At 32.3% G+C, this 122,660-nt stretch overlaps 11 protein-coding genes, 1 long non-coding RNA gene and 1 other non-coding gene across 21 annotated transcripts; 6 read left to right on the top strand and 7 right to left on the bottom strand.

The window, feature by feature from the left end:
- Nucleotides 1-5,071: 5,071 nt before the first annotated feature.
- On the top strand, nucleotides 5,072-9,717 carry LOC112791816 (mitochondrial uncoupling protein 2). 2 transcript variants are annotated; one of them, XM_025834805.3, is made up of 10 exons: nucleotides 5,074-5,152; nucleotides 5,285-5,358; nucleotides 6,405-6,623; nucleotides 6,709-6,787; nucleotides 7,361-7,494; nucleotides 7,610-7,708; nucleotides 7,817-7,921; nucleotides 8,353-8,427; nucleotides 8,880-8,966; nucleotides 9,304-9,717. In XM_025834805.3, the coding sequence occupies exons 3-10, from the start codon at nucleotides 6,513-6,515 to the stop codon at nucleotides 9,325-9,327; spliced, it is 714 nt and encodes a 237-aa protein (XP_025690590.1). In that variant the 5' UTR covers nucleotides 5,074-5,152; nucleotides 5,285-5,358; nucleotides 6,405-6,512; the 3' UTR covers nucleotides 9,328-9,717. The 2 variants fall into 2 exon arrangements, with proteins under 2 accessions (XP_025690582.1, XP_025690590.1); XM_025834797.2 differs by having other exon boundaries at nucleotides 5,072-5,358.
- Nucleotides 9,718-9,878: 161 nt separating this feature from the next.
- Nucleotides 9,879-13,020, bottom strand: LOC112791806 (protein GRAVITROPIC IN THE LIGHT 1). The gene is made up of 2 exons (XM_025834784.3): nucleotides 11,839-13,020; nucleotides 9,879-10,958 (listed from the first exon to the last, which is right to left on the bottom strand). The coding sequence occupies exons 1-2, from the start codon at nucleotides 12,530-12,532 to the stop codon at nucleotides 10,183-10,185; spliced, it is 1,470 nt and encodes a 489-aa protein (XP_025690569.1). The 5' UTR covers nucleotides 12,533-13,020; the 3' UTR covers nucleotides 9,879-10,182.
- A 5,130-nt stretch (nucleotides 13,021-18,150) lies between these two features.
- Nucleotides 18,151-20,475, bottom strand: LOC112799877 (uncharacterized). Of its 2 annotated transcripts, XR_003201333.2 has the most exons (3): nucleotides 20,297-20,475; nucleotides 19,934-20,062; nucleotides 18,151-18,436 (listed from the first exon to the last, which is right to left on the bottom strand). It is a non-coding gene; the product is annotated as an uncharacterized lncRNA (long non-coding RNA). The 2 variants fall into 2 exon arrangements; XR_011867141.1 differs by lacking the exon at nucleotides 19,934-20,062.
- Nucleotides 20,476-21,259: 784 nt separating this feature from the next.
- LOC112791825 (uncharacterized) lies at nucleotides 21,260-23,911 on the top strand. Its single transcript, XM_025834819.3, has 4 exons — nucleotides 21,260-21,830; nucleotides 22,607-22,699; nucleotides 22,806-22,940; nucleotides 23,278-23,911. Exons 1-4 carry the CDS (start codon nucleotides 21,597-21,599, stop codon nucleotides 23,317-23,319), a joined length of 504 nt encoding a protein of 167 aa, XP_025690604.1. The 5' UTR covers nucleotides 21,260-21,596; the 3' UTR covers nucleotides 23,320-23,911.
- On the bottom strand, nucleotides 21,955-22,026 carry TRNAG-UCC (transfer RNA glycine (anticodon UCC)). Its single transcript has one exon. It is a non-coding gene; the product is annotated as a tRNA-Gly (tRNA).
- A 9,728-nt stretch (nucleotides 23,912-33,639) lies between the features above and the next one.
- LOC112791835 (serpin-ZX) lies at nucleotides 33,640-35,546 on the top strand. The gene is made up of 2 exons (XM_025834831.2): nucleotides 33,640-34,110; nucleotides 34,517-35,546. Exons 1-2 carry the CDS (start codon nucleotides 33,661-33,663, stop codon nucleotides 35,294-35,296), a joined length of 1,230 nt encoding a protein of 409 aa, XP_025690616.1. The 5' UTR covers nucleotides 33,640-33,660; the 3' UTR covers nucleotides 35,297-35,546.
- A 9,800-nt stretch (nucleotides 35,547-45,346) lies between these two features.
- Nucleotides 45,347-48,536, bottom strand: LOC112791842 (uncharacterized). The gene is made up of 5 exons (XM_072207309.1): nucleotides 48,404-48,536; nucleotides 48,217-48,320; nucleotides 47,447-47,919; nucleotides 46,191-46,794; nucleotides 45,347-45,893 (listed from the first exon to the last, which is right to left on the bottom strand). Exons 2-5 carry the CDS (start codon nucleotides 48,304-48,306, stop codon nucleotides 45,444-45,446), a joined length of 1,617 nt encoding a protein of 538 aa, XP_072063410.1. The 5' UTR covers nucleotides 48,307-48,320; nucleotides 48,404-48,536; the 3' UTR covers nucleotides 45,347-45,443.
- Nucleotides 48,537-50,369: 1,833 nt separating this feature from the next.
- LOC112791851 (DExH-box ATP-dependent RNA helicase DExH11) lies at nucleotides 50,370-65,273 on the bottom strand. Of its 2 annotated transcripts, none has more exons than XM_025834856.3 (23): nucleotides 64,850-65,273; nucleotides 62,772-63,029; nucleotides 62,327-62,581; nucleotides 62,138-62,206; nucleotides 61,755-61,854; nucleotides 61,416-61,585; nucleotides 61,181-61,288; nucleotides 59,856-59,957; nucleotides 59,398-59,598; nucleotides 59,201-59,311; nucleotides 58,616-58,683; nucleotides 57,510-57,873; nucleotides 56,694-56,849; nucleotides 56,515-56,625; nucleotides 56,304-56,357; nucleotides 55,507-55,764; nucleotides 53,696-53,805; nucleotides 53,157-53,310; nucleotides 52,314-52,773; nucleotides 51,766-51,980; nucleotides 51,326-51,564; nucleotides 50,854-50,980; nucleotides 50,370-50,767 (listed from the first exon to the last, which is right to left on the bottom strand). In XM_025834856.3, the coding sequence occupies exons 1-23, from the start codon at nucleotides 64,985-64,987 to the stop codon at nucleotides 50,555-50,557; spliced, it is 4,041 nt and encodes a 1,346-aa protein (XP_025690641.1). In that variant the 5' UTR covers nucleotides 64,988-65,273; the 3' UTR covers nucleotides 50,370-50,554. The 2 variants fall into 2 exon arrangements, with proteins under 2 accessions (XP_025690641.1, XP_025690649.1); XM_025834864.3 differs by having other exon boundaries at nucleotides 62,338-62,581; nucleotides 64,850-65,031.
- A 6,761-nt stretch (nucleotides 65,274-72,034) lies between these two features.
- LOC112792179 (uncharacterized) lies at nucleotides 72,035-74,075 on the top strand. Its single transcript, XM_072236227.1, has 2 exons — nucleotides 72,035-72,379; nucleotides 72,624-74,075. Exon 2 carries the CDS (start codon nucleotides 72,796-72,798, stop codon nucleotides 73,873-73,875), a length of 1,080 nt encoding a protein of 359 aa, XP_072092328.1. The 5' UTR covers nucleotides 72,035-72,379; nucleotides 72,624-72,795; the 3' UTR covers nucleotides 73,876-74,075.
- Nucleotides 74,076-75,848: 1,773 nt separating this feature from the next.
- On the top strand, nucleotides 75,849-79,902 carry LOC112791863 (serine/arginine-rich splicing factor SR45a). Of its 4 annotated transcripts, none has more exons than XR_011868161.1 (8): nucleotides 75,849-76,711; nucleotides 77,664-77,686; nucleotides 77,775-77,882; nucleotides 78,005-78,113; nucleotides 78,211-78,360; nucleotides 78,511-78,611; nucleotides 78,815-78,878; nucleotides 78,995-79,902. XR_011868161.1 is itself a non-coding variant. In XM_025834876.3 (7 exons), exons 2-7 carry the CDS (start codon nucleotides 77,664-77,666, stop codon nucleotides 79,693-79,695), a joined length of 1,155 nt encoding a protein of 384 aa, XP_025690661.1. In that variant the 5' UTR covers nucleotides 76,435-76,711; the 3' UTR covers nucleotides 79,696-79,902. The 4 variants fall into 4 exon arrangements, 2 of the variants coding, with proteins under 2 accessions (XP_025690661.1, XP_072064385.1); XR_003197294.3 differs by having other exon boundaries at nucleotides 76,435-76,711; nucleotides 78,511-78,608; XM_025834876.3 differs by lacking the exon at nucleotides 78,511-78,611 and having other exon boundaries at nucleotides 76,435-76,711.
- A 15,636-nt stretch (nucleotides 79,903-95,538) lies between these two features.
- Nucleotides 95,539-102,557, bottom strand: LOC112791879 (alpha-glucan phosphorylase, H isozyme). 3 transcript variants are annotated; one of them, XM_025834899.3, is made up of 16 exons: nucleotides 102,037-102,557; nucleotides 101,662-101,923; nucleotides 100,833-101,012; nucleotides 99,861-100,037; nucleotides 99,681-99,766; nucleotides 99,349-99,538; nucleotides 98,948-99,040; nucleotides 98,379-98,563; nucleotides 98,142-98,259; nucleotides 97,925-98,053; nucleotides 97,508-97,726; nucleotides 97,216-97,419; nucleotides 96,798-96,956; nucleotides 96,319-96,582; nucleotides 96,029-96,219; nucleotides 95,539-95,916 (listed from the first exon to the last, which is right to left on the bottom strand). In XM_025834899.3, the coding sequence occupies exons 2-16, from the start codon at nucleotides 101,890-101,892 to the stop codon at nucleotides 95,790-95,792; spliced, it is 2,553 nt and encodes an 850-aa protein (XP_025690684.1). In that variant the 5' UTR covers nucleotides 101,893-101,923; nucleotides 102,037-102,557; the 3' UTR covers nucleotides 95,539-95,789. The 3 variants fall into 3 exon arrangements, with proteins under 3 accessions (XP_025690684.1, XP_072064982.1, XP_025690692.1); XM_072208881.1 differs by having other exon boundaries at nucleotides 102,007-102,533; XM_025834907.3 differs by having other exon boundaries at nucleotides 102,051-102,449.
- Nucleotides 102,558-103,759: 1,202 nt separating this feature from the next.
- LOC112791893 (calmodulin-binding receptor-like cytoplasmic kinase 2) lies at nucleotides 103,760-107,595 on the bottom strand. Its single transcript, XM_025834920.2, has 6 exons — nucleotides 107,055-107,595; nucleotides 106,600-106,847; nucleotides 106,302-106,467; nucleotides 106,125-106,214; nucleotides 105,629-105,927; nucleotides 103,760-104,407 (listed from the first exon to the last, which is right to left on the bottom strand). Exons 1-6 carry the CDS (start codon nucleotides 107,278-107,280, stop codon nucleotides 104,084-104,086), a joined length of 1,353 nt encoding a protein of 450 aa, XP_025690705.1. The 5' UTR covers nucleotides 107,281-107,595; the 3' UTR covers nucleotides 103,760-104,083.
- Nucleotides 107,596-118,810: 11,215 nt separating this feature from the next.
- Nucleotides 118,811-121,249, top strand: LOC112791903 (protein OCTOPUS). Its single transcript, XM_025834930.3, has 2 exons — nucleotides 118,811-118,949; nucleotides 119,049-121,249. The coding sequence occupies exon 2, from the start codon at nucleotides 119,083-119,085 to the stop codon at nucleotides 120,784-120,786; it is 1,704 nt and encodes a 567-aa protein (XP_025690715.1). The 5' UTR covers nucleotides 118,811-118,949; nucleotides 119,049-119,082; the 3' UTR covers nucleotides 120,787-121,249.
- The last annotated feature ends 1,411 nt before the right edge of the window (nucleotides 121,250-122,660 follow it).

Raw genomic sequence — 122,660 nt, forward strand, 5'->3', positions numbered from 1 at the left:
AAAACAATTTTCACATGAAATGTTCTACTAATAGTAACAACCTCGTTTACAAATTTTTTCACACTTCCTTTTGACTCTTTAAGTACCTTTATGGCCACTTGACGACCATCATTTAAACTTGTTTTATGTACAATTCCATATCCTCCTTATGCTTATTTTTCATGAAATGAGTTTATCATTTGCTTTATTCTTCATAATTATTTTTTGCTACCATAACTTTTAATTAGCTCATCAACTTGTTGATCAAAACAATTCTGTGAGTAACAATAATTAGCAATAACAGAAAACAATTAGTTAAGCAAATTAATGAATAACACAAGAAACAATAAACCCAGCAAGCAATAACAAGAAACAATAGTTAGCTCGGTAATATAGCTAAAATTAACATTCATCAATAATAAAAAACACTAAAAAAAGCAATAACCATTAAAATAACATTCAGATTAAACGAGAAAAATTTTTCTTTAAAGAGATATATTGAATCCAAAGAAAAGGCTTTTAGAGTTGTTAAATTATAAACATACACTTTTTGCTTAGGTAAACCTAGCCATTCAGTTTTTAAATTGCTGAATTTATTTCATATACACAACTATTAGATGCATTTGAATACTACTAGAGAGGTCTTGTAGGGAAAGACACGACAGACTTCGGAGGACAAGGTACTGATTGAAGTGGTTCTTCTAACATTTCTACCACTTTACACATTAATGGTCAATTTGATGGATTTATTTGGATGCGCCATAAGCTCAAGAATGTAATTTTTATTATTTTATCATTTTCTTCTTCTCCTGATATCAAACTCCTTGTATAAATATTAGTTTCCTCAAAATCTCTATAAATCTAATCAGAAATGTACAATTCACTGATATGAGATTTTTAAGTATCATAATTCTTTTCTCCTCCAATCATTTCAAGAATTAGCATTCCATAACTGTACATGTCTGATTTGTAAGAAACTCCACTATATATTCGACTAAACATTTCTTATGCAATATAACTTGGAGTCGCTCTTGTACCCAACATAGACACAATACTTTTATTTTTTTATATATTTTAACTAATTCAAAATATGTAATTTTTGGACAAAAATTCTCATAAAGAACAATATTTTGAGATTTTATATCAAGATGCAAAATTCTCATTTTTCATCCTCGATGTAAGTAGTCTAGTACTCCAGCAACACTAATTGTGATCTGATATAGTGTGTCCCAATCTAAGTTAGAAATGAGATGGAAAAATCTCTACTTTTTTTATGAATTTATCCAAAAAACTATTAGACATGAATTTATAAATAAGTGCTTGTTTATTCATTTTATAACAAAATTCCGAAAGTTTAATAATGTTCACATGAGATGTTCTACAAATAATAACAACCTTGTTTACAAATTCTTTCACACTTTCTTTTGACTCCTTAAGTACTTTTACTGTCACTTGATGATTATTATTTAAACTTGCTTTGTATATAATACCATATTCTTCTTGTGCTTATTTTTCATGAAATGAATTTGTTATTTGTTTTACTTTTGCATACTTATATCTCGCTGGAGTTGCAGTACCATAACTTTTTATTAGTTTCTCAACTTGCCGATTGAAACAATACCGTGAGCAACCATAATTGGCAATAACAAGAAACAATTGGTTAAGCAAACTAGAGAATAGCACATAAAATAATTAACTCAGCAAACAATAACAAGAAATAATAATTAGTTTAGTAATATAGCTCAAATTAACATTCATTAATATAAAAAAACTAAAAAAATAATAACCACTAAAATAATATTCAAACTAAATAAGAAAAATTTTTCTTTAAAGAGATATATTTGAATTTAAAGAAAAGATTTTTAGCGTTCTTAAATTATAAACACATACTTTTTGCTTAGATGAGCCTAACCATTCATTTCTTTAGTTGTTAAATTTGTCTCATATACACAATTATGATATGCATCTGAATACTGTTAGAGAAGTTTTGTAGGGAAAGACATAGCCAGCTATAGAGGATAAAATACTGATTGAAGTGGTCTTTTTAACATTTCTACAACTATACACATTGATGATCAATTTGATTAATTTATTTGGATGCATCATAAGTTCACCAATGTAATTTTCATTATTGTATCATTTTCTTGTTCTCCTAATACAAAATCCTTGTATGAATATTACTTTCCTCAAAATTTCGATAAATCCAATTAGAAAAATACAATTTACTGCTATGAGATTTTTCAGTATCACAATTCTTTTCTCCTCCAATCATTTTAAGAATAAGCATTCCATAACTATACACATCCGATTTGTAAAAAAATTCACCGTATATTTGACTAAATATTTTTCGTGCAATACAACTTGGAGTCCCTATTATACTCAACATAGACACAATACTTTTATTCTTTTTGTATATTTTAACTTATCCAAATTTTGTAATTTTTGGACAAAAGTTTTCATCAAGAAAAAATTTTGGGGTTAGATATCAAGATGTAGAATTCTCGTATTACATCTTTGATGTAAGTAGTCTAATTTCCGAACAACACTAATTGTGATCTTATATAGTGTGCCCCAATTTAAATTAAAAATGAGATGAAAAAATCCCTGCTTATATGTGAATTTATCCAAAGAACCATTAGACATGAATTCATAAATGAGTGTCTGTTTATTCATTTCATAACAAAATTACGAAAGTGAAACAATGTTTACATGAGATGTTCTATTAACAATAACAATCTTATTTACAAATTCTTTCACATGTCCTTTTGACTACTTAAGTACTTTTATTGCCATTTGATGACCATCATTTAAACTTGTTTTGTATACAATACCATATCCTCCTTGTCCTAATTTTTTAAGAAAGGAGTTTGCCATTTGTTTTATTTTTGCGTAATTTTATCACACTGGAATTGCAGTACCATAACTTTTTATTAGCCCTCAACTTGTTGATCGAAATAATTTTGTGAGCAACAATGATTAACAATAACAAAAAAAAATTAGTGAAACAAACTAATGAATAGTACAAGAAAAAATTAAGTCACCAAACAATAACAAGAAATAAAAATTTGCTTAGTAATGTAGCAAAAATGAACACCCATCAATATAAAAAAATATTAAAAAGATAATAACCACTAAAATAATATTCAGATTAAACAAAAAAAATCTTTAAAAAGATATATTTATATCCTAAGAAAAGACTTCTAGACCTGTTAAATTATAAACGCAAACTTTTTAATTAGGAGAACCTAACCATCCAGATCTTCAACGGTTAAATTTTTCTCATATACACAATTATGAAATGTAGCTGAATACTGTAAGAGAGGTCATGTAGGAAAAAACGTGACAGGTTTTAGAGGACATGGTACTAATTGAAGTGGTCCTTCTAACATTTTTACCACTTTATACATTGAGAGTCAATTTGATGGATTTATTTGGATGCACCATAAACTTACTAATGTAATCTTTATTATTGTATAATTTTCTTCTCCTGATACTAAACTCCTTTTATGAATATTACTTTTCTCAAAATCTCTATAAATCCAATAAAAAAAGTACAATTCTTTGCGACGAGATTTTTTAATATTTAACTATAAACTGATGTGGTTTATTTAATTGTAGGATTGTTCATTTATTTAAAAATTAGAATAGCTAATAAATAAGTGCTTACTAATATCACAAGTGGGTTGTGTTCTCTCTTGGATAACTAGAGATGTATTAGCCATTTTTGTTTTTACTGTGGCATTTAAGTCAATTTTAAGTACATGAAGTCGTATTCTTGATTCTTATTGCAGTTGTTTGAATCCTACCACTATAAAGCTTTAATTTGCAGTTTTGCACTCCAAATTGGTTGAAACATACTAAAATTTTGGTTGAGTTTAATAAAAAAAATATCGCTATTAATTCAGGTATATAATGAATTAATTTATTTATATTTTATTATTCATTTTTTATCTTTTATTTTAAACCATTGACATACTATGACATATTTTGTTGTTATTGAATTGAATATAGTTTTTTGAAGTTACTAGTGTTAAAAATTCTAAAATTCAAAATGAAATACAACCTCATCAACCATCTTAAGTATTCACTAGTGCTTGTATTGGTATATAATAATTTACATTGCTTCTTTTAAATTATTCTAACATATTTTACTAATTTTTCTCGCTTACTATTTCTTAATTATTCTCACTTGTTACTATTTCTTAATTATTCTCACTTGTTTTAATATGCTGAATTGCTGATTTAATGTGTTATTTCACCAAGTAATATTTTATGAATTTTAGTGTGTTGTTTTATAACTTTTATGATATGTTTTTAATTTTTTTATGTTATACTTCAATTTAAAATAATTAAAATTAGATCTTGTGTTATTAGTAATTTTTTTATTTAAGAGAATTTTTATTAATAATATTTTAAGAGTAAATAAGCTTAAACAAGTGAAAAATAGATTTTTTGGATATTTTTTTATAAAAATAGCCAAATAGAACTTTAAAATAGTTTTTTTTTTAAATTATGCGAATACACCGGATACCTGACCCGACTTTAAAAAATGTAGATATCATATTCGATCCGATTCGATAGGTGTAGTGCGATCGAATAAAATTTTAGGCTATATCCAATTTGATTCGTGTACAGCCCTAATAATTAATAGTATTTTTTTAATATGTATCATCGTGATTTTTGTCACAAAAAGTGTTATTCTTCCGAAAATGAAATTAGAATTTGATTAGTGCTAAACATTTTTGTCCTAATTTGTAGGTTACTTATCATACTTATTAGCTCAGCCCTAAAGTAAATTTAATTAGTAATTTCTAATTTGCTGTTTTAAAAGAAGTTAACAAATACTATTAACCCTTCATTAACAAACAACCCTATTTAAATGAAGCCATTAATTTTTAGATAAGGATATAGCCATATAGGTATTTATTTGGATTAATGGGTAGAATTGATTATAAACATTTTAATTTTGATGATATAAAATTTTCATTTTCTTTAATAATTAAAATAAAATAAAATGTATTTGCATAATTTAATTTATGACAAAAATAAAATACACATTACAATTTAAAGCTGAATGGTAAAGAAGGCGAGTGTAGTTGAAGTGCGAGGAGAAATGGTTAAAGCTGATTAAACTGATGAGAGAGGAAGTGACCGGGAATTGAATTGAAAACAGGTTGCTTTCATGATACCTCCCTTCTTAATCACTCACCGAAAAGTTCCCATCTTTATTGTTTTCGTTAACATTAATTAAAATAAAAACCGCATTCTTTCACTTCACATTTTTCAACAACAACAACAATGTCAGATCCCAATTCCGCTTCCCAGATTTCATTCGCCCAAGCCTTCTTCTGCAGCGCCTTCGCCGCTTGCTTCGCCGAGGTACCGCTCCTTCTTCTACTTCTAGTTCTTCAATTTTATTATTTCATTTTTTTTTCTGTTAATTGGTTTCGGTTTCATTTTGTTGAGAGTTTGATTTGGACGGTGTTTAAGTTAATTTAGCTAACATTATCAAACTTTTGAGCTGATTCGTGAATTCTTACGAGCTTAGGTTCTCAAATTGCGTTTATGAGTACGATCTTATAGAGTTGAATGTTATGATTGAAGTTTACTACATAAGCGCCATGAGTGTAGCTGAACTCTCGAGTTTGATAATCTTGGTTTTAGCATGCGCATTTGGGAAATTGGAGTGCTAAGAAAGTGGAAGATAAGCGAGGATTAATATGTGGTGGAAGTGGAACTGAGTGGGATCATGTTATTTGCGTGTGTCTGTGTGGAAGTTATGTAAAGTGAAGATTTCCTGCTTAAAACTTAACTTTGTTTTTCTTCTCTTGAATGGTAACTTAGCAAAGTGCATTGTATCTTAGATTTTTTCCTTTCTTTTGGCTACTTGTTTAGCGTGGTTCTCTCTCAATTGCTTAAATGGAGTTGCTGAATGGCATCTTGCTTTTCTTCAAGTAAATACTTGGATCTGTTTGGTGAACATTTCCCACTTTTAATTTAAGTGCAAAACTTGTACTTTGTTTCCATTTGTTTGTGTTTTTGTTTTTACTGTTTCCTTTATGCAGTTATTACATTACGATGGGTGTTATATAACCAGATCTATAATTCACAGAACAGTATAAAGTTAATCACTTAAATGTGTGAATACGAATAAAAATAAACGTGTATTTAGGAAAGAGCATAGGAAACCTAGCAAGTTAATTAATAGGTATTAAAACTAGTTACATTCATCAAGTGAATTAAGTTGCAAATCATATGAATATCTGTTCACTTAGACCATTCATTTTAGAATATGGTAATCATACTTCAAACTTATTTGCTTATGAATGCTGTGCTAATTATGCTATATAAATTGCAGCTAGGCCCTAGGTCCATGCCCTTTTTGTGTAATTCTAACCATTCTTTTGTAATTGGGTTTCATGCAGTTTTGTACTCTTCCTCTGGACACAGCTAAGGTCAGGCTTCAACTCCAAAAGAAGGTTGGGATTGATGAAGAAGTAGGTTTACCTAAGTACAAGGGCCTGCTGGGGACAATGAAGACCATTGCTCGAGAAGAGGGTATATCAGCTTTGTGGAAAGGCATTGTTCCTGGTATTCATCGCCAATGTGTGTATGGAGGCTTAAGAATTGGGTTATATGATCCTGTGAGTATAAATATCTTCCTTTCATTGAATAAGACTATGTCATTGGAGGAACATGGGTTGTACATATGAACTACAAAATGGACAGGTCAAAACGTTTCTTGTTGGTAGTGCATTCGTTGGAGAGGTTCCTTTGTACCATATGATACTTGCTGCTCTGTTGACTGGTGAGTATATCCGAACAGTTTTGTTGCTTCAGATTGCATAGCATTTGTTAATGAATCTTGATTTATTTATTGAAGGCATGATGAAGGTTTTGAATTAAGAACTAAATAATCGAGGGTAAAAAATTAGTTCATCGAGATTTGGAAATCCACAGAAAATCCCTCACAATTTAGAATACCACTTAAAAGATCCTTAAAATAACATGTCCCCTTTGTTGAATGGTGATGGATTATCCGGGAATTTCCAAATTTTGAGTGACGAATTTTAGTCACTGACCATCATGGAGATTTCCACAATTATTAAAGTAGACAGTATGGAAATGTGAGAGGCAATAATTTTTTTCCTTAAAAATTTGTTTTCAACAGAATTGAAAAAGAAAAACAATCAGATTGTTTTCTTTACAAAAGGCTTGAACGCCAAAATGGTCTATTTTAATTTTAAATTAAATTTTAAGTAAAAGGTTTGGTTGCTTGTTCAATCAAAAGTGTGTAGAATGTGTACCTCTACACTATTTGTTTGTGCTGTATTGCATTTTATGTTGTGGACTAATGGTCACTGTTATGAACTTTTGCTAGGTGCTCTGGCAATCACGGTTGCTAATCCAACTGATCTGGTCAAAGTTAGACTTCAAGCTGAAGGCCAGTTGCCACCAGGGGTACCTAAGCGTTATTCTGGTGCCATGGATGCTTATTCTACTATAGTGAGACAAGTCAGTTTGTCTTTTGATGTGCCTTTTTCACTTTGTTCCATGTTTTATGTTGAAAATTTGTTATTTGAGTCTGATTCTGTATATTCAATTTTCTTTTTTTTTTTTGTTAAATTAGGAAGGATTAGGGGCCTTGTGGACTGGGCTTGGGCCAAACATAGCAAGGAATGCAATTATAAATGCTGCTGAACTAGCTAGCTATGATCAAGTGAAAATGGTAATCACATTATAGGGCATTTTAAATTGGAATTCTTCTATAATTTAAAGTTGTCACCATATATAAAATTTAATCGCAATGCTGCCCTGATCTTTTATACTTATGCAGACGATTTTGAAAATTCCAGGGTTCACAGACAGTGCATTTACTCACCTTTTAGCTGGCTTAGGTGCAGGTCTTTTTGCTGTCTTTATTGGTTCTCCAGTTGATGTGGTATTTGACTTGCCCCTCTCTTCCTCTCCCTTCTTTTTAATGACTGTTTCATTTAAGATGAACTTAACAATGAAAAATCTGATCATAACAAAAAGTTTAAAATGGTACCACTTAGATCCATTGGTATAACATGTTGGTGCTGGATCTTACGAAGCCAAAAGCTAATGTTTTTGTGCTGGATGTAGGCAAAAAGATGCATCCAAACAATTCTTTTTTTGAAAACAAAGAAAAACTATTCCATTCTTATGTTCCCTGTGAAGTTATTAGGATTTTGGTAGTTCAAAATTTTAATACTGTTTCAAGTAAATGGCAAAGGGAAATGTTCATTTGAACAGTTTGGAAGCTATTTGTTTTGCCAAGCAACGCTATCTTGTCATTCTTGTGTTTTTTTAAAGCAACCGATGATTTATAGATGTTGCACATTTTCCTAGGTGAAATCTAGAATGATGGGCGATTCAACCTACAAAAGTACGTTTGACTGCTTTCTCAAGACTTCATTTAACGAGGTTCGTAAAATTCTTCCATTGTTGATTTTATCATTGTTCGAATGTTACTTTAAGATATTGATACCTTGGGTATGGAAGTTGAAAATTTTATTGCCACTTTGTGATAATCAGCTCCTTTTAATTTGTATGGGTTTTTCTCCTTCTCATTTTGTCTGTTCTGAAATCTGAATATTTTATGATTGTGCCTGTTAAAGAGTGAAGATTCAATCATATGAGATGACATGGGGGCAGGATACAAACTTTCTAATGCAAATTAAAAGCCGCTATTAGGTAGTAACAAATTGTTGATCAATGAAAATAATTCTTCGTGTGCTTGCTGCGAAGTTTGTTGCTCTGAACTCAGACAAACTAAAAACATTTCAGAGGCATGCTTTAATCAAAATGTTGCATGAGGCTTGCACAGACTTTATCATTTTCTCTCAACTTGAACTCACGTCAAAAATTTATTGCAGGGATTTTTGGCCTTCTACAAAGGTTTCCTTCCTAATTTTGGTCGAGTAGGAGCCTGGAATGTGATTATGTTTCTTACCCTTGAACAAGTAAGATATACATATTAATATGGCAATGCTGAGAGTATATCTTGAATTGTTAATATATAAAATCGGCCCACTTAGTAATGTAAATGTCCAGCTTAACAGGATACAAAATGTTCATCTTGAAAAGTTTAATACAAATATTTTTCTGCAAATTTGTTACTTCTGCTTCAGCTTCTAGTGTTACATACATGGCCTGAAATTATAAAATAGTGCTTTTGGTATCACTACGTGTTTTGTCACTTTGTGTGTCCGCATCACATATCATGAAATAGTATTCAATATATGATGACTCTGCATATCAATATGGAATGTGCTTTTAATTTGATGATACACCTGACAGGCCAAGAGATTTTTCAGCGGATAAGTGAAGTTACTGTTGATCATATGAGATTCATGAAGCAGTTTGTGTTCTTTCTTGGATGACTGCTGCCAAATTGTCAACAAATTTGTTCCAACTGAAAGATGGCTTTAACAAATCATCTGCGACGTGGATTGATTCATGCATCAGATATTCTTTGTCAGTGAAGAAACCGTGAAATTCTACATTTCTCTATTTTTGTTTCCTACTTGTGCCTTGTAGATGCAATGGATCGATCATTCTTAAATCTTAACCAATGAATTGGCCCTCTTTGGGCATCTACACTGTACTGTACCCATATATGAATTTGATATAGTGAACGACACTTACTTTTCTATTCATTTTTTTTGGACAAGACTTTTCTATTCAATAACAGGACAATTTTTTTGAGCCCAAGCTAAGATTGGATGGACGAGTGGATTAAAGGTTGTATTAACACTTTAACTTATTTTGCTATTTTAATATTTTTATAGGGACACTTGCCGACTACAATGACATTCATTGTTGTACCGAAGTTTCTACTTAGGCCATTGCTGATAAAGATGGTTATTGGGGACTTTTCTAAAGTCTGGAATCTTTGTAGTGCTCATATATTACTGATGAAAGTTACAAATGAACAACCATTGCTAAAAGGTTTCAAGCGAAATATCAAACTTGTTAATATTGGTTCTAACTTTTTTGTACTTGGATCTATACCACTTTCAAGCTCATTCAAAATAAGCTATTATGAAGGTGCATATGGAAGCCGAAGTTACCTTGAAATCAATAACCTAAAATGGAGTTTCATGTTATATCAATAGCTTGGTAACCTTGCTAGGCAAAATATTTGAATCACTCTCATCAACCCCACTTCAAAAACATTTACGTTCTGGATATCAAATAAACTCTAGCCTTTATAACAGACCCATTACCAAGCTTGAATCCAGGGTTAACAGGGAACCCTACGATTTGGCCAGCAGGCACCTTCCCACCTGAAAACCTCACTACACTGTCCATGTACTTCTGATGGAACTCTGCTCCACGACTTGCCTCGAATTGACTAGGTGCAGGGTTGAGTGAGAATGCTAGCAAGTGAAGCAACCACACAGCCTTTGCAACTCCTAAAAACACATTATAGAACTCACTCCTAGGATGGTTTCCTGCTTGGACTTGATTGTGCTGCTCCAAGTTACCAAACAAGGACTCCTCCATCTTGGGATGGACAATGGCGAGATACTTCTTGCAGCAGAACTTTCCGAAATGACATGTCGGTAAGATGCCAAGGAGCTCAGCAGGATCCATTGACTTCATGTCCCGATATTGAGTGAAGCAATCACGGCGAAACTGGTCAGGGTTGAGCAGGGAAGAGAGGCTGCCGTCCATGTAGAAGGTCTCATGGTCGAATCCTTGGAAGATTTTCCTAGAGATGTAGGATTCAAGGGCATACTTGGCATGGTGAGCCGAGACGATGGAGGTGGTTGAGGTATGGTAGTTGTTAGTGGAGGCAGTGGCTGCTTCAATGGAGCGAACTGCAGCTGTGATGTCCCAATGTGCATTGTGCATGAGAGAAAGCAGCATGGACGTGAAGGACTTCGATGCATCTCTTACTTGAGCCATTGTTGCTTCAAAGAGTTCCGGTGTAGGAGCTGCTGCAATTGCTGCAATATAGAATTGCACCAAAAAGACTTGTATTTCAGTTTTGATTTATCAAGCGGCAAATTCAACTGGAGGTAGAACAAGAGACCATCATGATTTAGGTGCATTGGTAGTCTGATAATGTGGATGTGAGACACATGGGTGTGTTTGCGACATTTGATTTTGGAGGGAAAATGAGGGAAGGAAATTGCTGGAAGTGTCAAGTCCCTTTTATTACTCACTTCCTTCCTCTCCAACTGGCAAACACACTCATGGTTGCACAGCCTTCGCAATAGCAAGATCCGTTATCTATTCACGTTTGCCCCAAAAGCTAAAGCCAAACCAAAATGCACGTGCAAGAATCAATTTGAACAAAAGATACTTATTTCCCTGCATGTTTTGTTTACACTTTACACATTACGATCATGATTTCACCCAACAGGAATATGTCTTTCTCTAATTCGAGATTCAAAATCATGCATAATGTAGCTAAATTAAATATATTAATTTTTAATATAGATAAATCTTAAACTTATAGTTTAGAAACCATGGACCGGTGCAATGCAAAAGCAACGAGAAATTATTTGTCCTCATTTTGTCTCATACAACGAGTAGATTCCATCGTGACCCCATACCATGATCGATGATCCACAATCAATGGTGCAAATGTTTGTTGACTTCATGCAGGAGATAAAAATGAGCACAAACAGTAAATCAAAAACAATTTGCCATATTCTAAAACCTTAGCTTAAACTATAAAATTCATTTATCAACTTAATTCATTAAACATATTGAATTAAATTGAAACTCAAGCCAATATAAGATTCAAAATTTTTCTCCGAATATTCTAGCAATCCAAACACAAGATCAATGAATATTCATGAATCATGATTATTAGTTTACCTTGAATTCCTAATTTTCTCTTAGATTGAGATCTCCCAGGCTTCTTTTCACCACTGCCATTACTAGAGATAGCAACAGCACTCTCAAGCTTCTCTCTGAGGTTCTTAACTTCCACCTCCTTCGCCTTCACCTCCTTCTTCAGCTCCTCTACCACCGCCTCGTACGGCGCCACCACCTCCCTCACCGACACGCCACCACCGCCTCTGTTTCCTCTCCTCTTCCTCCTCTGTTTTCCGCCGCCATCGGAGCTCCGGCGGAACCGCTCCCTCAACACTGTGAGCTTCCTGAGCTCCGCCACCACTGCCACGTCAGCAACCCTCATCCTCTCCGGGTCCCACGGGGAATGTGCCTCCTGGAGGCTAACGTAAGCTCTCTTCATTGACGACACCGTTTCGAAAACCTCTTCCATTATCGATTCCATTTGCTTCACCTTCAGAACCCTCGCTCCTACCATTTTCTCTTCTTCAAAGAACTCCTCGTCATTCTCCTCATCCTCGAACACTTCCTCGTCTTCGTCGCTGCTTTCCTCTTCTCCTTCTTCTTCATACCTGTTTTCCTCGGTCTCGCTCGGTGACGAGTTGTCTTCCTTGTCCCCGCCGGCGGCGTCGTACCTCCCGGCGGCGAGGGGGTGGAGGAGGCAGTTCGCAGTGACTCGCTGGATCAGATCGGAGAAGTTGGAGACCTTTCTCGTCATTGGAGAGTTGAGAAAGAATGTTGGTGCGTGTGACTCGGAATACTGACTCAGTGAGTGAGCGAGTGGAGAAGAATGTAGGAGTTCAGTTCATTGATAGTGTGAGTTGTGAGCATGTGTCATGTGTGTGAGTATTTGAGTGAAGGCGGTGTCAGAGAAAGCACGAGGAGGGTGCGCAGGATAAGGAAGATGAGTAAGATAGAGAGCCTCGTAATTTAAGGAGAGAGAGAAATTGCGAATTGCTAGTCGCTACTACTTGGTTTGGTAATTGATGATTGGGGATGGTAGCAATAAAATAATGTAAGAAACAGCTAAACGAATTGCGGTTAGTTGACGTTAGTGAATAGTTAAATGAGAGAGAGACGTGGTGGCGCCGTGGCGGAGCTGTGGGTGGGTGGCGAGTGACACTGGTGACTGGTGAGTGTGTGGATGGAATGATTGGTTAGTTCAGAGAATCTGTGGTGACACGTAGGAAGCTGCTGTCAGCTCTGTCAGCTCTATGGAGACCAGAGTTCTCTCATAATCTCATCAGAGAGTTCTCCGAATTAAAAATAGCTAATTAAACAACAAAAAATAGTAACTTACAATTGATAATTGCCATGAAAATATGGGAATTGAGAATTCAAAAATGCCAGGAGTATAAGTATTTATTTTTAACCCAAGTTTTTAATCAAGTTTTTGCACTTCTTTTTTTGTACAATAGACACTACTTTATTTTTATTGTTGTCTTTACCATCACTTTTTTTTTTATTATTAATCCACTGCTGATTTCTTCTTTATTTTTTTTCTTCTTTTTTTAGTGTTATTGTAGTCGTTATTGCTGCCATGGCTGTCATCATGGTTATTATTTATTTTTTTCTCTTTTTATTCACCCTTATCCTTCTTTATTATCATCATTAATCTTGTCCTCTTCGTTTTCTTTTTCTCTTCTAAATATTTAAAAAATTAAAATATAAAATTTTCAATGCACAGCATATAAATATATTTGTTTATTTTTTGTGTTATGTGTGTTACTTAAATTATTTTTTATTAATAATAGATATATATTTACTTGTTATAATTTTTTAATAAAAATACATAAAAAATATATAGTATATAAGATATAATAACTTAACAAATATTTTTGAATGAAATTTTTTTATTTTTTTAAATAAGAAAAAATTATTTTTTTTCTTCTCTTAATCTTTTAGTTTATCAAATTATCAACATTATACATTCACATGATATTTTTTTAATATGCAAAAATTCGTGTGCTATATGCAAATATTTATGTGCTAAATTACTATAAACAAAAATTTATAGACTATACCAATAAAATACGCACAGTATATAAATTTTAGTACATCACTGAAATCTTAGTGCATAATAAAAAAATTAATGGCAGCGTATACAATTTTGGAGGATTAGATACCAAAATATTTACTCACCCAAAATATATTCGCAGAAAAATTGTGTACTATGTACAAATATACAAATATTATGTGTTATATACAAAAAAATTTGTATATTATACTAATGAAATACATGTAACACATAATTTTTTAAAAGTTTATATACTTAAAATATTGACTCATTCAATTAACAAAATATATTTACAGTATAATTGTGTATTATGTAAAAAATTTGTATGTTATTTTTTTGTGCTTATCGATAAATGTGTTATATATAAAATTTTATGTGCTATATTTTAAAAATTTGTATGATATATCAATAAATTTTTGTGTTCTTCGATAAAAATTTGTGAAATGTAAAAAGTATCAAAAAAATGAATATACACGTTTTTTTTTTCTGATGGACTTACACCAACTGAGTTTGACTTAATTATAAAAACTTTTGTAGAGTGTAGACGTAGCATTATTATTGATAATTATCATAAAAATGTGGGAAAAGTACAATAGAATTATTCTGTATTAAAAATTTAATTTTTTATTTATAATATTTTTAAAAAGTACCTTTAAAACATCTATTACTAAATATTTTTTTTAAATATCATTTAAGTAAATCATTGTTAATAATTCTAATATAAAGTTCATTTTTAATAATTTATAATTATCGTTCGTTTTTGAGACTGATCCCCCCTATTTTATAGGTATACATAGCTTTAATTAGTTACTTCATTATTGTTTAATTTATAAATTTAATGATGATTAGATACATAATTAGTATTGATGTAAATTATGATTGGCACATAAATATAATTAAATTAGCTAACTTAAATATTAAAACATTGTATAGTTAGGAATTGTTGATATCGAAAAAGTAAAGAAAATTAAATAATACGATGAAAGAAAGAGGAAAAAGTGCTAGATACGGCGAAAGTAAAGAAAATTAAATAATATGATGAAAGAAAGGGGAAAAAGTGTTAGAATTATGCCTCTCTTTTTGATAGCATCATTTATAAAAATGAAAACAGTTTGTCTTTTCTTTATCATCCTTTTCTTAAAATGTTTTTATTAAAAGAGAAAAGAGTGAATACTATTTCTACAAGTCTTTATTTATTTTTTATTTTTCCCAATAGGTAAAATTGCATTTCATTACAAGTTTATAACAAGAAAAACCAAAATGAAATACTTAAATCACTTTATTTACAATTATTTTTTAACAAATATTTCTAAAAAAAAGCATAGGAGGCCTAATTTTGGGTGTAAGATCTACTTGACCCTGCCATAATTTGATGTTCATTGTACCATATAAAGAAGCATTTAATGAATAAGATTATGTGCTAAAACTTAAAAGCCTAACCAAAACTATTAGAAACTCAATAATGTGCTGCTCTTATATTGGAAATAAAGACGTATCTTGTGTAAGTTGTAACGCCATCATGACTAAATATTCCAATGTGTGGGAAAAATCTTTCTACTCAGCACAACCATGTGATGAATTAATTGACCCAACTTCTTCCAATCTGATTTTTCTTTTCTTTTTTTCTTAAAGATCATTTCTGCTACTGATCATGCTATCAGAGATAGCTGTAACCAATTCAGTAATGCTACTCAAAACGAGAACTCTCAACAATAACGGTGAATAATAAATATTGAGGAGTGCTAGGGAGACAGTAATTTTTGTGATTTGTAATTATCAAATAGTCATTAATGATGATTTTAATAGTATGAGATTGATATAAAATTTCATTCAATGACTTTTTTTTTGTTAGTTATATGCTAATCAGAATTTAATAAAATTGTTAGTTCCATAGATTTTTCTATAAATAATTATATCTCTAATATTATATTTATAAATATTTTGAGACATAAATTCCATTTAGGCATTAAAATCACTTGCACAAATTTCATTAGCATATCTCTGTGGTGAAACTCATCTAACCAAACTTTTGATATTTTATTAGTTTCTGCACATATATACACATTTGAACAAATATAATTTGTATCTACAGCACACTAAATTTATATACAAAATGGATAGAGAGCACACACATGAATTATTATATTATATTTTACAAGTTTTTATAACATTATTCAAAATAAACAATGTATAACTAATCAAGATTTCTACCACATTTTCATTTTTGTTGTTTTTGCCATTAGTTTCTCTATCTGGTTTTGGTGTTTGAAGGTGTTCTGTCAATGTTAGTTACATCTTAAAAACATTTGTAATTATATTAGTGCAAAAAATTATTTTTTTTATCTATATGTGGTACACTAAATCAATCACAGTAAATTGATATTATGGTTGAACTAATTCAATTTTTTATAATTAGTTGATTTAAAATAATAAAATAAAAACTAATTTAAAAAATATTTCTTAGCTTACACAAATATATTAATTTTACGTGAATATATATTTGCGTATAATGTGAAATTAATAGTTAAAAATTATTAGATATTTTAATATGTTTGATTAAATAATTATTTAAATATTGTCAATTATTAATTTCACATCAAAATAAATTTACATGAGTTTTTATTATTTAATTATATTTAATTTAATTTTGATTGGATCGCAAATTAAGTTTTAAATTTCTAATTTCACCGGTTAACTAACAGATTTAAGGATAATATTATATGAATAAAATAAATGAGGCTTAAAATTACACAAAATCCTAAACACAATTAACGATACATTAATAAAAAGTTCGACCTGGGAGCAATCCAAGCATTTTGGAATCGTGATCCAAAGAGAGTCACGACCGTCAAAGTGATCACAAGAATCCATTTATGATGGCAGTGTAATTAAATATCTTTTAAATATTTTTTAATTTTTAGAGAAAAAATAAATAATAAAGATTTTTTTAATTTTTTAAATAATTTATAAATAAAAGTAAATATTTAAATTAATTAAATAATAATAAATTCTTAAAAAAAAATGACCAAAAAATAAATTTTAAAACATAAATGGCATTTTTATAAAATAATATAATAGATTTAGATAACAGCTCTTCTCTTTCTTCGTCTTTAAAGTTTTAAGATGAATTATATAGCGGCTGAAAAAAAAATCACTTCACTTTTTCGTAGATGGTGTTATCCGAATCGAATTAACTTAATTTGATTTATACTAAATACATGTGATTTGATTTATTACTGGTACAACATATGTATGTAAATCGAATTAATCAAAAAATTTATATTTTTACAATTTTAGAAATTTAAAACAGAATAATAAATAACTTTTAAAAATTATAAAAAATTATCTTTTTACTCATTCGTATATAAATTATTATTACCAGAATTTTTAATATTAAAAAAATTATATAAAGTATAATCCTTCAGAATAACAAGAAAGTTAAAAATTGAATTTCTTAAAATAAAAAATGATATATAATAATACAATATAAAAAAACAAACTATATTTATATAATATATAATTTAAAAATAATTAAAATATTATATCAATTAAATTATCATTTAATTTTTAAAATTAAGTGTAAAACAAACACTTTGATGATATTATGTGTTAGTTCTAACGCTAAAAAAAAAAATCAAATTTTAACTTCTATACCACCTTGAACTATATTTTTATATTAACTAATGATTTTTTCAGATACTAATGAGTCATACAATAATTTTTAATAATTTTTAAAAATTATTTATTATTTTATTTTAAATTTATAAATTTGTAAAGATATAATTTTTTTAAATTTAAACTAAAATATAAAATTTAAATTTTATTTTTATTTATTTTATTTAAATGATATTTTTGTTTTAGAATTAATGAATAATTAACTTAAAAATAAGACATATTGTATATAAATAATAAATCGAATCAGCTATATAATAGTAAATTAAATTTAATTTGATTCAGCAAATTAAAATTAAATTATATTTAGAAGATCCATATAATTTTAAGACTCATTTATTTTATTAATGTAAATTATCCGGATTCAATTTTCATAAACTTTAACAGTTTAACTCATATTTTGGTTCGTCTTGTAACACCCTACCACCTAGAGCTTTACGTTTAAGTCGTAAAGCGGAGGTGGTGTGGTATTACGAACTCTAAAATAAAATGTAAATATATAATAGCAGAAGAATTATAATATGCTAGGAGCCTTGAAGAATAGAGGAAACAAAAATCGCGAAAAAATAAAAGCGCAGCGCTCGAGAAACGAGTTAACTTGCGTGCTAAGAAAGCTACAGCTGTCAAGTGTAAAATAACCCAAAACAGGAACAGAAAGTCAAAGATACAAAATAACGAACTCCTGACTCAGCCTGTGAAGTCAAGACTGGCCGGAGAATATATACACATATATACATATATATACATATCCAAAACCCAAATGTACATATACACAATCCTGCCTCTCCATAAACCTCTAAGAGGATAAAAAAGAACAAGTTATGTGGAGAGAAAATTAAGTACACATATATACATCACTGTACAGCAAAACTACCCAGCAACCACTCCGCTTCAAGAGTCCAGACGCCTAACGAGATGCCTCTCAATCTGCATCTGAAAAACAACAACATAGTATGAAATAAGAACCGAAGGTTCTCAGTATGGTAAAGGTGTCACACACATAATATATAACGTCCTGGGAATGCCAGAGGCAATCCTAGAACGCCGACACTCAGATTATAGAGCTTAATGTATTAAACAGAAACCATAAAAGGTGGTTTTCTAAGAGTATCTAAAATTGACTTAACCTTAAGTCTAAACCGCATATTGCCGTTCCTCCATACCTCCACTTCCTTCAGTATTTCACAGACAGTTAAATAGATATAAGCAAGCACAAGAAAGTTACAAATATAGCAGGTAACAATTACACATTTAACATGGTAAATACAGTTAGGTACACCCAACTAATGCACAAGCAAGTAATTCGAGTAATATGCAGATGATACATGTCTGTCCTACGGTTGATGAGGCTCATCTGTCAGTTATCCAGCCAACCCGACAAGTCTGAATTGTACTTAGACTGTCCCCCGACATGCATCCCCATGAGTATATGCATAGCTTTATCTCAAATAATCAATATTGCTTAATGGGGGTAACATTTCCGAGAATTTATATAGTGCACTGTCCGGTCACACTTACATCGTAGGGTCAATAGAGTATCCAGTTTTCTACCTGGTACACGTAGTGACAAGCCACGGCACTTTATCCAGGAAATCTCGTATCTCAGATCATTCAAATTCATAAGCTATATAAATAAATCAATTATAATTCATCAACATCCACGTCATTCTCAATCGCATCTCATTCATCATCATACATTAAACATATTCAGTCATTATCCTTCATTATCACACCTCGCAATCCTTCCATCAATAGTTCCAAATCAAAACATAATTCATCCTTTTCTAAGAATCAAACTTCAAACTTAAAACATACTCATTTCTTAATAACTCAAATTCAAACCATATAACCTTTAAATCTAAATCTCTTTCATCTAAACAAAATCTCTAATTTTTATAAAATTTCGACAGCATCTCCTCTAAAACTCGGACTTTGCCACCCTTTTCGGGTCCAAACCTGCATTCTTTTCAATTCAACTTACCCTTCCTCATCATCATAACAATCACAACAATAAATCTACCTTAAGTCAAAATTATAGTCAAACAATATTCAAATCCAACAACTAAAATTTAACTAAGGATCATAGTTCACTAATCCTAGGCTTCTAACACAAAATACCCCATTATCACAACAACCTCCACAATAATTATACCTCAAATCAATAATTTACCAAATCATTAGTTAATCAACAAGTACCAAACCAACCATGTTCATCAACAATAACATTCAACCATAATTCTCTCCAAATTAACATAACAACATTCACCATCCAAAATTAATAACTAATTATCCAATAAACTTCAACCAAATATATTCATCGACAAATTACTAAACATTAAACATACACCTGCATTCCAACTTATCCTATAGTCATCTAGTTTAAGTTTTCACATGACATTATATATTAAATGCAAGAAACCTAAATCATACCTTAGCTGATTCCCAAGTATTATTCCAAGACAATTTTCTTAAAAGAACACGGCCCTCAAAACCTCAACTAATCCGCTTCCTCCAAGTTCCAGTATTCACAATTTCAAACTCCAATTATTTATTCACAACCTAATACACATTTATAACACATATATACCCAATTTAATATTCAAAGCCCAAATTTAATGAAATTAAAATAGAATTATCATATCTTCACCTTACCCAAACTTCACGTAAGCAAGAGTAAACGTTTTCTTCAAGCTAATTGGATAATAAAATATAAGAAATCAAAGAAATTCAACATTCCTTTTCAAAACTCGAAAATTGGGGGAAATAAAGGCTGAGTGTGAAATAACAAGTTACCTATGAAATTATTTCGGTAGAAATGAAGAGCTCGACGCGGTAAACGCGTGGACGTAAACGATGCGGCAATTGAAGTTCGGACGGAGAAGTTACGGCGTACGGAAGTTAACGTGAGGGTTTACGGGAATGTCTCGTTCTTCTTTTCCCTGGGAAGCTTTCAGCTTCGTTTACGTTAAAATGAGGGGGCAAAGGCTTGGGTTCACTTAAAAGGGTTGGTCCGGTTGGACCGACAGTCCGGTTCGGGTCTGGTTTAATCGGTTCGGTCCGTTCGATCTAATTTTGGACTTTTTTTTTAAATTGGTGTCAAAATTCTCGTTTCGATGAACTCTATCCTAATTTGATATAATATTCACATTTATAATCCTCCTTATTAAAAACTAATTTATTGACTAATTATCTACTAATTTAACCGGAGTTTACACGTCTTACTATAAATTTTTAGTTTGTAGAGTAACATTTAAGTTTTAACCAATTCTACATAGTTATTATTACCAAGCTTTAATAACAGTATTAACGTTGCACAGAGCCACAGATACTTATGGATAGGAATTTTTATGGATCGGATCGTATCTGTAAATCCGCGATAAATATCTGCATCCGATTCGAAAATTGAGGATACGATCTGATTCGTAGTCTGATCAGATCGAATAGGCCGCATTTTTTACGGATCGGATCACGAATATCTTTTATTGAATTTAAAAGTGTGAAAAAAAAATGTTTTTATTGAATTTCTTTTACATAAAAATATAATTAAAAAGAGAATGTTCAATTATGTAGATATATCCAATATTCGATCCGACATTAAAAACACAAATATCATATCCATTCTGATTTGATAGAAATTGTGCGAATCAAATCGAATTTTTGACCATATTCAATCCGATCCTATCCGAATCGAATCCACCCGTACGCATGTAGAAAATAATTTTACCTCTTGTTTTCTTCTCCTCCGTCCCTTCTCTTATTATAATTTATTTTCCTTTCCCTTCCAATTTCACTAGTCTCAATCTCGCTCAAAACCTTCGGCCCCACAAAAGCCACCAACTAAGAACACTAGAACAGCCACCTAATAGATAAGATTTCTTAGATATTTTTGCAAGTTTTCTCAAACCTGATATTATTTTCCGTACGTGTTACATAAAATTGTAATCTTTGTCATCGCCAAAAATATCTACCTCGCCTAATAAGCAACACCTCATAGACGCTTTTTATTTCCACCGAAACCCCCAAGTTATCATCATCATATTGCATTCCACAAACAGAGAGAGAGAGAGAAGAGAAGAAGAAAAAGAAAAGGAAAATGGACAAGTGTTCGGGAAGGCCAAATCGGAGTGATGTTCATCTATCCGCTGAGGAAGAAGCTGCAATAGAGGCAGAGGCCAGAGAGTACTTCGATGGCGTCGTTCCAAAGAGGCACACAAAGCCTCAAAGAAGTGAATACGCTTCTGAATATGTCGATGATTTATCAAACTCCAAGAACGATTCAATTCCGGAATTCGAACAATTTCAGCGCCTCGAGAATGATCCACAACAGGTTAGTCAGAATTTAAATGATTATTAATTTCAATTTTCAGATTTGTTCATCGAAACAAAGATCGGAATTTTAGGTTTTTTTTTTCCTCTTTCAATTTACCCTTATTCTTTATAAAAAACTATAATGCGTTTGCCGGGAGTCGAACCCGGGTCTATTGCTTGGAAGGCAATTATCCTAACCGTTGGACTACAAACGCTATGTGGTCAGTGTTTTTGCATATATAGAATGTAACTAATTAGTCGCATGAAGATATTTATTAAAAATTGAGATGGCAATAGTGAAATTTATGGAATCAGCCAAGGGCTGAAAATAACTTCACGTGAATGTTCATACTATATTAATCTTCATATGGTACCGAAATCAATAAATATTTATATTATTTTAGAAATATCTTTACAGTAGAAAAATAAAAAAATTGATTAATATTAATTCAAATATAAAATAAATGTAAGAAAAAAAATGTTATCCGGTGAAAAATAAAATAATAAAAAATGAAAGGTAACTTGGAAAAATTAGAGTAGTGTTATTGATTTCAAAGTACAATATCACTCTCCCTATGGGTATAACCACTGATAACTTTCGATAATATTTTGTAATGAAAAAAATTGCATAAATTTAAGAGAGAATAAATTTAATTCACAATGCTTTGTAATTCTTGTAGCTGTCTAGTACAACAATAGTAGATATATTGCTTTTGAAAAAAAAAAAAAACAGAAACTTTCATTATAACTAACATGTTTGCAATACATTTTTTCTTCTTTAAAAATTGTATGCAGAAATTGGTTTGCAATGGGGGTCAAGTGCCAGAAGAATTTGTGGAAACAGAATATTACAAAGATCTCAGCAGCGTGGACAAGAACCACCATACGGTATTCACTCCAATCCTTGCATTCTTCTCACAACATTCAAATTGGTTCACAGATTCATGTACAAATTACATTTATATTTCTATTTTATGAACTTGATTAATTACAGACAGGAACTGGGTTCATCAAAGTAGAGAAAAGTGGGAAATGCTTCCACATAGAGGAGTGTAATGACATTGCTTGCCATGAATCTTGCAAGTGCAATCCAGCAACCAATGACTGGGTTCCAGCTCCTTCAACTGAGGTAATATACCTTACCAGTTTAATTTGATCTTTAATTGAATCTAAGTATGTCATATTGTCACATACATCTTAGAACAAAATTTGTTTAATTCTCAATTCATTCAAAAATTGAGAATCGGGGGAATAGAGATACAAACACAACTTTTCTTCATGTTTCTATACTTTTTGTCAAGAGATACTTATCAAATATAGTCTAAGCATTGTTGAGCTTAAGAACATGTCCAAAAACTTGTGTCAGACCCACTTAAATTAAAAAAAAAAAGAATTAAAATATAAAAGAAGTTAATAACTGTGTTTGTGTTGTCTGAAAATTTTGCTCTCACTTGAATATATTTCAGGTGAGTTTCAATTCTGACAAACCTAAGAGGAGTGACAATTGAAGAACTGAGGAATTGCTGCGGTTGAAGAGATTAATATGAACTAGCATCATTTGCTTGTTTTTCTTGGGGAGGGTTTCAAGTAGTCCTTGAAGTTGTAAACCAAATAAGTACAAATAAAGAAGACTTGTGATTTGGATTCATTATTCAATGCTATTAATTTGTGTTTGAGTATGGTGTAATGGATGGTATACATTTCATCATAGCTTGTACCCTTCTTCATGTTTTGTGTCTAGAACTTCATGTAACCTTATTATGCTAGTTTTCTTAATAGCAAAAGAGATTATGTTCATCCAAAAAAAAATTGTTTCTCTTAGTGTTAAGTTATTAATAACAAACTATTTGGATTTTTATCTATGTTAAAATGTTCTAACATTTTTCTTTCTTATTAGGTAAGCATTTAACTGCCATAACTGAGCTAATTCTTAGGAAGAGGACCAACACTCATATTTAGAAAGATTGTGTTCAAATACTTTATATAGTAGTATTACACATGGATAATTAGAGGATGTATAGTATCAGCTTCTCTCACATGGGAGAACTTTTTATTACATGCATAGATCAATCACACACCATGACTCTGCTTGAAGATATCATATACTGATTGTTTCTCTCTCTATTCCAATGATGAACAACTACAAGCAAAATTTTGAAGAATTAGAATGCAATATATAACAAGATTCAATTAGAATATAGATATATAAACACGTACGTACAGTTTATCATAACTATAAATTATTAAAGGGTAAAGTACTATTTTGATCCTAAACGTTTGGGTTAAATTCTAATTTGGTTTCTAACGTTTTTAAACATCATATTTTAGTTGTCCCGGAAAATTTTAAATGGTTCAATGTCGTTCACTATTAAATTTGACACGAACAATTAATATATTGAAAAGACAATAACATTCAATTTCAGTAAGAGAAATCTATCTTCCAACAATCATCAATATAAATAATTTTTCTTTGATTTTGGAGCATTAATGATTGAATGCTAAAATTTGAGGTTTTATATGAAAAGAGAAAATATTACATGAAAATTTTGGTTATGTTTCTCTAACATGCGAAAATAAAAAGATACGACATAATTAAAAATATTGTTAACATTTACTTCACTCACTCACTGGAACATTGAATCCATTTGAAACATTTTAGAATTAAAATAAGATGTTTGAAACGTTAAGGGCTAAATTAAAATTTGGCCCAAATGTTAAGAACTACATTAACTATTATTCAAATATCACATGATCACTTGAAATGGTCATATAACTTCATTTATTTATGTGAGATATAAGTACATAATTATTTAAATTTTATATGTGTAGAGTACATTAATAAATATAGACTAAATTAAGACTCGCACGATGCGCGAAGAGCTAAATTAATTATATTATATAGTATAAATTTAAAATACTATATATATATTACTTAGGATATATTAGATCATATGTAAATTAATATTAAACTTAGAAGTTAATTTGTAAAAAATATTGTACAATACATTTATTTAGTTTGGCAATTTATATATGATTTAATAATATTATTATTCAACAAAAAAAATACAAAAAAATACCGTTTTAGATAATAATTAGGTTTAACTGTTACTTTGTAATTCAATTGAATAATAATATGAATTAAATTTAATTGATTAAAAAATTTAAAATTTTATTTAGCAACATATTAAAATTAATTTAATTTTTATAACGGTTGATGATAAATGATAATTTAAAATAAAAAATAATTCAAAATTTAATAATTATAAAAGATAAAATTATATATAAATTAGACTATAAGTAATAAAAATATTAAATTGAAGTTTATTCACTTGATTTCATATAATTATTTTATTTTTATTTTTTTAAATAGTTACTTTTATTTTATTTTTTATTATCTTTTTTTAGATTATATTTAAATATACTATGGTATAATGATGAAACTATTAGATAAAATACAAGCTAAGTATGAATATTATTAATATTTTGATAATTGAAAATAACATTCAATTTTCTAATTTTATTTTTCATGAATCATGACAACATGTGTTTTCAACAATATTATTACAACTAAATGATATTAAAAGAATATAAATTGTTAAAAAAAAGAAGTGATATATAGGCAACAAAGACACTATATAACTTATGAATACAATTACACAAATAAATAAAAAAATTAATGAATACAATCATGTAATCACTTAATACATACGTTTAGTAAATTTAAAAAAAAAAATTATGGTCATCAACAAAATTCTAGTTGTACAAAAAATTAGCAAGAATAGAGAAGGAGAAAAAAAAGAGGTATGCAATTATATTAGAGGAAATAAAGAAAATGTGTAAAATAAATGTTGATTTATATAGTAAATATTATTAATGTTTTGATAATTAAAAATAATATTCAATTTTCTAATTTTATTTTTCATGAATATGATAACATGTATTTTCAACAATATTATTACAACTAAATGATATTAAAAAAAATAAAAATTGTTGAAAGAAAAAAAGAAGTGATATATAGGCAATAAAGACACTATATAATTCATGAATACAATTATACAAAAAAATAGAAAAATTAATGAATACAATCACACAATCACTTAATACATATATTTAGAAAATTAAAAAAATAAAAATAAAACTATGATCATTAATCAAATTTTAGTTATGCAAAAAATTTGTAAGAATGGATAGGAAAAAAAGAAAGAGAAAAAGGTATGAGATTATGTGAGAGAAGATAAAGAAAATATGTGAGGTAAATATTGATTTATATAGTAAATATAAGAATAAGTGATGAGTATATATGAAAGGAGAAGGGAAGGAATTAGATTTTAATTAAATTATACATATTAAAAAGAATTAACATTAACCAAGGGTGGAGCTAGCCTCAATGTGAGGGGGGCCAAAAAAATAATTTTATATTTAAAATAAAATAAAATAAAATATTTAAGGGAGCCAAATTAAATTTTATATATAATTTGTAGAGAAAAATTGATGGTTAGGGGGAGGCCATTGTCTCATTTACCTTCTACGAGTCTCCGTCCCTAACATTTACATTGAAAGCAATAGTGTAACCTATATAAAATAAAGGGTAAGATAATATAAAAAGTTAAGGTTAAAAAAGAATTCTACAATATTATATAAAGATATGTTATTATGAGGAGATAAAAATATAATGAGAATCTTATGACATAATGTAAATATAGAAAATTGTAATCAAATTATGTAAATTAGCCACTTAAGCTGACATGGCATAATAGTAGAAAGTCAAAAACTAAAAATGCATCTAAAAACTATCTTCATCAACTCTGTTTTAATATATTACTAACTACTAAACCAAAAGAACTGGTCCGATTTTTAAAGGGTGTAACTAGTTCACAGTAATGCTCTAAAACAGCGTCGTTTTTACTTTTCTTTAAAAAAAAAAAACAAATTTAAAAGAGGAACACTACGTACCCACATTCACCTTCGTCACATTTTCTATTACCAAAAACTCATGTCCACCGCTATCTCACCGTCACCGTCACATTTACTCCATTTGTCGTCCTATTGCTCAAGCTCGCCCCCTTCGTCTCAGCATATCTCGCGTTGCCACTCGTCTCTTTTGTCTCATTCTTTCGTCGCAAAACCCCTATTCTGTCATCCCTACTACTCATGCTTGTATCTTCTGTCTCGTTTCTCCGTCGCACAGTCACTATTATATTGCGTTTCAGCCCTTCTCTGCTCTCATTCTACCGCGCTCCGTCTCGCGTGTCCGTTGTGCTCTCTCAACCTCACCTATGTGCTATATATTCTGGAAGGTATTTTTAGTTATTTTTGTTTTTCAAGTTAATTGTTATTTTTATGAATTAATTTTTTTATTGTTGATTGTTGTTAACAAGGGAGGATTGTTGATGTTGTTTTTGTTGAGTTAATTATTATTAATTGTTGTTAAATTTTTTGGAGTTAAATTTTACAGTGTTATTTTGAACATCTGATTTTGAGTTAATTTCTGTAGATTTTTTATGTTTATTAGGATAGTAATTTTTTTTATTGTGTTCAAGTCATGAGAGATGTAAAGTGGTTGTTAATTTTCGTAGTTAATTATTGTTTAGTGTTGTTAATTTTTCTAAATTTAGTGTGTTCTTGAGTTTGTTAATTTTGTTTTATTATGTCCTTTATTCCTTAGCTTTTTCATTCTTGTTCTACTTGTCTCTAAAGGAAGCATATGGATTGAGACAGTAGGTAAAAAATAAAGAAGTAGAGTATATGACATGGGCGTGAAATCTCTAGTTAATGGGCCAACCATGATCACTAGCACCGATATTTTGGAACTTAGGTTGCACGTTTGGTTCTAAGAATAAGATAAGATAAGACGCTGAGAACAAGACATAAAGGACAGAGACACAAAAATTAGTGTTATTATATTTTGTTTGGTGATATACTAGAATAAATTATGAAAGTCTAATTTATTCTCATTTTTTTCATTCAAAAAATTTGAGAAGAAAAATATAATAATAAAAAATATAATTATAAAAAATTAACAAGAATAATGAAAGAAAAAATAAAAAATAAGTCGTGTCACTTGTTAGTGTCTCTATATTTTTTCTGTCAGAATAGACACAAAATACACTAATTCAATATCTTTGGACACAATGTTTCTGTCCATATCTCATCTGCCAAATACGATTTTGTGTTTTTATATTTCTGTCTCAGTGTTCAGTGCATGTAAACAAATGCAGCCTTAGAGAGCGAATTACAATACTCAATAGAAATTGACCAACACGTCACTAACTATAGAGAGCTTGAAAATCGCTATCAAAGGGAAGAAAGAAAGTGGCAACAGATTATTGAATCCTTGCATGAGGATCTCAACACTAATGACTCACAGATGGACTAGTTTAGTCGTCAACTCAGCAGCTTGACTGAGTATGTGAGAGTCATGGATCCTAGTAATTCTAGACCACGTGTTCCCCTACCTCCTCCTTTTACTTTTCTAAGCTCTCAAAAAAGCACAACCCAAGGCAAATGATCCCCTCCTATCTTGCATCTACAGTATAAACACAGTTTTCTTCTCAAATGCAGGATGATTATAATGATCTCAACGATTCATACGAGGATTATTTAGACGAGTACGAGTAGGGTTACTTATTATATTAGTGGATTTAGACGAATATTTTGTATTTAGTTATTTATTTTGTCTTGAATATTTATGTTAGAGAATTGTTTATTATCTTGATAAGTTTGCAAATTCATTATCTAATATTTAGCATACATTTTATTACTATATTTAAAAATTTATCTGCCTCACTATCTAATATTTAGTATAAATTTTATTTTTATATTTAAAAATTTATTTGCATTAATTATCTACTGTTTTAAATGAAAAAAATTAATTAAAAAAATATGACTATTAAAATCGATGACAATGTTATTTTTTAATCTAAAATAGTCAAAAGAAAATAAAAAATAGACGTCAACATTGTCAATACTTTAATAATTAAATCGATGGTTAATTTGTCAATGTTAATAAATTAAATATCGACAGACTTATTGTCGATATTACATAAGATTATCGATAGTCAAGATGTCACTTTTATTAAATATGTAAAAAATCTTAAATTCATATTATAGACAAAAAGGTTGTCGATTTTATTTAAAACTTATCGATAATTTGGCAAGTCGTCAATTTTATTAGATTTTTAAAAAATCGACACATTTAAAAGTGACATGTCACGCCGTCGATTTTTAATATTATGATAATTCTACTGTCAATTTTAGCCGTATTTTTTGTAATGTATATTTTAAAAAACTCTATTCGTTGTTGTTAGCTTGAACTATTTATATTTGTGAATCTAGTAAATTTATAATCTTTAAGTGAGTAGGGTAACATATTTCATTTTTGTTATAAGCTTCCAAATCCATGCTGATTTTCAGATATAAACATTTATTACTCTATTAGGAATTTTGTGAGCCATTTAATAGTTATAATAAACTTTTTTATACTCTTGAGCGATATGTACCGTTTGGGATTGTTGCTTCTTAATTTTGTTGAACTTGTGATTTATTGAGATGAAATTTTATTTGTATTTCTTTTTTTTTTAAGCACAAACAAATCTTTTATTTTAAGACTCCAACATTTTGACTTTGTAAACAACTAACTATCCATATTATGTATTAGAAGTTAGCTTTTGCTCTTTCATATTAGTTAAGGCTAATATTAATATATTATTCTTCTAAATACTTATTCTATTTTTGAATTGTCACAATGCATACATGATATATCTTTCGTTTATTAAATCTACAAAGTGTAATAGAAGATATATTTTATTTAATTGAATGTGAATGTGTCTTGATGAAGGTATTTATGCTAGTGATAAAATGTTTCGGATGGCTGATGATTCACAAAAGGCTCCTAATAACAACGGAGAGAAGAGTAAGGTTGTTCAGTAGTAATCCAGATTGTCACATCTGTCAAGACCAACAAGAAACAATTCTGCATTTACTAAGGGACTGTCCCCCAACTGCTAAGGTTTGGCATCAATTAATTTATCTGCAACACTTTAACATGTTCTTTAGATCTCCTTTTAATCTCTGGATGAAGTGAAACTTGACAATAGAAATTGGTAGAATTAATCAGGAAAAATGAAAGACATACTTCTTGGTAATTTGTTGGTGATTGTGGCATTGGCGTAATAAAGAAATATTTAGCCAATCTACAACAAGACCAGTGGAAGCTAAAACTTCAATCCTGGCTTACGTCAAAAATATAAAAGAAGCTTTTAAAAAAGAGCCTCTTATCAATTACCCTAAGCGAAAAAGAGAGATGCAAGTCTCGTGGAAGTAGCCCCCTGTTGGATGGATCAAAATTAATTCAGACGGAACCTTTTTGGACAACCCTGGGATGCGGTGGCATAATTAGGAATGAACACGGTAAATAGTTGGCTAGATATATGGTGAATATAGAAAACTGTACAACTTTTTAAGCGGAATTATGGGGACTGCTACATGGATTGAGGACAGCTTGGGAGTTTGGACTAAGAAGAATTGTGTTTGAAATTGATGCTACAGCGGTGTACAATCTGATGATCAAACCCAAGCGATGCATGAACCATCATGAGCCATTGGCTAGACAAATCTACCAAATGACGATAAGAGAATGGAAAATTGAATTCAGATATACATATAGGAAAGGAAACAGAGGAGCGGACTTCTTATCCTGTAAAAGCTAAACAAAAGCAAAAAATAGAAAGTCGAATCACTCTCGTACGTATAAGCGTAAAACAAAATGGACAAGATCAAAGAAAGCTAAAAATATAATATACATATCAGAGTTCCAAAACACAGATATCAAGCTCCAAACTCGACCTGTGAAGTTAAGGCCCGCCAAAGTATATACATAGCCTAAAACAAAATGTGACAGTCCAAGAGATAGTTCTTCACTTGTAAGAAAGGTCTCCAGACGCTCAATGTGGTGCCTCTCGACCTGCATCTGTTAAACAACAGAAATATGTATGTAATGAGAATCGGAGATTTTCAGTATGGTAAAGGTTCCCACATAGTTAATATAAAAGGCCCCGAAAAAATCAGAGGCATTCCTAGAACTCCGACACTCAGATTTCAGCTTAAGGATTAAACTAAACCAGAAATTAGGTAGGTTATCTAAGATATTCAAGTTTTGAATCTAACTTTAACCTAACACTTCACTTTCTATCTCCTTCAATCCTCCGAATCACCAGTGGAACAACCCCTCTCCCTTCACACCTCCGTCAAGAAGGGTTTCTCGGAAAACATACACACACACTTCAAGCAAGAAAAACACAGGTAGAAGAGCAATTATAGGAAGTAATAGAACAAATAGCAAATAAGTATAGGTAAATAGTTAAGCAAACCAAAACAATACACACTCAAGCAAAACAGACAAATGCACATGATGTATGCATGTCCTATGGCTGATAAGTCTCATCTATCGGTTATACAGCCAACTCGATATGTCCTGGTAGTTAACCATTGGATAGTCCCTCTGTGGGCGCATTCCCAAGCTCAACAATAATATCACATGGAGTCAAACTCCAAGCTTAAATATAATATTCCATGGAGTTAAACTCTAAGCTCAAATATAATATAATATTCAAAGACCATATATATATGCATGTCCATGGAGGAACCCGGGGAATTAAAGTATCCGATCACATCTTATGACAGAGGATTAACAATTAGTCTCAATATCATCATCATTTATAAAAAATTCATACTCAAAACTTAATTCATTATTTTCTAAATAAATCAAACTCAAAACGTAATCGTTTTCTTAATAACTCAAAATCGAATCTTAAAATCCTTAAACACAAATCTTCTTAATAACCACTTCAAACAAAACTTTCAATTTTCATAAAAACTTTGGCAGCACCTCCTCTCAAATTTAGACTTTTGTCACCCCTCAAGGGTCCCAACCACCAAACCAAACACCCCCAGTCATTCAAATAATTTCCAGTATCAAATTATTTCAAAACCAAACTAATTCCAATATTAAATATTTTCTACAAATCAACCAACTCTAATAACAAACCGTTCACAAAATCAAATCACACATCATATACTATTTTCACAATCCATCAATAATTTATTCAATTCATTCATATCTTAAAGTCTTCTAGCCTAAGTTTTCACTTGACATTAAACATTAACTACGAGAAACTAAAATCATACCTTGGCCGATTCCTCTCTAAGCTCGGAGCACCTCAAAAACCTCTCATTTTACAAGCTTCAAACTTCCAAACGTCAATTCCTCAAGCCTAATTACCCAGATTTCGTTTCAAACCGCCCAATTGAACTCCAAATCAACCAGAACACAATCTATTTCATAAAATATCATTATAATCATAATAGAGTTAACTAATTCAATGATTCACAAGGGTTTAATAGTTTTTTACCTTACCCACGGATCAATTGGACAAAACCCAGTAATTTTTCACTACTAGAGTTCACATAAACCATCAAAATCATTCAATTTCTCAATACCCAAACCCTAAAATCACAAAATTGAGGAGAGAGAGAACTGGAGAGGAAATGCTAATTTCTTATCACTTCGTTTGAATAGAATCGAAGAAAATTTTGAGACAAACACGTGATCACTGACTGTTCTTCAATCGAAGTTCCAAATTGAAAATTATGGACGATTGAATTTTCGGTGACGAGGGTTATGGTTTTAGCGTTAATTCCCTTTCCTCAATGTGTTTGCACGAGTGTCTACAAGGAAAAAAGCTCATTGTCTGTTTATAGGGTGGGCCTTGGGCTGGTTTGAGTCTGGTCTAATTTGTTCGGTCTGTTAGTCCAGTTTTGGGTTAAAATTTTTAAAATTAGTGTCAAAATTCGTATTTTTAATATTTCTACTCCTCTAAATTATAAAAGTTCATTTTCCTAATTTCTTTGAATAATAATTAATTTATTAACTAATTATTTATTAATTTCGCCGGAGTTTACAGTTCGCCTCGTCGCTGTTGGAACTCTGAATCAGACTACTAACATCTTTATGAGAACTCATCATCCTACTTGTTTTCGGACTCTAGTATCCAAACTCAAGATGGTATTCTTAGCTTCCACTTGAGTTTTCGGACTTTACTGACCCGTCGAACTCGCTAAAAAAGACAGGTCGGGTAAGAATTTGGAACCCGCCAAATAAAGAAAATCCGCAAACACGCACCACCAAATTTGGAGGTTTTGGCGGGGCGGGGTGGGCCGGCCTGCTGGCCTAAGGCTTTTATTTTTTTTAAAATAAAAGAGTGATTACTGTTGCAAAATTAATAATTATATAATTTTTAAAAATTTTTTATTTTTATTTTTATTCTTCTTTTAGTTATTAACTTTATTTATTTTATTTTACAATTTTGTATATATGTTCAAATTATGTGACTTATTTTCTAAAATAAAGATGTTTCTATTGACAAATATTAATTTGAACAATTTTATTAAAATTAAAAATTTAAAAAATAGTATTATAATTTGACTATTTTAATTATTATTTTTTTATTAATTTTAATGAATTTTATTTAAAAAAAATAAAGTGGATTAATCCGCCAACTCGTCAATCCGTCATAAAACGAGATGGAGTAGTATTTTGAATCCATTTTAGTTGGTGGTGCGACCGACTCATCCGTTTATAGCGCAAGCCTAGACGAGATAGATTGGAGCAGGCCGACCTGCTTTGTCACTCCTAAAAATATTAAAAAATAATTAAAATCAATTAGTATCACTTATATTATATAAAATATCTATATATTAATTATAAGATTATATATTTTTATTATTTTAATTCTTTTAATACCTATATATATATATATCCCAATGTATTATTACTTTTGACAACAGCGTCAATGAGACGCTCTTTTGTCGAACTATACTCTCACAGTCTCACAGTCTCCGCCAACACAACAATGGACCTTCGCGAATCCATCACCAACCAAAATGACGTCGCGTTCAGCATCGCCAACCACATACTATCCAACCACTCTGGCAACAACAACATAGTGTTTTCGCCCTTATCGCTCCACGTCGTGCTCAGCATCATCGCTGCTGCTTCCAAGGGTCCCACACGCGATCAGATTCTCTCCTTTCTCCGATCGAAATCCACCGACAATCTCAACTCCTCCGTCTCTCATCTTGTCACCATCGTCCTCGCCGACGCCACTCCCGCCGGCGGCCCTCGCCTCTCATTCGCCAATGGTGCTTGGGTTGATCACTCCCTTTCTCTCAACCCTTCCTTCAAACAACTCGTCAACAACGATTATAAGGCTGTTTTGGCTTCTGTTGATTTCCAGACAAAGGTTCAAATCTCCATCTTTCATACTTCACTGTGATAATTACTGCTTTAATTTAGCATTTTAGCTTCACAGACTTGCGCATTTTTCCCCCGAACGAGTTCATGACCTAATTTAGCACAAATGTTTATTCACCCGAATAATATAATATACATAACTGACTAAGTTAATCGGTAATCTCTAACTCACTATTTTGTACTGTTATTCTGAAATTTATAGCTTTTGGACATAGGACATTAGGAATTGACTCAAGGTTTAAATCTTGCTTTTTGAGCAGCAAGAGGATCAATTATTGTCTAGTATAAACATATTTGATCATTCTCTATATAAACATATTAAGATTAGCGAAAAGCTTTAACTTGCTCTGTTGGCATTTGATGAATTGATCTCAAATTTGATTGTGGGTTTAAAGGCTGTTGAAGTGAGCAAGGAAGTTAATTCTTGGGCTGAAAAGGAGACAAATGGCCTCATTAAGGAGGTCCTTCCAGCCGAGTCAGTTGACGGCTCAACTAGGCTCATCTTTGCCAATGCAATATACTTCAAAGGTGCATGGGCTGAGAAGTTTGATGCACAAATGTCAAAGGACCACGACTTTCACCTTCTTGATGGAAACTCGGTTAAAGCCCCCTTCATGGTCAGCAAGAAGAAACAGGTAATTAGTGCTTTTGATGGTTTCAAAGTGCTTCGCCTTCCTTACAAGAAGGGAGAAGATAAGCGCCTTTTCTCCATGTACGTGGTCCTTCCTGATGCAATAGATGGGGTGTCGGCTTTGCTTGAGAAGGTGAGTTCTGAACGCGGTTTCTTGGAACGCAAGCTTCCTTATCAAGCAGTTTCAGTAGGTGACTTCAGGATCCCAAAATTCAAGATTTCTTTTGGGTTAGAAGCTTCGAATGTATTGAAGGAGCTAGGAGTGGTGTTGCCTTTCAAAGATGGAGATTTGACAGAAATGGTGGATTCTTTTGTGAGTCAGAATCTGTATGTTTCCAGCATATATCACAAGTCATTTGTTGAAGTAAATGAGGAAGGAACTGAAGCTGCAGCAGCCAGTGCCGTGACCATGGCGTGTGGTTGTGCCCGATTTCCAACCAAGATAGACTTTGTAGCTGATCACCCATTCTTGTTCCTCATCAGAGAAGATCTGAGTGGAAGTGTCCTCTTTATTGGGCAGGTGCTCAATCCTCTTGCGAACTGATGTTAGTAGTCTCACGTGAGACAAAGATATTACTACCTACTTGTGATTAGAGGGTGTTTCTCCCTTGTTCTGCTCTCCTGTTTCTATTATGATCCAAGATTTGTGACTCTTTGACATGTGAATTATGTATCTAATTAGTAATTAGATATACAAACGGGTGGTGTAGTTGTTTCAGATTTTATGTTTGACCTCTAATACTTGAGTGTCGTTAAAGTATGTTTAAAAGAATAATATACACTACATTTAGACATGTTTGTTGCGCGAAAATAAAATAGATATATACCGTATAAAATATATAAAGTAATTTAAAATTTAATAATTTTATAATTAAAATTTTATACAAATTTAAATTTAAGTAAAATTATGAAAATACTCATTCAAATTTATGTTTGATTTCGTATTATTATTTTTATTTTTATTCTTCTAAGTTGTTATTTTTATTTATTTATTTTTCTAAAATATATTTAAATATTATTATAGTACAAATATAAAATTATTAGATGAAATACAATTTTAAAAATAATGTTTTAATAGTCGAAATTAACATTTATTTTTTTAATTTTATTTTTTATGACACACGATAATATTATGTATTTTTAATAATATTACAATAAATAATATTAAAAAATATAAATAGTTGAAAGAAAAAAGAAGTTGAATAATATAATTAATAAATATAATTACACTAAAAATTAAAAAATTAAAAAATATTATAAAGAACATGATATTAATTGAAATTAATATTTAATTTTTTAATTTTATTTTCTATAAGTTACGATAATAGTTAGTACCATACATTTTTAACATATTACAACTAAATGATATTAAAAAATATTAAAAATTATAAATTGTTGAAAAAAAGATATGATATATAAATGATATAATAAACAAATACAATTAGATAAAAAAATAAAAAAAAGCTAAAATATTATAAAGGTCAAATATTAAGAATTTATTATATAATACATATATTTAACAAATTTAAAAAAAAAAGAGTTGTGGGCATCAACTAAATTCTTCAAATACGTTAGCTTAAGAATAGAAGAAAAATAAAAAACGGCATGATATTATGTGAAAAGAGGAGATAAAAAAAAGTGTGAAATGAATGTTGGTTTATATAAAAAACATAAGAAGGAGTAAGTATAAAAAAAAAGATGAATTATGTATTATTATTCAATTTATACTTGTTAAAGAGAAATAATATTAACATTAAAATTATATAGTATTCTATATAAAAATAAAGAGTAAGAGAATATAAAAGGTATAGAGTAACCTAAAGAAAAATAAATGACATAAGAGTGAGAAAGAAAATGAAAAAGAATTCTAAGTTGCAATTCTATGTAATAATCATAAGAAAGAGTGAGTAATAAAAAATCCTAAGTTGCAATTCTATGTAATCATAAGAAAGAGTGAGTATAAAAGAGAATGAATTATGTTTATAACTAATAAGAGATATAATATTTTTTTTAAAAGTTAGGAGAGACTTGAATTCGAGACCTCTAAGTGAGGAGGGAAGATTATACTATTTGAGGTATAACTTGTTGGTAAAGAAAAATAATATTAACATTAAAAACATATAGTATCTTATATAAAGTAAAGAATAAAAAAATATTAAAATTATAGAATAACCTAAAAAAATAAGTGTCATGAGAGTGAAAAAAAAATCTTAAATTATAATAATGATTAAGGAAGCACATGAGAAGTAGAAATAAAAAATTTAAAAATAATTCAATTAGATACAAAAAAATATTTAAAAAATAATTTAATTAAATAAATTGTGTCAATTAGCTATTTGTGCTGATATGATATAATATTAAAAAATTAGAAGACTAAAAATGTATTGGAACACTTTCTTCAACTCTATTTTAATATATTATAAACATAAACATATAGATAGATACATTCGAGTGACATATAACAGAAGGTCAAGAAGTTCAGCTATGTTCCTTTTAATTATTAGCATTTAACAAATGATCAAATGTAGCATACTTGAACATAAAATTTCAATGACTAGTTCCTTTTAACATACAGCAAACATTCATAAAGATGATTACTCAGATAAAAAACAAGAAAAAGAACCAGAACCAGAAAATAGAATAGGAACAAGAAGAACTGAATTTTACATATAGAAAATTAAAAATAGGAATTGAATTAAAGAGGGCAATATATCAGTCAATATATTTAACAAAAGAACCAATGTCAGAAGGGAAAAGAAAAGTTCAAAATACAAGGAAAAAACAAATGAGTCAGAATTTATAATACTTATCTCTCTTAATTGTTGTATAGTTTGTACGTATATAGTTATTCAAAATTAATTATTTATGTAATATTTTTTATTTCACAAATAATTTTAGTGAAAACATGGTTTTAATATAAAGGTTCTAACCCTGCCAAGTTAAGGATTCAGAAGTTCAATTGATATGAATAATATCCAACTTCTTGGATTAAGTGACATTGGCCAAATAAAACCAATACCATTAAAATTGATAGAACAAATTTCAAAAGATAATATTATTCAATATAGCTTCACATTCTATGGTATAATTTATTTTTCTTGATAAATTTATTAATAAAGCTTTACATTACTCTCAGTGAATGAAGTACATAATACTAATAGAGGAAAATCTAAGGATTAACAGAATTTATTACTTTTACCCAACAGTTTTAATTATCATCTTATTCTGGTTGATTTTTTTTAGATAAAAAAAATATTAGTGTTTTTTTTTAAATGAAATTATTTGGTATAATTACAGATAGGTAGATTTTGTAGGTAAGAAGTCAACATATGGGAGACGTGTTGGACACGTGGCAGCATCCATGTGTTGAATACTTGAATGATTTTTACAATACTGTAATACACTTTAAATATCAATATTCAACTAAAATACCATCTCCATTTTCATATTAAAAATAATTTCTATCTTATTTTTTTATTCTAATAATTCAACAATATATTTCTAGTCTATATTTTTAAATATTAATTATTAATTTTTGAACAAAAATAATAAATTCTGATAACTATTTAATATTTCTCTAAGACGCACCCCATGATCCTCCTCCTGATAGTCCCCCTGGTCCAGCCTCCAACAAAAGGGGCAAAGCTCAAAAGTGTGAATGTTTTATTCATTGATTAGTTACTGCTCTATATGTAAGCTTCAACCATACCAAGTGTAAACAAAAGAATCAGTCATCACATCAGTATGTATAAAATATATGTTGAAATATAAAAGGAAAAGTATAGGTAGATAATGAAAAAATTAAACAATGTGAATAATAAATATATCGGATGTTCATTTCATTAGGTGTACGGATGATTATTTTAATATTAAGATTTAGGTGGGTAATTTAGAGGTGCAGTGTGTTTTTATTTGATTAGTGGTTGTTCATGTTGTTTAAGATAGTCATTGTTTACCTAGTACTCCCCTTATTAGGTAGACAATGATTTTTGTGAACAATATGAATAATGGACTTTAAAATTGGCCCAATAAAGTAAAATCACACCACATCTCCAAAATATCCACCTAAATCTTAATATTAGAATAACCATTCGTACAGCTAGTGAATTGAACATCCGATATATCTATTGTTCACATTATGTAGTATTTTTATTGTCTACCTATATTTTTCCAAATATTAAATAATGTGAACAATAGATATATCGGATGTTTAATTTACTAAGTGTGCAGATGATTATTCTAATATTAAAATTTAGGTGAGTAATTTGAAGTGTAGTATGTTTTACTTGAAATTTGGCCAATTTTAGGTCTGGTTGTTCATGTTGTTTAAGAAAGTTATTGGGTATCTAGCATAACCCATACAAAATATAATGATTGATTTAGTGACGGATTATTTTTGTGTATACAACATTTTTTATCTACTGTTAGAATTATGAAAAGCATGAACATTTTAGATAATGAGTTACTATTATAATTGATTTCATTTATGATTCTAATTGCTTTATCTATGTCATAAACGTTTTCAGGTCTTACCGTAAACCAAGTAATGTTGCCATTGTTGCGATCCAAAGCCCATGCATAGCCACTTTTCTGAACAGCAGCAACAAGATCTTTCTTAGTTCCATTGACACATACACTCAACATCATTGGTGCCTCACCAAAATCAGCATCAGGAGTAGGACCAGAAGGAGGACAACCAGGAATTGAAGCATTGTTGCATTGATAAAACCACACATCATACCCTCCTAGTTGCCGGTACCATTCGATCTTTCCAGTGTCCAAATCAAGGGCCAAGATTGAATCGGAGTGGTTTTCAGGCTCAACACACTCATCATGTTCAGTAGGCACTGTTCTGTTGCTCTGCCTTTCTTGACACTCAAGTATTCGTCGCGGCGCAGAGTAGAGGTTCCCGGTGGCAATGTAGACATGGTTTCTTTGACCATCAATGGAGGGGCTGCTACCCCATATGGCTGCTCCTGCATACCTCCTACCGTGCCGTTGTTATCCGGTAACATGTAGGTTTGCCATATGATGGCGCCGGATAAGGCATCAAGTTTCGCCATGCTGCCTCGAAATATGCAGCATCTGAAGTTCTTCTTCTGATGCTGTTCCAACATAGTAACCTCTAATGGATATGAACGCACCATAAGTAATTCAGAATTCATTTGAAAGTGTAAGATAAAAATAGTTGTCACATTTGTTCAATTCTGATTTGCAACTTAGATTAAGAACTTGCATAATATTGAGTCTTAAACTTAGACCAAACTTGTAGCTCATCTAATTCTTTGAACAATCATAGAGTATAACTCTTGATGCAATATATATTATCAACAACTGAACAAGTTGGCTTTGGGGAAAAAAGTTTAGGCTAAATTATTATAGATGTCTCTGTAGTTTTGTTCAATTTTTAATGTCTCTTTACTTTAGGGTTCGATTTGAGGGTTCGATTCATCTCGTTCGTGGGTATCTTTCCATTACTAAGATGTGTTTTTTTTCTGATAGTAACAGAACTATAACTAATTTACCTAATAAAACAGAATCAAAACATCTAATTAACAAGCAATATGGTTTTTTTTTTGTGGAGTACATGCTATATAATTTTGACAGAACCATAAGCTAATGTAACTTAATACTAATGGTAACACCACCCAAAATATCATGCAATACTACAGTATAGTAATACTGTAATAGACTCTGCACAACTGAAATGTTGATTCATGTAAATATTATCTCTATAATATAATGATTTATTTTTCTTTTTCTTTTTATGGACCTGCTTTATAATGATTATATGTGACAGGTTTTATTTTTGGTGAGTCCAACACATGCAAAAATATTGAACATGCCCAACTAGCATATAGAATTGGACATAAATGAACAAGTTTTTGACCTATGAAATCAGCACTGATGAGAGTAACATTAATGAATATAAACAATGTCATTGATGCTAACATAATACTTACAATTGTTTCAAGTTACTTCCAAATTAACTACAATCAAATACTACTCAAAATTGAACAATATCAAAAGACTTCTCCTTCTTCCATATCTTTCCATTACTAAGATGTGTTTTTTTTCTGATAGTAACAGAACTATAACTAATTTACCTAATAAAACAGAATCAAAACATCTAATTAACAAGCAATATGGTTTTTTTTTTGTGGAGTACATGCTATATAATTTTGACAGAACCATAAGCTAATGTAACTTAATACTAATGGTAACACCACCCAAAATATCATGCAATACTACAGTATAGTAATACTGTAATAGACTCTGCACAACTGAAATGTTGATTCATGTAAATATTATCTCTATAATATAATGATTTATTTTTCTTTTTCTTTTTATGGACCTGCTTTATAATGATTATATGTGACAGGTTTTATTTTTGGTGAGTCCAACACATGCAAAAATATTGAACATGCCCAACTAGCATATAGAATTGGACATAAATGAACAAGTTTTTGACCTATGAAATCAGCACTGATGAGAGTAACATTAATGAATATAAACAATGTCATTGATGCTAACATAATACTTACAATTGTTTCAAGTTACTTCCAAATTAACTACAATCAAATACTACTCAAAATTGAACAATATCAAAAGACTTCTCCTTCTTCCATATCTTTCCATTACTAAGATGTGTTTTTTTTCTGATAGTAACAGAACTATAACTAATTTACCTAATAAAACAGAATCAAAACATCTAATTAACAAGCAATATGGTTTTTTTTTTGTGGAGTACATGCTATATAATTTTGACAGAACCATAAGCTAATGTAACTTAATACTAATGGTAACACCACCCAAAATATCATGCAATACTACAGTATAGTAATACTGTAATAGACTCTGCACAACTGAAATGTTGATTCATGTAAATATTATCTCTATAATATAATGATTTATTTTTCTTTTTCTTTTTATGGACCTGCTTTATAATGATTATATGTGACAGGTTTTATTTTTGGTGAGTCCAACACATGCAAAAATATTGAACATGCCCAACTAGCATATAGAATTGGACATAAATGAACAAGTTTTTGACCTATGAAATCAGCACTGATGAGAGTAACATTAATGAATATAAACAATGTCATTGATGCTAACATAATACTTACAATTGTTTCAAGTTACTTCCAAATTAACTACAATCAAATACTACTCAAAATTGAACAATATCAAAAGACTTCTCCTTCTTCCAAATCCTCACTAAGAATGTTGTTCCCTTAAAAATCTTTTTCCTTAAGAACCAAACCTGTGAGGTTCTTCAGCAGTGAATTTTCCTTTGTGCAATAATGTGTCAGTGAATGGCCACACAAGTTTTCCAAATCCTGAAAGGACTTGAAAGCATCATCAAAGAAAATTGTTCTCTCCATTTTCTGCATCATCTCCCTCTGTTTCTTCCTTTGCAAGCAAACTCTGTTCTGTTGTGTAGCTTCATTGGCTTTCTTCTTCTCCAATATCAATTTAGCTTCGGCAGTAGCAATGGACAAATCTGAATCAGAAAGTTGTTTCCTTTTCTCCCCTGCATTCAATTTCAAAGGCTTTGAATTTGGCTTTTTTCCTTCATTCTCTAACTTGCTTTCCTTCTCAGCTAGCCATCTTCCCTCCAAATCCTTCCACTTTGTCTCGAAAAGATCGCTAAACTTCGCGGCGGTTCGATGAACTTCATGCCTCGAAGGGTACCAGGACATGGCATTGCAAAACACCATTCTGATATCAGCAGCAAATTGATCAGTTTTCTTGTACAAATCTTTCCGTAACTTCGATTGAACACTCTCCAAATCCATCAAAGGCTTTGAATCATCACGAATCCGCGAAGCCTTTCCTTTCTTGAAATACACTCCATCTGGATGAACCAATAACCTTCTCAGCGTTACTGAACATTGCATCTTCTTGAATCGATCCATACCTGAAAAACTTCGTTTCTTCTCCTCAAAATCAATGATTTTTGCAGCCTCAGTAGTAGTACCCTTCTTCATCCTTGAACCTTCTTCACTCTTTTCTACCTTAGCTCTCTTGTTGTTGTTGAATAGATGAACATGGCTGAATAATGTTGAAGAGGAAAAAACTCTTTTTTGGGGTACCTTTTGTTGGCAGCATCTGAAGATTTAGTGGCATTGTAGAATAAGAATTTGCAGGAGCAAAAGTTGAAGACTTTGGAACAAAAAAATATGGTAGTTAAACCCTAGCAGAGGATTGTTTATTAAGTAAGAAGGGAAAAACCCTATGAAGTGAAATGAAGGGTTTATGTTTTGTAAAGTTGCTTGGAGCACAAGATAATTAAGAAATCTCTTTTGACATATCTATTATATGGACCACTCTACGGTAAAGAACTAAAATGTAAGGGATGAATTATTTTATGGACACATTTAAAATGTTATATGGCTAATTTGGAGCATTTGATATTCCAATAATTTTTTTTTTCTTTTGTGATGCAAGTGACATGAATATAGGGTTCGAAGCATTAAAAAATTTGATAAAGAATTAAATATCAATTTCGTACTCGACAAAATAGTTTTAGAGTGGTTTGAAAATGTAACAGAAAAAATTAATACATATTATATTTTTTTATAAATGACAAAAAAATTTATATTTAGCAAACAAGTTATCTATTTAATTTGAATTTTTGTAGTAATATTTGAATAAATATTTAAAAATATACAAAAAAATTTAAAACAAAATTTGATATCTAAATTTTTTTGTTTTTGTTTTTAAAAAATTGGTCATTCACAATAAAAAAAATTTAAAATAAATCAATTGATATAAAATTAATAAATTTTAAGGACGAAAATATCTTATTTTATTAATAATATTTGCAAAAAATGGTATTAAAATCTAATTCCTAATGTCATTTTTTAGAATGGCCAAATAATAATTTTTTAACCTACACAATTCTTTTTATAATAGGTATATTTTTAGATTTTGAAATAATTTATATTGAAAGTACTAAAATTATTATTAATATAATTTTATCTTATTGTCTAGTAATTAGTGAAATTAGTGGGATAAATTAATTGGTGAGTGAAAATAGAGTAATTTTATTTAATAAATTATATTAATTAGTGAATTGGGGCATTTAGTATTTTATATATTTTAATTTGATGAGCTTCTCCCACGCCATTAAAGCAAATTTTAAAAGAATTATTATCGGTTTCCAAGTTTATTATTATTGTTGGTGTTGTTATTGTTGTTTGTCTCATGCAAATTCAATTTTCATTTAAAGTTGTAGAAAAAGAGCTTAATTTAAAGCAGGCATGTATTATATTTCTCACATTTATTCTTCTTTTTTTTTTGGTCAATGAATTAGACAATCCCCAATTTTAGGTACACACCACACCCACATACTCTTCGGACATTTATTACATGCTTTTCTCAAATGCATTCTCTAGAGTTTAAACTCTAGACCTTAGTGGTAGGGAGAGGGTAAAATGCCACCTGAGCTAAGGCTATTCGGCTTATAAGAATAGTATTCAAGTGGGGCAAGAGAGGTTGGGCTTGTTTTTTGGTGGATTGTATAACCTGGAGAAAGAGTTTTATCAACAACTGATCGTATGCATCATCTCTTGTTTGAAAATATCGAAACCCACATAGAGGACAAGGACATTTTATCATTCCATCAGATGATGTATTAGCAAATGCAAAATCCAAAAAATGTTTCACTCATTCCTGGTATTCTACACTATCCCGGTGACCTCAAATTCAACTTCTATCCATATCCAAGTCAATAAGACATGCAAAGAATACACAGCTATTAAGAAAGATAAAATCAGGTATACTCTAAAGAGAGTATGTATTTACAAAGGAAAAAGAACAGTGCCACTCATCCAGGCCAAACTTATTAGGAAATAATGTATTCTAATTTTCTTCTAGATAATTACAGATAAACAAAGGAAAAAGAATAGAAGCCTACAAAGAAGACTTCAATTCCTGGCTCCTATAAATAGTACTGGAAACATAGAGTTGCCAAACTAGATGCAGGGGCTTGTTTAAGTAATCTATTATCAGAAAGTGACATATAACACAAGGTCAATAACTTCAGCTATATTCCTTTTAATTTATTAGCATATAACAAATGATCAAATGCAGCATACTATAAAGTGAACATAAAATTTCAATGAGTAATTCCTTTCAACATACAACAAACATTCATAAAGATGCTTACTCATAGAATAATGCAGGTTGTTCAATTAGTAAGCAACAGAGTGAAGGAGGGAAAAATAGGATCAATGACAAGAATAAATCCAAGTTAAGCATTCACGATATCCCTCCGTCCGGCAAGCCTAAGACTAATCCGTCGCGAATCGAAAATAGGTTACTACATCTACAATGTGGGATTCGAACCCGACACTTGCTTAAGCGAACTAGTAAACTAATCACTAGATCAGCCCAAGTTGTTTAAGCATTCAGAGTTTCAACCGATATGGATAATATCCAACTTCTTGGATTAAGTGTTTACTGTTAAGCCAGAAACTATTGAATCCATGCATCAAATTCTAACAGTGATCACATCGGCTATATAAAACCAACACCATTAAAATTGATAGAACAAATTTCAAAAGATAATATTCAATATAGCTTCACATTCTATGGTATAATTTACTTTTCTTGATAATTTTATTGAAAAAAGTTTACATTACTCACAGTGAGTGGAGTACTTAACAATATATGATGTAAAGTTCTTAGACACAAAATGCAGATAACGAGGTTCCACCCGACAAGTTAGGAAACCCCAAACTAACATTATAACCACTGCCAACATATATGCAACCGTTGCTAATTGACATGCCTCCATAGACACTTGCTCCAGTTTTGTAGGACCACAAAATCTTCCCATTTTTTGCATTCATTGCATATATTGACCCCAATAGGTCTATTGATCCAGCAAAGACAACATCATTTGCAACACTAACAGGTCCATTAGAAGTGCTGTTACTAGGATTAGCAGTGGACCATACAATTTTCCCATTACTTGCATCCATTGCCACCCAACCACCACTAGTTGTGGTTCTGTTTGATGGTGCAAGAGTGAAGTTTTTGGCCCCGGAATTTGCAATGTTTGTGTAAACTCTCCTTTCGTCCGTCGCCGCACCCCATGTTCCTCCTCCTGCTAGTCCGCCTGGTCCAGCCTCCTGCAAAAGGGGCAAAGCTCAAAAGTGTGAATGTTTTATGCATTCATTTGTTACTGCTCTACATGTAAGCTTCAACCATACTACGTGTAAACAAAAAATCAGTCATCACATCAGTGTCTATATAGAATACATGTTAAAATATAAAATACACATTGAAAATCAAGTTAAATGTATTTATATACAAATATATAATGACTGATTTAGTAACTGATTTTTTTTTTTTTTGTATACATAACATTAGTGTGACTTGCACTTGAGTTAAGCCAGTCTTTGATTCAAAATGTTTTCAGATCTTACCGTAAACCAAGTAATGTTGCCATTGCTGCGATCCAAAGCCCATGCATAGCCACTTTTCTGAACAGCAGCAACAAGATCTTTCTTAGTTCCATTAACATATACACTCAACATCATTGGTGCCTCACCAAAATCAGCATCAGGGGTAGGACCAGAAGGAGGACAACCAGGAATTGAAGCATTGTTGCATTGATAAAACCATACATCATACCCTCCTAGTTGCCGGTACCATTGGATCTTTCCAGTGTCCAAATCAAGGGCCAAGATTGAATTGGAGTGGTTTTCAGGCTCAACACACTCATCAGGTTCAGTAGGCACTGTTCTGTTGCTCTGCCTTTCTTGACACTCAAGTATTCGTCGCGGCGCAGAGTAGAGGTTCCCAGTGGCAATGTAGACATGGTTTCTTTGAGCATCAATGGAGGGGCTGCTACCCCATATGGCTGCTCCTGCATACCCTCCTACCGTGCCATTGTTATCCGGTAACATGTAGGTTTGCCATATGATGGCGCCGGATAAGGCATCAAGTTTCGCCATGCTGCCTCGAAATATGCAGCATCCTTCAATGGTTTCACCTTCTTCTAGTGATGATGTTCCAACATAGTAACCTCTAATGGATACCAATGCACCATAAGTAATTCAGAATTCAATTGAAAGTGTAAGATAAAAATATTGCCACATTTGTTCAATTCTGGTTTGCAACTTAGATTGGGTAAGAACTTGCATAATGTTGAGTTTTAAACTTAGACCAAGCTTGTAGCTCATCATATTCTTTGAACAATCATAGAGTATACCTCTTGATGCAAAATAAAATATATGTCATCTCATATTTAAGGCATATTGCATAGTAATATATTTATTATCAACAACTGAACAAGGATTTGCTGTTTTCTAACATTTTCAGATGGTTGACTTTGTGTTACAATAGAAATCTTTTTAATTAAGATCTTGTAATTAAAATACTTCATATCAAAATCTTATAGCATATAAACAATTTTATTTCAACTAGACTTTTAATTTAAAATATTGTAGTTAAACTCCATGTTAGACACTAGGAAATAAATTGTACAAAGGGACTTAATCACAATTAAAAGAAACTTACTGAAAATTCTTTCTTCAGTATAAAAATCAAATTAGAAATGTTTGAATTATAAAGTCTTGATTGGAAATTATAAAACTTCAAGAATTATTAAAAAAATCTTATCAATCCAAAAATAGAATAGCAGCAAACATATAAAGGGTATTATTATTCATGTACTAACCCTTTGTAGTATGTTCCAGACATGGTGATAAGTGCTGCAGGATGATGATCCAAATAGGTTAACCACAAAATCTTACCATTTGTTCTGTTTAGACCAATAACTGCAGCAGGGCCATAAATTCCAACCATCAATAAATCATGATCACCAACTATTGTAGGAGTTGATCTTGACACTGTCCAATTCACATTGAGCACTAATCCAGTTGCATTTAGACCTGTTAATTCATGCAAGTTCTGCTTCCAAATAAGGGATCCATTTGTTTCATTCACTGCATATATGTTACCATTCCAACTTGGAAAATAAAGGGTATCTTCATATATTGCTGGTGTTGCAGTTATATCTTTTCCTGCATAGAATTTCCACTTCAAACTTAGCTTTGGTGCTGTTTTGGGACTGATCTTAAACTCTTTATAGCCATATCTTCTGTTGAACAAATCTCCACCATGGTTCAACCAATCTTGTGAATGTTGCCACTAAAATCAAGAAAAATCAATTTGAAAATTAAATTTTATTTACTAATTTGTAAGAATTTAAGGAGCCCATTTTCTTCCACCAATACTTATATACCCTAAAAATTCTCAGAATAAAGGTTATAAATTTTTTTAATATTTACTACTTTAACTCTACTTTTTTTTTTTTCAATTTGTAAAATAAAAACTCTATTTCAACTTCTTTTAACATAACTAAACTTGAAAGAGAAAATTTGGTTACAAAACTAATTTATTAAAAAAAAAAAAGAGTATGTGAGAGATAGGGAAGAAGTATCATACATTTGAGGTTGAAGCAAAGACCAATGCTGCATGAACACAAAACAAGAATAAACAAAAGACAAAGCCTGTGCTGAATTTAGGTGTCTCCATGCATGCAGTTGAACCTGGGAAATGAGATGAATAATAATATTAAGGAAACAAATTTTCAACAAACTGGGACATGTAATTGAAATGGAACAATTTTTGCCTCAACACAATGGAATCTTATTAAATCTTTGACTACTCATTCCGGGGGGCCAATATTTTGACTTTGAATCTATCTTTATTTTATCTTTTTTACTCTTTTTTCTAATCCTGCATAAAGATCGTCATCGTACTGTACTATATGGGTATATATCCCCATTTAATAATTAAATTATGTTATTTGGATTTTTCTTGCACGAAAAGTAGTGTATTTTTATGTTAATCTATTGAACTCATACAATCATAAATCATTCTATCGTATCTCTTTATGAATTTGAATCTCTTAAATTTTAAATTTTTATTTAAAAAAATAAAGTATAATTTTTTATTTTTAAATATTCTTTCTCTCGTACTTTGTTTTAATGCTAAGACAATTAATTGACTTTGAGTTTGCACTCTTTTTTCCATTCTAAACAAAACATTAAATATTTAGGATAATAATGTCTAGACACTGCTTTTTCTTCACGTACAAGTTAGTTTAAATGTATAATTAATAACATAAAATTAAGACCAATAGTTTTTGCTTATCTTTTAAGTTTATCAAAGTTCAACTTATTTTTTCAAAGGGTTTTTGACTCACTAATTTCAATTAATCTAATTACTTTCTAGATGAGTTACCAAAAAAATCCAGCTAGGGAACCAATCTTGTGTCCAATTTCAACTAATTTTTTCTGATATTTTATTTATTTATTTATTTACCTTTTTATTCGTAATCTTCTTTCTCATCATTTTTTTCCCTCCCAACACCACCACAACTTTGCCTTTGGAGTTGGCCATAGACACCATAAATCCTAAATCTTAAACCCTCCACGGGATGAGGGTCAAATAAATAATTTTAATAGTTAGTTACCTAGTTAGACTAAAGTTAGAGAGTTGGCTAGTATTGGTTCAATTACAAAGCAAAATCAAGAGAAAAATATTGGTCATATAATATTTTTCTTTAGTATTATAAATAGATAGATATTTTAAATTTTATACTTGACAAATATATTAAGAAAAATTAAAACATGGAGAAAAAAATGTTGTTCCAAATCCTTACACTCATAATAAATAAGGAAATTCCAAAAGTCAATATTGGATAAAGACCAGCCAAGTAGTTGGTGTAAGCACGTTAGTTCTTGGGTTCTTGCACAAATTTGATTTTGAGAAATTTTGGAGGAATGAATAAAAATTACTCAATAATCAATTAATAAAAATTTTAAATATATAATTTTTAAAATTAATAAAATAAAAATACATTAAAGGATGTATAAAATAAAGAAATAAAAATAAGTTTTTTGTGAAGAGATAAATTATTGACATTTAACATATGCAGTAGCACATTGTTTTTGACATACATAATAGATATATCCATATACACACGGACAAATACATAAATATTTTCTTATTTGTTCATGAATTTTATTGGTGTCAAGTAAGTAAACACCTATTTTATTTATGATATTCGAACTACATTGATCTTCATACATAACTGTTAAAATAAATGTCAAACATTAGGAGGAAGAGGACAAGGACAACCAATGGTTATTAATCAAAGCCCTCATTATTGTTAAGTTGCTTGATATTTTCAGAATATATCAATAAATGAAAAGGATTAGTCAGATAATATTAAAATATATTTGTCCATGGAATAAAAATAAGTAGAAAACTTCGCATTCACTTGAAAATAAATTCTCATACTATATCAATTGTTGTTGGCTTTTTTTATACAGCTTTTTTCTTAAAAAAAATTATATAGTATATTAGTATGTATCAAATCAATGTTAATTATTGTATATAAATAAGTAAAGAGTTTAACCATATATTTAAAATCAACAACTAAACTATTCTCACACAACAAAATTTTATATAAAGAGATAAGAGATGACTATTATCAAGTTGACTTCCCTCAATCCAGAAATGTTTTTTTCTTAATATGCAGATCGACTTTGCTTGAAAAAAATCCAAAAAACTCACATCATGACCAGCCATTTTGTTTAAATATTTTGTATAGCAAGCATCTTATCCTGAAATCATAAATAAGGATTCATTAAGAGTAAGAGACAGGAAGGGGTAAAAGAAGTGGTAAGGTACATACAAAAGGAGCTACAAGAATTGCTATGAATTCATTATGTACAAGCATTACTAAACCTAACATTAACGTTTGCAATAATGATCATACGCCTGTAATATACAAGCTAGCTGCAAATACAATGTCACGCTTTATTGCATTAGAAGCTATCTCCATTTTTTTGCAGAGAGCAGAATTCCCCATAATAGCGGCAGAGTTTTTGAACTCGCGGCAGGTCTCATCCAACCTGACAATTGTCCTTACTATCAGACCTTCAGGAACATCTGTAAGTTCACAGATATCGGCAAACGGAGTACCCTGCAACGGAAATTAGAGATTTGACAATGGATCACAACAAATCAATGGTAGAAGTACTGAATTTGTAATTGTCTGTAGGAAGAAACCTTAGCCCATTCATAAACCACTTCAACGAGACCAAATTTGAGATTTTCTTGGGCATACTCCTCCGGGTTTATCGGCAGATGGAAGTCAGCTTGAAGTTTCCCAAGCCTTATTGCTGTATTGTACAATCTGTAACAAATACATCAAACCGGGAATTCATAATAAAATTCAACTCTTCATTACAATCTGACGTCTGAATGCAGCAAGATAAAATGACGTAATGGTAAAGGTTGCTGCCATGCGAATTGAAAGTCAGTCTAACAGATTTAAATTTTAGAAACAATCTTTGATTTTATGGATACAAGGATATGTGCATTTCCCAGACCCAAACCAACAGGCCTTGTACACTAAGCTGCCTTTCTTACAAGACAAGACGAAAACATTTTGTTATATGAATGATTATCGATGCCTTTACTTGGCATAGGCTTCTAGGTTGCTTAAATAGAATTTCAGAAATACACAATTGTGAGTTACCTTTGTCTTGCTTTGGCCAGTGTCGGTGTGAGTGAAGGGTCAGATGTGTTCTTCTGCTGGAATACAAAAGCAGACATTAATGCCACCGCTTCTTCTGGTTCAAGATCATCCAGTTGGTTCTCAAACAAGCACTCAGTGCAAATCAACTCCTCCCCAGAATTCATCTCACAGGCGACACGTCCTTTCATTTGAACAACAAGGTCTTCATCAATACATCCAATTTCCTTCAGCACATCTATCTGGAGAAAGAGTACAGTTGAGCATAAAAAACAAGGATTACCATCGTCTTAGTAAGTAGTAAGTGAAGGGTTATTAATCACTATATCAATAACTTCTATTCTATATAGGTCTCACCAAATAATCCAACAGTGAATAAACCTTAATTTCTCACTTTACAGTATACTAACTTTAATGAATCCTAAAGAAATTATTTAATTTACCCGGCCCTGAAAGTCAGGCATCTGTTGAAGTGCATCATCAGAAATTTGAAACTGAAGAGCATGTACTTCTTCTTTGTGCTTCTTCATCTCTTTAGCTAACTTTAGGTGCTCTTCCAATTTAATACACCCATGACACGGATTCTGAGACATCTTTTCTAACAACTTAGTCCATTTGTGGTATGTTTGCACAAGTATCACATCTCTCAGCTTAAGATCTGAAACAAATTTAAAGTGATACTCGATTAAGCCTGGGTTTTATAATCAGAACTGTTCGCCCAAATGTTACAAGAGAAGATGAAGACGTCCCTAAACCCAAATGAGTGTGAAAAACAGCCTCAACTGTAGAAACGATCAGCATTACGGCTTACAGGTAGGAACTAATGTTTAAAAAATCGATTGCAAAGAAATGGTTTCTATAATTCAGCCATGTTTCATGCCTTTGCAACTTAACATGCCCAAAAAGCCACGTACAAGTGACAGTATTGACAAGAGAAAAAATGATCAAATTCAATAGTTTTTTTGAAACACAGAATGGTAAATGGTAATACCTTTCACAGGATCCAGAGCTGGAGGATACTTATTTCCATCTGATTTCAATTCCAGGAGAAGTTGAACTGTCTTTGCATAAACAGAGTTACTAACATCTTCAAGAAGTCCAACTTGGTCAATTTTAATTTTGCTACTGCAAATGCATAGAAACTCTTTGCTATCAACTTCTCGGACTTCATAGCCCATTCCACTAGCAGAACCAAGATACGGCAATTTGATATTGATGACACCTCTTCCTTTGCGGGCAGAAACAGATGTAATATATTCATCTCCTATACCACGCCTTGATTTTGGCATGACAAAATAACCTTGGTCAAATGCATTACTTTGATTCTGTGAACCACCACCACTTGCATTTTCCACTGAGGATGGCATGTCAGGTTTAATCACCAAAACAATATATAACTTGTTAGTTTGAGAAGGAGTTTTCACAACCACCCCAAGCAAATGATCTTGGGCCTGCAAATTATCATACAGGTTAAGCTCCAATTACACTGTTAAGGAATCAAATGGCAATTCGAGATTTCGATCCCAAGACAATAAATGAACATATTATGAAAACAGTACTCCATTACATTATGGCTTAAACTAGCTTCACAAGCAGTTATAGCATCATAACAACATAAAGAAAGTATTTCACATTCACATTAGGTCCACTATTTTAATTCCTGCAACTTGAAGATGCATATCAAAAACTTAAACTAGTGAATCAAAGCAAGAATAAATGTTTGAGCTCTGAGAGTTGTTGGCTTTGATGAGAATTTAGTTTCACTGCTATCCTCATTCACATCACAACTCAATTATGTTTCAGTAGTTTTGTTTTAGAAGATATAAAAACTCACTGATTCTGATTTCACGACTACAACTCTTCCAGTTGTAAGAAATTGTTGTGTATTACGCGATTGCATTATTGCCTCTGATATTTGGTTGCTGTATGTCTCAGCTTCTGTATATAAATCATAGTATTCTTCAATGGTTGGTTCGCCCTTTATACATCTGAATTGGGAGGGGGGAAAAGGCAAGCATCAGAAATCACAGAAAAATAAAATAAGCAACATTCTAGGGGGAAAATCTGACAGCTGATAACTGGTCATCAATATGAATATTTAAAAATCAATCAGGACACCTAATAACAAATCTCATCAAAGGGAACCCCCACTCATCTGAGGTGAGAAAGGAATAGGATCATATGCATGCAGATAGATGAATGAAAACTCCCTTGCACTTATGTACAAATACACACGCACAGTATCCTCATCTACCATGAGATGCAGTTAAATATACGAGTATAAATTATGATGGCCAAAAGATTCTCTAATGAAAGATGTGAAAGGAAGCCTGAGACAATAATACTGAAGAGAAGGACAGGATATTGGCTTACTCAATAGCTTTTGTGGGCTGATTAAGTTTTAACTTCAAAAGTTGTTGCATTTCTGGAAGTTTTTTTTGAGCATGGAATTCTGCAAAACTTCTTTTTAGCATGTCCTCGACCTGCAACGAATGTGATAATAATTCAACAAGAGAGTTGAGAATAAAAATAACAACCAACACTTGTCCCCCTGTTAAGTTTGATAAGCTACATGAACTAGATCAGATGACAACTAATGCAAAACACCGTCAAATTTTTATGACACGATCAAAAGGGATGAAACTTAAAACTGTTTAAATAAATTGAAAATAATATTTGTATTTAATGATAGTATTTTCATTAATACAAAATTTGTAATGATGGAGGCTGCAATTGCAATATTGCTGAGAGTTATTACCATTTACTAAATGGTCATGTTGAACCATGCACAGGTTGTAATATATTAGAACAGAACATATCCCTTTGAAGTCTTTCATTCTACACTTTATCCAACTGCCTCCTAAAACCAAAAATGCTCTATGAACACCAAGAACCCACCACGTAAAGTGTATATTCATGTGTTTCACATATTTTTCCAACTAATCAACCACCAAAATAATCAAACTTTTCACAGCAGAATAATCACACTTTTCATAGCAAAGTAATGTTTTCACATCAGAATAATCAAACTTTTCATGAATACCGAAATCAGCCACCTATGTACTTTTATATTTTTATTTGTATTTTGATTATAAATGTGAATTAAGTTTGATTATATTGTTTATAAAGTCTGATTATAAAGGTGAATTTAGTTTGATTATATTATTTATGAAATTTGATTATAAATGTAAATATGGGTCATTCTGTATTTCTATATGGGTGATTGATTGGTGACTGATTCCTGATATCCATGTAGTATGGTTGTCCTAATAATATATCTTATTGGATTCGAATCAACTCCCAATTAATCATAATCCAATCCAGTTTAACTGTCAGAAACCAGTACAAGAACAAGAAAAATGAACATACTATGATATGTATACTCAAAAGCTTGTGCAATACCAGTAAGATACAAGTGAGATCAGAAAATAGTACTAGAGTTTGAGAGGTTCAAGTCTTTCCCAAGCACCAATTCTGCTATTCTCTTCTTTTCACCTCCCATCACCACCAATATAATATCCCCCTTTGTAGAAAATTCCACAGAATCTCCACTCTCTTTTCTTATCTCTCAAAGTTGTTGGCTAAAGAGCATGTGAATGGTTTTCTATCTAATATGTCCTCTCACACAAGAGTCTCTTTTGAACTTTAAGCATGGACAGTGAACATGTTCATTTGCACCTTGTGCTGAAACTTAATTTTTGTAGAAGAATAAGGCACAACAAACATCAAACACTACACCTCGATCATAAAAACTCTAATACCATCTCATAAACCATCCCTCTTAAAAATGTAAGTTATTTGGAAAAAGCATGTGAATGGTTTGCTATCTATCAGAAAAACACTAATACTTTGTTATCCTGTCAGAAATAAGTTAGACCATCAAAGAAGACCAGTGACACACATGTCCAACATCTCCCAATATGACCATACTTTCTGGTTGCAAAACAAACCCAGCAATGACGTTACTATGAGATTAGAGTTGATCTTCATAATAACAGGATCTTCAGAGTAGCAGGATGACAAATAGAGGAATCAGTCTTGCATTTATTTAAGAAATCGAGTTCCCTCTTCTAAACTGATCTCAAATTGACATCTCTATCAAAATAGATTTATCTCATTCTCACTCTTTCTGCTACTAGAAAGCAGAAAACTGCAAGAGAAAAGAAAAGGATTGCCATGTGTACCTTCAATTCTTCAACTCGAAGGAGATGTAGGATCATAATATAGGTTAGCCTAAACTGAGACTCCAGACGAGTTGCACTTCCAACAGTAACATGCTCTAGATCGCTTTCCTTTGGGAGTTCATCACGACACATTAAAATGACAGTACCAATCTTATCAAGTCCTCTTCTGCCAGCACGTCCTGCCATTTGAGTATATTCTCCTGGTAATAGCTGCCTGAATTCCTTCCCATCAAACTTCCTTAGACCATCAAAGACTACCTGCAAAAGGAATTTAAATGTCCAAATTTCCATTCAGACTATGTCATATCTGGAACTAAAAGTAATCACATGTTTTTCAACACTGGCAAGTAGATAAAAAAGCTTGTAAAATTAATCACCCTCTTACTTGTTGATATTGAAAAGGACAAACAGAAAACTATGAACATAGCAGCCTATTTGCTAGCAGCAGTTACACTGGGTGTGACTGTGAATCACATGATTACATTTTTTAAATAGGTAGATTTTCAATGTTATGCTTTCATGTCTTTCCTTCTTGAGACCCCTTTGCTCGAGTTATATGAGTGAGTTTTTTGTACCTTTTTGTCTCTATATCATGTTATTTGAGTGCCTGATCCAGTAAACTTTCCACTCTTTGAGTGTCAAGATCATTTAATTTTAAAAAATAAAATAAAATAAAGTTTCTGAGTAAATATGTATACAAAATTATTTGAATTTGAATATACTTATGGACATAGCCTTGCTTGAAAATTCCAATGCATCATCTCCAGTGTTAGCAGCATCACTTAAAAGAGACTTACAGTTCTAGCAGGTGCATTTACTCCCATTGCAAATGTCTCCGTTGAAAACAAGACCTAGAAGAACAAAAGCCAGGATGTTCGATGACAATTAAAAGTTAAATACAAACGGACAAAATAAAGTAGCTTGTAGCATCTTTCTCAAAGAGTATGCTTTTACGTAAGGTCAGAGGAAACCATGAATGTCATATATAACAAAATGAAAGCATCTCACCTTGATAACACCACGGCAAAATAGCATTTCAACAACCTCCTTTACAATTGGAAGGAGGCCAGCATGATGGACGCCAATCCCTCTACGAAGAAGATCTTGGACTCGAACAACCTGGAAATAACATAAACAACTAGAAGACCAGCTCAAATAGAAAAATACTAAGCTGTTGGACAACAAACCTGCGGTAAATTTCTGTCAGAACCCTTTAGTCGTGAAAATGCTTTGTCACAGAAAACTCGAATCTCACTTTTCTCTGAGCTACTTGTGAGGTCAGTTCCTGTCATACTATCAGCTGATCTATCACAGCGGTTCTTAGAGAAACAAAATATAACAACCTGCACTCCCAAGGAAATTACAAATGCAAAAATAAATTAACGACGACAACAATAACAACAATACTAACAATTTTCTCCGTTGAAGAGATGAATTTTGCTTTTAAAAAAAATAAAAAGAAAAAAAAGGACTGGACCCAGAACTACACATTAACAACAGTAACAGATGAGCAAATTATTATACTAGGCCACCTGCCATATCAAGTATCAACCAATGAAATCATTCCCCATCTGGGACTTAACAGTCTAGATCCATTAGGATCATGGAAAAAATTAATGTCTAAAAAGAGTTTACAGGTATCAATTAAAAAAAAAACAAGTATTAATAGCGAGCTGTAATTTTGACCTAATAATAATGATAGAATCAAGAGCTCCGAAATCCTATTAAAATTTCTTATGAAAAGGAAATTCAGAAACACTAGAACCACTTTTAACATTAAATTATGGTCTAGCACTCAGTAAAAGAGAGTGAGAACCAAAAAAAATAATTCAGTAAAAATATGTATATTTTAGAAACAACTAGTCACTAAAGTGGTCCACTACTAAGTGGTTGTTTATAACATTTTTAACCAATTAACTAACTGTTCCTATACTGGAAATAGTTTACAAAAGATTTCTTCAGTAATTTAACTTAAAATATTAACAAGAACATAATCAACATACAGGCAACAATGACTTTTTGGAGAGTTTGTTGATCAGCATCAACCACATTGAAGCATCTGCTCTCCTCAGTTCCCAATTGTTCTGGCCATTGCCATTATTCTGATAGCCTCTGCCAGTTCCAGAGAAATTATTCCCATGCTGTTTTCCTCGAGATGTATTATCCCGTTTTTGAACTCGGGCATTGTCACGGCCTGCTGAAGTCCCCGTCTTTGGCCCGGAACCACCAGCTGTCAAATTCTTTTTCTTTGAAACATCTTTTGCAGCTTTCAATCCCTGAGGCAGAAATTTTTCATTTTCACAAATTTTGTAAAGTTCTCCAGAATAAAATAGGCAGTGCTCCAACGGGACAGGTCTTTTTGTTGTCCTGGTGATAAAATTGATCATTATAATAGGAAAAACCACAAGAGATTCAGGATAGTCAAGGGAATTTAAAACTTCTATTTTATGTTCAGCGTGGATTTCAGTATGTATCTATGCTGTCAAATAAATAAATAAAATAAATAAAATCAACATACCCTACAAATAGAAATAATAGAAGCTACTTAAATCTATTCTCACTGTTCATATTATATAAACAACAATAATAATAACAACCAAGCCTTACACCACCTAAGTGTGATCAGCGATATCTACGGTTAAACCATTTAAATCTAAATATTTGATGTACATGATATATCTTATATAATATTAATAACAAAATCAAAACCAAAACCTAAATTTCATGGATTAAGTGATGCTCCGGATAAAAGGAAAATATATGGAATAGGAGATGCAGTGTTACAAATTAAATAAAACCGCAAGTTAAAGAGGAAATCCAAATATTAATTTGCACACTGTAATTACTAATTCATTCATACAGTAAAAGTTTCAACCAAGGTAGATCAAATATTGATTTAATATGATTATTGAGCACATCCCCCGCCCGCGGGGGGTGGCGCTCTTTCCCTCCTCTTCCCCTCGCCATATCTGAGATCTATCTATTGTTGTTGGCATGCTCTCACACATTTCCAGAAAAAAGGTAATGTTAGAAATAAAGGTCCTACATGTTGAATAGAATTTCAACTACTAAATGGCCCTCAAGACCATAACAGAGATTTACTACTTACCCTGTGACACGGATCTCTTTTTGTTTTGTCCTACCAATCCAATCCGCAAATTCAACAGTATTAGGTACCTGCAAGGAAATGAAAAAAATAGCTTTGCAGAATAATACAATGCAAAAGGGATGACAATCTTAGGGCCCATGGAGATATGAAACAAGCAACAATTACAATGAACTGATGTTGCAACGTAGAAATACAGTGATAAGAAAAATAGCCACAGTATTATCTCTGTGGTATTCTTGCTTTTGGTTAGTCTACTTAAAAATGTAATAAAACAACTTTAAAGAATGGGAGAGGGGGAGAAGGAAAGGGGAAGAGAGGGGGGGGGGGGTTGCAATCCCAAGGCTAGTTTAATTAAATTTACAGCTTACAGAATGCAGTCTCCAAACTTTTCTTTACTTTTTATTATGAAAATATTCATGGCCACCCTGTAATGCTTATTGCTCTCATTTGTCGCAAACAAGTACAGCTTCAGAAGTATCAGAACCAAAGTGTTTTACACAGATCACAGAATATCAAGAATAACTCATTCCAATTAGCAAATCAATTGACGACCATTTTATGAGTAGTAGTAGTAGTAGTGAGTACCGTGGCTGAAAGGAGGATGATATTGATGTGCCTTGGAAGCATGATAATTACTTCTTCCCAAACAACACCTCTTTCAACATCATTGACATAGTGAACCTCATCAAATATTACCTACCAGGTTTTAGCAGAAAATAAATAAGCAAATGAATTTAAATTGCTACAAATTCATAAAACCAGTCTTATATTGAGTTCTTTACCCATTCAATGTCACGAATAATATCAGCACCCCTGTACAGCATCGATCTTAAAATTTCAGTGGTCATAATGAGACAAGAAGCCTCAGGCCTCAAGCTTACATCGCCAGTAAGAAGCCCAACATCAAACTTCCCACAGAAATCTCTGTATTTCTGATTGCTGATTGTTTTTATTGGAGCAGTATACACAGCTCTAGTGCAGTGCTGTATAAGAATATAGAAAAAGAAAATTCAAAATGAATTTGAGATACTCCTTGTTATGCAGTCAAATTTAAGGTAGATGAATAACAATATAAGCTAAGGTCAACATATTGAGGATAGTTGACCTAAAGCGCTATTGAATTTAATCACAGTGCTGAATGGTATCATGCAATGTGGTTGAAGCTTCAAGTCATGCAACTACTACACAAAGAAGCACAAAGAAAAAGAAACTGAACTGACAGTCAAAGCCCAAGGCATACTTTTGATGCTAAAGCGAATGCATATTCAGCAACAACTGTCTTTCCAGCTGATGTGTGAGCAGCCACAAAAACAGATTCCCCTTTTTCAAGATAATAAATAGCCTGCAATGATTATAAAGGGAGAAACAAAAATTATAAGAAAGAAGAATATAAACAGAATATTCAGAGCTAGAAATGCCATTGAAAGATAATAAAAGCTAAGTGACTAGTCATATTAAAAAATCACACAATCTACGTAACTTCTCACGATTAAAGATAATACAATCAAGTGGCTACTCTTATTAACTTAATACAATCTACGTGACTTCTCGTAATTAAGGGTAAAATGAAAATTTATCGACTATCAGAAAGAATAATCCTCTGCAAGTTTGCAAGCTACAAAGAACATAAATCTCTTCAACAAAGATGACTTATAACGAAACTAATTAAAAAATTGACAAAGGTCTGCCAACAGCATATGATCCAATCTGCAGAGGCCAAAAGAAAATGCTTCCAATTAAAAACGGACACCTGTATCATCAAGAATTTCGGATGATGTGACATCCCAAACATTAATACATTCAACTTAATGCATTTTCGGGAGCATGAACTAACTAACAGACAAATGAGCAAAGATAAGGGAAAGAAATATAAAGGAAGAAAACAAGTGTAAAAGTAGAAAGTGTAGCTTGTGCCATAAGTAAGATAAGGGGGAAAAAAGTCAAAAGGTGAGTTCTTTTGCGGGATGTTGCGCGTTCCCTGTAACCTTAGATCAGTTCTTGTTGACTGGTTTTGGGAGAAAGAATTTGTAGCAATGTGCCATACATGACACCGTTTGGGGGGGTAATTGGTTGGAATGTAATTCTAGCTCCTTCAGTGATAAATTTTAAGACAAGCTTGTTTTGTGAGATAGGGTTAGCATTTGGCCTGTATTTGGTGTAACACTCATGATCTTTTTAGAGGAACTAGTCTTCATCTTGCTTGAGGTTGTAAGTTATGCTTCTTGGATACTATTCTCTTGTTATTTCTTTGCTCTTGATAGGAGAATTTCTTGCATTCCGATCTTGTATTACTTTGTCTTTTTCATAATACTATTCTTATTTTCTTTCAGCCAAAAAGGAAAAGGAATGAAATAAATTGTTATCTCAAAAAGCAATTACTTGAATTGAAGGCATAAAATAAACAAATAAACGGGGGAACCGTTTTGCTTTCTTGCCTTTATCCAGTGCTTCTACTTAACAACTACTGAGTGCCTATATTTGCAGTTTTCAGACATCTGTGCCAGAATATGGTTGTTTACCCAGATGACAAATAAGAAGAAATTACCACAACACAATTAAGTATACCTCCTTCTGAAAAGAATCCAATTCAAAGGGAAATTCAAGTGCCATATCAGGAACGAGTTCATAAAAGTGTTCTGCAATTCGTCCACTGGCCTCATGCATAGCCCAAGCCTGCCAAAAGAATAGCTTTCTTGTCTTGAGCATTGTCAAACAAAAAGCAATGAAATGATTATTCATGGCAAGAAACATGAAGCATCTCATGCAAAACTTGCAATGACGTCTGCTCATAACTACTTACTTTCTGCTGCCCAACTTCATTTCTGAATCCATCCAAATGCAGTTTTGATTCCACTGAGTCAGCTGACAGAATATCATCAAGTGATATTTCGTTGTCATGTGCTTGGCTGAATTCCTCAGCCGTCCCAGCTTCAATTTCCAAGGTAACAGTCTCCGCTTCAGATAAATGACCTTTGCAAACAACATCATCATCAACCACAAAATAGACCAGAAAGAATTTGGTGTAATGGAGATATGCATTGGTTCCATTTCATTACAATATAATGCAAGAAATTCCAAATGGAAAAAGCAGGTCAGAATATCTGCATTTGTCAATAAGTTATAAGTGTAGGTCAAATACCATCCTCTTGTTCTTTAGTAGCATCCTCCTCTTGTTCTTCAACAACATCAGCTTCCCAAGCCTTCTTAAATAGGTCATCAAATTGAACAGATAGTCCCCTCTACATAACATGCATGATTCAAGAACTAGTCAATACAACAACAACAAAGCCTTATCCCACTAGGTGGGGCCGGCTACATCGATCAGAACACCATTGAACTCTATCATGTATCATATCTACAGTGACTGTCCATATGTAGATCTTCTTTGATCACCTCATGTATATGATTGTTTCTTAAATATAATAAAAAAGGCACATACTTAAATTCACAGTAACGTGTAAACATAGAAACATTTTTTCACAAATATGGATGGAGAAAATGGCAACAGAATGATAAACTGACCAGTTTTTCAACCGACGAGCTCTTGATTGACTTGGTATCCTCATAAACAGTCCATGAGTATGGATATGGCTTAAATAAGATAAAAACACAACTTGCATGAGTCATAAGCAAATTCAAACTATGAAATATGAACAAGTTAAAACACGAAGTGCTATCCATCACAAAATGAATAACAAGAATATAAATAACCTTGAGCGCACCAAGGTCCACTCCATGCTTTAAGCTGGGAGGGATTGTCTGAGCCGACCCGCCACTCAAAATTTCATGCACCCAGTCACCATTTGAAGCACCTTCCGGAAGAACTCTTTCCATCGCTTGGGAATCATCCAAACCACCTGGGCGGAAGGGCCGATTATTGATGCTTCCTCTAACAAAGTCCTTCGCAGAAGTACGGGGCAATGGCCCAGATTCTACAGCTCCTGATGTTAGATCTGATACATCCACCTAATAAAACATTATAGGCACCAGGGATGAAAGCAAAAGAAAATCAATTAAGAAACTTAAATTAATTATTTTTATTGTTGCAACCAAAGCTTTCTCAATACAGATTCAAAATTGCAAGTGCATATCCTTGTATCAAACTAAATGGAACATCTTCTGGGAACACAGATATAATAAACAAAGCACTTCACACCTCCTCAAATTTTGGTTCCCATCTTCCCTTAACCAATTCACTATTTGATCGTCGAAATGGTGGTTCCCAAATTGGAACTACAACAGACCGTGGTAATGATGGCTCTAGAGGAATCTCAGCCCTGTCAAACCAATCAAATTCCCATTGCCTCCCAGCTTTTTCTGGTGAAAACTCATCAGGGTCCAATCTTGGCTTGAGATATGTCTCTTCTATATAGTTTTTTATAGATTCAGGGGTCTCACTGGGAAATGCAGGTGGCTGAAATAAAGGACCCAAAAATTAGCAATCAAAATAGAAGTTCGACTTGGGGCTTTGATGTTTAACAGTAAAATAGAAAAAAAAATGTAGCCAAAGGTTGTGAGGCAAGGGGTGAGATGTAAAAAGCAAAAGCATTAACACATCCATTTAACTTGCTAATTGTGATTCAGTCTTTTGACCCTTAGAAAATAAATAAGCAACTGACTCAAATGTTTGCATTTAACATCCTTTTTTTCTTCATTGTACAATTCATAAATCTTTTTATAGAATGAAACTAAAATACTCATCTTTTTATGTCAGTAACCAGCATGATATTAAGATTAAGATGTAACTAATTTCATTAAATGCATGGTGTAAACATATAAGTATAGAATGTAAATTAAATTTACATCATTAGCTTGCTTTAAAAATAAAAGCTTAGTTAAGTGTAATACAGTCTTTTAGCTACATATTCAAGTAATCAAGTTTAGCACACAAAATATAACTGTAAATGGTTTCTGCTCAAATAATATGATAATGTGCTGCTTAACTATATTTTCTTGCACAACTGTTTCGATTTGAACTACCTTGCTTGAAACAAACAAGCAATAGTACATAATAACAAACCATTCTTTCCTCGATATTTTGCAGAGCAGGTTACTAAAGAAAGAAACCACATAACACATAGAAACACCGCATAATTATAGAAACACAATTGAAACAGTAAATTGAAGGGGGGGGGGGGAATAAAAGTCAAATATTTATTCAATTTGGTTATGAATTGATAAGATGGAGCACATACAACAACAACAACCTGTTTAGCTTTCAGGTTTCGAAAACCACCAAACCAGGTTTTTAAAAAATAAAACTTCTATCCCAGATTGAAATCAAAATTATCTAGTTCCAACTGCTCTTGATTTTGAAAAAGTGAATAAGCTATAGAAAAAGCCATCCCCCATTGTTAAATGTAAATAATAAAACTTTAAAAGAAAAACCAAAAATAAGAATTCATATTGAAATTAAAACATTCTAAGAAGGAAGACAGTTTCAATCCAAATCGTAATTTGAACAACCCTAAACCCTAAACTAAAACATGGTAAAAACTCTTTTCACGTTATATCTGATCAGCTAAATAAATCAAGTGATGCCATTGTATGCTATTTTAAACCATGAATATAGACACGCTGCGACTTTTAGCCTCTTCATCTAAAACTTCTCTTCCTCTGAGTTCTGACCACTACAAATGTTAAAGATATATTTAAATGAAATGTAGGATAAATCAAAGCAAAAGTACTTAATGTAATCATCCACCATCTCAAAAGTCATACAAACACAAGCATCTAATTGAACAACAATGTAAAACTTTTAGCAATTAAACTATCTTCAATTTCAAATACCTACACTTTATGGCACTAAGTAACATATTCCTATAGTGAGTCTCCACAAGTGGGAACTAACATATTCCACTAGGACCAAAGACAAATAATAGTAATACATGCTAGTACTTCCATTTAAATCCTAGTGACTACTCACGTGATGTATGTTAAACAGTTTAGTCAATCCATCTCTCAGTTATCAGTTACATCTTCTTCATGTCAGTATTAACCTTAAATATTTTGGGTGAAACCCATAGTTCAGCAGCACCTATAACTGGAAACCCAACTAATCTGGCTCAACTGTAGAGGTAATTGATCAAAGTAACAATTAATTTGAAACTTGAAGCCGAAGGAATAATTAAACTACCACTATGATAGAGCAAAAACCTAAAATTTAAGAAGAATAATAAAAAAAAAAAAAAAGAGGCGGTAAAAGAAAGGAATAATAGTAGATAAGAAACTGACCAGAACGAAATCGGGAATGGACCTAAGAGGGTTGGGGCGCTCAACGGTGGTGACCGGCTCCACTCGGAGGTGGCCGCTGTGACCCGAGAACCCGACCCGGAATCCGAGGTCATTTGCGACTGGGAGCGGAGGATCCATTTAGTAACTCGGTCTATGTGTTTTGTGATTTTGAGAAAGAAGATGAAGAAAGCATAGCTTGCAGGGTTTTTTATTTTTCGCGGGTTTTAGTTTTACACTTTTTAGTTTTTACAAAGGAAGGTTAACTGCAACAACGAGTAACACGGACATTGTACGAGTGTTTTGGACTTTTGGGTTTATGTTTGAAATGAAAATCAAAATGAAATTGAAATTTTAAATGCCAAAATGGAAATGCACAAGGGAGGTTTTGGTATCTTTGCTTTTGTCTTTAGAGTTTTACGCCTCCAAGAAATCAATAATTAAAATTTTATGAAATTATATTCCACGTTTTATTTTTTATATTGGAAAAAAATGGTGTTTTGCAATCTTGTTGGAATATGATTTGTTTAACTAAGATGTGAAGGATACAAATAGTAATATCAAATTTATTATTTAAAACACAACTCGAACTATCTAATTAATTTGTGTACTTAAATCTTTTAAACTTATTGAGATGCAAATTTAGTGACAGGCACATGGAGTAAGTGAAAATTTGGTCCTCCAACTTTAAAAAAATATATATATAATAATAATAATAAAAAGCCCAATCCAACTAAAATAAAATATAATAATTTTTTAAATTTTTTAATTCCTAAAAATTATATATATTTTTTTTACGTTCCTTGTTCCTTGACTCATTGACTGTCTGTATGATTTTGAAGTCATAGTCTCATTGTCACTCAAGTCTTTAATTATATCACTTAAGGCAAAGTTACTCATCTTACTTTTCACTTCTCTTATATAGTTGTATAAAATTATTAATTAATAAAACAAATTTTCTGGCTATAAAACAATACAATTTTGTTTCTTTATGCTCACATAAACAAATGGTGAACTCATTTTTAAGATTTATTCTCTCAAATTTTTTTAGTAAAATTGATAGTGACTTAGTGAAAAAAATATTATTATTGATGTTTAATTAATAAAAAATACTTAAATTTTGTTTATTTATGTGAATATAATTATTTAATTTTTTTTAGGTAAAAAAAAACTAAAATATTTTATGATGAGAAAACAAAATAAAATTGATGCAATTTTTAAGAGAAAAAAATTACTGATAATGTTGGAGTTTAAACAACTCAACTCTCTAATTTTATTTCACAAAAAATTCAAGTAATTGAGCTCTTTAATTTTATTCAAAATACACTTTAACATGAAGCTAAAGTTCCAAGATTAGAAAGAAATGTTATATTTCTTTACTAGAAAGGAATCCAAGAAAGCGTCATCTAATTTGGTAGTATAATGTCAATGAACGTGATAAAATTCGTAGAGCATACATAATAGTTGATCTATACCAACTGTTTCGGGAGTTACCTGAAACCGGATAATGGTTGGGCTTATTTGTGAGGCCCAAGCACTCAATGAGGGTGATCTCCGACTTGTTCTATGTCAGGGAGCCGCCGTCCGAGTTGTGTGTTGGAAAGGATGGGGAGTGGTACCTGCAAGATACTCCAACGCCTAAGTCAGCAAAGGTTTAAGCAGGTTTAAGTGTATTGTAACTTAAGTATACCTAAGGGGTGTCAGTATATTTATAGGTGATGTACCAATAACCACCGCTGAAGTAGTTCCACTTCTGATGGTGAATAACCGTCCCTTTATCTTAGGGTTATTGAGATCTCTCTTCTAAAAAAGGGTGAGAGATTTAAGAAAGCAGTTGCTTTGTGGATCAACAGAAATTGCCCGTATTCGTCGGATCCGACCTCCTTCAAGAGGTCGGGAACACATTAAAGGCCACTCCCTTTGTTGGGCCTTTCGACTTTATTGGGTCAGGGTATGAACAGTGCCCCTACTTGAATCCGATTTCTTTACTTTGAGTCGGATTCAAGTATAGCTGAAGTCAGAGATGTTCAAGTTAGTGTCTTCTGTTAACTAGGAAGACCGACGTGATTTCGAATTGAAAATCGACGTGATTTTGGGCTGCCAACCGTCGCGTTCATTGGCTTTTCGCATTAACACGTGGGGAGCAGTTACATTGGTAACAGCACACCTTTTAAATGAGTGGGGCTTTTTACGCTTTTGCCCCGGTGTCTTATAAATACTTTGACCATTTTTCTCTTTCTTCTTTTTCGTCTTCTTCTGTAAACTTTCTTTCTTTCCTTTCGCGCCTTCTTCGTCTTCATCCAACCCTTTCGTTTACCAGTGTTTGGCATGTCAAGACGTTCGCTTCTCCTCTATTGAAGACTCTCCCTTCGTTCTATTTCAAAGAAAAGTTAGTTTCTTGCTGCTATACTTTTTACAGTGTTCCTACTGTTATTATGATCTCTGCTTGCTGGACTAGGTGTTTATTGAGAGATTCTATGTAGCTTTCATATATCTTTGTTGTTACTTTCATTCTGTATGCATTAGGGACATTCGTTTTTTTTTTTCCTTAAAAAGATTATACCTTTTGTGGCTGTGTGTTGCTCTTTTTGAAGAAAACTGCCTCTTGTTTCGAACTTGTTTGTAATGATTCCTTTTCTTTTTGTGTAATGTAGGTATACTATCTTATATGTCTAGTTCCTCTGTTTTCAAAATGTCTTTGAGGGTTCCTGAGGATTTGTTGAGATGGGTAGATGCCTCAGTCCTTTGTGAAATTCCTTTAGTAGATAGCGTTTTGTGGATGAGTTTCGAAAGCACCATAGGCTCTGTATTTTTGGAGAGGACGAGGTAAAGTACGAGTTAGTTGCCCCCGACCCAGAGGACCGAGTATGCTTCGGCAGAGTTGTAGATTCTGAATCCCCCTTCATTTTTATGTATGATTGTCTTTTCACCCGACTTGGGGTGACGTTTCCTTTTTCTGATTTTGAAACTGAAGTCCTTTCTTACTGTAGAGTTGCTCCTTCTCAATTGCACCCTAATTCCCGGGGTTTCATGAAAATCTACCAGCTTGTCAGTCGCGAGCTTGATTTTCCGATTTCTTTAAGGATATTTTTTTCTGTTTCATCTTACTAAGCCTTTTAGCGCTGCTTCTAATAAAAATAAACAACAATGGGTTTCCTTCAAGGTCATTCAAGGTTGGAAAGTATTTTCTATTTTTGGCGAATCCTTCCACGATTTCAAGAATTTCTTTTTCAAAGTCCGAGCCGTAGAGGGTCACCATCCCTTTTTCCTAAACGAGAATAATAAGCCTCGCTTTCTATTATACTGGGTAGAGGCAGCCTTTGTTGAAAAATATAATTTAGTGGATTTGGATGAAGTCGAAGAAGCTGTAGTCGAATTCTTCCGAGAGGCTTAGGGATGGGCTCCGAACCTTGACACCAAAAACTTTTTTCTTGGGACCCCGAGCTATGTTCGTACCGAGCTAGGTAGCCTCCCTTTTTTTATTTGTAGATGAGTACTTATTTCCCCGACTTGTTTTTGATGTCCTTTCATTTCTTTTTGTAGAAAAAATGAAAAGCGAGTCTAAAGCATACCAGAAGGTTCAGGAGGCAAAGATAAACGCCCGTGCCCGAGCTGCAGGAGAGTAGCAAATCGAATACGTCCTCTCCGACCAAGTCTGACTCAGGGGCGTCTTCCTCTCAGATCAAGTCGGTAAACCCTCCTCTTTCTCCACCTCTTCCACCTCCTTCTTTAGTCCTTACTCCTCCAATTCCTCCCTTCTTGGAGCCGACCTCTAAAAAGAAGAAGACTTCAGAGTCCAGCATCGTTAGTATTGATGATGCTGGGTTTGATGGGGTGAAGTTTTGCGAGAGGCACGTTCTTCCTCATAGCTTTATTGCTATGGACGATGCTTCTATCAAAACTCACCTTAAAGTCTTAATTCGAGGGGGATCCAGACTGCTAGAGTATGTTCTGCCCTCCTTAAGGAGTTTGAAAAGGCTCCTCTAAATGCTACACAACATTTTTTGGAAGCCCTTTAGGCCGACGTGACCACTCTTAAGGAGGCTGACAAGGGATTGGAAGAGGAAAAAATAAGTTTGGAGGCTGAGCTCTTCAAAGCTCGGGATAAGGAGATGGAGTCTGCCGCTTCCTGTGCTTTGGCTGAGGGGTTGCTGAAGAAGTCTCAAGAGAATCATGCTAGGGTTTTAAGGGAGAATCTGGAGCTGAAAAGGGAATGGAGCAACTTAGGGAGAGTTATATAGATTTGGAGGAATCGGTTGTGGAAAGGACGGAGGAGGTGTTTAGAGTGTTGAAGAACCAGGTTCGGGTTATTGCTCTCGACCTTGACTTGTATCCCCTTCATCCTGATAAAGTCGTGATTGATGGGGAGATAATCTTTTCTCCTCGGCCTCCTACTGACTCGGAGCTAAAAACTGCAAGGCAACGCTTGGTGGAGTCTCCTTCCCGCGAAGTTGCCACCTCCTCGAAAGTCCCTCCGAGTTCTTCAGATCTACCGAGGTTGTTCCTTCTGAAGAGGTTCCTCCGAGCTCCCACCCTGATGATGATCCGAATCCTCTCATTTGTCCTATTTAATGTTTTTGTTAAGGCCCGGCTTGTGGGATCTTTTTTATGAACACTTTATGTATGTTTTGAATACTTTTAGTTTGTTTATTCCTGACTTTGATCCTTTAGAAAGGATTTTTTAACAACTGTTACTATGAGTGTTGATCTTTTAATGATAAGATCCTCTGGCTCATAGGTATGCTTAAAAAGATCTTTTAGCTACTGTCAAATTATGTTGGTGACTGTGGATGAGGCTTTTTATGAAGCCCTTTAGCATTCTATCCTTTATTCTTAGGATTCTTATAAGTTCATTTTCGTAGCATAGTTGACTACTTTGAACTATTTGTGAGGCTTTAACTTAAAGTCCTCTTTTAGGTGTCCTAAATTTTTGAAGGAGTGAGTTCTTTTATTATGAACGTCAACTCGTTTTGTTATTGAATTGTTTTCACAACTTAGGCTATTTTTACGATGCATTTTGTTCTATTTGGGCGTTTACCGACTTATAAGTCGTTTACTTCCGAGCTTCATATGATCGTCTTTTATACCCTCTTTACACCGACTTGTACCTCGTCGCTTCATCTTGCCGACCACATAGGTCAGGCAATGAATTTTTGCGTTTTTTCGAGCTTAAGTCAATGGAACTTTAAGAAAAAGAATTATTGTCATTAGTGAAACACGACTTTACAAAGATGCTTTGGCTACTAAGGGAATAAAATTCATTCCCGTAGCCCCTGTTTTGATGCCTCGTTAAAACTCCCTTCAAGAAAATCCTTCTTGGAAAAAATCATGAAGTCGAGAAAAAGAGTACATCAGGGAATGAAGCACGCTTCTAGCTATAATATCTCTTTAAATTGCAAGCATGCCACGACTTGGGGAGCTCGGCTCCATTCAGGTCAGACACCTTGTAGTAACCTTTTTCCAAGACTTCAGTTATCTTAGCTTGAAAGGCCCTTTCTAATTTGCAGCAAGCTTTCCTTCACCCGACTTGTTTACTCCGATGTCATTTTATATCAGGACTAAGTCATTTGTCACGAAGCTTCTTCGAATGACTTTTTGATTGTATCTACTTGTCATCCTTTGCTTTAACGCCACTTGTCTTATTTGTGCTTGTTCTCGGACTTCTGGAAGCCGTTCGAGTTCTTCTTTTGGGCTTGAACGTTTTTGACTTCATCATAAAATCTCACCATTGGACTTTGCTCATTGGTCTCTACTGGGATCATGGCTTCTATTCCATATGCAAGTCGGAAGGGTGTTTCTCCAGCCGTGGAGTGAGGTGTTGTTCTATAAGCCCATAGCACTTGAGGGAGTTCTTCGGCCCAAACTCTCTTTGCATCCTGCAACCTTTTTTTTAAATCTATCAATATGACTTTATTGACAGTTTTAGCCTGTCTATTGGCTTGAGGATGCTCTACTAATGTAAATTGATGTTTGATCTTCATGTTGGATAACAAGCTTCTGAATGTGGAGTCTGTAAACTGAGTACCATTAATCGAGTAATTATATTCCTGTACAGGAATTTTCCACTTTTCTGTGCTGTGATAGTGGCTAGTGGCTCTGCTTCAATTCACTTGGTGAAACCGGACGATGGGTAGGCTTATTTGTGAGGCCCAAGCACTCAAGGAGGGTGATCTCTGACTTGTTTTACGTCAGGGAGCCGCCGTCCGAGTTGTGTGTTGGAAAGGATGGCGGTGGTACCTGCAAGACACTCCAATGCCTAAGTCAGTAAGGGGTTAAGTAGGTTTAAGTGTATTGGAACTTAAGTATACTTGAGGGGTATCAGTGTATTTATAGGTGATGTACCAATAATCACCGCTGAAGTAGTTCCACTTCTGATGGTGGATAACCATCCCTTTATCTTAGGGTTATTGAGATCTCTCTTCTAGAAAAAGGTGAGAGATTTAAGGAAGCAATTGCTTTGTGGATGAACATAAGCTGCCCGTATTCGTCGAATCCGACCTCCTACAAGAGGTCGAAAACACATTAAAGGCCACTCCCTTTATTGGGCCTTTCGGCTTTATTGGGCCAGGGTATGAACACCAACCATCAAATATTAGCTATCCAGCTTCTGGTAATAACAATCACCGTCGATATTTTTAATTTTCTTTGTTTAAGAAATTTTCAAATTGGTTAGAATATTCATCAGAAAAAGATAATGCTTTATTGTCTGCCTTGCTACTTGTTTGGTAAACTTTATGGTGCTCGCAACGATGGAAAAAAATGCATTTTCATAATTAGAGTTTAGTAATTGGAAAAATTAAACAATCCAGTGAATTGTGTATTTGTATGTCATGAGGGTTCTATTTTTAATTCTCTCTATAATTTATGTGTGAAATTTTATGATGATTTAATGGCTCAATCTAAGCATATAGATAAAGTTCTTGATAGGCATAGTGATAAAAGTATTGCAAATAAACATTTATTAATGCTATTCAATGGCTTGCATTTTAAACATGTGCATTTAGACTTCTGTAGTCAAAATGTTAATAATATTGTTTTTGAAAATATTTTTGGAAATACTCAATATATATCTTTTGATGTTCAAAAATATATATTGCATATCTTTACTAAAAAAATGAGTACAACAATTCGAAAAGAAATTGATAATTCTAAATTTTGTATCGATTTCAATGAGAAATCAATTAAAGTGAAGTCAACTCTACCAACTAGTTAAAAAATAGATCTATTAAAAAAAATAAAAATAAAATAACTTTCTACTATCCTCATTTTTGAATTTCAAAATAAAAAATAAAAAAGAGTTGACAATTAGCTTATATTGTAATTAATTCCTAGATACTGTTACTTCATCCCGCACAAAAATTTCTCCCCAAGAGGGTTAGGGCTCACAAATCACCATTAACGTCGCAGAGGTAAGCCGAGTCGAGTCTAAGAGGTTGCATCCGCCGTCATCACAGCCGATTCTGTCTGAGCTTGGCGACCTCTGCGAACTCAGCCTCTTCATCACCATCACTACTCCTACTCTTTGGTTTAAGGGTAACTTTAATTCTTCTTTTCCTATTTCATATTCACATTCCAAGTTAGTAGAGAGAAAATTGATCTTGCGCTTCAAATCCATTGTTCTCTTTTTGTGCATCTCGGTGACTCATTTATTCGGAGCTTGTTTAAAGGTTCTGGCATTGTGTTTACAAATTATACTAATTAGAGGCTTAATTGTGTGAAAGATTCTGTAGATTCCTTGATCTGTGCAATGATAACGCCTAAATTTTTTTCTTTCTAGGGTTTAGTTTTTAAGGAACATCAAGGGCGTTCACTTTGGAAAATTTGCCACCAACAAACAGGTTTTAGTTTGAATTGGAAAGTTGTGTGACTTTCTCAAATCCCAATATCATCAGTACATTGAGATCTACAAATTCAGGGAACTTTCTGGTTTTCTGGTTTTTACTTCTTAAATGGAGAATTCTTGTGACGTCTGTGGAAGCGTTGCGCATCAATCGAATCGTTGCTCAAATATTTTTGCTCGTTGTAGTATCTGCCAAAGTGTTGCACATCAAACTGGTGTGTGTCCACTAATTTTTGATTGCTGCAATATATGTTCAAGTTCTGAGCATAAAACATGTTCTTGTCCATTATATACACCTGAGAATTTATCCAAATACTTGTGTAGAGCTTGCAAAAGAGGCATATATCCTACATGTTTTTGCCAAATCATCTCTGATACCTGTAGTATATGTGGAAGCATTATGCATCAAACTGATGCCTGTCCAATCATTTTTCCTTGCTGTGATATATGTTCAAGTTCTAAGCATCCAACATGTTCTTGTCCGTTACATGCACCTGGGAATTTTACATCCAAATACTTCTGTAGAGCTTGCTTTGGAAGCCTACATCCTTCATGTATATGTCCTTATTATGGTCCTCATTATGATGAACAAAAGGGTAAAGCTCGGGACAATGAAGTGGTAGTGGCACCAAATGAGGAATCAAGTAAAGTTAGAATTTGTGGAAGCGTCGCGCATCAATCGAATCGTTGCTCAAACATTTTTGCTCGTTGTAGTATCTGCCAAAGTGTTGCACATCAAACTGGTGTGTGTCCATTAATTTTTGATTGCTGCAATATATGTTCAAGTTCTGAGCATAAAACATGTTCTTGTCCATTATATACACCTGAGAAGTTATCCAAATACTTGTGTAGAGCTTGCAAAAGAGGCATTTATCCTACATGTTTTTGCCAAATCATCTCTGATACCTGTAGTATATGTGGAAGCATTATGCATCAAACTGATGCCTGTCCAATCATTTTTCCTTGCTGTGATATATGTTCAAGTTCTAAGCATCCAACATGTTCTTGTCCGTTATATGCACCTGGGGATTTTACATCCAAATACTTGTGTAGAGTTTGCTCCGGAAGACTACATCCTACATGTATATGTCCTTATTATGGTCCTCATTATGATCAACAAACGGGTAAAGCTCGAGACAATGAAGTGGTAGTGGCACCAAATGAGGAATCAAGTGAAGTTAGAAAATAAGTAAATTCTTCTAGAGGACAACTTAATTCCTGCATATTGATCTCTAAAAGGATGTGGACAAAACCACCAATAACTCCTTTCTGGTGTTTTCTTTTTAGTTTTTTTTTTATCATATATATTATGTACAAGATTGGCACTTCTCATTCTATAGTATTTTAAAAGATGCTGAACAGCACTCCTTCTACGGGAGCCTTCAAAAAGTTGTTCTTTCATGTTAAATTAGTGAAGGAGAATGAAAGAATCATGATGCCATTAATTGGAAAGTGGTAACATGACCAACTTTGTTACGTTAAAGCAAAGTACTACCCCATGCTGAACTTAGCAGATTTCCCATAACCTATTTTTCATTCTAGACCACCCTTTTCTACTATTTTTTTTGTCCTCCAATAGAGAATTTCTTTATGCCCGTGATTGGGTGTTGTGCCAGTTTCTACATCCATGAAGTTGCCATATCTTACTTTTAAATACTGACCAGGAGGTGTCGTAGCCAAGCCAATGGATTTACCTTTAAAAGAAGAGTAAAGTATCGTTTTTGTCCCCAACGTTTGGGGTAAGTCCTATTGATGTCCCTAACGTTTAAATCGTCCTATTTGTATTCCTAACGTTTATAAAAGTGATTCAATGTTATCTTACTATCAATTATACTAACAAATCAGATTATATTTTTCAATTATTCTCACTTGGATGTATTCATTCTCAATTAGGTTTCACTTGGATGTGTTCGATTTTAATATTATACCCACTATTTGTGTTTAGATTCAATTATGTCCCTAGAAAAGTGAATTATGTAAATGTTGTAGGAATTAGTTTCAACTTTTGATAAGCTATTTTTTTGAAATAGATCATCGATTCTATCCCAGACATTTGTATTCTAACTTCAAGAAGAGATTTTTAAAACTCAAACTAAAGCATTCATGATGTGTAATTGACGGCAGGATAACATTGAATCACTTTTACAAATGTTAGAGATACAAATAGGATGATTTAAACGTTAGGGACATAAATAAGATTTATCCCAAAGGTTGGGACAAAAACGATATTTTACTCTTAAAAGAATTTTCTTGCAAGTCGTATCATGAATCTCTCAATATATATAGGGAATTGGAATTGCAATAGCATTAAGTCAAAAATTAATACCTCCCATCCAGCTGCTTATAGATACAGTGGTATGTACCAAATACAAAGTGCTAAATTTTTTCCTTCCCTTTGTATAACAATATTAAGAATTTTTATTATCTCGTATCCTTCACCAAGTTGGGGGATTCTTGCTAAAGAACAAACATGATTTCTCCAAATTTACTTTTTTAGTCAATGATGTGTTGATAACATTGAAAAATCTGCATCAAGGATTGTATTATCAACAATCATTAGTTGAGTAATCAATAATCATTGACAAGCTCCGTTCAATATTAGACCCAAAAAAAGGTTGGAATCCATAGGACTATAGGAGGATTGGGGATAAGAGCCCCTATGCAGGAACTTTGAAATGAATGAAGCCATTCTCTCGTCCAACAAATTTTAACTTGTATTTCAAATTATCATTATTTTATTTTTATTTATAATATTTAAAGGTTATATTAAAATAAAAAATAAAAATTCACATATAATTATTTTTACATAAAATTATTAATTAAAAATTGTTTAACATATTTAATTAAATTATTTAATAATTTATAACTATTAATCTTACATAAAAATAATTACATTCAAGTAGTGACCAAAATAAAAATATAATTACATATATCGTTTTAAGCACATCCACGAAAATATGTAAATATTGCTCCATGGTCATAGACCATCTTTGTTCTTCGCTTTTTTAGTGGCACCATCAAATCAATAAAATCACTATCGAATGGTCTCAAATCTCAACCTTCAGCGCAAAGAATCACATTCGCCAAACACGTGGCTATTCTAATGGCCTCAAATTATGCGAACCCATATTCCCATAACACTGAACAGAGCATCATACATTCACAATGGAGGAACACTTTTTTCTTTTTTCTTTTTTTTTTCAGTCTGAAAAACAATCACTCTATTTTATAAAGAAACGCCCATTTTTGTCCATTATGGTCATTTGATTCAGTTTGTACTTTGTAGTGTTAAAATTTTATAAAAATTAAACATACTACAATATTTTTTAATTATAATTACAATTATTTACTTTAAAATAAATACCTAACTTAGCTAACTGTTGATCTATAAATTATAAATTATAGTATATATAAAACAATTTTAACACTTATTTAAATAGAGAAATAAACTAATTATTCGATCAATTTAAGTTAGTTATTGTCATGTGTTTTTTAATTTATCTTCTCATATTTTTTTCCCTTCATCCGTGTATTTTATTAGTATCTTATTTTTGAAAAATGAAAATTGTTATTTGTTAGTTTGTTCTTTTTTTCAGATTTTAAATCTTGTTGTTAATAGAAAAGATTATGTAATTGTAATGTAAAAAAAAAAATTTGATCAATATTAAAGTCCAATATATTTTTTTGGTGACTATATTAAAGTCCAATATGAAATAGGATAATTAACCCCTCTAATTGAAAAAAAAAAAAAAACGAAAAGTAGTTTCCTAACAAAAAGGGCACGCACTCGAAGGAATAAAAGTCTGTTTAATTACGGTTTGGCGTCCGCTTCTCCAGAAACTTCTCCCTTGACAAATCACCACCTCACACTTTTCCCTTCTATATAAACCCTTTCAACACAATCATTATTTTCCTTCCCAAAACGCACTCACATCGTGTCGTTTACTTTGAGAGAGCACTGCGCAGGCGATTTCTGTGGTTTCGGAAAGTTCGACTCGTCGTTTTTGTCTCTTGCGGTTCATAAGGTATTGGAACTTGTTTTTCTTTGTTTTTCCTTTTAATCTGTTTGTTTGAAGTTGCGTGAGATATTCAAACTTGTTCTCCGCGTGGATTTGAAGATTTTATTATACGAACATTTCTGTTGTTGTTGAACTCGATGGTGGTAGATCACTTTATCTGTTTTCAATTTTGATGATAATTTGTGTGGTTGTGTTTGAAATTGAGTTGGTTTTGAGGAAGGAGAGATTGAAGAAAGGCCTTTTTTCTCTTCGCTGAATTGATTTTCTTATACTTCAAACGTCATAACCTTTGATGCAGGGAGATCGTTGAGTTTAATTCTTTTAGATGTATTGTTGATTTTGTGTTTTTAGTTTGTTCATTCTTGTCAAATTTAAATTTGTTATTAGAAAAGAGTAGAAGCTGAATCGGATCTTCGAAGTTGAAATAATAGTGTTGTATAGCTGAATAATTTTAGATTCCTCCCAAATATGTTGTTGGATTTGAAATTGATTGTGAGAAATTGAAGGAAGATTGGTTTGAAATTTCCCCCTTTTTTTAAAGCTGCGATGGACTGATCGTTGTTGCGTTGATGTTTGATTGTATAGCTAGAATTTATATTAGATCTAAGAAAGGCAATTGGATTAAGATTGACTTCTATAGTTCTAAGTTCTATTTTAAATTTAATCGACTTTATGACATCCTTGATTCCAAATGAGTACTTCATAATTTATAGACTGACAGGAAGGATATCGGCAGATTGATTAAGTTATTTCATAATTATTGAAGGATAATATTTCCTTAAATTTTTTTGTTTTTAACTTTGCTTTTATGCATATGAAAACTCACTCTTCTGATTATTATGATTATCAATTATGATATATTTTTGTGGATAGGCCATTAGCTATGTTCTAATTTAATAGTACTTTTTTTTTTATAATTGCTAATTCTTTTTATTATTTTGCTTATGAATCATTGCAGATGTCTTACTCAAGGAGATCAAGGTTAGATGTCCACCTGTGTTTTATTTTGCTATTTTCCGTGTTGGAAGCGTTCTTTTTCCCCTTTAAGTGTTCTTCTTTTGTTTCATAGGTATTCTCCTTCTCCTTCCCCATCCCCATACAAGGGGTACAGCAGGTACAGCAGGTCCTTATCCAGGTCTCTTTCAATGTCAAGATCAAGATCGAGAAGCCGTTCAAGGTTGGGACTTGATTTTTTATTCGAGTTTGTTTGTGAACTTCTTCGCTGACAAACAGTATCACGATATTATCTGGTTCTGCAATTTTGGTTTAATCTTGTATGCTCTTTTCCTGTTGGTTTAGGAGCGTCTCAAGTGATGCAGAAAATCCTGGAAATAACTTGTATGTGACTGGATTATCTCCTAGGATCACCAAGAGAGAACTGGAGAAGCATTTTGCAGCTGAAGGAAAGGTATGCACTCAGCTTATTCTAAAATAGTCTTTCTGTAGAGATTTATGTTGCCTGCCAACTGTTTTTTAATCTTCCTTTTTGTTTCTGTAATTCTTAGGTCATAGATGTACATCTTGTAGTTGATCCGTGGACAAGAGAATCACGTGGGTTTGGCTTTGTGACAATGGCAAATCTTGAGGATGCTGATCGGTGTGTGAAATATTTAAACCGCTCTGTACTTGAAGGGCGTGTAATCACAGTGGAGAAGGTATATCTTTTGGTCAATGTTTTAATTTTTTTTAATTTGGCTTTTACATGCTCTGAATTTTTTACCCCTAATGTTGAAAAGAGATATGGATGATTTGCTTCATTAAGTTCTTTCGAGTTTTGAAAGTTTTGTGCCTCTTTCCCTTTGAAGTTTCTGTGGCAGCAGGTTAGCTGTGTGAAGCAGCTCTTCATCAAACTCTCAAATCACAACTAACCAAACAAATCATCAACAAGTATCAGATCATTGGGGTTGTATGCCCTGCATATCTCTCTTCTTGCATTTATATCTTTTGTTCATTATATTTCTTTTATTATCCTTCTTACCGCAAGCTTGTGTTGTGATTTTCGTTTTGGTTGAAGACATAACTTTTTGAATATCTGTTGCTGTTATATTTGCTTTCCTACTTTCTTCCTAGACGTCCCTAGTCTCATGCTGATATCTGCATTCATTGCAGGCCAGAAGGCGACGTGGCCGAACCCCAACGCCTGGAAGATATCTTGGGCTAAGGACTATTCGAGGTGTGTTTAACTAATCTATCTCGTTATTTTTTTTTCCTTCTCCTTTTTTTTTTCATTTTTTTAAATCGGGCATGATTATTCTTATTTTTGCTGATACATGTCTCCATTTATTCCAGCACGCCGTCGCTCACGCTCACCAAGCTACTCTTCTCGGCGCTCTCCTAGCTATTCCCCCTACCGAAGAAGCTATAGTCGTTCGCCATATTCTCCAGACCGTAGTAGGAGTCCCTCTTATTCTCCTGACTATCGCCGTAGAAGGTCTTACTCTCCTGACTACCGGCGAAGGAGGTCTTACTCTCCATATTACTACAGTCGACGCAGGTCCCCATATTCTCCATATTATAGTCGTCGCAGGTCGTATTCGCGATATGATCGTTACGAGCGGCGGAGGTCATATTTGCGGTCTCAATCCCCATACAGCAGGTCACCTGTCAGTTATCGTGACAGATCATACTCTCCCTATGACTCAAGGTATGACTCGCCTGATGATCGCTATTACAGAAGGCACCACAACAGGTCAGTTTCTCCAAGTGTCTCCCCTCCCCCAAGGCGAAGGTCGAGGAGAAGCTACTCGCGGAGTGTCACTCCTGTTCGAATGAGGAGCTGCTCTCGAAGCATCTCTCCCCGACGCAGCAGGAGGAGCTACTCACGAAGTGTTTCTCCACCAAGGAAAAGTTCTGGGAGGAGCCATTCAAGAAGCTCTAAAAGGAGTGGTGGTTATTCCAAACTTAGTAGGAGCCCAAGTCCAAGTGTGAGTGCAAGTTCAAGATCATTTTCAAGGTCCAACACTCCTGGATCTGCTTCTCCTTCAACTTAGATATATCATACATCCTAGATGAACCTAATATGTTAGGGAAGAATATCATAGATATGTAGTTCTAGAATGAGGCTTTTGTTGCTGTTTATGTTCGTGATTTGTGTGACATTTGAAGATGCTCATATTATGTGGATTTTCGCGTGTAGTGAGTGCTGAAGATATCACTGGCAAACGTAATTTTAATATCAGAAAAGCCTGATTTTACAAGGTTGGAACTGGGAACTCGGTTACTTTCAAAACAAAATGATTAGCTGGGGATTCAGAATTGAGGATAAATTAAAAACGTCCAAGAAAAGGTTTGCGTTAATCGTTAATATAGCAATATTAATCCAAAATAGTAAATGCTTTACCAAAATTTATAAAGGATGAATCTAAAAAGTTTATTAACAAATTAATGGGTCCAGGAAAATCGAATTTAAAAATTCTTAATAAATATAAAATTGTCATATAAATTTTGGGTGCATATCTGTAGGCTAAATGTAAGCTTTTAATTCGTATGAGACCATCTCAAATCAGTTCTCATTCAATTGGTTTTTTTTTTTTTTTTTGAAACAAGTGAGTTCAACACAATAAAACAGAGTGACAAAGTCACAAACAAAATCTCAAACATAAAAAAAATCAATCAAAATCTGAAAACAATCCTTAGTATTATCTTTGGCAATGTCATCAATAACCAAAATGATTTATATTACACCATTTTTTGTAGCTGGTAAAAAATTTGAGAAATACTTCTTCTACTCTTCTCTAGCCATGCATTCCAAATAACTTTCGATCCATCTTTTAATCAAATTTCCAAAAATTCTTCCAAAAATTCTTCAAGTCATTTTACACTCAATAGAACTTTATCAATACGACTGCAGGAGCGGCTTCTAAACCAAGTAAATTTTCGATCATTCAACGGTAGGTTCACTAACTGCATATCTTGATCTCAATCCTTGAACTCTTTTGCCGATGCTGCAACCTGTCCAGATCTTTTGTCTCTTCAATTTGTATAACTTCATTAAAGTCGACCTCGACCTAACCCAACTACAAAACTCAGTTCCTCCCATACAGTCAGTTTCTCTAATTTAGTATGAGCATCGTATACTAAATAGAACATACAATTGAACTCATTTTTTAACAGTACTCCTTTAACATAACCATATTTTTTCTTTGTGACAAATATTTATTTTAAATTGCATGTCATCCCACATTAATAATAGACCCCCGAATGTGCCTGCCGACTCTACAAATTCCCACCCTACAGCATCGCTCTTCCAAATACGCACTACATCAAACTTAGTCACAATTTGCATCTTAGTTTCAATCAACCCTAACATATTCACTTTTGCTTCTTTTTTAGTTCTTTCACCATACTCAATTTTCTAACACCCCCTAACCCTTTAATAATTCGAGAACTAAAAATTATTTTAAAACTGTTTTACACACCTTTTTAAAGATTTTTTGGTTTGCATCTTCGTGTCTTTTTTCTGTTTTGCTAATCTCCTCTTCTGAGCTAATGCCTCATTTTGTTCTTGAAGAATTGCCATGATATCATCTTCATCGTTGTACTGCACGGCTCCTGATTTAACAGCCAGCTTCCAGGTCTTCCTATTTTTCAGCATCTGCTCCTCTCGTTCCAAATTCTTATCATCATTGTTTTCCGGATTTTCAACACTAACGTCCCCGGCACTCCCAGTCTTGATACTGCCTTTATCAACCCCCGCACCGTTCAAAGTTAAACCGTCTACAGGTGCGTCATCTCCACCTATAACAGGACCAACTTTCGGACCATCAGTATTTTTCCGAGGCACTAGACAATGCACCGCCGCTTCCATGTCAACATCGCCGTCCATGGAAGAACGTAACCCCGCCATCGCCCGCGTTGAGCAATACCCTGATGAAGACACAATCTCCAATTGTATTTTAAGCATATAATTTTTATTTTTTGTCCGTAAAATTTTAAAAAGCTCAAAAATTACTCAAATATTTATTCTTTTTTTAGAGGAGTGTTAAGGATCAGTGAATTTTGTAATTTGTATCAATTAGTTATTATTGATGGTTTTAATGGTGTGAGATTTCATCTAATAATATGAAATTACTCATTTTTTATAGTTAAGTGCTGATTAAATTTTAATAAAAATGTTGGTTCTCTAATTTTTTTTAATTTTTTTTTAATTTTAAATATATTTCAATTACATCCTTGATAGGGGTGGCAGTGGGGCGGGTAGGGGCGGGTTTTTGCCCTACCCGACCCCGCCCCACCGTCCTGACAGGCATATACTACCCGCCCCCATAACTACCTGCGGGTAGTAAATAGCAGAACCCGCACCCGCCCCTGCGGGTACCCGCTCACCCCGACCTGCCCCTGTAAAAATTAAATATTTTAATTTTTACCTATTCATATATAAATTAAGACAAAAATTTAAAATTCATAGATAAATTAAAATACAAACATAAAATTCATACAATGTCATTAGCTAAAATAACTTGAAATTAAAAAAAAGATATTGTTAGATCACTACAAATTTAACACCATAATAAAGAAATTACAATATTAGATATAAAATGATCTTCAACCTTTATTCTTGATCACTTTCAACATCTTCATCATCATTAAAAGTTTGCAAATCAAGATTTAAACCTGAAAATTAAAAGAGATAACAATTAACAAATTAATTGGTACTATGAAAAAAATTAACATAAATGAAGATTAATCAATATATCACCTTTACTTCCCAAAGGTGCCCACAACCAACTTTGGCCACACATCAAAGCTTCAATTATGTCTTGTTTGAGTTTTGCACGATGAGAAGAAATCACACGACCACTTGTACTAAAAGCAGATTCAGAGGCAACAGTGGACACCGGAATAGCATATATATCCTTAGCTATTTTTGCAAGAACTTTAAATTTTATCTGATTGTTCTTCCACCATTTCAAAACATTAAAGTTAGGATCATTTGGAGGATGAATTTCCGCCTCAAGATAATGATCAAGCTCAACATTCACATATGAACTCCTTGTCATTTTTCTTCTTTTAAAATACACCATATAATCATCACCCCCAAATGAACTTGCATTTCCACTTTCATTAAGTTCTTTTGTACCAACACCAACACCGATATGTGACACATCAGAACTCATTTTTTGAGTGTATTCATTAGCCAACTCATTATACAACTGATGAATTCTATCAACTTGCTTGGAGCATTCTGTTGGATCTGGATATATTTTTCAAATTGAAACTCAACCCTAATCATCTTGTACCTAGGGTCTAAAACAGCAGCAACACCCATAATGCCATGAATTTCATCCCAATACTTTTCAAATTTCTTCTTCATGTTAAATGCCATATTAGCAATTAACGGATTAGTAGAAATTTCCCATTCATCAAATGACACTTTTATTTTACAAACCAAAGTAAAATAAAGATTAGCAGTCGAAAATTTAGACCCAGAAAACAGTTGAGTAACATCATAAAACAATTTTAATCTGTCACATATTTCCTTCGCAAGTTCCCATTCCTCATTACTTGGCACAATTTTATATTGGGGTTCCTTCTGCCTTAACCTAGGAAAGACAGCTTTATACAACAAAGCAATTTCTAACATCAAATAAGTTGAGTTCCATCTAGTTGGGCAATCAAGAACTAATTTCCTAGTAAATGAGATCGCTGTTTTAACACACCAACTCACAAAAGTTTCGGTCCTTTTCTGTGTTGCAGTCCAATACAATACACTACTACGAATCTTTTCTATACTTTTCCTAACAATACTTAAGCCATCCTTCATAATCAAATTCAATATATGAGCACAGCAACGCATATGTAACAATTTACCCCCCAACATCAAGAATGAAGAATCCAAACGTTCCAACAGTCCATCTATCATAGCATCATTAGTAGAACAGTTATCCAATGTAATAGTGGACAATTTTCTATCAATGTTCCATTCTAACAATATTTTTATCAACGTTTCAGTGAGAAATTCACTTGTATGAGGACAAGGAACATAACAAAAGCTGAAAAGATTAACAAACATGCATGCATTTTTAGATTAACCTAGCTCAACATATGAAAACAACACAATGTATAAAAGTTTATAAAATATTTAAAGTACCTCAATAGGCGCATATGCAACTTCCATGAAGTATCAATATAGTGAGCTGTGACAACCATGTATCCTTTTTCTTGGTTGGAAGTCCACATATCACTAGTTATTGCAACTCTACTATCATTTTCATCTAGTTGAAGGGTTAACTTCCGCTTCTCGTCCCCATACATCTTCAAGATGTCTTTTCTGATAGTGTTTCGACTAGGCATTTTAAAAGTTGGTTGCATTGAAGCAAAAGCTCGCCTCAATCCATGGTGGTCCACACAACTCATAGGATACTCATGCAAAATAATCATTTTAGCAACACATTTTCTTGTAAATGAAGGATCAAACACAAAACCATCTTCATTCACTTTTTGCTTTTGTGATTGTTTTGACAATGATTCAACAATTGATGATTGCCTAGAGTTTGCCACCTTTATTCTCTTGCAATATCGATCCACATGGTTCCGCAATGACTTGGTACCATTCCTCGGATTTGCACTAAGCACAGTCTTGCAAAAGTTCATGATATTAACATTTCACTTAAGGTGGACCATAATCATATAAAAGTTCATGATAAAGAAGAACCAAGATAAAAGCTACAAACTTTAGCACCAAAAAGGAAAAGGGTCATCATTAGAAATGTTAATACTTACTCCAAGAATGCAGTACCAATCAATGAAAGGTGTGATGATTGGATTTTTGACGGTTTAGAATTCACAAATAAATTCTCGTTGCAAGTATAGTTTCTAAACCAACAATAATCCTTTCATATAAAAGATTGTTTGTCACAAGTAACAAACCCCTAAGTTTATAAACCGAAGTATTCAAACCTCGGGTCGTTCTCCCTAGGAATTACAATAAAGTGTCTTGTTATTGGTTGTGAGTTATTTTGGGGTTTTGATATGAAGCATGAAAGATAAATGACAAGAAAGTAAACTAGGGCCTAAAAAGGTCTTGGCAAGGGTTGGTGGTCAAGGATCTCTATCCTAATCACTAACCACAATATGAGAATTGGCAAGGATTAATCTCATTAAATCATCCTCTAACTAGTAGTAAAGGAAAGTCAAATGAGCTATATCAATCCTAGTCCATAAGTCCTAACTCTCCACTAATTCAATTAGTGAGAACTAGAGTAAATGGCTCCCAATCATCAATCACTTAACAAACATATCAAGGCATCTAATGGAATCAAGGAGAATTAGATTTAGCTATTTTAAGACCTAAAAAGCATGTTTTCACTCTTAAGCACAATTAAAGGAGAAGTTATAAAACCATGCTATTTCAATGGATAAATGTGGGTAAAAGGTTATAAAATCCCCTAAAATCAATACAAGATAAACCCTACAAATGGGGTTTATCAACCTCCCCACACTTAAACCAAGCATGTCCTCATGCTTAAACCAAGAATGAAGTAAGGGTATGGCATTTATTCAATGGAAACTAACTAAATGCAATCTACCTATATGCGACTATCTAAATGAATGCAATTGCTTGGTCAAAATAAATCATTTCCCAAGAAGCATATATGCACAAGGGCTAAGGACTAGCAAGTCTAATCCACAATTGAATTGAGTTATTAAATATTTTTACAAACTTGCATGAAAATTATGATCATAGGTGAAAACATGTAATTGAGCATCAAACCCTCACCGGATGTGTTTGCACTCTATTCGCTCAAGTGTTTAGGGTTGATTCACTCAATTCTCTCCTAATCATGCTTTCTAAGATTTTTTTTTTCTTCTAACAATCGACATATATTTCATGCATGCATACAAGTATCATGAGGTCTTTTCTTTGGTTGTAATGGGGCTAGGGTCAAGGTAAGGATGCATATTTGGTCAAGTGAGCTTGAAATTTAAATCTTTGATAAGCTTAAACTTCCCACCTAACCTATGACATTCTATTCAATTAAGTTCTAACCTAACCACCCATTTTTTACTTTTTCACATACTCATGTATTTCCTTTTCATTTCACAACACTTATGCATTGATTTTATTGAGCTTCGCTTTGGGGCATTTTGTCCCCTTTTTATTATTTTTCTTCTCTTTTTTTTTCTTCCTTTTTCTATTTTTTTCTTTTCTTTTCCATATTGTTTTTTTCTTTTTCTTTTGTTTTTCTCATTATTTTTCTTTCTATATACAAGAGCATCAATGCATAAGGTTTTACATTTGATCAATACATGAGTATGTACCCAATTCCCAATATTTTCAATAACAATTCAAAATACCCTTTTATTCACCCAATGTCCCAAGGTTCCCACACTTGAATGATACTCACACACACTAGCCTAAGCTAATCAAAGATCCAAATAAGGACTTTTATTGTTTTCCGCTTTAAGGCTTGTAATGTGCTAAATTAAGAACAAAGTGGGTTAATCGCAGGCTCAAATATGGCTAACAAAGGAAGATAAAAGGTAAGGCTATTTGGGTAAGTAAGCTCAATGAAATGATGGCCTCAATCATATAAATGCATGAATACACAAAATAATGGACATAAAGAATCAAACAAATCAAAGATTACAATCATAGAAAGAGAATAATGCACACAAAAAGGAAAATAAGTGGTTATAAGATGTAACCACACCATTAGGCTCAAATCTCACTTGCTTGTGTTCTTAGCTCAAAAACATGATCCACAATATATATAATTCAAGCAAGTTCTATGAAAAGTTTTTACTCAAATCAATTGAGGTGCCCTATAGATAGAAATCTTGAAAAAATTTCATTATTTTGACTAAGCTTATTGTGTATATGTATGCAAAAATAAGAAAAATGCAAGTAAAAATCCTAAAAACCTAGAATGAAATGCAAAAGTGTTGGGATTAGAAACTTGTCACCCAAAATCGCCGACCGGTCGGACGACCTCCCCACACTTAAAAGTTTGCACCGTCCTCGGTGCACTCAAAGATGAGCAAGGGGGTACGGCGACTCTCCGGATTGCTGCGTGTTCTTAGGCTTGCTTCCGTTATTGCTTGTGGTGCATTCGTCATGAAAAAACAAAAATATACCACCATAAGATGAGAAGATATAAAAGCAAGGAAGCATACATTGTTGGAATGAGGTAAATCACTAGAATTGAGTGAGTGAATAAGTTGTGACATGTATGACAAATAAGTGTGTGAAATCTAAATTGCGCGGTTTAGAACACACATTAGTATAAAGAGCTATGTCACAAAAGAAGCATGCACTTCACTTATCCTAGTGTGCTTGAGATGCTCTAAGTGAACTTGTAAGGTAAGACAAGCATTAAAGAAGCAAGAAAGCATTCAAGTCAAACATATGGATGAATATGATCATGAACACAATGCATTAAGGTAAATGCATAACATCATCTATCAAGAGGTTGCCTAATCAAGGAAAAGGATCCAAATCACATGATGGCTAGCTACAACATGCAATTCAAAAGAGTTATAAGCTCGAAGGCAATTCTCATCACTTGGTATTTGTCAAAAGGTAGGCGTGAAGAACTCAAAACCAAGTAGCAAAATATAACCTCAATCATAGAATCCAACAAAGATTATAAACATAGTGATGTTAAGAAAACATCCATTTTTAATACTCAGCAGCAATTAATAGTAAACAAGAATAGCAATCCAACACTTACAATGAGAAAGAGAAAATGAAATGAAAACTAACTAAAACTAACTAAGCAACTAACTAACTAACTAATTAACCAACAAACTAACTAATAACTAATTAACTAACTAAAATAGATGGTTGTCAATGGTGTTTGGAAGTGTTGAAGGAAGGGTAGGAGGAGGGAAGAAGAAAAGATAAAGAAAGAAATGGAAAGAGGAGAAAAAAAGAAGTGGATGGAAGAAAGGGCATCCACGCGTACGCACGCATGGCGCGCGCGCGTCGATGGCTTATTTCGAGAGTGGCGCGTACGCGTCATGTGCGCGTGCGTACAAGTAGGTTTGTGCCAAAGGCACAACTTTGGCACGGCGCAGGCACAACTCTCGGGTCAATGTATGGAAGGTGGAACTTCTAAATCCACGCGTACGCACGCATGGCGCGCTTGCGTGGATGGTCCAAAACGCTTGATGTACGCGTACGCGTGGATGGTGCTCTGTTTTTCAAAATTTTTCTATGTTTTTGCACCAATCCAAGCATTCCAAACCTCCAAACAGCTACCAAAACACCCTAGAACCTTATTCAACATACTATATTACTAACTAAACTCAATAAAACAATAAAAACAAGAAATTAAACTAATTCTACCAATATTTACAAAAGATGAAAATGAGAATCTACCTACAATGGCAACTCAATTCACTTATTAACAAAACTAAAAGAGTATGGAAAGAGTTTACCATGGTGGGGTGTCTCCCACCTAGCACTTTTGTTTATTGTCCTTAAGTTGGACTTATGGGGAGCTCCTCATCAAGGTGGCTTGTGCTTGTATTCATCTTGGAACTTCCACCAATGCTTGGTTCTCCATTGTGCCCCAATATTTCCTATGGGTTGAGCCAAGTGTTGATGGAGTTCTTCACAAGCTTGGGGCTCCCAAAGTTGGTCCTCTTTTTGTAATCCGGGATCCCACACTTTGTTTTCACACCCGTCTTGAGGTTGATCATCATTATTAGTCCATCCGGATGGTAAGCAAGATGAATTCTCTATGAAGTGTCCAACAATCCTCCTAGACCCATCTATTTGAGCACTACTCCAACCTTTATATCTCATGTTTGATGCATCAACCATAATGAGCCTCGATTTGCAACGCCCACCACAAAACCTTTTCCGCTTACGCTTCATCCCACTAACTTCCCTAAGTTGGCCATCCGTTTCAAGCAAACCATATTCAAGTGGGATAATAAAGCTAATAGAAATGAATTTCACCCACTTAAATGAAGGTGTGGATGTCAACCTAGGCAAAGATGCTTCCAAAGATCTTGACAAAGCATAGCCAACCCTCGTTCTTCCATTTCTAGGGACTTCCACCTCTTCACAAGATCTCTTAATCTCAATCCTTTGTTTAACAATTTTATCTAAACCTTTTCCTTTACTCAAATCATAATAGGGAGGATGAGAAAAATTTACCTCCTCAACGCTTTCAAATCCAACCGGAGAAGGTTCTTCATGCTCAAAGGATTCTTTACCACTAAGACTTGATGCTTGATCTTCATCACCAAGGGAACTCAATTCTTTCTCTATCCCATCCAAGTCTTCATATGAAATATGCCTTGGAAGGTGTGCACTTTCCTCCCTAGCATCAATTTCAATCATCTTGGAGGGGTTTTCTTCAACTCTATGTTCCCATGGAGGCTCCGCATCTCCTAAGTCTTCTACCACTTCTTCCTTGTCTTCAACAATTAAAGCTTCCTCCAATTGTTCTAATACAAAGCAACTCCCCTCATTTTCCACCGGAGTTTCCAATCTCTCCTTCATGCTATGTTCTTCATTTGATTCTCCGCATGTAGCCATGGGAGTTCCTTGAGTGTTCAAGCATTGGGAGGCTAATTGATTTGTTACCGCATCCAAGGCGACCATGAAATTTTGCACGTCCCTTTTCATCTCTTCTTGCCCTTGAACAAGAACAGCAAGGGTTTCATCCATTAGAGATTGGGGTTGGTGGAAGGATTCATCATTTTGGGGGAAGGGTTCATAGTAGGAAGGTGGTTCTTCTTGGTAGAGTTGTGGTGGTTCAATGTTTTTCACTCTTTCCACTTGTTGCACAACACACTCCATGGTTGCTTGAAATTGATCCAATGCTTCCTTGAGACGATCCCTTAACTTTTGTTCCTCTTGGATTATATGATTAGGATCATGTGGCTCTTGGATCGATGGACATGAGTATTCTTCCATGGGAGGTTGTGGTGAAAAGTAGTATTCATCTTGTGGTTGAAAATTTTCATTTATTGGAGGTGATTCATCTTGATAATAATGTGGAGGAGGTGGCTCTTGAAAATGTTGATGTTGGAATTGTGGTGGCTCTATATGTGGTTCATATGGCTCATATAGTTGTTGGTAGGATGGATATGGATTAGGGTCATATGAGGGTGGTTGGTAAGAAGGGGCTTGTGAGTATGGTTGAGAGTTATGTTGAGGATATGGTTCATAGGCATATGGTGGTGGTTCTTGAAAGTCACAAGGTGATTCACCATAGCCATTGGATTGATATGCATCATAGAATGGCTCTTCTTCATAGTGCATTGGTGGAGGTTGTTGCCATGAAGATTGATCATATGCATATGGCTCCTCCCACCTTTTGTTATCCCATCCTTGATATATTTCTTCATTGTAATCTCCACTTCCTACAACATAGTTGTAATCACACTCATAGCCAAAATGAGAATTCATAATGGAAAGAGAAGATAAAAACAAAAAAAATATAGTAACAAATAAAGAGAACAAACTAAAAACTAACAAAGAAGCAAAAAGCGAACATATTCATAATATTCACATATATACAATAACCAATAACATAACACCATTGCCGGCGCCATTTTTGATGATTGGATTTTTGACGGTTTAGAATTGACAAATGAATTCTCGTTGCAAGTATAGTTTCTAAACCAACAATAATCCTTTCATATAAAAGATTGTTTGTCACAAGTAACAAACCCCTAATTTTATAAACCGGAGTATTCAAACCTCGGGTCGTTCTTCCTAGGAATTACAATAAAGTGTCTTGTTATTGGTTGTGAGTTATTTTGGGGTTTTGATATGAAGCATGAAAGATAAATGGCAAGAAAGTAAACTAGGGCCTAAAAAGGTCTTGGCAAGGGTTGGTGGTCAAGGATCTCTATCCTAATCACTAACCACAATATGAGAATTGGCAAGGATTAATCTCATTAAATCATCCTCTAACTAGTAGTAAAGGAAAGTCAAATGAGCTATATCAATCCTAGTCCATAAGTCCTAACTCTCCACTAATTCAATTAGTGAGAACTAGAGTAAATGGCTCCCAATCATCAATCACTTAACAAACATATCAAGGCATCTAATGAAATCAAGGAGAATTAGATTTAGCTATTTTAAGACCTAAAAAGCATGTTTTCACTCTTAAGCACAATTAAAGGAGAAGTTATAAAACCATGCTATTTCAATGGATAAATGTAGGTAAAAGGTTATAAAATCCCCTAAAATCAATACAAGATAAACCCTACAAATGGGGTTTATCAAGGTGGCTTATTAGTTTTGTTAATTGTTAGGGACAAGTTTATGAACACATACAACAGAACTCGTGGAAATTGAGCAAATCTCCAATATCAGTTGGCTTTTGTAATCTGATTCTTGTCCCATTTGAGAATAATAATAATAATCTTCTTTTATTTTTACTTTATTTAATTTGTTGAGTCTTGAAAATTGTCAAAATTTAAATTGAAATTAAGTTTGTTTTGGTTGCAACTAATAAAAAAAGCCCTGCAGCTAAAATATTGCAAGCAAGTGAGCAACTGATATATAAAAGTTCAAGCATTTTTATAGTATTTCAAGATGTATTTTAATATTAACATTTCACTTAAGGTGGATCATAAATCCATAATCATATAAAAGTTCATGATATTAACATTTCACAGAAACACTGAAATCTCCTCCTTTTTCTCCCCTTGTTTTTTACGGTTATAGTAGCAATGTAGCATTGCTTTCCGAAAATTGAAATTCAACAACTAAAGACTTATCCCACTTGACGAAATCAGCTATAGAATCCAACGATACAATATCATAAATCAAGTAATTTTCACTTGAGTGAACAATTCTATTACGAAGCAGGAAAGTATAATTTTTTATTTGAAATCTGAGTACCAACCTAACAACCATGCGTATGAAGCCTCGGTTCGAAAAACGAGGAAGAGGGCCAGGGCGGGTGCGGTGAGCTGGTAAGGCAGAGAAGAAGCCCTGAGAACCGAGAAATACTCCGGGAGCAGGAAGTGTGCGGAGACGGCGGATTTGTAGGCGGCGATAGCGGTGGCGAAGGTTGTGAATGCAAGGACTGGAGGGAGCAAAGACAGGACGACACGGGAGGAGAGGGTCGACCGGAGGTGGCGGAGGGAGGAGCGGTGCTGAGACGAATCAGACGATTTGATGAGTTGTGACTTGCGAAGATGGCAGAGACGACTAGACGAGCTGAGCGGAGGAGGAGCGACAGGCACAGGCGGCTTGAACGAGTCGTGGAACTGGAGCAGATTCGATGGCAAGCACTGGGTTAAACTGAACCGAGGCGGCGAGGCTATGGTCTTGGAGAGGAGAAGAGCTGAGGAAGAAGGGATTGCTAACCCTAAATCCCTAATTGAGTTACAAACTGAGTGGCGGTGAGAACTGAAGGCTGAAGCTAATCACTAAAAAATTATATATATATATATAGCCTGAACTCAATCCCGCCCCGCTCCGCTCATCAACCCGCCACGATTTAGATCCGTCCCACTTCGAATCGGGTTCAAACCCACTCCGACCGGATAGAGATGGAGCGAGTACCTGCGAGTACGGGTACTGCTGCCATGCCTAATCCTTGAAAAACTAATACCATAAACGGTAGTACTTTTAATCTTTTTATGCTGATGTTATCACTGACATACATGACTAGCTTCGGTTGACATGTAAGTTTCACTGACACGTCGATATAGGATTGTTACATCACTCATAATATGTTGTCCAATCTAGGCGTATAATTGAAATACTAAATCGTCATGTATAAAATTGAAATTAAATGTTAATAATAAAATTAAAATAAAATATAATTTTTAAAGATAAAAATAAATTTATTATTCAATTACTTTTTTAAATAAAAGTTATATCGATAACACTCTTAAAATATATATAATTTTTATTAAGATTTACTTTAATAAATAATATTTTTATTAAAAATAAAAATGATATAAAGTATAACATTTTTTAATAGAAAATTATATAAAGACATTTTAAAAAATATCACTTTTATTATATAAAAATAATTCAAATACCTTTAAAAATAGATATTCAAATCAAATATATCAAAATTTGGGTAAATCACTTAAGTAAGGCTAAGGAGAGCAAAAAATTACACAAATCAGCCAAATCAAAAACTGGTTCATGAATCAACCAGTTTATGTTTCTATATAGTTCGAATCAACCTAATTCGAACTCTATTTACATGTAATTACACACACACCCACTAAATCGAATCAACCTTATTCGAATTACACACAATTACACCCAAGCACGCGTTCCTAAGTAATTCGAATCTGGTTTATTTGAATTACACAAGCTATAATGCGAATTACACTTGTTCGAATTATACAGGACCAGACGTGTATAAATATGGTGTGGACGTGAGTTGATCTCATTAGAATGAGAAAATGGCTAGTGAGGAGAGTTTTGTAGTGTTGGTTCATCACAGAGGATCGATTAAGAAGAAAACACGATCTGGTGTGAAGTTCACCGATAAGGATCTTCTCAATATTTTTATGAGGCCTACAACGAGCTATGGTGACCTTGTGAATTCTATACTACAGAAACTTGATCTGCAAGGCGTGAAACGGGTTTAGAAGTTATTCTATCGCATTCCGATCTCAATGCTGCAAGAAATTGTTATGATTGTTTCACGATCGGGAGTGATGAGGACTTGCAGGTCATGTTTCATTGTCGTCGGCAGTTTTTCGAGGTTAGGACATCTGAGCTGTTGGCGAAGTTGGTTGATGTGGTATCTAGCTCTGGGGTTCGAACAGGAATACCCACACTATAGGCACGGTAGCCGGTTCTAGCTCCAGACCTATTGGTGCATCTTCGTCCATCCCTGTGAATGAACCTCCGGTCAAGCCTGTCGCCTCCCCGTTCGCTGTTGATCTCAACTGTAGTGGAGGCGGAGAGGTTGGAATAGGGGATATTGTGCCGACTTCTTTACAGTGTGCCGCACTAGCTGGTCTGGACGATGCATTGCTGGATGATATTGACGATGATGATGTGGAGTCGGATATCATTGCTGATGACAGTGGCGATGATGATGTGGAGCTGGATATCATTGCTGGATGATGTTGACGATGATGATGTGGAGCCGGATATCATTGCTGATGACAGTGGCGATGATATTGGAGCGAGTGAGCTAGCTGGGGCTGGAGGTGGTTCTAGCTCTAGCACACAGCAGTACCCTCCTCACTTTTCATCTTTGGACTTGGATGCCATGGGACAGGAGGGGGTTCTTGGGAAGCCTGCTGGATTTGGTGCTAGAGATAGCCAGTGGTCTGCAGGTCTGACAAGGTTTCAGGTTGGTCAGTAGTTTCGGGATAAAGATGAGGCTATGTTAAGTGTGAAAACGTATAGCATCCGACGCGGGGTACAGTACAAGGTGGTGGAGTCTGACTATCGCTGGTATGTTGGGAAGTGTTCTGAGTTTGGGAATGGGTGCACATGGTTGATTAGGCTAAGTCTCCGACAGCGCAAGGGTATTTGGGAGATAAAATGGTACAACGGACCACACACGTGTCTCGCGACGTCCATCTCTAGCGATCACATGAGTCTGGATTATCATGTGATCTCGACATTCATCATGCCAATGGTTAGAGTTGATGCATCCGTCAGTATCAAGGTGCTCCTGAATGCGACGGCGGCACACTTTGGGTTCAGGCCGACGTATAGGAGGATTTGGTTGGTGAAGCAGAAGGCCGTTGCCCATATCTATGGTGATTGGGATGAGTTGTACAACGAGCTCCCGCGGTGGGTGTTAGGAAACCAGTAACAGAAATCACTAACATAAACCACTAACATAAACCACTTGCAAAATCACTCACAAAATCACTAAAATAAACCACTCGCAAAACCATTAATGTAAACAACTTGCAAAACCACTAACAAAACCACTAACAAAACTACTAACAAAATCACATACATTGTCACTAACAAAACATAAAAAATCGGTCACATACAAACTTTACCAACGTAACTTACCATTAAAACCACTAACATAACGTATATAAACAAACGAATAAGCTACTTAATCCTACTTTTAAAAAAAAATATTACGTACTAACTTCGTCGTTGATGACCCCGGCTATATGAGCAACTCCATCCAAACAATTTAGTCTGTCCGGATTATCCCCCATGGGCTGAATATCCTGCTCGAGCCTTTGTTGGAGCGAATATGGGTCGTTTTCTCTGGGATTTGGTGTGGGTATGATAATGGAAAAGTGGTTTGAATGAAGTTGGTTCGAACTCTTTATAGCCGAAGCAAGTGTAATTCGAAACAACCAAATTTGAATTACTACAAGAGGCAAAAAATGAGTAATTCGAATCACCCTGATTCGAATTACTGTGTGTGTAATTCGAATAAGATTGATTCAAATTAGTGGGTGTGTGCGTATGTGTAGTTCGAATAAGTATGATTCGAATTACATGTAATTAGAGTTCGAATTAGGTTGATTCGAACTATATAGAAATGTCTCTTAGTTGATTCATGAACCAGTTTTTGATTTAGCTTATTTGTGTAATTTTTTGCTTCTTAGTTGATTCATGAACTAGTTTTTATTTGACTCATTTGTGTAATTTTTTACACCCCTTGGCTTACTTAAGCAATTTGCCCTCAAAATTTTCAACTGTAACTCCATTAAACAAAAGGAATAGATAACCTTGGACACAAATTTAATGTGATATGAGAGATACAAACGTTCACTATTAACTGAATACAAACTATAACTTGCAGTTCTAATCAATAATATGAGTTTGTGTAACAACGAAATATTTGCATAAAGTCTATCATAAAGATGAAAAGTAATGCTTAATTTGGCCAAGCAAATTCATAAACAATAGCCCGTCAAAACAAAAAAAAAAATCATAGACAACACACACATACAAATTGAAAAAACCAGGATATTATATTAGATTAAACAAAATATTTGCATATAGAAGGATCCATATGTCACAAGCAAATTGGGTCTAAAGGCATTGAACACAAGAATAAAATAGAAAAAACTGCTATAACTTACAGAATAGAGTGCTAAAATCTCTTATTTTAAAAGTAAATTAAATTATTGTTTTTTCTTCCGTCACTTATTTATAAACTCTGTTTCTGTGCTATACAAAGACAATAAAATGCATGAGAGAAAATTATGGCACACGGCACTCTTCAATGTTCCAAATTTCCTTTGCATACTGAGCAATTGTACGGTCACTGCTGAATTTTCCACTCCCAGCAGTGCTTAAAATGGACATTTTTAGCCACCTTTTCCTATCACTGCATGCAAAATAAACGCATGTAAATTCTAACATACACTTTTATCAAGTTCCATTGTTTTAACACTGAAGGGAACTATAAAGTGATAAACATGAGAGAGATTGAGTCTAACCAATATGCTTTATCTACTTTTTCTTGAGCATCCATGTAGCTTGGGAAGTCATGACCAACAAGAAAGTAATCTCCGCGACCATAACCGGTATTTCCTTCCAACGACTCTAGCAGAGGGTTATAGTCATACCTTCCGAAAACTCCACTTCGAATGAACTTCTTTGCCTCTTCGAATCGAGGATCAGGTTTGAACTGTAAATCACAAACAGAAATCATGTCAACGAAACTATTTCCATGAAAAATTGAAATTTCTAAGCTTGTAGAGTTTGAAAGGCGCTTGTGACTGCATACCAGGCCATTCTCTCTATCCTTCCTCAGTTGAGGGACTTCTTCGGCAGTTGCACCGAAGAGGAAGAAATTTTCTTCACCAATCTCCTCCCTGATTTCCACATTGGCTCCATCTAATGTGCCTATTATAAGGCAACCATTCAAAGCAAATTTCATGTTGCTTGTTCCACTTGCTTCCATGCCTGCAGTGCTAATATGCTGAGATAGTTCACTCCCCGGAATCAGCATCTCCGCCACGGACACATTGTAATTCGGAACAAACACAACCTGAAAACGAAACTCGTACAGTAAATAACAGATCAGATCCACTAGCAACCAACTATCATGCCTTCCATATAGGTACCATGCAATAATTATGGACAAAGCATACCCGAAATTTTTAAAATTTCGAAGAGAAAGAAAGGAACTAACTTCATCTAGAAAGTAATACAGATTTCTTTTTTATTTTAATTTTTGAGTAAAGTAATACAGAATTGAGTTACCTTCAAGTAGCTATTGACCTCAGGATCAGTGTTTACGACAGAACCAACATCGTTCACTAGCTTGACTATTCTTTTAGCATTCGTGTATGTTGCAAATGCCTTTCCACCAATCATCACGGTGCGGGGAGTTGTTTTTTTCCGTTCTTCGGGGCTCATCTCCTATTACAGTTCAGTTATGAGGACTATGTTTTCGGTATATATCTTATCTTTCATTCAACAAAGGGGATTGAGGATCTTTCAGAAAATATAGTGATAGAATCTCCTACATGGCTACATTAAAACTGCTACTATGTGCTACAATATGAATGTGAGAAACCATGATCACTATAAACATGGGTTAAAAGTGTAGTAAAAAGATTGGAACTTAGAACAATAGCCACTTCACAATTTAACTCCATCAGTTAGCTGTTTCTCATACCTTCAATTTCTTGTATCTATAAATCACACCAAGAATGTTTAGTAGCTGCCTCTTATATTCATGGATACGCTTGACTTGAATGTCGAATAGCGTATCCGGGTCGATACTCTCCCCTGTAACCTGCAGAATGTACTGTGCCAACCGCAGCTTATTGGCCCTCTTTGCAGAAAGCCATTCAGCTTGTAGATCTTCATTGTCAGCAAACTAATGTGAGAAAATAAAACGATCAGTTGAATGTTAGGGTGCTGCAATAACAGGAATATCTTGAGAAACAAAGCATCCAGAAATTCACCTGTCGAAGACCTGTTAGTAAATCAAGATTGGTCACCCATTCATCGGTTTTCAACCATTTAGTGATGATACTGCTTAGCTCAGGGCTACAAAAGCGGAGCCATCTTCGAGGTGTAATGCCATTGGTTTTATTTTGGAACTTTGTGGGCCATATAGAGACATAATTTGCAAATAATTCTGCCTTTAATATGTCACTGTGTAACTGGGCAACGCCATTCACCTAACAAGATTCGGGCACCAAGTAGCAAAGAGATTTCAAATGAAATAAAATGCACAAGTATGAAAAAATGTCACAGAAAATAAAAACTGGAGAGTCCTGTAGAATGTAAATGAAAGGATAGGGTATCAATGAAAGGACCAAAGACAAGGATACATTAAAAATTATGAGACTTTTTCTTCAAATGAGTAAACCACTTACTGCATGAGAAGAAACCACACACAAATTAGCCATCCGAACTACTGGCTTCTGGGGATTATTATCCAATATGCGCATGTTGGAAAGCTCACTCTCAAGGTCGAACCGTGTGGAAGTTATCATCGCAGTGAACTGAAAGCATTTTATCATTTCCATATTGAAATATAACTGTAAACAGATCAGAGTGCTTATCAAAGTGAAACAAGGCAAGTGCTATTACTCTCTTGTCTATTTCGGTTATGATTTCCATATGACGAGGAAGCAGTTTCCACATTACAGGCTGAGACCATTTTTCCAGCGCCTCGGGTAGGACAGTATGATTGGTGTAAGCAATCGTTCTGGTTCAGATATGGCATCACATTTTACTAGTGAGGAATACACTACAGGCATTAACGGATCATGGCTGAAAGAAAAAGTTACACATCATTCCATGCAAGAAATTTTATAATTTACTAACTTTGATGTCACATCCCATGCTTCATCCCATCCAAGTCCTTCATCATCCACAAGTAATCGCATCAGCTCAGGTATTGCAAGGGTAGGGTGAGTATCATTCAATTGTACAGCAACCTTTGTTGGGAATTCGGCCCAGTTCCATGGTCCCTTCCCTTGTCTTCGCTCCTTAAAACGGGCAATTATGTCCTGTAATAGGTCCAAAATGGGAATGGAAATAGTAAGACTGACATGTCAAATGAACAAGGTAAAGAGACCAGAAATGCATTCTTAAAATACAAATATGGTAGTTAGCTAAGGCATAAAGAAAAACCACAATAGGAACTAGGACATTTTTGTTTCTTGCATCGGTCAAATCAGGGGGATTGTGAATTGGAAATCAACTGATATATCTCTCAGACTCGACGAAAATGATCCGAGGCTTTAAATTAAGACAATGTGAAACCAGCAATATATGATCCTGTGGCTCCCACTGACAGTGACACCATCAAAGGGTTTAATCCTAACTTTCTACCAGAAGGTAGCACAAATATATTAACGAAAATTTGAAAAAGGAAATTTTTTTTAACTTACTTGGAGTGAAGCACTGCAGAGAAAGAACTGCTGCTTCAGCCGTAAAAGTTTTCCATCTTCCGTGGCATCACCGGGATATAAAACCGCACAAATCTACATATACATATTTAAATATAAGACTGTCCAATCCCAGTGGCAAAGGGGAGAGGATAATAGGGGGTTGTAAAGATAACTAAGTTAAAGATGTTTTGTTCTAATATCTTGTAATGGCAAAGCAAGCTTATCTCTATATATTTCATTCTTCTAACTATAACAATATTGTTGCAAGTAAAAAGCTAACTGTGAAACTATGATTAATGACCCAGAGAAATAGCCACTCACAATTATTGTTAATCATTCATTCATCCCTACAAAATAACTTGGTTTGACAATTAAAAAAATAAAATTTCACTAATACCAACCTGTTGAGCTCGCGAGTGAAGCATAGAAGCAGATTCATGTTGTCCATCATTAAATAAAAATAAATTAAAATCTTCAGCACAGGCTTTTGCTTCCCAGAGGCGAAGACTGATGGTGTTTTTGGTTTGGTATCCCGGAATTGGCACGTCATAAGCCAGTGCTTGCACAACCTCTCCTCCAACCCATTTTCGACTGACATCCATAACTAAGTGTAAATACTTCTATTTCATAATAATTAAACTAAACAAAGAAAAGCTTTCTTTTTTGTGTGAATTAAAATTATAACAAAAAATTTACAACAGATTTCATAGAGTAGTTAGTGATTTTCACTTACCTTCCATTAGGATTAACCTCAACATGACCGAAGAATCTAATAGGGTACAAAATGTCATGCCTCACAACTTCCCACGGGCTAAATTTCTGCTCCGGTTTAAATCATTCTTATGCATCAGTATCCCATGAAATAAATAAAATATTTCCATAGTTTTAAGAAAAGAAAGGGGACAAATCAAACCTCAAGCCAGTCCTCTGCAACTTCCTCCTGGCCTTCCCTGGTGATTCTCTGCTTAAATAGCCCGTATCGATATCTCAAACCATACCCCCAAGAAGGTAAATTTAGTGTTGCCATTGAATCCAGAAAACATGAAGCAAGCCTACCGAGACCACCATTTCCTAGTGCAGCATCCTTCTCCTGCAATTGTTAATGTTCAGTCATTATCAAGTTAAAATTTGAAAGTACCAACAATCAGTTTTTATAAACTAGATGTCAAAATCACTCATTGACATGAAGTATGCGTTTTGGGAGTTGAATTTTCACTAGTATTCAATGGAAATTAAAGTTTAGCAAGAAACAAAATCCATTTGAATCACGTAAAATATTTTTGTGATGAATCTGCTATTCAAGTAATAGATCATCAATATTTGTCATGAGGATCTGACAAAGTTTTACATTGCTTGGTGATGAACTAACACAACTCTCTTCTTTTACCCAATTTTGGGGCCAACTATGTAAAGACTTGCAACAAAGCACACAATAGGCAGAGCCTTACAACAATAAGTTAGACTATAACCTCACTCTCTCCATATGTGTATGTATTCTTTCGAGCTTTTCAACACATTTGCTTCATATTTGCACAATTTTACATTAACAGAGATGTCTCCTTGAAAAGAAAAAAAAGTTCTTTCCCATAAGTCATTTCTCTTTCCTTTTATCAGTAAATTATTGATGCTAGAGATGTAAAAGCATTCATGTACCACCACCTAAGAACTTCACATTTTAGGTGTGTCGGTTCTTTGGATGATACCAAGCCCTCTTTCAATCACTATGCAGCCAAGGGTTCAATAGAGTTACGGCGTTAAAATGAGCTTCTGGTGCTTTTAGGAGAGTTTGTCCTAGACACTTGGTTCGAAATAAAATATTTTTTCCATGAATTGAGATAGTTGTTCTAGAGAAATATTTCAATTACAGGTTGGAATATTCAATTACCTGCTCTGTGATTTCTTCAAGCTTGAGTCCAAATTTGCGTAAAGCATCAGCATATGCATCTTGGACATTCAGATTTCCAATGGCATTGGTCAAAGCTCGGCCTTGAAGGAACTCCATTGACAGGTAGTAAGTTTGCTTGGGATCAACTTTGTGAAAATGAAGGTATGTTTCATTCCATTGCTGAAATAGTTTCCATCGATAAGAAATAAGCACATTACTACTACCCCAACAAATGATATAAGTCATATAACCATATCAGCATGAAGAAAGAAGTCAAAGAACAAACTGATTACAAAAAGTTGAAAATGCATTGCTTTCATTTTATTTATGTCAACATTTAAATAGCCTTATTGTTGGAGCTTTTATCAGACATGAATTCCAAAGACATGCTTCACAACTTTCCCCTTCAACCTTGATTCATGCGCTGAAATGAGCTTTCACATGGAGAAAAATAAAGTAAACTACTGAATTGAGATTTCAAATCAGGTCCACAAATTCACTTACACATGCATGGGCACACACAGAAGTATCTACCTTTCAATATGAGCAATCACCATTTTCTGTCATTAAGTATATGAATATGAATAGCACATAGGAAGATCATACTTTACTCTATGAATGACACACTATAGACTACCATAACAATATAAACATCCAAATTCCAAGAATGTTGCAGAAATACAAATTCAGAGTATCGAATACAACATAGTACAATACATGACAAGTATACAAAAAATCAGTCACACAAGTTCAAAAGTTTTTGACAATAGTATTTGATGCATATCCACATAAAATAAAAAAATGAAGTATTTGTGCATCATAATCTTACCCTTATGAGACGATCTCGAACACTCTCAGCAGTGGCATAGTAAGCTTGCTCTAGCTCAAACTTGAGAGGGGAAAAATGAGGACTGAACTGAGCATGGTAACTGATATTGGAAGCAATCTCTTCAGCTTTTTCAGCTAATGGATGTGCCACTGCAGCAACCTTTGCTGCAGAAACAATATCAGAAACACCATCTTTGCCACTCCCATTAGACTCAACCTTATCATCAGCCATTTCAAATTCCTAGTCTTTCTTTTCCTTTCTCCTGTCACAAAAGTAAAGTAACATCAGAAATTGAAAATTTCCACCACCCCATTAATCAAATTGTGATAAAGAATGAAACTTTACACAGAATGAATCAAAGTGAGAGAACAGTACCAGTCTACCACTACCTCCAATTTCAGAGCACTAAAGGATTGAAGAAATGGACAAGTGGGAAAATGAAGAGATTAATTGATAATAAGATGAAAGAAAATCTGGCTGTGGAAGATATATGAGGCCACAAAAGAGAATCAAAGAGATCATATACCAAATGATACTTTGAAACGAGACAGATAAAGTGGAAAAAGACAGGAAGATATATAAAGAAAATATCTGGGTTAGATGGGATATTGGGATTTTGAATGAATGAAGAGAGTTTGAATGAAGCAATTAAGCAAAAGTGTGTGTGTGTGTCACATGGGATGATTGTGATTTAGATTTGGCATTGGGATGATGGCCAAATTAGGAACAAGAGAAAACTCAAATCAACTCTAACTCAGATAGTTATGGAACGGTATGTAGGAGGACACGTGGCAGCTTTGCATGGAAAGCGCAAGCAACTTGGAAAAGGTTCATGCTTCCAGCGGTTGAATATCACGGACGAGGATGGAAACGTTGGTGTAAGCCACTTTCCCCCATGCCTAGTAATATCATTTTCATATTAATATTTTTTAATTCAACTATCAAATTAATTACTCAAAAACGAGGTTGATAATTTGAAGAATAAATACAAATTTTAAAGACATAAAATTAATTGTAGATGTATTAATATATTTATTTATCATTTAATATATTTATTTATTATTCTCTTTAATTTTATAGATGTATCGATGTATTTATAGTTGATTTTATGCCTTTAAAATTTGGATTTATTCTCTAAATTATCGACTTTGTTTTCGTATTGATGTCATATAGAACATTTAGTTAATTATTTAACTTTGACCTCATAGTTACGGTGGGACTACATTGAAATTAAATGAATTTTTTTTATTCAAATAGAATATTTTAAACTTTAAAAACCAAAATAAAATTACGTAAAAATATAAGAGACCAATTTAATATTATATCATAAATATATAAGAATTAATTTGACGACTAACTTTTTATATGTATATAATATTTTCGTTTTTTAACCAAATATTTTTAATTAGCCACCAAATAAATCACTGCTATAAAACATATGTTACATAAAATATATTAAAAGTGTATAAAATAATACATATATTTTTATATTTTATATAATAATTGATTTAATAACACATTTTTGTACGCAATTTTTTTTAATTTACTAACTAATACATATTATTTATTTTGTTAATTAAAAGAATATAAATATACAATCAATTAATAACTATTTTTTTTACAATTATCAAGAGTATTTAATATATAATGCTGAATTTGTTTTAGCAAAAAATATGTGTTTTTGAAAGTATGTTTTTCTACGAATAATTTTGTTATATGAGAAAGTCTTAAAAACTAGTAATTTTAATTTATATTTGTTAGTATTTTAGTTAATAATTTACTAATTTTAGTTTAAATAATCTAAGTTTATATTTTTATTTTTTAACAATACTTTTAAATATTATAGATTAAATATTAATAAAAAATAATAAATTATACTGACCATGTAGTACTGCTATGTCATTAATACTTTTTAATATAACTCAATAATTGACACTTTTAACACATACATAACATATTTTTTTTTTCTTTAAACAAAAAAAGTAAATTTGGTACATATTCAAATATCAAATTTATCTATAAAAAATTTCACCTCATAATTTCTGAGCAAGACATACAAATATATCCATGACTCCTCAGAAGATAACTTGCTATCACATTGAAGCCAATAAATAAATTGTCCTTGATTAATTACTACAATTGCCTTTACAATTTCTCAATCCACAACATAATTGATGCAATGCGGAGGAGTTATATCTCAAATGACATAATCTCTCCATTCTCATTTAGAGATCTGGAGTCTCGTTCCTAATTTTAGTAAAAAAAAAAAACATAACTTATACAATACTCATATGTAGAACAAAAAACTTAAAAGTCAAGCTATAAACCACATAATTCATGGTTTCATTTCATCAATCAAAGAACATGAAAGAACAATATTAGTATTGTGTTCACCATCTGAACAATCAATGAACAAATTTAACTATGCAGATACAAATTTACGGTCATTGTCACCTTCAATATCAAATAACTTATGCCTATCATTCTTGGCATCTCTATGAGGATAATTGGCAGAATGGTGAGAATCATGGCTAAGATGAGAAGATGTTTTGTCTCTAAAATCTTTCCGGATACCCCATAAAACCTCAGCACATGTCTTCATGGTTGGCCTTGATTGTCTTGAAGGTGCAAGGCACTGGTGAGCTAGCTTTAGAACCTTCTCTACGGCCTTTTTCGCGGCCGGACTTCTTCGCAGCCTCGGATCCATGGCGATCACAACTTCTCCCTGTTTCAGCATCTGCAGTGCCTGCATACATGCAAATTGTGCCTTTTTTTTCTGATCATAAATTCATTGGCAAGCTGATCTCCTTTAAAAAGGAATATTTAACATTATAGATGAAAATGGGGAAAAGTATCCTACCACATGTAAAAAAATTTCAAGTATTTTGAAATATTATACAGGACAATAAAGAAATCGAAGAGGATGTAAAACATAGGATTCAAGCGAACTGCAAAGTGGCAAGTATGTCATGACTCATGGACATAAACTTAGTATGGCAGAGATGAGTGGTCAAACACGTGTGGATAAAATAAGGTATGAGGATATAAGAGAGAAAGCTAATAGAATTTCATCGACTTAGGGAGAAGTCAATAGAGCATCTTGTTAGAAGCATGAATTAGAGATAGACAAGGGGCAAAAGGTAAAGGAAGACTCAAAAAGACTATACATGAGGTGGTTAAAAAAGATTTGTGTGTAAATTTACTAAATTGTCTCGTTGTAAACATGATATATGATAGTTCGCAATAGCCTTGCTTAATCTTTGTAACTGATTCCACCTAGTGGTATATAAGGCTTTATGGTTGTGTACATGATCTAAATCACTTTTCTAATTTGATACATGTGAAATTATCTGGTTATGATTGAAGATACAATCAAACAATTATTGAAGTTAATGTACCAAGTTTAACAATTATTGAATTCCTCCATCAAAAAATTATGTAGTATACTGGATACCTAGAAACCTTTTTTTTTCTTCTTCTTTTCAGGAATATAGCAAAAATCATAACTTATTTTTCCAAATCTGGCACATCCTCACCTATCAAATGTTATGAAGCAAGACCTATCTATGTCATGGGGGTTCTTAGATATGATCTTCAATTGTACACTTGAAAACAAAAGTTAAAAAGTTTGTCAGAGATAAAAATGATTCCTAAGGCAGTTTAACATTTCATAACTAGAATGAAATCAAATCTGAATCAAAGCTATGAGTCTGTGATATCATATCATATCCATTAGTGAATAATTCATTAACTCTGATGCTACACAGAACTCACTTTAATTCTTCTAATTTTGCTGAAATACACAGTTTAAAACTATCACAACAGCATAGTCTTTAAGAATTGACACAATCAAAGTTCTTTCAAATGCTTAATCACTAGAATTCAAATATTTTAGCACACTTGATAAATTAAACTTAGCATAACAAAGTGAATGTTTATAACATACTTGTCATGCTTAGTTCCTTACCCATTTAATTGTAACTCTCTCACTGAGAGGTCTCCTCGGCTCAACTGGATGTCGTCCGGTAACCATCTCAACAAGCAACACGCCGAAGGAATACACATCACTCTTCTCAGAAAGCTTGTAAGATCTCATGTAATCAGGATCAATGTAGCCTGCTGTTCCTTTAAGTTTTGTTGAAACATGGGTGGCAGAAGGGTCTTCAGCAGCCAGCCGGGCGAAACCAAAGTCGGCCACTTTAGCCCTTAGTTTGTCAGTAAGCAAGATGTTTGATGCTTTGATGTCTCTATGAATAATTGGATGATCTATCAAACAAGATAACAGAGAGATTTAGCTATTTCAAATGGCATTCTCATATTCTGTAACTGTTTTTTCTATCTCAGTATCTCTGTATTTTCTGTCCTGAAATATGTACTAAACACATTCCAAAAGAACAAACAAGACTATTTAAGGAGTTGTAATGTTTTCCTTGTATCTAATCAAATTCTATATGATAACATACCTGTGTACATATGAAGGTAAGTAACTGCATGAGCTATATCAATTGCTATGTCTAAACGCTCACCAATTTCAAGCCCATCACCCCTTGTACCTGCATTAACGATTCTCAATTTGTGATATCAGATACATTGATCGAAAGATGTATCGAAAAGTGACAGATAAAAGAACAATCACTTACCATCTAGATGTTCCCGGAGTGATCCATTATTAACATATTCGACAACAATAATCTTTTCATCTGCATGCTCCAAATATCCATACAGCCTCACAAGATTCAGATGCTCAATCTTTGACAAGGTGGATACTTCATTCTTGAACTCAGCTAAGTTCTTGTTTTCTACATCCTGTCAAGAAAAAACACCACATGATCATTGTCTTCCTTAAAAACTAAACTTTTGTAAAACTTTCTTTGTGAATGATCACAGCAGACATGATACATGATAGGGCGCAATGGCAAAGCATAGATTATAGGATACCTTGTTGGCGCGCTTTGCGGCAACAAGAGTTCCATCATTAAGCTTTCCCTTATAAACAGTTCCAAAGGCACCTTCCCCAATCTTATTAGCTGCAGAGAATTTTGCTGTTGCCTTGCAGATTTCTTCAAAGGAGAAGTTCCCTGCAGTTCCAAGCTGAGTATTTGAAGTGCTAGATGATCCATAGGAATGTGAAAACTTCAATTTTGAGGATGAACTCTTGTTGCTATCAGATGATAAATCAGATGAAGCTGCATAGTTTCAACCAAAAACCTTAATTTTGCATAAACCATTATAGTTTACTAACATCATCTACAAAAGAAGCATTTATGATTCTTTGATTCAATTTAATTTTTTCGTATACATAAAAGTTTAGGCATGTTTGACACCGGTTTAACATGCACTTATAAGGAAGACTTTCAAAAACCATGAACTATAAAAATGGACTAAAAACTCACATGATGTTCCTTTGACTTTGTTTGTACTCTTTCTGTCTTCAACAACCTTTGATTCTTGTGTGTTTCTTTTTCCAGAAAGAAACAATGCAAAAAAGCTTGCACATTTCATCACAGCAGACTTAAAATTTGTCAGCAAAGAAGCATGATGATGAGTCTTCTTATGATGTTTTTGGTGTCCAACATTATTATTAAGTAAAGTAATGGGGACTTTCTTTGTTTTCTTCATTTGCAGAAATCAGAATAAGCTTAATAAGGCTACTAATATTAATATTAATAATTTAATACTACTACTACTATTATTTTTATTAGAGTAAAGTGATAAATAAACCCCTGAAAATTTATACTTTGACATATTAGTCTCTAAAAACAAAAAAAAATTACTGATAAAATCTTTTAGAATGACAGATGTGTACACACTACCTTTAAATTAATCCCTATAATTAAGGTAGAAGGTCTTAATTTGAACTAACTTATTTATGTTTGTTATATTAGAAAACTTTATTAGTATTTTTTTAAGGATTAATTTGTCTGAAATATAAATCTTCAAGAATTTATTTGTCACTTTACTCTTATTATTATTATTATTATTATTATTATTATTATTATTATTAAACCTGTTTTTGTCAAAACAAAATTTGTTACAAACACTGTTTTTTCTTTGGTCATAAGTAGTTGTTTTCCTTGTCAACCAAACATTAAAAGTATGTATTGTCGTTTTGAACAAGTTTAGGTTAGATTATTTATTGTAATCAATACATAATAATCAAACTCTTGTGTATATAATCTCTTGAATTTAGCTTTGATAAAACAATTTTATACTATCATCATCCAATTAAAATGATATTCTATAATTAATTATTTATATAAATATTTTTGTACAATCAGGCATACAAATAAAAGCCAAAGGCCTGCACTCCTTAGTTTTATTTTTTATTATTTTGTTAAGTAAAGTCCTGCTAGTTATATCCTACCTGTGATATTTAAATAGGTACATAAAAAATTTTATATTAGATAAATTAGTATCATTTAAAAAAAGTTAGTCACTAAAAGAGAAATGGATAAATTAATAGTATATCACTTTAAAAAATTTAAAAAAAAAAATAAGAGAAGAAGGTTGAAAATACATTCAAAACTCAAAAGGTCCATGGGTCTAACTGGATTTGGTGTCTCTAACGCGGTTTCGTGAGCTAAGTGTGTTCACAAACGATCAAAGATTCATGAATATAGTATTGACAATTTTTATACAAATTAAGAATAGAAAATGTCTTTGAAGTTTGAACTAGTTTTTCTTAATTTCATGAAACTATGGTATGGACACTATTACTAAAAGTTTGATTAATTTAGTTTGAGAGAGAAATGATTTTTTTTTTTGGTGTGTATGATTCAAATTTCAAAAACCATTAAAAATACTTATTTGATAATATGGTAATATTTGTCATGCTTTGAGATAATTTTGTTTATGTTAGCCGAAAGATTAACGAGGATTATATGAAATTAAAATTTGGTTTCATATATTGACCTACTAGCTAGCTGTCAATTGTCAATGGTTATTGCATCTTCAACACTCCCAAATCATAAAAAGGAAAATTATTGATGCATGCTAGCTTTTTTGTAATGGATGGAAGAGACCATTTTGACTATATCTTAGGAAATTTACCTACACTTTCCAGACATTAAGAGATTGAAAATTCGTGGAAAGCTAGACCCACAAAATGCGATTGTGTTTTGCAATCATAATCAACTATGCTGAGAATATATTAGGATATTTGTATATTAATTAGATTGATATTTTTGTTGATAATTGAATAGTAAATATTTATTATTTTATTTTTGTTGCTTGTTTATCACTTATAAATAGGATGAAAAATATGTCTTTTTTTTTACCTATAACTTTTTCCCACGTTGTTTTCTTCTTTTTTTTTGGTCATTTTTCTGATTGTTTTGCGCCATCAATTAGATTTTTAAGTTTTAGGGTTGAGTATTAAATTGGTCTTTTACGTTTGGGTGTAATTCTGTTTTGATTTTTAAGGTTTAAAGTGTCCTATTTGAATTTAAAAAAGTTTTATTTAGCTTCAATATAGTTCCACCGTGAGGTCAAATTCAAATAATTAACGAAATGTCTTACATGATAGCAGTACAAAAATAAAATCGATAATCTGAAAAATAAGTACAAGTTGTAGAAGCACAAAATCAACCATAGATGCATCAATACATTTATTTATCATTCTCCTTAGTTCTATAGAAAATATTTTATTTAAATTGTAAGAAAAATGATAAATAAATATATTGATGCATTTACAGTTAATTATTTTATACCTCTGGAGCTTGTACTTATTCTTCATATTATCGACCTTGTTCTCGTTGTCATATAAGATATTCCGTTAATTATTTAATTTTGACCTAACAGTGAGACTATATTGAAACTAAATTAAACTTTTTTTTTATTCAAATTGGACACTTTAAACTTTAAAAACCAAAACACCCAAACATAGGAGACCAATTTAGCACTTTACCCTAAGTTTTAACTTCATCTCATCATTCTAAGTTGAATGAACAAAATAAATCCGCCACCAAATGCGTCTTCGTATATCATTTAGGCAGCGTTTAGTTTATGTCTTTTTTGAGATATATGTATTGTGTTTGATAAAATATTGAATATAACACAATAAAATAAAATAAAAGTCTATATTTTGTAATTAATAAGAGATAAAAATATAAAAAATTGATAAAAGGTAAAAATATAAAAATTAACAAAAAATAAAAGTATAAAAATTAATTATCAAATTGATTATCAATATAAAATATATATTAAAAATTAATTAAATAATATATTTATATAACTAATACAAATACATATAATAACTGATTTAATAATTATTTTTTTTTAACTATAATAAAACAAAACTTTTCTCTTGGTAGATTCTGCTTTGCTTTTTTTGGTTCATTTCAACGTAACGTTATTATCCTCTTTTGTTAGTTTCTCTTTTTATTCCTTTTTCCAATTGTTCTGTTTATATATATATATATATATATATATATATATATATATATATATATATATATATATATATAACAAAATTTAACAAATTTGATAAATTTAAAATAATTAATAAAATCCATCTAACATAAGCATTTTGATTTTTTAGAAGCATTACATTGGTTTTGTTTCATCATTGCACTCGAGAATATGTAGACGCATCCGTTAAATATAAAATTAATTTTTTTACAAATTTGTGCATTTTTTTATCTATATTAGTATATCAATATGCACTAATGTATTATTGATTTTTTTTATTTATTAAATATATAAAAGTAATAAAAATAGAATTAATTAAAATGATAAGTAATTTACAATTTAATTAAAATATTCAAAATAACACAAAAGAATTTTATGAATTATATATAATAAATAATATTTTAAAAAATAAAATTATGTATAACCATTTCCATATATATTCCAATTTATATATAGTATAGAAGTATACATTATATATAATAAAATGTGTTTTAGGAAAAAAAAATAACACCAAATCTTATTCCATATATTTTCATTACATATAATATAGAGTATGGATATTATTTATTAGTTTCTTAATTTATTTATTTATATTTTGTTATTATCATTAAAATTTATCTATCTTATACTCTTAGAATACATGTTAAAATTATAAAATTAAAAATTAAAAGTTTTTATTAAAAATATAGAAAATATAAATTTTTAAATATTTATTAATAAAATTATTTAAATTCTTTTATTAATAATAAATTTATCATGTTAGTTAAATCCATATTGATATTATTATCATCACTGCTACCACTATTTTTAATATCCTACCAATTTTTTATTTTTAATATTGGAATAGTAATGATATTTTTTTAAAATGTGGATGGTTGAGGTGTTATTCTAATATTTTCAAATGTGGAGCGGGTTAATTTAGAAAAGTAAAAATTGGACCATCTGATTTATGATTTATTAGAGATACAGAAATTAAACTGTCTAATTTATAGCGGTACACAAATCGAACGGTTTAATTTGTATTAAAAAAAATTTGAGATACAAAAATTGAACCTTTTAATTTATGTATTTTTTATAATTTTAAAAAATACCAAAATTTATAATATTAAAGTATATCACTACTTTTACTTTCAAAAAAAAATAGCATATCTCTACTGCTACTGAAATTATTGTTGTTGTTATCGTCGTCCAACATATTATTAATATGGTTATCATTATTTGTTATTAGCTGTGACCTGTGAATAATATTTCTTTTAATAGCGTTTTTTTATATTTTCTTTCAAAAAAGATATATTTTATTTAGATTATATTGATTTACATACAGTATATCCTAAAATAATTATTTTATAACGGCGGATGTTTAGAGGTGCAATAAAATTAAGTTTATACTATTTTCCATGCATATTAGACTTCCAACTTTAAACTCTAAACGATAAATTTTTATCAAATTAAGTTTTCCTCATTTTTCATAATAATAATTGTAGCTACGTCCGATTTTTTTTTTAAATTTTATTTTGTGGGGCTATCATGGCAACACATATGTTACAACTATAATACAAAATAATGTAGAACAGTAATAACTTCTTTTTCCCATTAGTAAGGTGTTCCAAAAAGTGGAAACCAAAATGCAATGCTGTATATTATAGCACACATAGAAGAATAACTTAACCTTAAAACAACAATTCAAATAAAAAACCTCAAAAGTAGCAGAAGAATTGTGAAGACATTAATTATATGTCGCTCCCTGAGACAATAATTGAGACAATTTTTAAGATTGTACTACAAGTTCATTTAATACATGGAAGACTTGTTGTACTGGTACACTGGTACTACTACTTTTTCTTTTTTTGAGGATTTAACGGTGGATCCTCTCCAATGAAAAAAAAAAATTGGATGGTATTTGGTGAAAGATCTCATCTTTTATTGCATTTTCTCTCTCCTTTATTTCTAGTCTCACTTATAGAATTAAAGATAGGAGATTACACTTTATTTTTTCCAATGACAAAAAAAATGAAGAGAATCCATTTTCAGGATTTAACTAACTAAGACATGTATTAAAAATATTAATAAAAAAATTTATTATAGAAAATTGAAATTTTGAGTTTTGCATTTCAATACAATTATTATACATTTACTGAAATAAAATATTTAAAATTTTTATTAATGGTAATTTTAATTTTTATCCTAAAAGTATATGTTAGCTAATTTTGTTTTGATATTTTCTAATTTGATAAATTAAAGACTAAGTCGTTGTGAATTTAAGTTTCGTAAAAAAACTTATTATTAGTTAATCGATTATTATTACATATACAAATTGAAATTTAAATTCCTAAAATTTAATTTAATAAATAAAAAGTTAACCATTTGACCCATTTAATTTAATTTGTTACTGCTACCACTCTATTCTTTAGAGTACGTACAATATGGAGAGAATTGAAGTTATAGCATCTCCATTATTGGCAACAAATTCAAGAACAAGGCAGGTATTTTATTTAAGATCGGATTTATTTATTTTGTGTTTTAAAAATATATGTTAAAATTGTATATTAAAATTTGTTATTAAAAATATAAAAAATTTTAAATTTTTAATGTATTTATTTTATATTTAACAAGAAAAAATTTTTAAAATATTTTACTAAAATAATAAATTTATCATATGTACTAAAAATGCATATTTTTTAATTTAATTTTAGCAATAGAACAAATTAAATAGAGTCATTATGGACTCACTTCCCCATCATCTCTAATCTTTGTAAAAGTTGTGTTTGGAAAAAGTGCAACGTGGTAGATATGTTTGGTGGAATAGTTCAGTTAATTTGTTGACATGGAAGAAGCTCTCTTTGCAATGGAGCAAATAAATAATCATTTTTGTCTCAATAACACTAGTTTCTTGGAACAATTTTCTCGTAATATGTACATATCGAAATTATAACTTTGTGATTTTTAATAACATTCATATTAAGAATATAAAACTTTACGTTTAAATAATTTAATTTTAGAGTAGTCTTCTTACTAATAAGATATTTGTTAATCTTACTCAAAGATAAATATGATTTCTTAAAATTTTTTAATAAATGCACTACAAAAGTATTAAAAATTTTAAATCTTTAATAAATGTTTTATATTAAATACCTTAACAAATATTATCCTAATAAAACTTTAATTTTCAAAAGTAGTAATTAAAAAATTTTACAATTTTTATTAAAGTTTAATTTTAATACACTGATAGTGTAAAATATTTTATATAGTCGTATAATCACATCTGTTCTTTTAGATGAATATTCATGTACACAATATAAAAAGTATATAGTTATTTTTATTGATATAATATCATGTAATTTGATGTACGTATAAAACTACTTTATACTAATAAGCATCAAAATTAAATTCTTTTTATTATGCATATTTAAAGTACTAAGACTTTACTAAATCAAGGAGACAAAAATTTTCCTTGAGAGAAAAATGCTGTAAAATAATTATACATTAGTAAATGACACTAACTCAAATATAATTGAGTATAAGTTATTATAACAAAAAATATTACTTTGGATCATCAGAGATAGTAATACAAGTTATCATAAGAATTTAAGGATACAGTAAGAAGGAAAATATAGTTAAATGCAAAATATATAGAAAATATAAATGCATTAAAAAGTAATGTTTTTATTTTAAACAAAAAATTGCATATTTTAAATGTTAACAAATACCATTAGAATACATAAAGTATACTTGTTAACTACTAAACTCTAAAAATAATATCCATTTTAATTTTGAACTACATTAAACCTTTCACACTAATAACTTGAAAAATAAAAAAAGCTCAGACTAAAAATTAAAATACTCCTATTTATTGATAGCTACTAATCAATCCATTAGCACTAATAAAAACACAAGAATTTTCTCATTGGCTAGTGGCTACAATTACTCCCCGCGCATGCACCCTTCTTTATTCCATGATAATAACATCTATTATTTGAGATCTTCAAGATTTTATAATAATATATTAATATAGATCCCTAGAATAAAAATAAGTATAGTATGCTAAACAAATAAAATACTGGAAACAACCACTGATGGATGTCTTAATTTTTTAATATAATTTTTTAATTTAACAATTTGATAATATATTTTTAGTTTATATATACTTTTAAATATTATTGATTAACTATTAATTAAAAAAATAAATATTTACTGATCTTCTAATATTTATTATTTTAAATATTTCTAAAAGGTTGAGATTTATTTGATTTGTATTTTTTTATTTCGTAAGAAAAATAAAAATAATAAAAAATGTTTTCATAAATAATTTTAAAATAATAATAAAAAATAAAAATAAAAACTAAAACTTAGGTTATATTATTGAATTAATAGTAAGGAATGAATCGAAAAAGTCAATTGTGTGTATCATCCTATTGCTTCTAGGTGGGACAAAAAAAAAAGTTTAGATTGTGACCACAGCTTAGGCATGCAGGTAGAGATATCAAAATCAGAATAACAATGCATGAAAAGAAAGATATTTGGAATTTTGGACACGTTAAAAATTAAATTATTACAAATAGGCAAAGATTAATAAGTTCAGCTAGCCAAAGAAAACGTGTAACGCAAAAGCCAGAAATAATGTAGAACATAATTTAATATGCTTTTATTATATAGATACTAATTTTATTATATTTAATTAAGAAACATGATTATTATTGTAGTATTATAAATATATGAAATTGATTAGGAGTCTTTCGCTATAAGGCATTTCATTTCAATTATTGGCTATAATTAATTATAAATATAAGACTTATCTTGAATATTTTCAAAGCAAGAGAAAAGACTATTAAGAATAATCATATTCACTAAATTGTAAGAAGAGAACTAATAATCCAATATTGAAACGTGTTATTTGCTTGTTGCTTAAGTGAAGAGATTGTAGGGTTGGAAGGACAACAATTCATTTGTAGGGTTTTTGCTTTGTTTAATTAGTTGAACTTTTTCAAAAAATTATAATTTAAATGATATAATTTTTTATTATTATTTAAAAATTTTATATTCGAATCTCACTTTTAATTTAAAAAAAAAAGAAAATTAGTTGAAACTTAAGACGAATCTTCTTTCTAACCCTTTATTTTTTAATACCAGTTCCTCCAAATTAAACCTTTTTAAAAAAACAACATTTTTCATTCAAATATTTGATGCTTCATTAATTAGTAATACACGTCAAAGAAAGAAAAAAAATCTCAATTTGAATTATCGGTAATGTGTGAAAAATAAAAAAAATCAAAATTTAATTATTAATTATTATTAAAATTAATAATATTAAATAAAATTAATTATTTTTAATTAATTTTTTGGTTATTAAATACTTTCGTTAAATTATTGTATTTATATGTGACAAGTGAAAAATAATAATGGCTTATAAACGATAAAGTTTCAGATCTTTTTAATGCAATACGTCAATTATTGATTGTATAGCAAAAAAAATAATTTTGCCTATAGAATTTCAGAACTAAAGGTGTATGATACAACGTAACTCTAGCATTTAGTTTTTGGAAAAGTATACGGAACCAAAAGGTTATCGACAAAAAATTAAACAAAACCACATTAATTTATATTAATAATTAATTTTAAAATTTTTTAATTCAAAATTTAAAATTAATTAAGTAAACCTAATTAAAACCTATAAAAACTTTCCTCTTCTTTCTCACATTAATCTATCCACCTCCAACAATCACACACATAGATCTCTCTCTCACCTATGGATTCGACGACATGGTGGTGCTTTGCTTTCAGATTTCAACGATTGGGATCTACACGGACAATACAATCACCCTTTCGATTTAACTCCAGGTAATGCTTTTGATCGGTTTGACGCCAATACATTTGGCTTGTATGCACATGCGGTTTCAAATTCCGAAAACTCAGAGCCGTTTGTTCCACCCTCTTCCGCGAGCGGTGTGGAAAAATCCTTGCCGAGTTCAGCTTTTGGGGCTGTGGCTTCTATGCCGGATTCTTCTGTGGAAGGCACGGACTTTTCTTGAGGATTATAGCACATACAAGGCTTATCCTCAAAATTCTCTTCGAAGGATTATAGCTGTTTGTTCTCTGCATTTTAGGATATTAGGTGCCGATTTGATGATTAAAGAGACTGCAAACTACATAATTACAGAATTATAAAAAAATATTCATTTAATATGAAAAAAACATCCTAATATTTAACAAAAGAAATATCTAGTTATATTTTAGAAAAAATAATTAAATATCTATACAATTTTAAAAAATATGAAATTCTTAAAGAAATAGAGACATTCACATTTACAATACAAAAAAATTCGAAAAATATATAAAAGAACATCCATTTGGTATGAAAAAAGAAACATTCTGATATTTAGCAGAAGAAACATCCATATATATTAATTGATAGAGATTTCATCCAAAAATATTTGACTGATTTTTTGCTAATATCCTTTTGGCTCCTTAGCATTGTTCTTAGTTTTTTGAAACTCTTAAGAAATAAGAACTCAAGTCCATTAAATAAATTCTAGATATATAAATCATAAAATAAAAATCTCTATAAATAACACTTATTAGGACTTAAAAAAAGAAATATATTTTCGTAATTTTTTATTGTAAAGTATGATTTATATTATACAAAACTTCTCATATTAGTCATATATACCATGTAAGATCATATTTTATAAAATTACCTAAAAAATTTGAGAGAATTCATCCCTATTAAAAGGATAATAATTACAAATGTACCTTCTATTTCTCAAATTGATTGGGTCTATATTTTTACAATTTAAAATTCATAAAATTAAATATTTATTTTAATTCTGAAATATTTTAAAGAATAAATTATTGTCATAAAACTAAAAATGTTCAAGTTATTTCTAGTAACAATTTTTTTCTTAAAGTAATCATGATGTGAGTCATAGTCAAAATTCTCTTTTATTTTTTTTAAAAGATAATTTTTTTAGAAATTATGTATTTTTAAATTAAAAATTCTAAAATATATTTACACGTACTACATACAATATTAAAGTCATTTGGTATGAACAGATTTTAGTGTTTATTTTTCTAACAAAATAATAATTTTATTAATATAAATTATAGCTAGTTGGACCCAAATAAGCGCCTTTCAATAGAAAATTTATTTATTTCATTAGTAATCTATGGACAATAGTTAATGTAAGTTGGAAAAGAAAATACATACTCGATTACATATTTTTAAATATTTTCTTAATTAATATATGGAATAAAAATGAAATATTTATTTGAGATAGAACTCATTATTAACTAAATAAATTTAATTTTTTATTACATTTTATATAAATATTTAAAAGAATATTTTAGTTAATTATTTTTTTTTAATTTTAAATGAGCTGGATATATATATATATTTTTTAATTATAACTTATATGAGTGATATTATGTTACAAGTCTTTTTATAACCAAATTTAACTAAATTGGTGGAAAGTCGAGCGAAATAAAATGCGTGTATACATTATTACTCTTTTTTTTTTATTTCTGCAGCACACACATCTTTGTTAGAGAACATAAAAACTTATTTATATAGCACATAAATTTTTTGAAGCATAACACAAAATTTTGCACATAACACGAATTTGATGTAACATAAATATTTTTACATATAGCACACATATTTTTGTATATAACACATAAATCTTTGTACATAACACAATTTTGTTTAACGAATGTATTATGTTAGTTAGGTGAGTCATGTTCTAGATATGTAGTTCTCAAAGAATTTCGATCATGCAAATAAAAAATTATATGCTATGCAACAAGATTTTTGTGTTGTTCACATAAATTTATGTGTTATGTGTATTTTATTGGTTGAATGTCAATGTTTTAGGCATGTGATCTTTAAAAAAAATTGTACTGTATACTAAAATTTGTGTGCTATACACTAAAATTTATATGTTATGCATCAAAATTGATGTGCTTTAATTTTTTGTACATTTATAAAAGAAGAATATGAAAACAATGAGGACAATCATAATGATAAATTGATAATAAAAGAGGATGATAAGACAAAAAAAAGAAAAAAGAATTAACAATAATAATAATATCAACAATAATATGAAGATGACGGTCGTAGAGACGGTAAAGATGACAACTGTGGTGGCGACAATGATGATGACAATGACGTTAAAAAAAAGAAGAATAAAAGAAACAACAGCAACCATGTTAAAGGAGAAAAAGGGTAGTACGAATTTTTATTTTTAAACAACTTATTAAATTTGGTTATAAAAAGGATTGAACACATAATATTTTTAAACTTAAATTACCTCTAATATCATAATATTTTTTAAAAAATATTATATTCTTATTTTCTGTAAGCTGTATTAGAATTTGTTCAAATAGAATTAAATTAAATATTGGTCAAATAGTTAATTCTTTTATTTACTTGAATAAATGTCAAAAATTTGAATATTACATTGTATTGTGTTAGAGATATAACCATTAATATTACATTCTCCTATCAGCTTAAGCTTTTGGGATGAGTGATTTCGTGACATGGTATCAGAGCTCCAAAAAACGTAACCTGATAAGACAATGTAACACTAATAATCATATCTCTAATACTTTCTAAACCTTCATTGTACACATTATACGCTTAGGTCATTGACTCCCTATACTTTCTCTTAATGAAAATAATAATTTTTAAATTTATTATTTAAAATTTATCAAAACACATTATATTAGTAAATGAAGCCGGGTTTATGAAGGGTTCCCTATGCGATTGTCTGGCCATTTCACCCGGTTTCATCCATAATCACACCTTCACCCACAAAGATTCCTTCATTCTGCACCGAAGAGAACACTACACACAAATCTTCAAAGATACTCGTAACAACACAAAAGAGGTAACACTCTTCCTTCACAATTCACTAAAACACATTACATTATCTTCTTTTCTTCTTCTTCACTTTCACTCACTCACTCACTCACTCACTGTTTTTTAGTGTTTCAACATGTTCACATAAACACACTCTTTCCATGACTTCCAAAACGCACCGTTTTGCCAGCTGTCACCGCCACCCTACCAAACCTGTTACCGGTTTCTGCGCTTCTTGCCTCCGTGAACGCCTCGCCGGCATTGAATCCTCCTCCGACGATCCTCCTCCCCCGACTACCCAAGGACATCGCTCCCGCCGCTCGCCGGAGCTCCGTCGCACCAAATCATGCTCCGGCAGTGGTCCTCTCCTGTCATCCTCCTCCGCCGACGTCGTTCCACGGCGTCGGTCCTGCGAGGTCCGACTGCCTGCTGCGGCGACATCCCGGAACACGCTTTCGGACCTCTTCGACATTGACGATGGCGACGAGAAGAAGCGCCCGAATCGGAACCTCGACGTCGATTCGCGATTCGAGATAACTGTGGAGGAGCGTGAGAACGGTGGCAATGAGGCGGTAAGGGTTTGCGTCGATGATTTTGTTTCAGACGAAGATTATGAAGAGACGAAGACGATGAAGGAGTTCATAGATCTCGAATTGCGAAGAAGGAAGAACGCTGGGAGAGATTTGATCGACATTGCGGGGAGTTTCTGCAAGAGATTGAGAAAATGGAGGCGGAAACGTAAATCGAAGGAGAACACTGCCACCGCCGCCGATGATGACGGCGGAGGACGCGGTGGCGGTAATGGACCCTGCGGTTTGGATAGTGATGTGATGAGAGGGTATAGGGAGACTCAATCGGAGGTTGGAGAGTACGGATTTTTGCGGAGAAGGTCGTGTGACACTGATCCGAGATTGTCTGTTGATGTTGATGCAGGAAGAATGTCGTTGGACGATTCGAGGTTGTCGTTTGAGGCGGCTCGAGCTTCTTGGGATGGCTATTTGATTGGGAGAACATCGTGTGCAAGGTTCTCTCCAATGGTTCATGTTAATGAGAGGGTTTTGGAGGAGAATGAGGAGGAACAAGAGGTGGTGAGTTTGGAAAGTGGTGGAGAGAATTGTCCTGGTGGTTCTTCTCAGACCAAAGATTACTATTCCGATGCAATGAATCAGCAGCGGAGGAGGAGGAGTTTTGACAGGTCAAGCTCTAGGAGGAAGCAATCAATGGCAGATGTTGATGAATTGAGAGTGTTGTCCAATGCCAAGGTTTCCCCTGCAACCAATGAGTTGTTCTATGGGGCAAAGGTGCTGATAACTGATCAGAACGATTCACAGAATGAGAACTTGAATGGTCATGTTCAGTCTGCTTTTGCAATGATGTCTGGTTCTAAGAATGTCCATGATGTTGCAAATGGGGTTAATAATCAAAAAGGGTTGAATAAGTTCCATAAGTGGGTCAAGAAGTTGAACAAGTTGGGGTTGGTGCAGAGGAAAAGGGAAGCTAAGGCGGTAGAAGAAGAGCGTGGATCAGGAGACACGGTTGTTAATAAGCCGGTCACGGAGTCTTGGCAGAAGCTGAGGAGGGTGGTTAATGGAAACACGAGCGAGTCTGTTAGCCAGAAGCTTATTCGAAGTTACAGTGTTAGCTGTAGAAATCCCTGTAGAACAGATGGTTTAGTCAATGGATTTGTCGGTACTCCAGAGACTAATGGCAGTATTTTGAATGGAAGAAAAGAGTTTACACTTCAAAGGAACCGAAGCGTTAGTTATTCACCGGGTCATGTTGACACCGGCTTGTTAAGGTTCTATTTTACTCCTTTGAAGAACTATAAGCGAAGCATTTCAGGAAAGAGTAGCTCAAAGGATTAGAATGCAATGGCCAAAAGTGTCTTGAAAAGCTGTTTGTAAGAGCATATCTGGTCTGAACTCTTGTTGTTCAAGAGAGAAAAGTACATCACATTGTTACGTTCTGGTTTCTATTTTTAGAGTGATGTTGGGAGCAGAAATAGGTATACTTTTCCATATGCAATTGGCACGGTAAACTTCTGATTGCAACACTGCTAGGATTAATAAGTCTACAATAGTTGAATTTTGCTAGAGTTTGTTGCAAGATAACTTTTTAATTTAGGCAAGAAGATAGTTACTAAGTTCTCAAAAAGTTTGTTTATATTTTCTACTTTATCTTTCAGCTATGTTATTGTCATAGATCCCATGAACTAGAGCTAATTGGTTATACAAACTTCCTTGTTAGATAATATTTTTTCAGGGCTCTGAAATGTCCATATCCTGCTTCTTGGTTATAAAAATTTGAAGTTAGAAACATTGGCATCAAGGTATCTATCCCATTGGCTACTGATATGGTAATTTCTTTTATTTAGATTTATCACGTTGTCCATAAAATGTGGAGCATGCAGGCAATTTGCGTAAGAGGAAGATTGATTAAGAATTTTAATCTTGTCTATCTTGTCAAGCAAGAGCTTGAAAGAATTTAAATTGCATTCTTTTAAGGGGTACTGTTGAATTGCATTGCTTAAAACTATAGTTCCAATGATTGGTACTAGTTTTTCATCTTTTGTATGAATGCTGGTTTTTCCAACTTATCATTTAAGATGATTTGTGCATGCTGTGCTAACTTGATAACTTTCTAAATGGCTCAAAATTGAGGATGGCATACTGTGAATCTATATTACCTCCATTGGACATCAAAGCTTTTATGTTGTTTTGCCTAGCTTTTCTCTAACTTTATTCTCATTAAATTAATGTGCTGCTTCGGGTATATTTGAAACATGGACATATATTTGTAAATAATTGAATTTGATTTGCTTCAGAGTCTGATATCTTAGTCAGGCCAATCTGTATTTACGGTTATGTTAAAAGTAAATATCTGCTATTAATCAAGATGATAATTATTTACAGTTTTAGAAGCAATACTGAGTGTGCTGTTCTATAGATTTACTAAATTGTATTTAGTATTTAAACTTTTATAATATAATGTTGATATCGCACTGCAATTGTTTTGATATATATGTCCCGGTGTAGCTGTTATCTGGTGAACGATTATGCTTAAAGTCCATACTCCAGTTATTTGCCATGAAGGTTTTTCTGGATATATGTACTTCACCAACCACTGATAGTTAAGAAACTTCTTTTTGAATTTTTCATCATTTTGTTGATAAAAAAAGGTGGCACAGCTTCAGATCTTGACTGGTAGCTAGGAAGATTTGATTTAAACATTGGTCGGTTGATTACTTTGCCTAAAGGGCTTTCACTTTTTTGCCACTATTTCAACAACATTTTGACCATATAACATTATGATGATGAATCAGAAAAAGACATATCTCACTCATGAAAATGTTTTAATCACATACATGGACTTCAATTTCAAGTTTTTAAAACCATCATTTTGTTCATCGTCCCACATAACTTGTTTGCCAGAAATGCTTCGTGTTGTGTTTTCTTCCTTGATTCCTTGGAATGTTTCCTTCCTTGAGATCTTCCAAATTTAAAAATTTTACTCGAATCTATGAAATTATTCTCCTAAATTTTAAACGAATATAAATTCAAATATATAATTTATTTTCAAAAACATCAAAAGGATACATCAAGACTGGATTCTGAGCGTCTTGAAACTTTGGCAACTACTTTTCATAGTACTAGTGCATTGGTGCATCACTGAGTTACAATAATGGATTCCGTGCTTAAATTTTTTTTCCCTATTGAGGTTCTCATCTTTTTTTTATTTA

This window comes from Arachis hypogaea, chromosome 1 (genome assembly GCF_003086295.3).
Source record: "Arachis hypogaea cultivar Tifrunner chromosome 1, arahy.Tifrunner.gnm2.J5K5, whole genome shotgun sequence".
Lineage (NCBI taxonomy): Eukaryota > Viridiplantae > Streptophyta > Magnoliopsida > Fabales > Fabaceae > Arachis > Arachis hypogaea.

Coding starts and splice junctions, on each gene's coding strand:
- LOC112791816 (XM_025834797.2), top strand. CDS start 5,278: ATGTCAGATCCCAATTCCGCTTCCCAGATTTCATTCGCCCAAGCCTTC. Junction 6,624..6,708: donor GAATTGGGTTATATGATCCT/GTGAGTATAAAT, acceptor CAAAATGGACAG/GTCAAAACGTTTCTTGTTGG. Junction 8,967..9,303: donor TGTTTCTTACCCTTGAACAA/GTAAGATATACA, acceptor TACACCTGACAG/GCCAAGAGATTTTTCAGCGG.
- LOC112791806 (XM_025834784.3), bottom strand. CDS start 12,532: ATGACGAGAAAGGTCTCCAACTTCTCCGATCTGATCCAGCGAGTCACT. Junction 10,959..11,838: donor GAGAAAATTAGGAATTCAAG/GTAAACTAATAA, acceptor TCTATATTGCAG/CAATTGCAGCAGCTCCTACA.
- LOC112791825 (XM_025834819.3), top strand. CDS start 21,597: ATGGACAAGTGTTCGGGAAGGCCAAATCGGAGTGATGTTCATCTATCC. Junction 21,831..22,606: donor TCGAGAATGATCCACAACAG/GTTAGTCAGAAT, acceptor AATTGTATGCAG/AAATTGGTTTGCAATGGGGG. Junction 22,941..23,277: donor TTCCAGCTCCTTCAACTGAG/GTAATATACCTT, acceptor AATATATTTCAG/GTGAGTTTCAATTCTGACAA.
- LOC112791835 (XM_025834831.2), top strand. CDS start 33,661: ATGAGACGCTCTTTTGTCGAACTATACTCTCACAGTCTCACAGTCTCC. Junction 34,111..34,516: donor CTGTTGATTTCCAGACAAAG/GTTCAAATCTCC, acceptor GTGGGTTTAAAG/GCTGTTGAAGTGAGCAAGGA.
- LOC112791842 (XM_072207309.1), bottom strand. CDS start 48,306: ATGGAGACACCTAAATTCAGCACAGGCTTTGTCTTTTGTTTATTCTTG. Junction 46,795..47,446: donor TCTGGAACATACTACAAAGG/GTTAGTACATGA, acceptor GGTATCCATTAG/AGGTTACTATGTTGGAACAT. Junction 45,894..46,190: donor GCAACATTACTTGGTTTACG/GTAAGATCTGAA, acceptor CCCCTTTTGCAG/GAGGCTGGACCAGGCGGACT.
- LOC112791851 (XM_025834856.3), bottom strand. CDS start 64,987: ATGGATCCTCCGCTCCCAGTCGCAAATGACCTCGGATTCCGGGTCGGG. Junction 58,684..59,200: donor TCATCCTCCTTTCAGCCACG/GTACTCACTACT, acceptor ATTTCCTTGCAG/GTACCTAATACTGTTGAATT. Junction 53,311..53,695: donor CAGCCCACAAAAGCTATTGA/GTAAGCCAATAT, acceptor CTCCCAATTCAG/ATGTATAAAGGGCGAACCAA.
- LOC112792179 (XM_072236227.1), top strand. CDS start 72,796: ATGGAGAATTCTTGTGACGTCTGTGGAAGCGTTGCGCATCAATCGAAT.
- LOC112791863 (XM_025834876.3), top strand. CDS start 77,664: ATGTCTTACTCAAGGAGATCAAG. Junction 77,687..77,774: donor TCTTACTCAAGGAGATCAAG/GTTAGATGTCCA, acceptor TTTGTTTCATAG/GTATTCTCCTTCTCCTTCCC. Junction 78,114..78,210: donor ATTTTGCAGCTGAAGGAAAG/GTATGCACTCAG, acceptor TGTAATTCTTAG/GTCATAGATGTACATCTTGT.
- LOC112791879 (XM_025834899.3), bottom strand. CDS start 101,892: ATGGCTGATGATAAGGTTGAGTCTAATGGGAGTGGCAAAGATGGTGTT. Junction 100,038..100,832: donor TTGAAGAAATCACAGAGCAG/GTAATTGAATAT, acceptor TAACAATTGCAG/GAGAAGGATGCTGCACTAGG. Junction 98,054..98,141: donor TAACCGAAATAGACAAGAGA/GTAATAGCACTT, acceptor AAATGCTTTCAG/TTCACTGCGATGATAACTTC.
- LOC112791893 (XM_025834920.2), bottom strand. CDS start 107,280: ATGAAGAAAACAAAGAAAGTCCCCATTACTTTACTTAATAATAATGTT. Junction 106,468..106,599: donor CCGCAAAGCGCGCCAACAAG/GTATCCTATAAT, acceptor TTTTCTTGACAG/GATGTAGAAAACAAGAACTT. Junction 105,928..106,124: donor TTACCTTCATATGTACACAG/GTATGTTATCAT, acceptor CTTGTTTGATAG/ATCATCCAATTATTCATAGA.
- LOC112791903 (XM_025834930.3), top strand. CDS start 119,083: ATGACTTCCAAAACGCACCGTTTTGCCAGCTGTCACCGCCACCCTACC.